Raw genomic sequence first — 144,179 nt, forward strand, 5'->3', positions numbered from 1 at the left:
ACTGAGTATGATTAAATTTCTATCCCTATTCTCTGATGTCTAAGAGACTCAATGGATGAATGGTCTAGATTTGCATTGTTAATCCCAGAATTCAAGTCTATATTTCAAAATTTCTTTAAGTCATCCTATCACTCAAGCTATACATCATGGTTCTCAAAGTGTGGTACTGAAACCAGGCACAACAGCATAACATCCTGATATTAAGTTAGATATGTGCATACTTGTTTCCCATCCAAGTGCTACTGAACCAGAAACTCTGAGTCAGGGCCCTGTATTTTTACTCTAACAAGCTCTCTAACTGAGGCATGCTCCAGTGTGGGTATCACTGAAATAGATTCTATATATTCTATGTAGAAGAAAAATCCTAAATATCTTGAGAATCAATTCTCCTAACCTATTCTGCATTAGCAACTGTATCTAGTAGTGTCCTATTTAGGTTTCCTCAAGCTGCCAGAAAGCAATATACCTGAAATGGGTTGGCTTTTATGATATGGACTTATTAACTTACAATTTAACAGTTCTTAGGCCATGGAAATGTCCCAATTAAGGCATCAACAGGATGATGCCTGATTCTGAAGACAGGCTGCTGGCACCCACAGTTTGTTTCTCACATGGAAAGGCACATGGCTTATGTCCGCTGGTCCTTCACTCCTGGTTTCGTTGCTTTCAGTTTCTGGCTCCAGTGACTTCCTCTGTGGGTCCCCCCTTAGTTTCTCTGGGGCTTTTCTCTCTAAATTTTCTAGGCTTTCTCTCTGTCCTTCCTATGTGTCCCTCTCATAAAGGACTAGAGTAAAAGGATTGAGACTCACTTGAACATGGTTAGTCACATCTCAACTGAAATAACCTTATCAAAAGGTTCTACCTACAACAGATTTGCAGCCACAGGAATGAATAAAAAGAATTTGGCCTTTTCTGGGGTATGTAACAGCTTCAAACTAGCACAGAGCCCCTGCAATTGACATACCACAATCTGTTGCATCCATTTGAAAATGGGGAAGGTACCAGTGTATGAGTCCAAGCAAGCAGCTGAGACGTATTACTGAGGGGCTGATGCCCAATTTTTCAGTCAACTCAAAGCAGTCAAGTCAACTCTTGAGAGAACAGGTCACAGTAATAGTAATAGGAGAGAGAAAGAGGGAGACAAAGAGGGAAGAAGCCCTAAACAGCTCTAATCTTCCTCCCAGCAAGCACTGTGTTTTGTGGTGGTTCTGGAGTATCAAATCATACTCCCTGAAGATACACTGGGATATGCCCCTTTGCGAAGAGATATGATCTTCCTGAGTGAGTTTCCATTCTTAGATTTCAGAGTGCCACTTAGTTGTAATTATATCAACAGACCACCGTGGGTTAAAGAGTCACTTCAAAACTGATTTTTCTACTGTTTCCATGATATGAAGTGCTTATTTAACTTCAGGGTATATCAAAATCTACTCAGGGGCTTGTTAAAATGCATATTCTCCAGTGACCACCTCTAAAGACTGATTTTAAATGCATGGCTTAGGACCCAGGGAGGAGCTGCATCTTTAACAAGCTACCCAGGTGATTCTAGTGCATCTGTTCCAAAGACCACACTGCATAACACTGGAAGGTTAAAGATGAAGAATCAGAAGTTGAACAAACCTTGGTCCAAACCCTAGGTCCACCTTTTATGACATCTATCACCTTGGGTAACTCGCTCAACTTCTTACTACCTCTGTTGCCTACTATGCAATCCTGTGATAATTCATAGTTCCTACATCATGGACTTATTACTGAAGCCTAAATAAGGTAATCCATGCAAAGTACTTAGCTCAGTGCCTAGCATATAACAATTATTCAATAAATACTAACTGCACCCAATTTTCATTTTTTTGCAGTAGTTTGGTCTGTAAAATCACTGCAAACATTAAATTAACAAATATAGAGAATCATTGCTCCTAGGGGAAATAAAGGGTTATGTTCCCATTTTTATCAATGGACCAATGCATAGCCTTGTTTTATGGGGGCTTCTGTTTAAAGATCGCTTATTTAATATACACTGGTGATTCATTAATATTGAACTCATGGCTAATGGCACAATAATTCATGCTTGAACAAAGCTTTTCTAACTTACATATTTTCTCTGTAAGGCATATCATAGCCTTCTTGCCTCTAGTAACACTAGACAATACTTCAGCACTACACATGGGGTCCATTTTAAACAGTGAAATCACCGAGGAAAAGCATAAAAGTGAAAAAAAAAATTGGCACTAAATACACTGCAAAAATTACACAGTATGAGAGTTGAACCAAGACACGGCAATGTCCTATTCCCTATTCACCCTCAGCTGGTAACAGCACATGAAGCAACTAAAATTTGTTGCTGCTCTGAGCCTGTTCAAGAATGACACCAAAAGTGCCAAGACTATTTTTCTGGAGTTATAAATAAATGTTAGCAGGTAGGCAAATTCACAAACATAGAATCTGTAATAATGAGAATCGACCCTATCAGCCACTACTATTACTGTGATAATGATAGTCATCACCATCAACTAAATTACATTTATTGGAGAAGAAGAAGACATGGCTGCCCTCTTTCTTCTGATAATACCTTTCTGATGTGTCTGAATTTTTATCTAGGTTGCCTCTTTATAATAAGTTTCCTAGAAAACAAAAATTGAGTTTAAAAAGGTAGAATTATGTGGGCGTGGGAAGGATAATGGTTTATTAGGGGACTGTAGTGGAAGGTAGACAATCAGCCCAATTTGCAGCTCCCTACCAAGCTGGAGTGAGGGTGGGAGTAATGGAGGTGAAAATAGAACAGGCATAGAGTGCCTCCTCAGGGTGTTCAAGGATCTATGCTGTGTGAAAACTGCAGCAAACAGGCTTTACAAAGGGTAAGTACAAATAAATGGAAGAGATTATCCTCAAGCTCCTTAAATTTGACAAGAACTCTGCAAAATACATGGTTTTGAAGAATTTGAATGGCATGTCACTTCCCTTGATTATCTACCCCTCCCCATGAACAGAAGTTAATAATATAAAATAAATCTTATGTCATAGAGAACGGCATTGAGCAGAAAAATATTAATGCCTGGGATTTTTTTAGATATTTAATAACTTTAATTATTTTTTTGCAATGTTATTAGATCAAAAATTGCTTCTGCCCTGTTCTTGTAGATCAAAGTGTACACCTACCACCCTCTCCCCATGAAGAGTTTAGAATTCCCTTTCTCACGCCTGTTGTTTCATAAAGTAACATCTTTTAAAATATATTTAATGACAAATGGGTACTATTAAATAGGCAGTCGTGATACAAATTCTGTACCTCCCTGGGGATGGTGATACCATAGAAACAGTGTAACCAAGAAATTAGGATTTAAGGGATGATTTTGATGACTGAATCATTACATAGATATTCCTTTTTGCTTCTGGTGTGCTGGAGTAGACAGAGGGAAATATCTGAAATTTCTAAATTGTAATCCAGTGCCTCAATCTCTAGTAATGATTGAGTAGCCTTTATATTCTGCCCTGTGATGATAAACACCCTATGACTAACCTTTACTTGTACCCATTTATCCAGTTTTTCAACTTTAGAGTCTTGTAATCACTAAAGACAGCTCCTAATTCTATTAATGAAGGGTCTTGGGTCAGCCCAGAATTAACTTACCTGAAGCCCAAATTTATTTTGATAACCAAGATTGGATCTAATCAAAATGGGCCTGCCTTACATGTGCAGTAGCTTAGACTTTAACCTACAAGTCACCTATATCTCATTATAACACTAAAAGACACACCCATCATCATCTTAAGGCCACCATTTTCTTCCATACATTCTGTGACTAAGCATGTAATCAATCTGCACATGCTCAATAATTAGATCACCTCTAATTACATCATCTGGGGCCACTGTGCTCATTACCCTAAAACCTGCTCATCTTTTTCTCTAATAAAATTATCAGAATAACTGCAGTTTGGGGAGACAGATCTTGGGCTGCAAGGCCATCTTGCTCTCCTGCTATGCACCTAGTAATAAACCTGTTCTCTCTTTGAAGTCCCAGTATCTCAGGAGTTGGTCATTTGAGTGTATCAGGCAAAAGAATTCACCACCTTTGTCTGGTAACGACATCACTGGAGTAGGAATTTTAAAATCTGTTGCTATCAGATTTGACTTTCAATTTCTCTTTTGACAGAAGAAAGATGCTCCCTGACTGAATCAACTGACTGCTGGCCCCTTTATCTCTGATCTCATATGAATATCTGAGGCAATTTCCTAAATAATCAGGCCCAGCAAATTTCATTTACAAGAAAACAATGAACTATTCAAAACCTTGGGCCAATGTGGGCTCTCTACACTGATCTCACTCTCAATGGGTCACTGTGCAGTATAACCAAAGAGACAAGCTTATAAAGCTTACTTCAGCACTGGAGCTTCAGGTTCGCAAGACAAAGGGAAGGACTGGCTATTACATATTCAGCCAAAGGATCTGTTGCAACCTTCTTGATGGGAAGATATCTGGAGCTTCAGTGTTGGGGACAGTGTTCAAGTGGACTGGGCAGCTCACTGACGCTTGCTCCCTGATGAAATCTTATGCACTGAATGGGTTCTGAAAGAGAAGCACGATGTTTCTCTAGAACTCATCCTCTCTGAAGTATGATTCCCTTCCTTATAGCTCCTCCTATTCTCTCATCATTTCACTTTTTGTTTATCCATTGTTGGCCTTCTTAACTGGACTAGAAGCAGCTTGAGAACAGGAGGCATACAGAAGACCTTACTATTAGGCATAGAGCCTTGGGCATTATTATCTGCACAGCAGGCCAGTAAATAAGTTGAACCACACAGAATAGTTGATATTCAGCCATATTTGACCTTCGAAAATAGCAACTTCCTACAGTCTAACCTAACATTGACTGTTTCCTCTGCCTGGAAAGGCTCTTCTCTGTGCTTCTTTGCCAATTAATTCTCACTTCTGCTTCAAAAGTCAGTTTATTTTATGATTTCTGAGACCAACCTTCCTTGATGAGGTCAATTCCCTCCATGATATGCTCATATGGTAACAACTACTGCTTCTTCCCAGCTGTGGCCATAATTGTAGTTTCATGTTTTTTTGTGCAAATTATTTTAATAATCTCTCTCCTTCCCATAAGATAATAAGGTCCATGGACTTAGAGACTGCACTTTTTTTTTTGCGCACTACTTCTTCTCTAGTAAAGTGCCTGGAACTTAACTTATTGAATGAATAAATGGCTTCCATTAACTCACACACACCTGGTATGACCAGAATATTTCCCTGCTATGAATAGAGAAAAGGCTATTCAATGATATACTTTTACCCATATAGATGCAGCTTCCTTGTGGTGAGATCTCTATAAATGGTTAAACAGACCCAATGAATCTGTAATGATCTGTATGATTTTCTGATCCCATAATTGCAGTTATCTAGCTCTCATTCATAAGCTCTGCCCCTATTTCAGGCACTGAGATAAATTCCCTTCCCAGCTAGAACAGACTTAAGAAGGTCTTAACCTTAAAGTCATAGAGACAGAAAGAAGATCACAGGGTACCAAGGGCTAGGGTGGGAGTGGGGAGTAAATGCTTAATGAGTAAGGAGATTCTACTTGGAGTGATGGAAAATTTTGGGTAATGGATATGGTGATGGCAGTACAACATTGTGAATATAACAACAACTGAAAGTGGCTGAAATGGGAAAGGTTGTGCTTTATATGTGTTACTACAATAGAAATATAATTAATTAATTAAAATTTTAAATGTTCTTACCCTTCATACTAGTGCCAACCTGAACATTAAAGAATCTCATTGCTGAACTTCTGATTCATCCATAATTGCCATAATCCTTCTAGTCCAATGCATATCTCGGTCCTAGGTCTGGATCCAGTGTTATTCTGGCTCTGGATTTCCAACTACTTTTTACCTTATCTTCATGCAGTGCATTATTGGGGGCCTATTTGCCAAACCATTCCCAGTTCTGATAACAGAGATTCCAACCAGAATTCCCTGTTATTAGGTAAAAAGAAGACACCATATGGATTCATCCCATACATCTATTGGCATTTCAAAAAAAGGGAAAGAAAGAAACTCACAAAGATGTTGTGGTGATTCTGAACGCACAAAATTAACTTCAAAATATGGCTTGCCTCTTTTTAACCTTAGGTAATTCTTTAACCTTTCTGAGACCCAGTTTTCTTAGCTATAAGACAGCAATAATATACTTATCTCATTAAGTCGTTGGGAGGATTGCATGAGAAAATGTCTAACACAATTTGCCAGGCAACATAGGAAACACAGACTAAATGGTAACTATTATTTTCTTATTAATAAAAAGACGGTGACTATGTAAACTATGCTGTTTTCCTCAATCCCAGGAGAATAAGAAGTAGACTGTTTTCTCTCCAAAGCCTTTACTTTATTGCTTCTTTCACGGCACACAATTTAAGTGATCAGACTTGGTCAATTAAGAAGCAAAAGGTCATTAAAAAACACACATAGCCGAAATCCTTACTGTTCATTAAAATCAAATAATTTTTCTTTCTAATTGCCTTTCTGTATTTTTCCTTTTAACTGCACCCTAATCCCCACTTCTGAGTGAATTTGTAGACTGAGGCTTTTGGCAAGCATCATCACCATTAGCATGTGTGTCTCCTTTCTGTGTAACTCCTTCCTTTGTGCAGCTTAGGCACTGTTTGTGGGACAGCTGATGTTTCTTTCTCACCAGTCACCAACATTAATATTTGCTGTAAAAACTGGTCCATTTCATATGAGAATCACTGACTAATATATTAGCATTAGCAACACTCACTCTTAAGCCATTCAACAGTTGCTTCTTCAGTGTTCAGCCACATACTAATCCTATTGACAATCACATACCCTTTCTGTCTACAGAGGGAACACACCTTATTCACTTTTCATTGTCAGTTTCTTAAATTCGTTTTTTTTTCTATCTAATATGTATAATACTGCATTTTACATTGTATAAAACTAATTTATAGGGGGATTTCTAAGTTTGAAGTGGCTTAGTTTCCTTTAAATTTCCCTATAATTTTTGATGCATTGCTTTTTCTTTTTCTATGTGTGTGTGGTCCCCCTTTTAATTATTTGTTTAGTTTTTGAAAGAAGTAATCCAGTCACGAAGTTTAAAAATCACAGTATACAAAAAGGCAGACAATGAAAAGCCCCACCCTAGATAATTACCATCTTGTTTATCATTCCAGAGATTTATATTCAAATGCTGGTGAATACAAGCAATACAACTTTATACAAATAGAAGCATGCTATACATGCCATTCTGTTATTTGCATTTTTCATTTAAATTTATTTTGAAAATCTTTCTACATCAATGCATATTGAACTTCCTCATGTTTTTTTATGATCACATATGCCTTCATGGTAGGGATATCAATAATTTATTTAATCAATGCCCTAAAATGGACATTTAGGTTTAATCTAATCATTTCCTATTACAAACAATGATAAAATGGCTTAACATAGCCAGTTTGCATGTATTTGAATATAATCATAGAATAAGTTTTAGAGGTAGACTTGCTGAGCCAAAGAATGTATTTACATATGCATTTGTATTTTTGACATTCAACACCAAGCCTTCCACAGGGCTTGTACCAGTTTATACTCTAAATAGTGATATGTGAATGCTCCTTTCCCAGTAATTCACCTACAAAATGACTGAAACTCTTAGAATTTTATCAATTTGATAGCTGAAGAATTGTACATTGGTGTCATTTTATTTACATTTCTCATATTATAAGTGAGGTATATTTTTCTAGTGGTTAGTTGAGTCTCTTGTATTTTCAAGACATTTTATTCCCTTCTTACACATTTTTATACCTCTGTGTTCTTTATCAAATTGTTGGGACCTCTAAGGCAATGTAAAATACGCCACTGCAGTGTTAGCAGATGACACCGACTGTTCCCAACTTCAATAGGAAAGCTTCTAGTGTTTTCTCATTAGGTATCATGTTGGCTTTAGGCTTGATTCTTACTTAAGGTGATATTTTATCAAACAAAAGAAGAATCCATAGAATTTTATTGATTGAATTTATTCCAAATGGGAGTTGAATCTTATCAAATGCCTTTCAGTATATATATGGGGAGTCATGATTTTTCTCTTTAGATCATGACTGCTTTGGTTTACTAGGAAACCTTTTAGTAGTAACCATTTATTTAAATAAATATTTATCAATTATATAAAAGTAAGTGTTGGCACTGGCATTAGTAATCCATAGTTGTTATTTTCTTTTCTCTTTCTCAACAATCTGTGTCCTATTTTGGTAAAATTTTTATACTCTCTCTTTTAAAAAATACTACAAAATTTCTTTTTTTTCCCCTGTGATCTGGACCAAATTAAATAGCATTAGAATTATCTATTCTTTAATCGTTTAAGAGTAGCTCCCTATGAAACCATCTTGATGCTTTTTGTAGGTCTCTTTAATATTCTTCTCTAATTCTTCTATGGAGATTATTCAGCTTCATATATTTTTTCTGTGGGCACATTTTGGCAAATTAATTTCCAAATAATCCATTTTAATGGTGTGGTAGTTAGGTTCAGATGTCAACTTGGCCAGGTGATGATTCCCTGTTGTTCTGTTTCTGTGGACTTATATCATCAGTGTGTGAAATTCATCTATGGCTGATTACATCTGAGGCTGGCTAAGGGGAGTGACTTCCACAATGAGTAAAGTTTAATTTAATTAGCTGGAGGCTTAAAAAAGAGAGGTTAGAAAAGAGCTCAGCAACTCAGTATACCTCATCTCAACAATAGCAGCTCAGACCCACACATTTGAAGATGCAGAAAGGAATCACTTCAGGGAAAGTCATTGGAACCCAGAAGCCAGGAGAGAAGGCCAGCAGACATCACCAAGTGCCTTTCCATGTGGCAGAGAAACTCAGATGAAAGCTAGTTGCCATTCCTCTGAAGAACTATAAATTTTTAACTAAATAAATCCCCTATTAAAAGCCTATCCATCTCTTGTGTGTAGCATTCTGGCACCTTTAGCAAACTAAAACAAATGACATCAGTTGCAACAAAGAAAAACTGCTTCTGGTAAAAGTGATGTTTTTTATGGTTCTTCATAGAGCCCCATGCCCATTGCTTTTCTGAACCAAACTGGAGCCAGATGTCTCTGTCACCTAGCTCACCCCCATTACTACATAAATATTGCAAAAGGAATATCACTTTTTGCATTTCACACTGTGTCCGTCACCTTCAAGAAATATGTTTTGTGCAAAGTTTCTGTTTTTTACTAGGCTAGGTTTTTTGTACTCTGCTTTCTCCCCATTCTTCTAAATGGTCTCAGATTTTATAAAGTCCTTACAAATATTTGAGTCAATCCCCTTTCCAGAGGTCCATTGTCCAAAAATGAAGTTTGTTTTTTGTTTGTCAAAAGAGGAAAAGTGGAGACTGCTAAGTCTCCAGCCATTTTCATATCAAAAGTTACACTTAAAAAAATTTTTTTTCTAAACAGTTTTGTAATGTTGAAATAATTTTGTGTTATTTTTAAACTTAGAAACAATCAGTTTTGTTTTTTTTTTGGAAAACAAAGTATCTAGGAAAGAGACTACAAAATGCAGAGAACTCCATTTTGAAACGTAATTGGTCAAATAAAATGCCACCTACTCTCCTCAAGTCTAGAATCTCTGTTTTTTACATAGAATGGGTGCCACTGATTTAAAATGAACATCAAGCATATAAAGAAAGGGAGAGGGACTGTTCTTACTTAGTAATTATAGGGAAATTATGGGCTGCTTGATTGAATGGGATCCTCCAGTCTTACTAATATTATCCTTTTCTCATACTACCTGTATCCTTCTACAATCCCCAAGAATAGAAGATGATTTCCTCCCTGACACTGATCATTTTTGTAGACATAGCCAGGCAACTGCACCCACAATCACCATTCCTTAGGCAAAGTTATCAAATAACAGATCATCTGAAATCCAACCTCTCATGGTAGAATATGAGCTGTGCTTGCAGGGGTAAAATGGGGTTGCTCAGAAGTCAGGAAATGGGGAGGTGTTAGTGCATTTCATAACATGGCAGCAAGATATAAAAGTTTCTTGACCCGTAAAAGAGATTAGAAACAACTTGGTAGAAATAAATATATTAATCAAGTTTTTATAAAGGACTATCAATCTCTGTCCGTTCCATGAGTTTCCTGCATGGCACAAAAGTTGCTCATTAATGGGCATGCTTTCATCATTCCTCTCACTCCCTCATGGTGACAGGAAGAGGTCCAATACTCCCCAAGAAATCAAGGGATCCAGAATGTCCCAGAACTTGACAGCGATTGTGAAAAAAATTGTAAAAACGGATTGCTAGTTCCCCCCAGGTCATTCGGTTATCCTGTTCAAATACTCAATATTTGTTACATCAACTGGGTTAAGAACATGGCAGGAAGAAGCAAATGTAGACACTGACAATTTTTGTTGTTGCTGCTGCTGTTGTTATCTAAACCCAATAAAATAAAAATGCCTGGTCACAAAACAGGGAAAGTTGGAAGTAAATATACTAAATCACACAAAAAATTATTTTGCTACAAAATAATTCACTGCAAGGATTCTTTTAAAGATCCTGCTTTCCTAATGCACTATTTTTTTTAATTGACTAATCTAAATTTTTCAGGAACCACTTTCTAACATACATGTGAAATTTATAATTGCATGTCCACGACCAATAATTTTAGGAAACTACTCCATTATGTGTTGGAGCCCTATCTGATTTTAAAACCATTATAAATCAATACTGAATTTTGTGCATTTTTCATCTTTTCCAAAACCTTCTTCCTCTACTCAATTTCTCTAATGAGAACAGTGTATTCCCAATTTTGAAATCGATAACACACAAAGTCATTTTCTATCCACCCATCTCTCCCAATTAGCTGTCAAGTCCCAATGATCTTCATTCCTATCACCAGTCTATTACTACTGCCATCAACCATGTAATGTTTCATTAGCATCCGCTTTCCTAAACTGCCCATAAGTGGCTTCCAGCCTTCCTAATTGGTCTAGGCATTGCCTATTCCACTTCCCTGTCTAGACTCCATCACAGGTTTCTATTTTCTATTGGCCAACGCCAATACCTAGGTTTGCCCTTCACGTTCTCTATGACTTGCTCTACTTCTCTTTCCAGCACCTTTCACCCACTTTAGCTTACCTCTGCAATAGTATCCTAGTTTCAGATATTAAACGGTTATCACAAGAGATTTTTATAAAACTTACAGTTTTGCCAAGAAGCTAATAAATGCTTTTTATGTATTTATCTGTGCATAGGATGATTACAAGAGAGAACACAGGGAAAGTAAGGAGACTAAAGTTTGCATTAAAATGTCTCCTATGTTGTAGGCACTAAGGATAAATTTGGATTTATATGCATATGGGGATTTCTGAGCACATGTATAGAAATTGGATATAATAACTTTACAACTAAAAAAAGATAATCAGTATTTTTGTTTCATAAACAGAATACAAAGTCTCAAAAGACTAAGTTATTTGCCAAAGTTCATACCACAAGGCAGATTTGTGCTCATGATAACCTATCTTATGCTACTCTGTGTTTCATTTTATGACACCTTACAATTAGCCTATAGATGGGAGGATTTCCTCCTCTAGTCACAAAGATCTTTTTTTATGTACATTTGTATCCATGGAGTTCTTTTTTAAAATATTTTTTAAAATATTTTCATTGAGAAATAACCACACACGTACAGTACAATCATATTATACAATCATTTGTATCACTCCAGGAAAAGAAATAAAAAGGAAAAAAAAAGAGACCAGACATCTGTGACCCCTTGCCTGCCATCTCATTGGCCCACAATATTTCAATCTACCTAATTTTTACTTTTTTTCTCCTCCTATTATTTATTTACTTATTATCCTTTTTTATTATTATTTATCATCCTTAGCCCTGTAAAAAAGGAGCATCAGACACAAGGTTTTCATAATCACATGGTGTGTTAGTTAGATTCAGTTGTCAACTTGGCCAGGTGAGCATACCTAGTCTTGTTGCTGCGGACATAAGCCAATGGTACGTGAACCTCATCTGTTGCCAATTACATCTGCAGTCAGCTAAGAGGCGTGTTTGCTGCAATGAGTGACATTTGACTTAATTGGCTGGTGCTTAAATGAGAGATTGCAACGTAGCACTGCTAAGCAGCTCGGCATTCCTCATCTCAGCACTTGCAGCTCAGCCCAGGCCTTTGGAGATGCAGAAAAGAAGTCACCCCGGGGAAAGATGTTGGAACCCAGGGGCCTGAAGAGAAGACCAGCAGAGACCATCCTGTGCCTTCCACATAAGAAAGAACCTCAGTGGAAAGTTAGCTGCCTTTCCTCTGAAGAACTAACAAAATAAATCCCCTTTTATTAAAAGCCAATCCATCTCTGGTGTGTTGCATTTCGGCAGCTAGCAAACTAGAACACATGGTCACATTGTAAAAGCTATATAGTTACATAGTCTCTTTAAGAATCAAGGCTACTGGAACACAGTTCAATAATTTCAGGTACTTCCCTCCAGCCACTCCAATATACCATAAACTGAAAAGGGATATCCATATAATGCATAAAGATAACCTCCAGGATAACCTCTGGACTCTATTTGAAATCTCTTAGCCTTTGAGACAGTATTTTATCTCATTTCTCTCTTCCCCCTTTTGTCAAGAAGGCTTTCTCAATCCCATGATTCTGGGTCCTGGCTCATCTCCACGAGTCATGTCCCACGTTGCCAGGGAGGTTTATACCCCTGGGAATCATGTCTCGCATAGGAGGGAGGGCAGTAAGTTCACTTGGCAAGTTAGCTCAGAGAGTCACACAGATCTCAAACTAACACAAGGAGTTAAATGACTTACCAAGCAGTAGCTGATGAGAGTCAAGGTCCCTGATTTTCAGCTGTGGAATCTTTCCCCAGGTAGATGCTACCTTTAAGCCTACGAATCCAGTAAAAATCAATCACAACACCTATAATGCTTTGTCAAGTTAGAAAAGAATAAATGATGTCAATCTGAAATCTATGAGCCCCCTGTCTCTACTACAACTGTGGGCTGAATTTCAAATAGAAATAAACCACAAACCAGAGAATTCCATCAAAAGATACATCCATTTTGATTGGGAATAACAACATTGTTTATCATCACCAAAAAAAAAAATGCTTCTTTTTTCCACTAATTTTTGTCTTTTTTCAAGAAGTTAAGGGTTTACAGGACAATTGTGCATACAATACAGGATTCCCATATACCATCCCACTACCAACACCTTGCATTGGTGTGGAACATTAGTTATAATTGATGGTAGTGCATTTTTATAATTGTACTGTTAACTAAAGTCTATAGTTTGTCTTAGGCTTCACTGTATAATATAGAACCATGGGTTTTTTTAAATTTTTATTCTGTTACCATATATACAATCCAACAGTTCCCTTTTTACTCATATTCAGATATACATTTCAGTGCTGTTAAATGCATTCACAAGGCTGTGCTACCATCACCACCATCCACTGCCAAAACATTTCCATCATTCCAGATGGTGGAATATAGATTACAAGGGAACAAAACGGAGATAGGTAATGGGAAGTTAAGGCTTACAATATGTAAGTCTCCTGACTTGTAAGCCTTAACTTCCCATTACCTATCTCCGTTTTGTCCCCTTGTAATCTATATTCTAGATCCTAACTTTGTGAGTTTGATTATTTTAATTGTTTCAAATCAGTGAGCTCATACAATATTTGTCCTTTTGTGTCTGGCTTTTTTCACTCAACATGTTGTCTTTGAGGTTCATCCAGTTGTAGTATGTATCAAGATTTCATTCTTTTTTACATCTGAATAATATGTCATTGCATGTATATATCATATTTTATTTATCCATGTTGTTTGTTTTTTACTTAAATTATTAAGACAAGTCTATTTACTTCCCCCTTCCTTTTGTCTGCGTAGTCATTCAAGGAAAGAATTGGGACCAGTGTTCCATAAATGGATTGCCATGGATAATTTATGTCATGCAAGAAAAGTTAACGCTTCAAAGTGTGAGCTCTGTTAACTTCATTAAACATAGCTTTTCAACTGTCAAGGGAAAAGTGGGGTTTAAAAAAAAAAAAGATTGAGCGAGTAAAGTGTGGTGCAGATTCAATTACTAACGCAATACAATATAAACCATATTACACATTTAAGCTCTAAGTCACTCCAAGTGATATCAAATACTTTCTGAGAATGTGAGCAAGCTCCCTAATCATTGAAAATTTTCCCTTAAATGAAAAAGGAGGAATTCAGCAAGATGAAAAATTATATAATTATCCAACATACAGTCATTATACTTTATACTTCCAGTAAGTAATTTTGGAGAGGGAAAGGGATAAAGCACATGAATGAGGAATCTGAACCACTTGGCTCTCTGGATCAGATACAACAAAGAGAATAATTTGTCCTTTGTCAATAAATGTAATGGGGTATGACTTTAAATCCCCTATGGGGAATAACTCTATTTTACTGTTTATCCACAGTGTGACAACTCCCTCTAAAGGTTTTATACAATGTGTCATTCAAGGAAGTGAAAAATGCCCCCTCTAAAAGTGTTAGCTGCACCTTCTCTTTAAAAAATAGCTTTCAGTGAAAGAAAACTATAGAAATGGTTTTCCTGCTTTGGGCCCTAAGAAGCCTTGGCTGTGTAAGCTAATTATCAGTTCGACAGGGGCATCTCTCAATGCAAATGAAACTGTAGGAATAACCATCTGAAAGAAATGTCACTGCATGGTACAAAATCTTTGAGTTTCTGTGTACTTAGCCAAACTATTCAAGTGGTTTTAGAATCCAATAGGGACACAGTGCCTAGTGATTTAGCATAACTTTGGCATGATGCCCTTTGGTTAACTTTCTGGAAATTGAAGGATGCTGGAAACATCTGTGATGGAGAACAGAATGATGCAATCAGGGCTTGGTTCCAACAGGGTGGACTAACCACTGACATCAGTAATCTCAGGATGCCTTCTTGGGCAACGGAGAATACTTTTTATCTCTAGATATGAGTTTTCAAGTTACCCCTTCAACTCTCAGAATATAATTGTTGTGAAGCATGATTCAGGTATACACAAATCCAGAACATGGAGTATGCTATTTGATTCTTCCAGGTAAGCTATTTACATAGGAAATGGGGAATCTGTAATAGTGAGAAGCCATCTCACTGTGAAAGGATATTTGTCAGCCAGGTCCAGGCATGGTTTGGTGATGGGAGCCTTGGCTGAACTTCAGCCCTACCTGGGCCAGGCACAAACTCACCATCATACTGGGTGGCCCAAACAGAAATGCCTCTCTAGGGGAAATTAATTGATATGAAGCAGGAGGAAACTTGACTATTCACATCTGCAGGGAAATAATGTTAAGTCAAATAAAGTAGCAGCTGGCATCAGGCATTGCCAGAAGAAGGCCCCTTCCAAGAAGGGCTTTTCCAGAAGACAAATCAGTTGACCTGCAGGGGCTTTATGAGAAAATGCAACACACTCTACAGGGTTGCAGATAAGCAGCACCTGGGGGTAAAATTAGTATCAGTTAGTATCAGATCAGAATGGACAAGCATATCATACCATTCAGTGTATATATACTCCCCACTATTTAAAATGGAAACAGTATCAGCCAGTCAGAACATTTCCTCATTTGTGTATGTATTCATCCTATAGAATGTCCCCTTTCTCTCCCTCGGCAGAGCTCCCTTCTACTTTCTAAATGAGATGCTGATCGAGTTATGAATCACTCAATACAGCTATGAGATCCTAAATTGCATGAAAAGTTTTTCTTTTATGGGGAAGTTGTTGAAGAAATAAAAGGATTGCACTGAGACCTGAAATAGAGACATCTTGGGCTATTTTATGGTGATAGCTGTCATATTTTGTCAAGACAGCATTGATTATAAGGTGCAATATTATTTTATGTGGCATTCATAAAGGAAAAAAATGCTGTCAATTAGACTATAGTATAGTACAGTTGTAAGATGAAACCTGATATCACATAGGCTACAATAGGAAAAATATGCATTTCAGAATTGAGAAAATATGTTACAAAACAAGAAGGCAAGAAACTAAGTACAAATGAAATAAAACCCTTCTAAATTGAATAGGCAATGGTTATAAATAAGTATAGGATATGATTCTAAGACTTTAAGAAATCTTAGGTATTCATCAGGACTATCTAACCAAGGGCAAATGAAATTCCTAAAATTGAATGCAAACTTCTGTGTGTTGGGAAAATGTGGGCTCTTCTGAAGAAAAGTTTCCTAGCTTTCATCACAATGATTCTCCTTAGAACAATTTTATGTGGCCCTAAAAATTTTGGAAATCATTACTGTAAAGCGTCAGGGGAAATACTTCTAAAAATATAACAATTTAGGTCATAGGGAAACCTAAATGTTTAACACTAAAAGCCAAGGTTGCCCAGGAAGGAGAACTAGAAATATTCTATAGCTGATACTGGACAAAAGCAGTGGGTTGTCTGCCCAATGCACACAACAGCCAATCCATGGCATCCATCAGGGTTTTAAAGAGAGACAGAGTTTAATGCTATGGGCAAAGCAAGAGATCTGTCTCTGGAGTCTAAAAAGCTCAGAGTTTTTATGGATTTAAACAAGGTGGGAATGGAGTTGTTACCATTACAATAGTAATTATATACAAGGCTAAGTCTAGGCTATAATAACCATTACAATAGTAAATATAAACAAGGCCGAGACAAGGCTAGAATAATTATAAACAAGGGTGAGACTAGGTGAGTTTCAGTAATTTCAGGTATTAACTTCTGCCCATTTCAGATTATAAAAAGAAAAACACCTATGTAATGATTCAGTAATTATAATCATTTGTTAATTCTTAATTTCTCAGTTACATAACAGTCTTGACAATGTCAATAATAATAATAATAAATAACTGATATTTATTGCATGCTTATTATATGGCTGGCACTATTCTATATGCTTCTATACATATTATCTCACTTTATATATTTGGTAGAAATTATATTCCCAAATGAAGGCTATAGCCATGATGGCTTCCTTTTAGAAACTGGAACACTTCAACCATACTTTGTCTTGGGGACATTTTTCATATTGTTCCCTTTGGCCAGAATATTCGTCCCAACTCTACCTGCATGTATCTCATTTTCAAATCTTAGTCCTTTCTCAGAGCAACATTTTCATTCTATCTAAAGCAGGTCTCTCCTTTTTTACTTTTTCATGGAAACCTGTTTTGCTTCTTTTTTTTTTCATCATAGCACTTTTACCCAACCCCAAAATTATGTATTATTTGAACATAAATGAATTGTTCATAAATTATGTATTGATTGTACATTTGTTAGCACTAGCATTTATTCACACTTCTAAATATAGACAACAGTCCAAATGCTTTGAGTCTGTTGTCTCATTTTAGCCTCAGAAAACCCATTTTACATGTCATATATATGTACATATATGGTATTATAGGTTATAAGTAAGGAAGCAGAGGCAATGAGGCAGTTATGAAATTGGATGAAGGTAACTGAGCTATTAGCATGGTGTTATGATATGAACTCAGGTATCTTGACTCCAAAAATATTAGCAACTTGTTTATTGTTTCTTCCACTAGACTCTAAGATTTAAGAGAGCAGGGAAGATATTTTATCTCCCCATCACTCTTTTCTTGGCCTCTGGCACAGAACCTGGCACATGCACACAATATACCAACTAAAAACATCTGTTGAATAAATGAGTATATGCATGAGATAATAAAAAAGAGAAATGTAGCAGGCACCAAATATTTCAGAAAATTTTAAAAGAAAGATTTTGAAATTTGAAAAATGAATTGATTAAATTTTCCCCTGTTGATTAAATTTAAACTCTCCTTATTCCCTGTTAGTGGTGGTATAGTTTGGAAAATCAGTTTTGGGGGGCAATGTACAGATAACAGACTAGATGAAACTGGAAGTTCGGGAAGGCTGTGAATCTGGTGCTCCTAGCTATAAATGGCCAGCCCTGCCCAGCTTTGTATGGTATTCGATATTAATGATTGCTGGGCCTGCCACAAGGTAAAGGAGATTGCAATGGGGTCTTCATATATTTATCCCTCAGAACAAGTCTAAGTCACAAAAGCTGCACAAATCCCTACTTGAACCTCCCAGGGGGAACCCTATGATACTTCTTTACCACTATAAAGGGGAAAGAGCAATAATTCTATCAGTTCTTTAGGCTGCTGGTGAGTTAAGTAGGCTGCCAGTGATGTGAATTAAGCAGCCCACCCCTCTTCCTCTTCCTTATTTCCTCAGCAATGACAGAACCAACCTGAACTTGGAGATAGGTGTCTACCATTCTTCCATTTTAATCCATTCAGGAATTATTTAGGGACCATCAACAGTCAAATGCCATTCTCTGAGACCTCTGGCAGAGGTCATGGGTCTGCAAACTTTTTCTGTCAAGGGTCAGGTAGTGAATAGCTTAGGCTTAAAGACTATTGACACTTCTCAATTGCACCACTGTAGTGTGAAAACAGCCATAGGCAATATGTAAAGAAACAGAGGTGGTTGTATGCTAATAAAACTTTATTTATAAAAAGAGCCTGATTTGGCTTGCAAGACATAGTTTGCTGACCAGTGGCCTTGGTTAAATTTCCATCTCATCCTGGTTAAATTCTCATCCTTTTCCATTCTATCTTTGGAAAATCATAGAAAAAGTTTAGCTCAAAGAGACCGGGCAGACACAGACTATTAAACTAGCAGTTTCATGAAAAAATGTAACCATTTTTATTGTTTGTTCTTTGCCTGTCAAATAAAACAATATACCTGGTGTCTGCTAAAAAGACTAACTCAGAATTTTTCCATTACCTTAAATAAAAATCAGAATGTTCATTGTTGAACTTCTTTCCTTGCTAAACTCATAGATGCACAGAAAAAAAAAAAGGAATTTCTATCATCTCTGTTAAGTCTAACTCAGAATTTACAAAATGCAAATTTGTAGCTTAGGCCTTTTGATTTATTGTTCTGCAGAAATTCCGTTCTATAGATAATTAATGAAATGAAGAGACCATTTTAATTACTCATTGTTTCCGTAAAATTTTATTTTATTTAAGAGTTGTAAGAGGTTGAAGGAAATACTGTGAGTAAATAATTCTGCTTTGCCACAGAGACAGTAACCTCACGGTCTCTTTCTGATTATGGTAGGATGGTGTGAGCAGCTTAGAGAGGTTTGAGATTGATATAGTGATGACCTGTCTTGCTGTGCTGGTTTGAAATGATGTATGTCCACTAGAAAAGCCATGTTTTAATCAAAATCCCATTTCATAAAGGCAGAATAATCCTTATTCAATACTGTATGTTTGAAACTGTAATCAGATCATCACCCTGGATGATGTGATTTAGTTAAGAGTGGTTGTTAAACTGGATTAGGTGGCGACATGTCCCACCCATTTGGGTGGGTCTTGATAAGTTTCTGGAGTCCTATAAAAGGGGAAACGTTTTGGAGAATAGAGATTCAGAGAGAGCAGAACAGAATAACATAGCCACAAGAAGCAGAGTCCACCAGCCAGTGACCTTTGGAGATGAAGAAGGAACATGCCTCCCGGGGAGCTTCATAAAACAGGAAGCCAGGAGAAGAAGCTAGAAGATGATGCCATGTTTGCCATGTGCCCTTCCAGATGAGAGAGGAACCCTGACCATTTTCACCATGTGCCTTTCCAGATGAGAGAGAAACTCTGACTATGTTCGACATGTGCCTTTCCACTTGAGAAAGAAACCCTGAACTTCATCAGCCTTCTTGAATGAAGGTATCTTTCCTTGGATTCCTTAGATTGGTCATTTCTATAGACTTGTTTTAATTGGAGCATTTTCCTGGCCTTAGAACTGTAAACTAGCAACTTATTAAATTCCCCTTTTTAAAAGCCATTCCGTTTCTGATATATTGCATTCTGGCAGCTAGCAAACTAAAACACTTGCTTTCAAATCTTAATCTCACTTTTCTGGCATTCCAAAAGGATCACATTTTGTCTTGTTTAGAGCATCCCTGTGCCAGGCTTTTTAAAAGGATCCAACACAAGATGACTCTTGGAAGTCTTTATAGAATCCATCTAGTGGGTCTTACAATAAATATCAACTCCACTGAAATCCAGAAGTCACTTGTTCTCAGAATCCCAGATGTATAGAGCAGGAGTAAAGAAAGTGAATTAACTCCAGTCTAGAAGGCACTGTATCAGGGCTCTAAAAGCATATCTTCTCATTATATGATTAAGGCAAGTGAAAATACAATGGGAAGTCTACAATTCTTTAGATAAAGAACTGATTTGGGAAATATACACCATCATATTTCTCAGCACCTTTTCTTTCCTATATAAAAAAGATGACAACTGGATGACTCAATGATTTCATAAATAATTCTGAATCTTGATTTTCTAAAGTATTAATAGGCTTTTTCAAACTTACATCTGGGCAATGCTTCCAAAACTCATAAGTCTAATATTAGGTCTTTGGATTCCCAGGCTAGCCTACAAATACTATGTTAGGGCAATTGTACCTGATGGTTTATAACTCCTAGTGTTAGGAAAAGGAGTGAAAAGAAACTGGGTGCTATAAAGAATCTGCTCTGTTTCTAACTCTGTACCAGGTTTTGCCACTTCCTCCTACCTTCCTGACCTTAAACACACAAACCTTTGCAAAGATTTGTGACTTATAATGTCTATTATGTATTTTAAGTGCTGGCTATGTGCCAGGCATCATAGAACTGCTTTGTATGACCCGATAAATTAGAGGAGCTCTGGAGACAGTGCAGGTCATACCTCAAAGCCATCTTAAATGGGGGCAAAGGAGCTAAAGTATTTATACTTCTGTACTTCTCAGTTTTCATTTCAGGACTATACCAAAGAGACATAAATTCCCAGGTGATCAGGCTCTCCATAAACACTGGTATAGCAGCCTAAGGACAGATCTGTGACAGAGACACAAGTTCTGACTACTGAGGGTAAAGGTCAGTATGCAGGAAAATGTTAATGGGATCTGAGTAGGTATGAGCAAAGCACTGATATTGTCTGCTAGAGGAGCAATAATATTCCCACCCACAAGTGCTTATAAGAGTTCCTGGGATGCCCTATGAAGCATATGTAACATCAAACAAATTTAAAAGGCTACATGGGTGATAATGCTGAGAGTCCCCAACATAGTGAAGGAGATTCAGAAGAAACCCTAGGTTCAAAGTAGGCTTTTCTTCTTCATGGGTGATTTTAGAAAGTTCTCAGCCAGTCTGGGAACAGTTCAGCAGCTCTGGGAAAGGAAAGAATGAGGTCCAGTAGCATGAAGCTCTGGAGAACCAAATGCCTGCTTATCAGTTTTGCTTGAATACAACTTATTTGGGTAAAACTAAGTAAGTTCGGAGATCACAACAGTTGCATGGGGAACCCTACCTCCAACTGTTGCAAATCCTGCTTCTGCTATCTCAGCCTGTTCATGGCCTTCTCCCTAGGGCCTAGTTCTAAATCTAACTCTTTCCTTCCCTTCCAGCCATTAGAAAACTGCTTTCCTTCCTTGGAGTGGCTCTAGTACTTTAAGAAGATTATGAGATATACCCCACTAACTTGCAAGTATACTGAAACTTGTCTCCATCTACTTGCAGTTATCTCTGCTTATGGATGCTTCCTTCTTAAAAACAAGGACCATGGTTCATGTATCATTCAATACCATCAGGTCTCTGGCATTATTGGAGATCCAAATAATATGCTCAGAAATCTTCTAGGTGAAGAAGGAGGTCAACAGGAAGATGTTATTATGAAAAGCATGCACTCTACCCTTATGAATATTGCTGTTGTCCTGGCCACAAATCTTAGTCAAAACCCAAGAATGGCAGATCCCATGGGGTAAACCACTACTGCTCTGGAGTGATTTGATCAAAGTGGTCTCTCTCTCCCTCCTACCAGGCTACCATCTGTCAAGGAAAACCCACACCTACAATGTTAAATGGGGAAGGCTGGCTTTATTTATAGCTACCATGGTAGGGGGAAGAGAGTAAAACTCAACTCCAAAGAAGGCAGGGGGAGGTGAGTTTTATAGTCAGGGCCAGGGCAGTGGGAAAGCACCAGAAAGCCATTGGGAAAGAGGGATGGGGGTGAGGTTGATAACTCGGAATAGCTAGTATCTGAAGTTGTCTGCTTCATCTTCATATTTTTTTTTGTCTCCTTCTTCATGTTCTTCATCATCATCATCTCCTTCTCCTTCTCCTCCTTTTCCCTTTTCATCGCCATCGTCTCTTTTTTTGTCTGCAGTCTGAGTGTTTCCTGCAGTCCCACAGTTGCATGACTGGCTTCCAGACAGTCAGGTTGGGGTAAGCATATAGGTGGGCAGCTTGGTCAAGAGGAAGAATAATCTTGGTTCTAACCAAAGTGTCAGCACCTCCAAAGTAGTGCGCTAAGCTACTATTCATTTTCCTAAAGTGAAGCCTCACCCCACTGGTGGCTTCCAAGATGATTTTAGGTAGCCTACAACTAACCGTTTTTCTTTTCTTTCTCATTTTAGCAGCAGTTTATTTCTTTCCATCTATATTGGACTTTGTGTGCGTATACATAAATATAAAATCCAAAATTTCCAAAAAGCATCATTTTAGAGCTATTATTAAGACAAAACTTAAGAATAAAACACTAGGTCAATTAAAACCTTTTAACTAGCTAATATTACAGGTGTGCACATTAACAGCAAAATGTATAAAGGTAACATGTGATGGCTGAAATTTGAGAAACATTGATAGAGTGAAAACTACACCATAATGGAAATAGGAGATCTAGAATCCAATCTTGTGGCAAATATAAGAAGCCATAGTACTAAATAAGTCTAAAAGTTCCTTTCAGTTCTTGTTGTCTGTTTCCAGATCCCTTTTAAGAATAGATGTCTTATCTGTATTGGTGCCTCATGTACTCTTATCACAAATTTTATCTTGGTGCAAAGTAGTTCATCAGATTTGCTCTGACCAAGCTGGGTTTTTGGGGAACTCCGACCAAAGCCAGGTTAGTCTGAATGTGGAAAGCTGAACAGCATGAAAAATTAGGCCCCAGTTGGGAGGCGCAGGGGAGCTGTCAGTATAAACTAACTTAAGCCTTAGGTAGAGAGAAGTGTACAAAGACCACATAAAAGTTGAGGTTGAGGAAGATCAAAATGACTTTCATCTAACTTATAATTTGCCTAAAATCCCCCAGTACTCCAGGTCATTCCATCTCTCTCAGAGGCAAACATGAACCTCTGAGCAAGTAAGACCTAACCTAGGGGAAAAGTAAAGAGTGACAAAAATTCAAGCATCTAAAGCTTTGCATAGGAAAAAATAAAGAAAGAAAAATAAATTTCCTTGATAATATAAATCTGCATTTCTGAAATGATCCTAAGGCCAATCTATACAACAGCTTTTGCATAATTGGCTTTTGTACATTCCAATCTTAGAAGCTTACTTCACTAAGCTTAAATTTCTGTGAAAGACTTGGTGGTATCAGCAACTCTAAGGCTCAATGTGCTGTACCTGGTATACTAAGACGGAGCTTCAACCTTCCCTAAGGAGAATCAACACTGGAGTTCTAGTCCTGAAGTAGCAGTAGTTTTAACAGAACAATTCATATTCCCCACCCAGGGGTGCCATCCCCACATGTATCCCCAACCCACCACCCATTGGACCACACTACCTTCCCTCCTACCAGACCCTACTTCACTCCCATCCCACCTGCACAAGCCCCTGTGTTCAGAAGCCACTGGGCCCAGGTTATGATTTCCCCATTGAATAAAATGAATGGACACAAGAAGACCTAAAGCTCAATGCCTCCTTCTCACCAGCATCATTTGGACTGACTGAGCTCAGGGGCCAGAGAATTTCTTAATAAAATAAGAAGGAATTATGGGTCTTCAGCTGCAGAATTAGAATCCATTGGAAGAAAAAACCCCAAAACTCTAAGTTCCTTTAGAACATGGCCCAGTTACTCCAGAACAGCATCAAAATCTAATACACATTCACGACTGGGGCCCATAAGCTGGCAAATGCTTCAGACAAACAGTAGTTATGTTCTGAAAGAGATGGTTTAAAATGCAGCTGCTGAGGCTCTATTTATTAAAGGCAACGTTTCTGCTCACATCAATGTGCAGACTTCTCAAGAAATGTTTTCTACTTTAAATCACAGGGGAGAAAATTTCTATTATTTCCCCAAAGAGAGGGGGAGCAGGTGTTAATCTTTGAGCAAATATCTTGCTGAGGCTGGAGAATTCCTATTACTTCTTGGATTTACATAGTGTGTCTCTGAGTCCTGGAGAGCAGGGTTAAGGAAATTAGGTTAACCAAGCAGCAGTAAGTAGTGCTCCTCCAGGGACCCATGGCTACCCACCCCCCCCCACCCCCACCCCAACACTCTCCGCTAGCAACTCTATTTTGGGAGACTTGTGGTAAGCTATACATTGAACTTATTGTGGCAATTCAGAACAGAGTGAATGCACAATGACTGCTGGTGGGGGAACACATTGTACTAAGCATTTGTCTAAAACACCTTCATGCCATTGTTGCTATGAAAAGACTTGGCCTTTGGCCTTTGCCTGCCTACTGTCTTAGATATAAGAAGAGCTGTTCTTGTGTCCATTCAATGCAAGTAGGAGTGGCATATTAACCATCACGTGGGCACACAGTACTTAAAACAGATGAAGATGGTTTAGGTGGGTTTGAGATTGCTTTCCTTGGCATACCTATGAAAACAGTTATTTTAAAATAAGAAAGGAAGGGATGCAAGGGTAGTTCAGTGGTAGAATTCTCCCCTGCCATTTGGGAGAACTGGTTTCAAAGTGCCTATGCACTTCCCCAAAACAAACAAGCAAACAAACAAACAAACAAAAAACAAGCAAAAATTCAACAAATGGTGCTGCAATAACAGGATAACACATGGGAAAAGAATGAAATGTGACCCTGCCATACAGCATACAAAAATTATAAATAAAAATAAGAAAGGAGTTACAGGAAGAAAAATAAAGGGACTCCAGAAGGATGCCTAGATGTATCGATAAAGAGCAGGAGAAAATGATGAAGATAGAAAAGAAGTTGTAAGCAGAAAGCAAAAGAAATGTGATTATCCTCAGAAGCAGTTGCTTGGTTCTCTTCCTATATTCTTTGATGTCCCAAATTCTATTTGTCCTATTCCACATGTTTCTACTGAATTAAAAAAAAAAATATTTGTATTCTACAATGGGAAAAAATTAAGAACCATAGTAACTGGAATGTAACTAGAATGAATCATAGGATAAGCCTTTTTACTATTTGGCCTCGACAACCCATGCTGGAAGCCTCTCACCATGCTTGGAGATGTATATATATATATATATATGTATCCAGTTTCTGGTTTTTTTCAAGGTTCAGAACGCATTCTGTATTATTTCAAAAATATCTTCATTGGTTTTCCTAATTTATCAATTAAATCCACCCTGTAATACTGTGGACAGTCATTCCCTTAAAAATAGGGTTGCTATAAAAATCAGGATGCCCAATTAAATTTGAATTTCAGATTAAAAAGCTAATTTTTAAATAAAAATATGTCCCAAATATTGCATGTGGCAGAGTGGCTGGATTTTTGTTTTCTCTTTGCTATACATAACTGAAAGCCCTACTTAGAAGAAAACCTTTATTTTGCCATAATTATAAATTTATCCTGAGTGGCTTCAGTAGGGTAGGAATGGAAGAGTAAAGAATTGGGGACCAGATGCAAAGACTATGACCGATGTTTCTGAATATGTACTGAGGACAAAATTTTATGAACCTGTGAATGTGAGGTATTTTATCTCTTTACAAACATCCTCTACCCACAACAAGAATTTGGAATTTTCTATTTCCGTTACTTGGCTTTTATGATGCACAGTCAGAGAAATGTGTAAGGAAAGAAAGAGCTTAGAGAAAGAGAGACGGGGAAAGAAAAATCAGAGAGGACCGAGATTCTCTTGAAAGAGAGAAAAGAATTTTTTTTTCTTGCAATTTTGAGTATGTGGGGTAGAAAGAAATCTTTTGGAGAGGCAGCTGTCTTCCTGTGAATGGCACTGACAGTGGCAGTAATAAGGGAAGGAGATTTTTAAGATGTTTTGATGAAGATAAAGATGTATTTCCTCCCACTGATAGTTTATGTGAGACATCAGTAAAGACTGAGTGCTTAACTACTTTTAGCTGAGTATTTAAAATGCCATGAAGAAGCTGGGCCACGTAGGGCTCCACATATAAATCAGGGTTATATACAGACTTATACACTCTGTGTATGTAATATGATGCAGACTGTCAGAAAGCTGGATGAGATTGGAAATGGGTCCCTATTCAACCCTATTCTACAATCAAATAAGCTCTTCTGTGTGTCTCCTGCAAGTTTCAGATTTATTAATGGGTTTAATAAATTTAATGGGGTTCTAGACCCCATTAAAACAAGAAACACATGCACCCACTTCTCTGGGAGGATAAAAAAAGTCATTTAGTACAAAAAATATGCTTCATACAATGCCCATGATCGAGATAGAAATATGCTTTCAAGTGGCTCTTCTTATTCCTTTCCCTTCTCAACTGTATGCTATTATTTTATTCCATTTAATCTACATATGCACTCTGGCAAGGACACTGGTAGAAAACCCACTATGAACCTTTTCAAACTGGACCTCTAAGCATACAGCTTTAAGAAATGGAGCTAAAGAAGAACAGGAAGCAGAGGAGCTGCCTGAAGCATAGCCAAACAGAATCATTCTGTGTCCACTTTGTGTTGGGTCACGGTTCACTGTTTGCCTGGGTTAAAGGGTAGGCATGACAGGCCATAAAATGGTAACAGCATGAAGGCAAGCTAAGATAAAAGAACAAAAGCAACGTTCTGGTCCTAATGCTTACTGGTTCTGACAACCAACACTCCACATAGCAAAGCTTAGTAGAATTGAACGGAGTAAATAGAAAAGATTTCTTTCTTTTTTTTTAAATTTAAGATGCATTTTCTTTTTAAATGTCAGCACAGATCTCATGAGGATTTAAAAAACTAAACTAATGTAATCTTTCTGTAGGTGCCATAAGTATTAACCTCTGCATTAATCTATTTTTTAGCATGTCACATCTGGTATCAGGGCACGAAAAAATTGACATAAGAGCTACAGGGAGCCAGGAAAGTGCAAGAACACTTACACAATTAACTGGTAAGATAATGTCTGATATAATTATGTGAAAAATAATTTTGACACAAGCAAGGTTACAAATAGTTCATTAAAGCAGAAATAATTCATTTATTTTAGTTTCCATTATTTTCCTTAACACTATTTACACTTGACGTTGATCTGTTGTAGGTGAAGTCCAAAGCTTCTGTCAGACAAAGTTTATACATTCGGTTCTTGGAAGTAAAGGAAGTGAAAGGAATGGAGAATTTAAAAAGATAGAAATGAGTAAAATAGAACTTACCAATGAACCAGAAGGAGCCAGGGTGAGGGGGGGAGGAGGGAAGCAGAGGGTTAGTCACTGCACAAAAAACAATCATTACAGTCCCGATAAAAATAAGAACAGGAGGTAAGGTTTTCAGATGTGAAGTTGAAAGTGAATTATAAATAGCTGAGCAAGTATTAATAAATCCTGATTAGCCTCAAGAGAGAGCACAGAACTTCTGTCCAAAAATGTAGAGCTTGGTGGTGACTGGAACATTAACTTTGAGGAGAAACTTTAGCTATGAGGGTAAACTATAAGGCTGTTCCAAGTTCAATCCCTAATTCATGGGCATTTCCTGGGTGCGAGAGTCTTTACGAGCTTTATTTGCATGGCTTGACATAATTTACGGAACAGAACTGTGCATGTGCTCATCATATTCCAGTACACTGATGGAGTTAATGTTTTTTCATGATCAAGGAGAGATAAGCATTAAAACCCATTTCAGACAGATGATCCAGTTGTATGTAGACAAGACTGCCCCATATTTCTGCTGAAAAACAGCAAGCAGTTATCTTTAGTGCCTTTCCTTTGGGTAATGCTCCCCAGCTTCCTCCACCCAACCAGACTTCCCAAATGACAAGGACAATCATGATGTCTTCCCCTCTGTTCCCTTCTTTGTATCATTGTACCCAGGAACTCTCTGTGCTCTCTTCTCATTCAAAATGTACATGTTTTGTATCTTACTCCAACAGAAAGTAATCATACTTGAACATAGAAAGGAACTTTTATTGGATTAACATGCTATTTTGGTCTATATGTGCATTCTGAAATCATTGAGGAGTTCTAGCAATATCAGTTGTTGGGAAGGGAGTGGTTTATGGATCATTTGCTGGCATTCAAATAAACCACCACATGGATGAGTGTCAATTCAATCTTGTAAGTGACGGCTTGTGTTTAGGGGTGTTTCTCAGAAGTTCAGTGACTATGTGCATTGTTTCATTTCTTAGGCATGGAAAAAAAGGAAACAAACTCGTTAAGAAGCAACACGCCATATGGAATGAACATTCCTATGTAACTGGTTGATTTCATCCTAGGATCTCTTCCAGGAAACCCAGCTGGATTAAAGTGGCTGTGCTTTGGGTTTATGACTTCTAGGAGAGTCTATAACCTTTAGATAAGGAGAAGAGTGCAAAGTTTTCTCCTGCCCTGTCTGAGCATCCCTCCCAAATGAGTCTATACCATATGTAGCTAGTTATTGGGACCTCTATCAGAAGTTATTATTTCTATCATTTCTTCTCTCCTTTTTTCCTTTATCTATTCCTCTTCCAGATATCCATGCATCCATCCACCATCCATCCAACAACCCACCCATCCACACATCCACTCATTCACCCATCCATCTATTCACTTCACCAACTCACCCATGCATCCACCCATGCATCCATCCATCCACCCATCCATCCTCCATCTGAGAAATATGGGCTGAGTACCTACATTGGCACTGGCAGCCTGCTAACTCCCGACAGCAGAGTTGAACAAGCCAAACAATATTGCTGCCCTCATGGAGTTTACATTCTAAAGGGAAGGAGGGGGAAAGTAATTGCAGAGTTTAAGGAGAAGAAGCAAAAAAAAAAAAAAAAGGTAATATGAGAGATAGTGACTGGAGAGAGAGATAGTGACTGGAGAGAGGGGTGACCATTTTCAATAGATTAGTCAGGAAAGGCCTCTCTAAGGATGTAACATTTTAGTTGGGTAAAGGAGCCATCAAATGAAGAGCTGACAAAGGGTATTTGAGATGATACAAATTGTGTAAAAATCTTGAAGTAGGAAAGGCTTTACATGCTCAAGAAACAGGCATGAGAACAATATGCTCGGAGCATAGTAAGCAAGACAGAAAGTGGTGCATATTAAGGTAGAAAAATTTAACAAGAAATAGAGCTTAAAGAACCCTCAAGACCCTTCAAAGGCTATGGATGTTATTTTAAGAATTGTGAGAGCCCATCATAGTATTTTAAAGCAGGGTATGACGAGAAGGGTTTTGTACTTTAAAAGATCATAAAATTAGGCTCTGTGAAAAATTGGTTCTTGAACAGAAAACAGATCAGTGGCTACCTGTGTCAGGGGGTAGGGAATTAGGAGTGACTACGAATGGGTAGTGGGTTACTTTTGAACTTAGATTTTGGTGATGGCTGCACAGCTCTGTGAAAATATTAAAACCATTGAATTGTACGCTTTAAATGAGTAAATTTTTTATGGCATGTAAATTGTATCTCAACAAAGTTGCTTGAAAAAGAGATCCCTTTAGTTTATCTGTAGAGGAAAAGGCAGGTAGAGCAAGAGGTAAAGCAGCAAGTAGGACAGTTTGGAAACTACTGCAATTAGAGTATGAGGGAATGGAAGGTTGGGTTTGAGGTGTTGGGGTGGGGCTGGAGAAAGAGTGAATTTAGCCTACATTCTTGAGGTAGAAAAAAGATTTTCAAGCCAACTAGATGTGGGGAATGAAGGAAAGTAAAGAATCAAGGAACTTTGGCTTGAATAACTGAAATCTAGGAGAAAAGCATGAAGTTAGTTTGCAACATGTTAAATTATAGACCTCAGAGATGTCCATGCAGTGTTGAGTAACTGACAGTTGAATACAAGAGTCTGAAGCATGGAGAGGGGTTTTGGACTGGAGAGACTTCTTTTAGGCAATTGCCAAGGTCTATGGGAATCTCCCAGAGTCTCTTGAACAAAAACAACCTATTGTGACCACATTTGTTAAATATCTACTGTTTACCATATGCGGTGTAAGAGAGCAGAAATACTAAGAAAGCAAGTATATAGTAACTTTTATCAAAGAGTATTCATATAAAAAATTATGTAGAATATGTTGAATGCTAGATGAATAATACAGGGGAAGAAAAAACTAGAGAGATGACTGGGAGGTCACACTGTTTACAATGTAAGGAAAAGGAAGCATGAAATTTAGTAGACCTGAGTTTGATTCTTTGCCCTGCCCCTTACTGGTGATGTAAATTTGAATAATTCTTTTATCAAGTTCCCTAAGCCTTGGTTTCCTCATCTTAAAATTGTTTCACTACCACCATCTTCATTGTTTGATATAATGTGAAATGGAAAGTGTTTTGTCACTGTCAGATAGGTATCCTCCATGGTAGAAGCAGTCAAGCAGGGTTCCCAAGAAAAGGTGGGATTGGGGTAGGGATTAGAGAAACAGCTAAAATTGAGAACAGATGTTCTGTGTTCAGAACACTATAGTGTGTGCCAATTTCCCACAGATATCAAAGATTGTACCACATCATCTGCCATCCCATGAGCCTCCCCTGACAGCCTCAATCCCCGTGAGAAACCTAATTATGTGCATCCTTTTAAATGGGTCTCTGATTAACTGAGAGAAGTGATAATGTCCTGCTAAAGATGAAGGGAAAAAATGACATTTACCTTTATTTTTACTCAGTGCAACAGAGATCACCACAGAAAAAACCACCAAAGCTACTATTGTTAATATAACCCTAATGTAAATTAAGAGAATAAAAACTCTTCGCATTTTGTGGGGATTAGAGCAAACTCAGCCATTCGAATGTAGTAAAACTAGAAGTTTGCAAGATACAAGTGGGTCTTGCTCAGGAGCAAATCTGTAGAATACAGTTCTTATTTGCCAACCTTCTTTATATGCATCTTTCTGCACAGTGATTTACAACTACAGGGAAATCTATCTCTTCAGAAAAAAATCTCCATCTGGACATTTTACATTGAGTGACACAGAGGTTGTCTTTGGGGATACAGAGAAAGAAATGTCATTGGATCATTCTCCCTGGCTCTGTCAAGAACAACACTTTCCTAGTCACAGTAATGAAAATGCTGGTTTTGAGGGAACAATCTATAAAAAGAGTACAGAAAAATTAATTACGGTTACATGGTAGGATGCAAATATTATCATCCTTAACAATACTAAAATTATAAGTGCAGCTGACAAGGTAGGAGAGGAGAGAGTTGGGGAAGAATAAAAGGAGGAAATAAGAATGAGGGATATGGGGAACCATTCTATTCCATTAGAATTTCTTAGTACTATCTGAATTGTTAAACGTGCATATATTATTTTTGATCATTTACAAAGTAAACTTTAATTGGAAAAAATCCTTGGTGAAATAAATACACTTCTGTAAACTCCAAGTTCACACTTCCTAACTAACCCACCTCTCTGTTCTCCTCTTAAAGCAAAAAGTATTTGTGGAATACTTTATAAATTTCTGGAGTTGTGAATTCTATTGTTCAATATATTTTTGAGGTAGATTCTTTGTATACTCCTTAAAATATGATCCATAGATCTTCTGCCACAGATTCACTTAGGGCCTTTGTTTATTTAAAACAATAATAATAACAAGAAAAACAAAAACCTTTTTACACCAATTGAAACTCACAGATTCAGAATTTCCAGTGGTGGAGTCTAGAAATCCAACAAGCACCCCAAGTGATGTTTACAAACATGGCAGGGCTAAGAAAGTGTCCTTTCCTTGGAATCATAAACACTCAGCTCTTTTCTAAGTGAATAAAATGAAAAGTGAAGTCCCAAGTGCTATCCCGAAGCTCCCAAAATGATGAGTATTAGCTTGGTTTAGTTTGGCTTGGATTGGATTGGATTGTGTTTTTAAGAATTAAACAAATTTTCTGAAGCTTAACAGCATTCACAATTTCTTTGAATTTGTACTTAAATGGAAGTTGTATTCAAACTATTTCATCACCAGTTATCACCAGTGTAATGAAAGTACTTAAAAGCTCAGAATAGTCTCAGACCAAACTTTTGGAGACCCCCTGCTTTTCAGGCTTTATGTCACTAGTGGTTTGATCTTGGGAGACTGGATAAATTGATCTTGGGAGACTGGGTAATTATCAATTAATGTGGAAGTATATTAATATTTAAACAAATGGTAAGGTTGAACTAGTACAGCCAGTGCATGGTAGCTGAACTTCAGCCTTATCTATAAGGGTTCCAGAGTGATTACCCAGAGAGCTGAATTTACCATGAACTACTGAAGAATATGATTACTCCTCATTATTTTGTTACAAATTACTTCTCTCCCAGAGTTATCTTCCAAAGGGTATCTCTGGCTATGTCACATCTACTTAAAAATCTTTCAGTGATGCCTTATGACTTCCCACATAATGTTAAAATTTCATAATAAGGCCATAAAGAATTCTTTCAATCTTTTTTCTGCTTATCTGTCAAGCCAAATAAATGACAAAACACTTAGCATCTGTACTACACTCTCCTCTCCTCCACTCATGGCAGAAAGCACTAATCAATCAAAACCCTCTTTCCAATTAAGTACAGAGTAAGCTTAGATTCATCCTTACCACAATGTCCCAGGCAAACCCTGCCATTTAAAACAGTTGATGCAAGAGTTTAAATCTTCTTTCCCCTATTCCCGGTCATGCCAAACCAGGAATTCCCCAAACCTGCCCTCGTGTTGCTTTTGCAATGACCATTTCAACCTATCCAGGCTGTCTGTCCTTGACTGTCAGGTTAACTCATACTCAACCTTCAATAAGTCAATTCACACAATTATGCCTTCCATGAAACCCTCCCTTGATTTTATGGCTCCGGACTAAATAATATTTGATCTTCTATATCCCTATAACATTTTGTAAATATGCTAGGATAACATTTTCATGATTCACTGTGATTACTAGTTGGCATTCCCATCTCCTGGCCAAAAGTTGAACTCCTTAAGGGGGCAGACTTATAACTTAGCCCACATTCTGGAGGTAAAAGCCTGTTGTTATTAGATCTCTAGTCAGGAGCATGAAATCATATATGGCCAAGATTAAAGGTTTCCCACAGACAGCAAACTATCTTCCCTCATTACATGTTGGAAAACATTTAATAGTTAACTACTTGTCTTTATTCCTATTTGACAGCTCTTGCATCTCAGAACAAAGTTTTGGTTGTACCCACTAATAGAGAATCTGGCTTATGTAAAATAAAGTTACCTTTCCTCCCTCTCTGGCCACTCCTGGACCCTCCTGCTCTTCATTCCTAGTAGGATCAGAGAATGTTCTGCTCCCATTTACCATTTTCTTTACCAGGCTGGAGAGGATTACATCATAATTTAGAGAGAGGCCATATCGCATAGTGGTTAAAATCATGAACTCTGGGGCCAAAGTGCCTGGGTTGGGAACTTTAAACTTCCTGCTAGCTCTGAGACCTCTCCATGACTTTGTGTTCTCATCTGAAAAAATGCTGATAGTAATAGCCCCTCCTTTGCAAAGAGTGTTGTGAGAATTAAATGGGCTGATATATGTAAAGTGCCATATATTGAATGGTAAGCACTCAACAGAGGATAACTTCCACCGCCTTCACCATCACATCATCACTATCATCATCATCATCATCATCATCATCATCATCATCATAATTTTAATCAAAAGTTTCTCCCAGTGACCTCAGGATCAGCCCTCACCTGGGACTCAGCTGGTCTATCATTTTACAATATGCTGCTGGCATTGATGTGTAACGATCACCATTCTTATCCTTGGTACTGACCCTACTTTTCTCACAATGACTTGCCCTTCTCACGTGACTATTCTACACTGCATGTCTACACTTTATAAAGAAGTGCATACCAGATAAAAGAAACAATATGCCCATGTAAATCTACAGAAGACAGAAAACAGAAAGCATACCTTATATATGTATATATATATATATATATATATAAGCATACCAGTATTCCCTTTATAGATAAGAAATGCTAATAAATGTTTCCAGTGGAGACGAAGAATTATGAAAAGGCTGTACTTACAATCTTAAAACATTTAGCCATATAAGGAAAAGCAACATAAATGGGAGGCATGAAAATTTAAAATTAGAACAAATATGCATTTATTACATGGAAATCACAGTCAGGGCATATGGCTAATCAGCACTCATAGTAAGATCCAACATCCTCTGTGAGAGTAAAGTATGACACACAAGAAAAGGGTTCAGAAGGAAGATGACCATGGCAGGACACACAGAAAGAAAAAGTGTATGCATAAGGACAGGTAAAACATAAATGAGGGTAGAGAAATGTCACTTTACTTGGGGAGAGGCTTTTAGGAAGAGGATCTTTCCAAGGCCCTTGGTATAATTCCATGTTGAACTCAATTCCCTGATGTCTTACCTGCTAAGCAAATATATTCATAAGCATCTGTTTGCAAGTTAGTTAGGAGGACATAAAGAAACTAAAGACTTAGTCCCTACCCATAAGGAACATGCAAGCTAAAAATCCAGAATACACATATGGTCTGTGTATGTATAAATATGAATATGTATATGTACACAGGTATATATTTAAATAGCAATAACATTTAAATATAAATATATCAACAAAATCAAATGCAAAAGTCTCAATTACAAATTATCACAGCACATGCATGAAAAGTGTATTTGCAGGAGAAAATCGAAGTGGCTAATAAATAGGGAGATACATTTTATTTTTAAAATTAGCCAAGTTTTTCCAAACGATACGAATGGCAAGGTGATATAATAATAAAATAGCCAATATTATTGTGTGCTTAACCTGTACCAGCCATCTTTGATATAATTTACTCATTTTGTTTCTCCTCAGATTCTTTAAGGAGGATTTATCATTACTTCATTTTCAGTTTAGGAAACTGAAGCACAAGTCACACCTAGTATGTGTGAAGCTAGGTTTCAAGCCCAGATGTTCTTACTTCACTTTTCACTGGTAGCCTTTATAGCTTCCCAATAAATGTTTTGCTGATAAGATAAATTCATGTAACCTTTTGGAATAGAAGTTGGGCTATACACACCAAGAGCCTGCTACAAGTTCACATGTTCTAAGGGTTTCTTCTAAGTAGACAATTCAGACAAAAGTTTATGTAAACAGCACTTAGAATAAAATCCTGGAATCAATTTAAATGTCTAACAGTGAAAGCACTAAATAAATTATGATGCATGTATAAAAGTAAATATTAGGCAGTTATTAAAATCATGCTTCTGAAGTATAATTCCATGGGGAATCATTCAGAAGATAATATTAAATTTTAAAACAGGCTAAACCATTTATATAGAACGTGATCTGAATTATACTAAGAATGAATGTGTATGCAAAGAGTTGTAGAAGGACAACTGGAGATGTTTGCCTCAAAATGTTCATAGAGTTTTATTTCTGGTTGGCATTATTCAGACTCATTTTCATTTTTTTCTTTACACTTTTCTGTATTTACCAAGAATTTTGTAAAAGCTAACTTTTTTTTTGTCAAGACAGCAAAAGACATAAGAGACCCATGATCCTCTGTGAGAGTAAAATATAACACACAAGAAAAACCACAAGGTTTCTCTACCTATTAGAAGCTGTGGGAACTTCAACAAGTCACATGACCTATCTAGCCTCTATTTCCTCACTGGTAAAATGTACGTAACAGGTACAGCACCCCACTTACTTCACAGTCAGCAGGAAGGAATTTGACATGATATGGTGTGAATGGGCATGCCCTGCTTGAAGCCTGCTGTGTGATGATGGCTTTTTTTTTGATTGCTTCAAAACAATTTTTAACTTTTTTTTATTGTATAATATAACATACAGACAAAGCAAAGAAAGAAAAAAGCAATAGTTTTGACAGCAACTCTTCAACTAGTAGTTACATGAGAGATCCCAGAGTTTGTCATGGGTTACCATCCATCATCTCAGATTTTTAACTTTCTAGCTACTCCAGAACATAAGAGGCTAGAAGGAATAAATATTTTTTTATCATCACAATCGAGTTTTCTTTTTTGTGAAAAATAACATATATACAAAAAAGCAACAAATTTCAAACCACAACACCACAATTAGCTATAGAACAAATTTCAGAATTTGGTATAGGTTACAGTTCCACAATTTTAAGGACTTTCAACTTCTCTAAGATAATGGAAACTAAAAGAAATATAAATTTAATGATTCAGCAATTATATTTGTTATAATTAGTATATTTGCTAAACCCTACCTTTTCTGTATGACTCCACCATCAGCTTTGATCTTTCTAATCCACTCTTTAGGGGTATTTGGGCTATGGCCATTCTAACTTTTTCATGTTGGAAGGGGTGTTCTAAGTTTGCTAGCTGCTGGAATGCAATCCAGAAAGAGAATGACTTTTAAAAAGGGAAATTTAATAAGTTGTTAGTTTACAGTTCTAAGGCCAATTAAAATGTCCAAATTTAAAACATTTAAAATGTCCCAATTGAAACAATGTCCAATCTAAGGCATCCAGGGAAAGAAACCTTGGTCCAAGAAGGCCGATGAAGTTCAGGGTTTCTCTCTCAAGTGAGAAGGCACATGGCGAACACAGTCAGGGCTTCTCTCTCAGCTGGAAGGGCACATGGCGAACACGGTGTCATCTGCTAGCTTTCTCTCCTGGCTTCCTGTTTCATGAAGCTTCCTGGGAGGTGTTTTCCTTCTTCATCTCCAAAAGTTACTGGCTCGTGAACGCTCTGCTTCATGGTGCTGCAGCATTCTCTGCTCTCTCCAAATCTCCCGTTCTCCAAAATGTTTCCTCTTTTATAGGACTTCAGAAAGAAATCAAGACCCACTCAAATGGGTCTACCTATTCCAGCTTATTAACCCCTCTTGATTAAATTACATCTCCAGGGAGATGATCTAATTACAGTTTCAAACATACAATACTGAATAGGAATTAGAAGAGACAATTGCCTTTACAAAATGGGATAAGGATTGAAACATGGCTTTTCTGGGGTACATACATAATTTCAAACCAGCACAAAGGGGCTGTCAATAATATGGGATAGGGAAATGGAACTAGTTGATGTTCTGGAGAGGCTGGGACTCAAGGTTTCAGGATTTATCTGGTCTAGGGACCCATCTAGAGGTTGTAGGTCTCTAGAAAGTTACCCTATTGCATGGAACCTTTGTAAAATCTTATATATTGTCCTAGGCTTTCTTTATGATTGGCTGGAATGGTTTTGGTTGGGGTTTGGCAAGTTATGATAGGTAGCAATGTCTAACTGATGCTTGCATAAGAGTAACCTCCAGAGTAGCCTCTCGACTCTATTTGAACTCTCTCAGCCACTGATACTTTATTAGTTACACTTCTTTCCCCCCTTTTGGTCAGGATGGCACTGTTGATCCTACGGTGCCAGGGCCAGACTCATCCCCGGAGTCATCTCCCACACCACCAGCACTTTCACCCCTGGATGTCATGTCCCATGTAAGTGGGAAGGGCAATGATTTCACTTGCAGAGTTGGGCTTAGAGAGAGTAAGGCCACATCTGAACAACAGAAGAGTCCTCCAGAAGTAACTCTTAGGCACACCTATAGATAGGCTAAGCTTCTCCACTACCTACATAAACTTCACAAGAGTAAGCCTCAAGATTAAGGACTTGGATTATTGATTTAGGTGTCCCTAATGCTTGACACACTATCAAGGGTTTCCCCAGTGGCAAAGTTCAATAATTCCATATTTTTTCTCCTATCCTTCAAGGGACTTTGCCAATACTTTTTGATTATCTGCTTAATACATTCTAGGATGTATCCAGGCATTAAATTAAGCTATATAAGGATTAAAGGCCCTCATTCTTATTCTGGGCTCCCTGTGTTTTGATTATTGAAATGAGCTACCCAGACAAGTTCAGTTAGATTATATGCTACAGAAAATTTAGATTCTGAACAAAATAAACCTTTCTTCCTTTGGTCTCAAAGAGTAGGTATGGTTCTAAAATGTAGACAATGTCTTCCTTACCCTTGTATTCTGAATTACCTTAATCCAGACCTGATCAGTTTCATTCTTATCTCTCAATACCAGGTTATACTTATGCAGCACAGCCTCTCAAAATCCAGAATAATAATTACCACTCCAGACTAAATGTGTCTGCTGTAAGAGCTCACAATCTAGGCCCCTGTTTTCTTATGAGCATTTTCTAAAGGAGACCATACAATAATCGTTCTTTTATTTCTGGCTTATTTTGCCTCGTCAAATGTCCCACATGTTCATTCACATCGTTGAATGCCTCACAACGTTGTTCCTTTTTGTGTCAGCAGAATAGTCAATCATATGTATACACCATCATTCACCAGTCTACTTCTCAGTTAGTGCTTTCTTCAGTCACCTGCATTAGTTAGGCATCATGTATAATATCCAATGTCCACAGTGCATCAACACTCTCAATTTTAGATAATTACATTGTTCCCAAGAGAAAGATAACTAATAAAAACACCCTCACTAAATAGGAAGTCTAAACCTCCCCTTAACTCTTGCTCCTCCACCTGTTATTTACCTCTGCTGTTACTGTGGTAGTGCTGATGTTTTCCTGTTAAACATAGCCCATAACTTGCAATAGCAGTTTTCCCTTTGTACCCTGGACTTGAACACTCTTTGTACACAAATCATACCTTTGAAGTAGTTCTTGCAAGAACTTATTTATATTTCTAATGTTAATCAGTGGGACACATAGGTCTATATAACCCCTTTCAATCATGTTCACCTTCAGTATGGTAATATTACTTATAGACCCACTAGAGAACCTTCACTTCTATTACCTTACATTTGAGTGATGGTTGCTTTTTATGAACAGCTTTATTGCGATACAATTCACTTACTATCAGCTTACCTTTTTAAAATATACAATTCAGTGGCTTGTATGTTCGCAGATTTGCGTCACTATAACACAAATGAATTTCAGAACATTTTGTCATCCCCAAAAGAAAACCATGCTGATTACAAGTAATTCCCCATTTCCTCCACTCCCCAGCCCCTGGTAAGTAGAAATCTACCTTCTATCCCTATAGGTTTTTCTATATATCAACAGTATCATACAACATGTGGTCTTTTGTGACTGACTTTTTTCACTTAGTATATTCCCAAGGTTCATTAATGCCTTACCACCATGTTTATCTTTTGGGTTGCCAAATAATATTCCTTTATAAGGATATACAACATTTTATTTTTTAAATCAGGAATTGATGGACATTTGGGTTGTTTCCACACTTGGGCTTTTATAAATAATGTCGTAACAACCATTCATGTACAAGTTTTTGTGTGGATACAAGTTTTATCTCTTTTGGTTAGGTACTTAGGACTGGAACTTCTGGGCCATATCACAACTCTATGTTGAACATTTTGAGGAATTGCCAAACTGTTTCCAAAAGCGGCTCAACCATTTACAATACTACCAACAGTGTAATAGGTAATATATATAAGAAGTTTCAATTTCCTTAAATAACTTTAAAATTTTTTTCAGTTATTTTCTTAGTTGTGGCTATAAGGCTTATAAAAATGTATCTTAGCTATTACACTAACTGAATTCCAGTGAGATATACTACATTCCTATGCAGCACTACTCACTCTTCCCACTTTTTGTGCTAATATATATATATAACAAACCCAAAAATACAGTGTTATAATGATTACCTTATGTATTTTTACATCTTTTAGAGATAGTGAGAAAAGAAATGAGAGCAAGTATATACATCTATAGAGCTTGTTATATGAACTTTATCATTTACTGTTCTGGTTCTCTTCATTTCTTCCTGTGGATTTGAATTACCATCTGATGTCATTTCTTTATTCCCAAATTTTTTGTCCCTACCCACTCCTTCATACTGTTATTTTTAAATATTTCATTTCTATATATTATAAACTCAACAATTCAATTATATGCATATTTTTAAGCAATTGTTTTTCAAATAAGTTAAAAGAAATAAAGAGAAGAGATTTTCAATTACAGTGTCCTACATAATTACTTTTATTGGCCCTCTTTTCTTTTCTGTGTGGCTTGGAATGACTGGTGTTATGTGCTTTCAGTCTGAAAAATGTCCCTTACTATTTCTTATGAGGTGGTTCTACTGTCAATGAATTCTCTCAGTTTTTGTTTATCTGGGAATATCCTTATTTTGCCTTCATTTTTTAAAGTTAGTTTTGCTGGAAATAAAATTTTTGATTGACAAATGTTTTCCCCTTTTGGCACTTTGGATGTATCATCCCAATGCTTTCTGAATTCCAATGCTTTGGTTAAGAAGTCAGCTATTAATCTTATTGGAGTTCCTTATATATGATGAGTCTTTTTTTTTCATGCTTTCAAAATTTTCTTTTTGTCTTTCTTACTCAGCATTTTAACTTTGATGCATCTGACTGTAGATCTCTTTGATTTTATACTGTTTGGAGTTTGTTGAGCTTACTGAATATGTAGATTCATATTTTTCATCAGATTTGGGAAGTTTTCAGTCATTATTTCCTCAAATATTTTTTTCTATTCCTTTCTCTTCTCTCCTTCTGGGACTTCCATTACACATATGTTGATGTACTTAATGGTCCTGCATATTTCTCTGAGGCTCTTTTTATTTTTGTTCTTATTTTTTTTTCCTTCTCTGTTCTTCAGATTGCGGGATCTCTATTAAACTATATTCAACCTGCTGATTATTTTGTAAGCTCAAATCTATTGTTGGGCCCCTCTAGTGAATTCTTCATTTCAGATATTGTACTTTTAGACTCCATAATTTCCATTTGTTTTTTCTATGATTTATATCTCCTTATTGATGTTCTCTATTTGATAAGACATTTCTATCAGGCAGTTCTGTAATTCTTTAAATATATGTTCCTTTAAATCTTTGAATGTATTTATAATGACTGCTTTGACATCTTTGTCTCCTAAATCCAACATTTGGGCTCCTTTGCAAGCTGTTTTTATTGCCTGCTTCCCCCACTACATGTAAGTTACACCTTCCTGGAATTTTGAATATCTAACAATTTCTGTGAAAGCTGGACATCTTAAACAACACATAATCAGAACTCTGCATACTGACTGCTGCCCTTCTAGGGCTTGTTGTTCTTTTTCTTCTTTGTTTATTTGTTTAGTGACCTGGATAGAAAAGTTTATTGGCGTCTGTTTCCCATCAGAGGGTAGCGCCATGGGCATACACACTGTCTCCTTGAGCACTTGTCTGCCCCTATTGTATAACACCCAGCTGTTAGTCTCCACTAACTGCAGCTTCCTCTATTGCTTTGATAACACCTTAGGGCATAAATTGCTCGATGGTCTTATCCAATTAAATTATGGCCCATTTTCAGGGGCAGAGGTACTGGCAGTCTTTGAAGGTCTTCAGGCTTCAGAAGAGTCTTTCTTAGTTGTCTCATTCCTTGGTTCTCTCTGTTAAACTTCTATCATCTCTACCATTTCATTTTTGCTGTGATTATCATAGATCTACAAGCCTAAGGGCACCATCATTAATTGCCCACCACCGAGATCCTGTTTGTTAACAGTACTGCTAGGCATGAACTTATCCATACTTTGTTCTAAATAAAGTATATTCCTTTATGCAGACCTTGGAGCACTTTATTTTTGTTTGTTTGTTTGTTTGTTTTTTGTATGCTGAACAGCAGGGGTCACATTTCATTCTTTTCCCATGTAAGTATCCTGTTATTGCAACACCACTTATTGAATTTTTGTTTGTTTTTTGTTTGCTTGCTTGTTTGTTTTGTTTTTGGGAGGTGCATTGGCCAGGAATCAAACCCGGGTATCCCACATGGCAGGTGAGAATTCTACACCTGCACCCCTGGAGCTCTTTGTTTTTAAAGTCTGGCAGAACCTCTGTTCCACTGGAATGAAATTGAGGACAGGAACAGCAGTCTGCTTCTCCCAGGATGATTTTCCTGCTCTTTGAGCAGGGCTCTGGGCCAAAATAGCAGAACCTGGTTTCCCTGGCCCACTCCTCCTAGCATTAAACTTCCCATCCTACAAGCAGGCTAGAGTAAGTACTTCAAGGCCCAGTATTCTGGACCTGCCATGGTAGGGGTAGAGTTTCTGCCTTATGGGGAGGGGCTGAACCAGGGAAGGGAGACCAGTCTTCTCAGCCATACCTACCCAGAGTAGAGCTTTTACAACACAGAGCACAGACAAGGCAGGGAGGACAGGTGCCAGTGGCTTGCCTTTCTAAGGTGAAACTTTAAACTTGGAACTAGGGGAAGAGGGAGACCCATCTTGGTTGCATATGCCTGTTGTAGAGTTTCCATGACACTGACCTGAGCAGAGGAATAGAGGGAACAAGTCATGGCTGAAAAAGCCACAGACTCTCACCAAGATTTAGCAGATTTTCTTTAACAGATGTTTCTCTATTTTTTTGTATAACTTTAGGACAATTTCCAGAGACTTTTAATGGATATCTTTCTAATAAATTTCAACAATTAAATGGTTATTCCAATGGAAACAGGGTCTAAAGGTTTTCTTCACACTGCCATTCTGGAAGTCGATTTGACTGGATTGTATTAGGAAAGAAGAGTCATGTCTACATTGAAGCCTATGGCACTTTAAAAAAATAATAGTCTGCAGACTGTCCAGATGAAGTGTGAATACACTTAATAGGAAAGTCACATTGTTGACAGCTTTTTATATTGGTGGCATACTCCACTGCTCTCTCTCATAAGCATGGTGCACCAGCAAAAAGAATGAACATTACTGAAATGCAGCTAGAAACCAATCCAGAATTATCTTCTGTTTTGGAAATGAAACCCCTAATACCTAACTATGGAATTAAACTACTCTAGTTACAAGTACTTGCTATAGGCTACATAATATCAAGCAAACAATTCCACTTAAACATCTCAGAATCTGATTCCTATAACTTTGTAGCCTAAAAGCATAACAAATCCATTATGAAATCTCACTCTGTAAAAGTGTATCTTCAACAGAAGCCCTCTAAGGCAATGATAAAAGATACATTGTGAAAAGGTTAAAAGTCTTTGAGAAAAAAAAATTTTGATAAGCAAGTAACTTAAGGGTCAAATAGAAAATGCAAGGCTAGGCCATTTGGAAGCCAGTAATTTATTTAACATCGAAATTTCAAAATCAGTTTTATACTTTACCTCAAGTTAGAGAAGTTATCACAGCATTGGGGCAAAATATTGGAAAAGCTTCGCTTTCCAAGTACTATAATTTAGCTATAGAATATAAAACAAATGGCAGATGAACAGCAAGGAGTAGTTCAGACAAAGAATTAGAATAATAAAGGTACAGCAGTTTGAAAACACAGGCAAATGCTTAAAGAACTACTGCTGAGCAAGCAGCCTGGGAGAGCAAGGGGCTGAGAAAGAATTGGCAGAGCACAAATCACTGATTCACGTGTACTTTCAAAGGAGTCCCAGAAATACCACCATTCCTAGGAATCAGCTCTAGAGAAGTACAATGTCAGCACTTCAAGACCCCTGAAGAACAAGATCTCCTCTTTGTTCCATCTCAGGAAGAGCCCTCCAGGCAGTGTAAGGAACCAGAAATTCCTTTTCTTTAATAGTAGCTATCATCTTGATGGCAGTAGTCATATTGGAGAACAGAGCCCTAGAAGGTGACTCAGACCCTCTTGCACTCTAAGACCTTATAATTTGTTTTCAGGGTGTAAAGCCAAGAGTTGTTTGGGGTTGGTATTTATGACTCTTAATATCTGCCTAACTCTGCATGTTCATCCAGAGAATCCACCAGGAATTTGTCACTCCAAGCATAGAGGATTACATGTGGTGTTTGAGAAGTCCAGCTCCAGGCCAAAATCCAACATGTGATCTTTCAGGCCCACCCAGAGGCAATGAAAAGGCTTGGCCTGGCAGACGTCCTGGGGCAAAGATGTCATCTTCATCCACATCAGACTAGGTACACAGCCAATACACAGCTAGAAGGAGTTGCCATTAAGTACTCAGCCCCCCCTGGAATATTCATACTCATATACACATTTGCATTCCTAGCCCAGGAAACTCCATCCATGGGCCTCCTTATCTGGACCATGGCTATGGCACTTCCCAGGCACCTCTGCTGAGATTTTCTTACTGGGGGATTTTCCCCATTCTGATTCAGTAATTTTTCACTCTTGCCCCACCCCCACCCAAGTCCCCCAGGTCCATAAATAGCAACAGCCTTTTGTTTGGGGTTCCTCAGCAGAAAGACCATTCCCCCTATCGGTGGTACATGTCATTTGACCCCTGCCCAGAGCCATGTTCCATGGGGAAAAATGGAACACTTTGGAGCACACAGCTTTTCTTTTGCTTCTTGCCTGCACTGTTGTAGTAAGTGAACAGAGGCTTGATTGTTACTTGCAGTTTGGCTCCTTGTCCTAACTAACTAGAAGCCTGTTTAGTTCTCCACACTGTGCTAGCCCCTGTGACTAGAGGTCCCTTTTCCATCACCTCTGCATAATTAATTCTTATTGCTTTTAGTGATCATCTCAAGAAGCCCCTTCTTTTGGAGGTATTCACTGGTAGGGTTTTCATCAAGTTAGTATTGCCTCCTCTGGGCTCACCCAGCATCTGAGGCGTCCTTCCAGCATACGAGCATATTATAATCATTATTTTCCTAATCTCTAGACCAGTGTTCTCAAATTACATCATTTTTCAGCATCACCTGGAGGGCTTGTTAAAATACAAAGTGCTGAACCCCACCCATGGAGTTTCTGATTCCATAGGTTTTAGGTGGGTCTGAAGATCTGCAGACAAGTTCTGGTGATACTGCAGGTCTGAGGAAGACACTTTGAGAACCACTGCCCTCAAAGGCTCTGCACAGAAGGCTCTCTTCCTCACCACCATTGGATCTTTAGTCAAATGTCACTTTCTCAGTGAACAGGATCCCTTTGCCTACAGGCATCAGATTCTGATGCATTACTGCAACACAAGTTTGTACTCAAATGCCTAGCACTTAGCAGCTTCCTTAAGTGCCTGTCAAATGAAAGCTAGGTCAACAAACTTGGAAATACTAACAGATGTCATGTCACACCTTACAGAAGTTGAAGTAACAGCAAATGGAAGCCATCTAATATAACTCATTCCATGGGCAAAAAAGACCTGCAGGCACTTTCTGATTAGTAAGTTACCAATCCACTGTTTGTGGTGGCCACTTGTAAATATGAACCAACAAACTACACAACAACAAATAAAACAAAGAAGAAACCCTGAAAAATTCAGAAGTACGTAGGTTCCTAGCATGATTACAATGCTGGCTCTTTCCACTGTAATTTCTCTTCTCCCTGATGAGTTGAAGTGCAGGAATTAACTGTCTTTGTATTTACTAAGAATCACAACTTTGTACTCACAGGTCAGCCCCTTGGCTTTGTTCATTCTTGTTCAACAACTCTGTGGTCCTCCTCTGGTCTTTTCTAACTCCCGGTAGGAGTGAGAGGGCTTGATTCCTAACCAGATGTTTCCAGGGAACCTCCTCAGGCTTCCTCTGGGTGGGTGTTTAAGTTTGCAAGCTACCAGAAGGCGATATACCAGAAATGGAATGGCTTTTAAAAAGGGGAATTTAGGGCGGGCCACGATGGCTCAGCAGGCAAGAATGCTTGCCTGCCATGCCAGAGGACCCGGGTTCATTTCCCGGTGCCTGTCCATGTAAAAAAACAAACAAACAAACAAAAAACAAAAAGGGGGAATTTATTAAGTTGCAAGTTTACAATTCTAAGGCCATGAAAATGTCCAAATTAAGGCATCCAGAGAAAGATACCTTGGTTCAAGAAGGACAGTGTTGTTCAGGGTTTCTTTCTCAGCTGGAAAGGCAAATAACAATGACTGCTGGCTTTCTCTCCCTCCAACAGCTTCCTTCAGAGCTTGGTCAGTTCTGTTGGCTCGGTCAGTTCTGGTGGCTCCAAAGCTTTTTGCAAAATGGCTCCCTCTTAAAGGGCTCCAGTAAGCCACCCCACCTTCAATGGGTAGAGACATATCTCCATAGAAACCATCCAATCAAAAGTTACCGCCCACAATTGGGTGGGCCACATCTCCATGGAAACAATAAAAAAGATTCCACCCAGCAATATTGATTGAGGATTAAAGGACATGGCTTTTAAGCAGTACATAATAGCTTCAAACTGGCACAGTGGGCGACTCAGCAATTTTTTTTTCTTTATAATAACAGAACTTCTAGTTCCATTGATAAGTTTAAAAAGTAGTTTCTAAAGCTACTTTTTTTTTTTTTTTTTTTGGTAACACTTATCACTTGTGATGGTTAGGTTCTGGTGTCAGTTTGGCCAAGTGATGATACCAGTTTTCTGGGCAGGCAAACACTGGCCTGACTGTTGCTGCAAGGTTATTTTGTGGCTGGTTGATAAACTGGAAGGCTGGTGTATTGAATCATCAGTCAGTTGATTGCATCTGTGGCTGATTATATCTGCTATCAACTAAGGCATGTCTCACAACAAGATAATGCAATCAGTTGAAGGCTTTTAAGGAAGAAGAGAGACTCTTTCACTGCCTCTTCAGCCAGCAAGCCTCTCCTATGGAGTTTGTCCAGACCCTTCATAGGAACCTCCAACTTCACAGCCTGCCCTATGGATTTTGGATTCTTCCATTTCCACGGTTGCAAGAAACACCTTTATAAATCTAATATTTACAGATCTCTCCTGTTTGTTCTGTCTCTCTAGAGAACCCTAACACATCATTCCTCTCAGAACCATCAGAAAGTTTTTCATCTCAATCCAAATAAAGCCAAAATCATTAGAATGGTCTCAAGCCCCTCCTTCTTCACACCCCTCACCCAATTCTATTTCTGAACTCAACACCTCAAACTCTCTCCCTCCATTCCCCTGCTCCAGCCACAGTGATCTCCTCACTGCTCACACTTTGGGGAGTAAAGAAGACTTTTCCACAGATACCCACAAGGCTCTCTCTTTCACGACCTTTGGATCTTTACTCAAATATCACTTTCTTAGTGAGGCATTCCCTGACCGCATTTTAAAAATTGTAACTCTAGCCCCTCCCTTAGCACTTTGCCTTATTTACATGCTTTATTTTTCTTCCATGGCACTCATTATCATCTATATATTAAATAGTTTATTTATCAGCTTATTACTCATCTCCCCCTCATTATACTGTAAAATGCACAGGGGCAGGGATTTTCATCATTGTTCCCTGCTATATCCCTATGGCCTAGAAAAGTCATTGACACATAGCAAGTGCTAGTGATGGACACAGAGATGCACTGCCTGGAAGCCCCTTCACAGAAGGACTTGCTACCCAGATCTGGGGAGTGGAGGTCATCACCTTTCATCTCCTTCAAGGTCCACCTCCACTGTGACAGACGCCTTACCCAAGGTCACACCCATCCTACGGAAGGCCACCCCTGGCATCTGCCAGTTCACCCCTGATGCATGTCACTCTGGCAAGCAATAGTCACACAAGAGCTCTTGGGTTGGCTGGAATGGGTCAGAACAATATAAGGCAATTAGACATCTCCCTCTGCCCACACCCACTTCCTTCCCCTAACTTTCACATGTGTTGATCACTAATAAATGATTTGCACCCGAATTCTATCTTAGTGTCTGCTTCCAGCCTACACCAGCACTCAATCAGTACTAGCTAAATGAATGACCATGCCCCTTGTATCAGGAGTGGCTCCACCATTATTCCAGCATGGGATACCCCAGGTCAGGCCCCTTGAAGAGAGGCAATTGGGCCCCAGAGGAAGTGATGACTAAACTGAGATCTTAAGGCTGAGAAGGAGGTAATGAGCTGAGGCAGCAGGGGAAGGCATTTCAAGCAGAGGACCCAAGTTTGTACCATAAGGAAGCATAGAAGAAGGTTGGAATGGCTGGAAAACCAAGACTTAGGGCACCATGATGGAAGATAAGTTAGGCAAGCCACGTTCTTTTCTGTTCGCTCACAATAGTATTTTATGGCCAACCAGGAAGAGACTTGACCTCCATTAAAACTGGAGACAAAATTACTACCAACAAGAATATCAGTTCCTTGTTTCTCTAGGAAAGGAAGATCCATGCAGAAGACAGAATAATGGTCCCCCAGGAATGTCCACATCCTAATCCTAGGAACCTATTAATGTGTTATCTTGCATGGCAAAAGGGACTTGGCACATATGATTAAATTAAGGATTTTGAGATGGGATCATCCTGGATTATATAGCTGGGCCCAATGTAATCACAAGTTCCCTTAAGACAGGGAGGCAGGAGGGTCAACTTCAGAAAGAAGGTTGGAAGATGTTACACTGCTGGCTTTGAAGACTGAGGAAAGGGCCACCAGCCAAGGAAAATAGGCAGCTTTTAGATGCTAGAGAAAGCAAGAAACAGATTCTCCCCTAAAGCCTTCAGAAGGAGCCCTGCCAACACCTTGATTTTAGCTCAGTGGAACCCATTTCATTTTCCCACTTCCAGAGATGTAAAATAATAAATTCTTATTGTTTTAAGTCATTAAATTTGTTACAGAAGCCATAAGAAATTCATACAGATCCATTATTCCAAAATGTAATCACCTCATGTTTTCCCACTTCCTGGAAGAGAGATAATACCTGCTCCCTGTTCCAGAAACAGATACCTCCCCCACATAACTCATTTATAAAAATAGAGGTGTCCCCCCACATATATGTACATTCTAACAAATTGGGTTCTTTCATAAAAAAAAATAATGTTAGACATTCAAATCCTTCTAACACCTGTGTGTGTACATTTGCCCTCTTTATACATATATTGACATTTCATGAGCACCACCTCTGTGCCAGGATTATTCCTGGCCCTTTAGGTATACTAATTCATTTAATACCCAACATTGCCCTGTAAGATAGATATTGTCTCCACTTTCAGGAGTAAACTGAGGGTCATGGAGAATGATTCAGTAGTCCAAGGTCAAGATTCAAATATAAATTGGTCTACTCCTCTCCAAGCCCACCATTTGGCCTCTGAGGGAGTTAATGAAACCCTACTACAAGCCACTTTCCATTTCCTAAGCTTGACATCTTTCCTTTATACCACCAGTCATCACCATGTTACACACACACACAAACACAGGGATATACTCCCACACCCTCTTTTCTTCAAGCATGGTGAAATTCTTTCTCCTCAACATACATAGTGCCCTACTGCTTGACCTTCATACATTCTGCCTCCTTTCCATGGAACTCTCTTCTTCCTCATCTTTACCTGATGTACTCCTGCTTGTCCTTCAGGTCTCGGCACAAGCATGAATTCCTCCAAGAAGTCTTTCCTGAGCTCAAGTCCTAAGAAGATCAGGTATTCACTACTCAAAAAGTTAAGTGTCTGCCCACTCATTGCACACATCATATTCTATGAACTACTGCTTGTCTGACAGTCACTATCTGCTCCCTGCACATCCTCAAGATGTAGCTTCCATGAGGTCAAGGACTACTTTGATCTTGTCAACTACTGTATCCTCACTGCCTACTGAAAAGTTGTTACAGACACATCATAAATACTGAATATGTAATTGAGTAAGAATGAAAATACTTCTGCATTTAGAGAGGTCAACATATTAAGTTACAGAATAAATGGGTCTTAAAGCTCTCAACTGCTGACCAACCAAAATATGCTAGTTTAGTCTTTCATTGTTCAGGCTGTTTTTAACGATAGCCCCAAATAGTGACTTCCAGGCTTGAGCCGTGGCTGGATTACATCATTTACTGTGATCATCGAGTCATGTCAACTGATGATGTGGACCTCCATGAAATTCTGTTATATCCTAAAGCAAACAGTAAGAAAGCAACTTTTTTAGTGTTCATCCTCTTTCACGAAAGTCAAGACTTTAGGGTAATAGAGTCTTTTCCACCCCATTTGGTTGTCTCTCCATAATCCAGGGGGATAAGGAGTAAGATTCATATAAACTACTCTATAAAAGTTCAAGGAAAACTATCTCATTTGCCAGGGCACAATGACCCTGTTATTACATCAGTGTAAGCCACAGTGCTTCTGCTGATCAGTGTCTTGTGGTTGAAAAAAACTGGAGGTACGTTTTCAAGGACCGCCCTTCCAAAACAGCCAGCTGGGGGCCATGGAAACTATTCCTTAGAACATGAACAGAAAGTAATAGTGATGGTAGTAATAATAGTGACAGCTAACTGTTAAGAAACCACATCTAAGGTGCCAGGAACAATACATTATATGCATTATCTCAATTACTTCTCACCATAGGTTTAAAAGGTAGTCACTCTCATTATATCCATTTTACAGATGGGGAAACCGAGCTCAGAGAAGACAGGGGAGCTAACTCAAATCCAGGTACTTTGTTTACTCTGAATACTGTGCTCACAATTACTAAGATACTTCTTCCCATCTGCTCACTTACTGGATTTGCTCATTAGCACATCAGTTCATTAGTGTGCACACAGGCTTCCTCTTCAAGGGTGATTATCTTAAGGATAATCACCCTTGAAGAGGATGTTTTTAATTGTACACACATTAATATGAGTTGTTTGGGGCTGTGAAGGAAAACTAAGTTGTTCAAGGAGTGATGGAAAGTCATATGATCCAGGGCTAAAATGAGTTCAAACAGATTTTAGTACCAACAAGGATGTATTCTCAATAATTGGGCAAAGGACTAGCTAGTGTAGAAAACTGGGGTTGCTTGCTATGTAAGAAGCTACTGTGACTGTTGTAAGAAAAGTACCAGACCTACTGTCCAAGGAAGTGGGTTTACACAATTTGTGTTAGTTTGGAAGTGCCAGAATGTGATATAAACAGAAATGGAATGGCTTTTAAAAAGCGAACTTAATAAGTTACAAGTTTACAGTTCTAAGCCTATGAAAGTCCAAACTAAGGCATCCAGGAAAAGATACTTTACACAAGAAAGGCTGATGCATCTGGAACAGCTTTATCACCTGGGAAGGTATGCTGGTCCCTTGCTCCTGGGCTCATTGCTTTCAGCCTCTCTTCCTGTGAAGTTCCTTACTTTGCTTCTCCAGGGCTGACTTTCATCTTTTGGCTTCCCTTGGCTCTCCCCAGATTCTGGCTTGCTTAACATCTCATGGTGATGTCTCCTGGGCATATAGATACCATTTAAAAGCATCTCTAAATATCTGTGGCTCTGTTCTCCAAGTGTCAGCATCTGTGTCAGCTCTGTTCTGAAGTTTCTGTCGGCTCTATTGTTCTGGTTCTCTGCAAGTGTTTCCTCTTTTAAAGGATTCCAGTAAGCTAATCAAGACCCATCTGGAATCAGTGGAGTCACAGCTCCATCAATTCAAAAGGTCGAACCCACAAATGGGCATGTCACATCTTCATAGAAATAATCTAATCAAAAGTCTCTGTCCTACAATACTGAATTAGGATTAAAAGAAGCAGCTGCCTCCACAAGATTGGATCAGGATTAAAACATGGCTTTTCTGGGGTACATGATATTCTCAAACAGGCACACGCTTTCACTGACATCCTGGGAGAAAGGGAAACATCTATGCCAGTGTGCTAATACAAATTTAAAATAGAATGTGTATAAAAAGCTTAGAACTCAATGGAAATGAATTGAATCTTACTTCACACTGAATCTAAGAAACGACATATTCCAAAGGGAAGTGATTCTGGCGCCTGTTTGTTGTGGGTCCACTATCACCACCTTAAGTATTTTTCTAGAAGTTATTGGCAAGAGCTTAACAAGCCATAGAAAAGGAATCTTTTTGATTTAGAGCAATGAGACCAAGATAGTCTCTTTATGCCAACTAAGCTATCAAATGGCCTTTGGTATTTTCCAAACATAAAATCAGTGCTCTGTAATCTAATATCTATTATTCTAGATTTAAGTTTCAATAGTAACTGACATTTTCAAAAGTCCTGTCTTGTACCTTTGTTCATTATGTAAGGGTACCTAAGAATCAACACATCCTTAGAAAATATTTAAGCTGATTTTAAGAACAAGCTAACATGGACAACTAATTAATCTTTACCTCCTTCCCCCATTGTCAGAAACTTTCTGGTCCAATACAGCATTTGATATCTCACTGTAATATTTAACTACCCATATTCACATAAGTGTTTTGTTGTGAGTCACTTAGTTCTCTCATTAGGTAGAAAAATCTTTTCAATCAACAAGAGTGTGTTATGCATCTACTATGTGGTGGTGGAGGTAAGGAAGACTATTGACAACTGCTTGTTGGAATAAGGAAAATCCGTGCAGTGTAACCTGCACTAAACAGAGCTCGCAAGCCAGGTCTTATGGTATTTGGCAGATATGTGTAAAGACTGGTCTTTGGGACCAGAGTAGATATGTTCATCTGGTCAGAGAAGATGCATCCACAAGAGAGTCCAATAAACACTGCTCATGCCCCACCCTATGCTACCTACCCCTCCAAATCAGTTCTAACTGTCCAGCATCCCAGCTGAGAACAGGGAGATGTCAATCACTCAATGAAATCTGTGAACATTTCACATGTGTTTTACACATTTCAGAGGAACCTAGAAGTCACACCTGAAATGACAAGGGCATCAAAAGTTTTAAAAATCAGAAATAGAGCCCTCTGTGACCAAACTGGAGACATTTCAAACCCTCAGGCACATTTCACAGAATCTGGCAAGACTAGGGGACTGTCAGCCACAAATTACCTGATTAATCGGTGTTTTATTATTTGTTACTTTATGTTACTTTAGGTCTCCCAGCCTAGCCTAAAACAACTTGCTAGATTAAGTAAGTACAATGTAATACTTACTGTGCATGCTACCAAAGAAATATGTTTATCCACGTGCAATATAATTCATGAAGATTATTAAGGGTCCAAGAATAAAGTTCTCTGCTACATGTTATGGTAATATCTAGGTTACTTCTTAATAAATGTCTTTCTCTAGTAATAAGTAACATGTGGCCTCTCAACTCTTCCAATTTCCAGAGGATTACATTACTCTTAAGCACTAATTCATCCTGATTTCCCAGGTTGACACCAATATTGTATAATCTTATTCTTTTCCAGAATGCCAACTGATTAAGCAATTGAAACTAAATATTTTGTTGTGAATTTTTGTTAGACTTTTCAGATAAACAAACTCATGAATTGGAAAATGAAAAGTTTTTTTAATGCCATGTGCCCCCAAATATGCTCATGTTAACAAATACTAAGATATAACAGAGGATAATGTTGTCAGTGAGATAAATGATGCTTGTAAACATAGCTCTGAGGTCTCATAACTATTCAGTCCATTGACAGAGGTGAACAATGGTCATTTGAATTATGCACAGACAACTTGTTTCTTCTTTCTCTCCAGGGGCTAAAGCTCATGTGCATAAGAAAAATAATCACAACTTCCAGCAAATGGGTAGACTTCACAGAGGAAGCGAGAATAAAGAGTATCAATGACAGGGAAGAGAGAGGAAGGTCTTGTAATGACAGTTGAGAATTGAATTCCCTAAGAAATTATCCAGTTAAGTCAAGATTTGTAGTTCAATGTTATCATCACCAACCATCATTCCCTTGATGACCCGAGAGATTTGCCAAGATTACAGGTTGAGTGCTGTGTCTGTCCCCCAAAATAAATGCCTACCCTCATCCCTGTCAGTTACTCAATGGCCTTATTTGAAAAGTGTCTCTTAAAGGAGCAAGCTCTCTCCACAGATAGCATCCAATTTGGCAGCAAGGATATGTCTACATTCGATGTTTATCTCTTGAACAAATACTTCAACAGGTTTAAATAAGGACTGCAAATGATAGAATAGGACCAACTTCACACCCTAAGCCATGCTTATTCACAGATATTTCTTAGAAAGATACAGGAGGATGCCCCTGAGATACAAATGTGTAGCACAAATGTAACTCAGTCAATAAGAGGTGCTATAGAAATAGCAAGAAATGCCATGTTATCAAGGTGGGCCATCTACAAAGGAATAAGGACCTTTTTCATTTACAGTTAGTCCTTCTTTGGAACAGACTCCCAAGTGACACACAATGGGACAGATCTCTATCTGGGCATCTTTATTCAATGCAAACAAAGGACTATTTGTTAAAAAGAGCACCAAGGGCAAATGAAGGACAATCATTGAGCATCTCAATAAGCTGGCATCCAGGTCCCACTACCCTAATTTTATAGGTTCATCTGGTGACCTTGCAGGGGCATGGTCTATGACCCCATGCAGGTTTGTGCCACATCCACTGCATTATAAACTGAAAGGGGCATATCAAGGGCATCTCCAAGCACAGTGCCTAGATTTATGAAAACCTAGGCACATATTAAAGCTTGGGCACCCTTTGGCATTCCAGCAAGCTACCATAAATTAAATCTCACTTAGAGCCAGCTTGGTACAAAGCCATATGAAAAATCCAGCAAAACATGCCCAGAATAAATATTTAAATAAACGAAGGAAGTTGCAAAATACAACTTTGTCTGAAGAGATTAGAAGAGAGTAAATCATACATAACCTTAAGGACCATGTGAAGCACTTTGGTCTTTATCCGAAATAGGAAAGAAACTAGTGAAGGATTTTTGTTTTGTTTTGTTTGGGCTTGGGCAGGCTCTGGGAATCGAACCTGGTCTCTGGCATGGCAGGTGAGAATTCTGCCACTGAGCCACTGTCGCACCACACACTACTGAAGGATTTTAAGCAGGGAGGTAATATAATCTGCTTTGCCAATTTCAAAGATGACTCTGGCTTCCAGTGGGGAGAAGGCCTGAGAGCATCTAGGTAAATGCCTAAGGTGTGTGGCAATGCCCCTCCCTTTGGAAGCTCCTATTAGGAGTGTATGTACTTTTGGGAGGAAGATCTTTCTACCTTCACTGGATGTCCCATGAGGGCAGAAACTCAATTAACACTTTTTCTTGACGTCTTCAATGACTACCTAAATGAATACACCTTGACTCATTAATTGATGAGTTTTTTACATACCAAAAGCTGACCTGAACCCTTCTTTGAACATGTCCCCCGCCCCCAAGTGTATATACAAGAGGAGTTGTAATATCTTCAGTGCCAAGTCAAATCTTTCTATTTTAAAGGGAAAAAAGGTTTATGTTTTCTTATCAGAAAATCCCTTTTTTAAAAGATGAGAAAATAAAGGTCTGAAAGGAGGGCATTTTGACACACTTTAATATTAGCACATGTATAGAATAAACTCTGTCTAGGATCTTCAATTAATATATTCTGGGTTCAGGACAAATTCGACCCAACATCCTACATCATCTTCAGCATGACTCTCCCTACACAATGAAAATTGTATGTAGTAAGCAACTGGTAAATATTTGTTGACAATAAGAAATCTGGGAGTTGCAAAGCCCTTCAACCATCACTGATCATCTAAATGCATATTTTATTTTCCCGGTCAGGGAAGAGAACTGACACATTTCTGAAAGGCTGCCAACAAGATTTTAAAAACAAACCAGGGTTTCTGTTTTAGTGTAAGGTAACAGAAGATTTCAGCTCAGATGAAAACATCACACTTAATGTAATACTTTTGGTCATCTATGTTGTTCTCCAACAATGAACAAGCTTATTTTCCTATCAGACACAAATGTCTTAGGAATCAATTTTTTATATCATTCTTTGACAACAAAAAAGAAAAAGAAAGAGAAGGAAAAGTGGGATTATATGAAAATAAAAATGGAAAGGAATAAAATATACTTGGACCAGAGAGACATCACTGTGAATTCAAAGACTTATTAAACCAATGGGATGTTAAAGACAGGGCAATCCATTGCCATTATTTTCTGTAAAGAATGGTGAGGTTCAGCATCTGATCCATCGCAACACTTTACTTTAGAATTTAACTTGGCAGAAACCTTTGTAAGCCTGCAAAAATCCTTTCATATTTTGATTCTTTCCCCATGGTGAACAAAAGTGCTCCAATGAAAATGTCTAATAGAGTTTCAGTGACAGATGACTTAGGTGTCTTTGATCTGTTAATATGTCAACTGAAGGCCCATCATGATGTCAGTTTTGATTATCTTTATTTTTTTTTTTATTTTATTTTATTTTTTTTTACGTGGGCAGGCACTGGGAACCGAACCTGGGTCCTCTGGCATAGCAGGCAAGCATTCTTGCCTGCTGAGCCGCCATGGCCCACCCGATTATCTTTCATTTTGATGGATGGCTGACCAAAATATTTACACCTAAAATGCTAACCATCCCATTTACAAAGTTTACCCAGTGGGGTGAAATTTTACTGCAATTCTTTGACCATCTATTTTTTGATGAAATAGAAAAACAGGCCATAAGAAGTATATGAGAGGTGAGTTTAATTAACACCTTTATTGAGATATAATTCACATACCCTATAATTTGTCCAGTTAAAGTATGCAATTCAAAGGCTCTTAATATATTGAAAGCATTGTGCAGCTATCACCAAAAACAATTTTGGAATGCTTTCATTACCCCAAAAAGAAAACCCATACCCTTTAGCAGCCAACCCCCACTTCCCTCTTCCCTTGTGCCCTGCTAATCACTAATATACTTTTTATCTCTATAGATTTGCCTATTCTGGACATTTCATATAAATAGAAACATACAATACATGGTGTTTTGTGAGCAACTTCTTTCACTTAATGCTTTCAAGTTTCATCCATATAGTAGTATATATTAAAACTTCATTCCTTTAATTGCTAAATAACATTCCATTGTATGGATATACCACATTTTATTTGTCTATTCATGGCGTGATGGACATCTACTTATTTCTACTCGTATCAGCTATTATGAGTAATGTTGTTACAAACATTGCTGTACAAGTTATTGTATGGATGCATGTTTTCATTTATCTTGGATAAATATCTAGGAGTGGAATTTCTGGGTCATATGTCAACTCGTTTTGAAAAATGGACAGACTGTTTTCCAAAGTAGGTGGATATACCATTTTACATTCTCACTGGCAGTGTCTGAGAGTTCCAATTTCCATGTGAGAGGGCTTGAACTCAGATATTTGAAAACCCACACCCAATATTTGAAAACCTATTAAAACAGAATATTAGGACCAGATGTAATCAAGATGGCAAGGGCTCTGTCCCCCCACAGAAGCTTTGAACAACCAGCAAAACAGACACATCTTTCTCAAAGCTCCAGGAAGCAATTAAAGGACTTGGGTAACAGGGCAAACACTGAATCAAGAAAAAGCCTGCTCGAAATTGGTTGGATCTCCTGGTACCCAGGCTCCTTCCCCATCCCTCACCAGTGTGGTACCAGTGCTGGTCCTGGTCCTGGTCCCAGAGGGAGCAGAGCAACCCTCATGCACAGACTGGGAGCAAGTATGTTTGGCCCAGTCTGTGTGGTGGTGCCTTTAGCGACTCACCTTCCGAGAACTTGCCCTGTCTGTAGAAAGCTGCTCAGCTCACAGAGCTTTCCTACAAAATGCTACAGCAGAAGAGTCAAGTTGTACTGCCTGGGGCAAGGGATTGCTGGCTGTAAGGCATCCCGTGCAGTACCCATGACTATGGGGAAACGGTTTCCTAGGGAAAATGGGATATTCGTATCTGTGCAAATTCCCCTAGGAATTCTCCTAGGTCTCCTATAGCTGCGCCCCAAACCCAGGAAACAGCTGTCTCCTTTCACATCTGGAGTCTGAATCCTGTTTCCTCACTTGCCAATCCCTCCTGCTTGCTGATTCCCGGAGCTTCTTGACTCAGGACAGTTAATATTAATAATATTAACAATAACAGCATTAGCTAACATTGTTGAGGCACAATATATAATAGATAACAATAAGCTGGAAGATATTTCTTCTCCGTTGGGTGCCATTTATCCTTCAATAGTCAGCTCAAATACACTCAATAGAAATTTTAAAGTAGGCGCAATGTCTCCACAAATAAAATAATGCAGCATGGGAAGAAATCTTAAAGTAAGATGAAAATATCATTTGAATAGCTCATTATTACAAGATATATATATAAACTTCATGCAGTGGGGGAAAAGGAACAACAAAACTTACAGAATCAGAGATATGAGAGTATATGGTAATTGGTATTTTAGAAACAACGAAGATTTTGTTTTCAGAAAAACCTGGGTGACGTAGTTTGCAAGCTGCTTGAATGTGATCGATCTGAAATGGAATGACTTTTAAAAGGCGGGATTTATTAAGTTGCAAGCTTATGGTTCTAAGGCTGTGAAAATGTCCAAGTTAAAGCATCCAGGGAAAGATATCCTGGTTCAAGAAGGCTGATGATGTTCAGGGTTTCTCTCTCAGCTGGAAAGACACATGGGAACATCTGCTAGCTTCCCTCCAGGAACTTCAATGGCTTTTGGGGGCGGGGGTAGGTTCTGTACATTCTGTTGGCTCTGTTGGTTCTGGTGGCCCTCAAGCTTTTTCCAAAATGGCTCCCTCTAAAGGGCTCCAGTAAGCAACCCTAACTTGAATGAGTGGAGGCACATCTCCATGGAAACCATCTAATCATAAGTCAACACCCACAATTGGGTGTCATATATCCATGAAAACAATAAAAAAGATTCCACCCAGCAAAACTCAATGAAGATTAAAGGACTTGGCTTTTCCAGGGTATACAACAGATTCAATCGAGCACATTGGGTTTATTTCTATCTCTACTACAGACTTTATTTTTCTTCATTCCAAGTTCCTCATTCATGAAAGAGTAACCATGATACCTTCTACAAAGGGTCCTTGCAAGAATTAAATAAAAAAAATATCATCTAGGATCTGGCATACAGCAGGTGCTCACAAAGATCAGCTTCCATTTTGCTCTCTTTCAAACTATTTTTTTTTAAATAAAAGTCTCACATGAGTAAGACTGTTACTTTATTCTAACAGTCCCCTCACCAGAGTATAAGCTCCCTGAGGATAGGAAATTTTGTTTGTTTGGTTCACTGCTGGATTCCCAGCTACTAGAACAGTCCCTGGCATGAAATAAGCAGTCAGTAAATATTTGCAGAATGTTAAACCATAATATCATTTAATACTGGCAAAATGTCTTTCAAAAGAGATTTGCCATTCACTGCCTCATTTGAACAGCATAACATTCTCAATATTACTTTTTGGATAAAAAAGTAAGAAACCAAGACTCAGTGAGGTGAAGTGACTAACCCTAGAAAAGCAGAAGACGGAATGATATTCCATCTTCTGACTGCAAATTTGTGCTCTTTGTCCTTGGTTGTACTACCAGCTACTATTCTCGGCTGCCTTCCATATTGGTATGAACAAGTTCTACTACAATTTCTATCTTTTTAAAAATGCAACCCATTCCAGTAGGTCAAGTATAGTCTAGGAGCAGAAACAATGCAGAATGTCAACTATCATCATCTTAAGAACCAATCATCCTCGTTCCTCTTAATAGTATAGAAATGGCCGAGGACAGCTGAGAATATAAATTCTTCACAAATGTGAATTAACTTCCCAAATCCCAAAAGACAGTAGTATTAGTACAGTGAGCTCTGACAGGAAAAGTCTCAGGGCCTGTTTCTCTAGGCCAAATGTATTCACAGACTGGAGGAATTCTTAAAGATCCTTTGTGATAGGAAGACAGTAAATGGCTTTATTTTGCAAAGGAGGGAACTGAGTTCCAGAAAGAATAAGTCACCTGCCCAAGGTCAGCTCTCAGTGAGAGAGCGGAGACTAGCAGATACAGGCCTCTAGCCTCTCAGACTACAATATCATCACCAAGATGAAGATGAAAATTATGTATTGTTGATGATGCCAATGTTGATAGCTCTGCCTTCCTACACCAAATGCTTCCTATGGGCCTGGCACATGTGAAATACATAAAATATGTCATTCACAAATTTTATCTCATGAAATCTCCCACTAGCTTCATTTATTCTATTAGCTTCAATTTAAAGCAAGTTTAAAAACTTGCCAAAAGACACAGCCTAGTGAGTGCTGAAATCAACATACTTTCCCACCCCTGTGTTGAGCCATTCTGAGAACAAGCAAAAATAACCGAGTTACTTGCTTCAGAAAATCTTCCTTTGAGATGATAAGCTAATAAATTAAGTAAAATAGTTGACTTTTTAAGACTGTTTGCTTGCTCATCTGGACTTGCTTCAAGATCCTCCCTTCGCTATTACGTCAGAAACTCTGCCCAGTCTCAGCCAGTTTTTCTTATTCATCCCTTGCAAAATCAGCCCAAAAGTCACCCAGTCCAGATCTTAAAGTATGTTAAATATCTTCCTCTTACATCCTCCTTCGGAGACACCATTAAGAATCTTCTAAGATGGTGTTCTCCTTCTTATCACAGTAGGTCTGATTCCCGGATTTTCTGGTTAGTCTCATGGTCTTTTGGGGTATCTTCACGTATGTGGAAGAACTGCAGTTCAGAGTTAGATATGCTGAAATACAAAGTCTGTGTCTCTCACCGTTATAATATGATCACCTTCTTTATAAAAACTGCTACTTCTTTTTATAGCACAACTCAAATTTTACCTATTTTAGAAAAGTTTCCTAATTTTCCAAGTCACATATTATTCAATGTATCCAAACACTTCCTACATTGGGGATTATGTCTCCGTGAATATATTCATTCATTCTCTCACAAGTATTTATTGAGTAACTTCTCTGTGCCAGGTTCTACGCTAGGTGCTTATTCAAGGTTATATTTCCATTTTCCCTACACATAGAAGAGATTCAATAAATATTTACTGAAAAAATTAATGGATAGTTGAATAGATGGTGCACTGGTCTGTGGTGGACCCCGGAAAAGCCATGTTCCTTAATCCTCATTGGACATTGCTGGGTGGGAGCATTTTGATTGTTCCCATGGAGATGTGACCCACCCAATTGTGGGTGGTAACTTTTGATCAGATAGCTTCCATGGAGTTGTGACTCCACTCATTAATCCTTTAAAAGAGGAAACATTTTGGAGAGGGCCCAAACGTCCTTTTTTTACAGCCCTGAGAAAGCCAGCAGATGCTACCGTGTTTGCCATGTGCCCTTTCAGCTGAGAGAGAAACATTGAACATCATTGGCCTTCTTGAACCAAGGTATCTTTTCCTGGATTCCTTAGATTGGACATTTCTATAGACTTGCTTTAATTGGGACATTTTTTTCGACCTTAGAACTGTAAACTAGCAACTCATTAAATTCCCCTTTTTAAAAGCCGTTCTGTTTCTGGTATATTGCATCCTGGCAGCTAGCAAACTCGAACAGATGGATAGATGCATGCATGGAGCTATAAAATAGTCCTACTTTGTGGGAACAGAAGAAATCCAAAGTTGGGCTTGTTTGTCTTTTTTATACTAAAAATTCTTGCAGATACTTGTTAGAAATTAAATTAAATGAAGAACACATTATTTTTTTCTCCTGATGTAGAAGCGGCAACTACATGATCTGCACAGGAATACAATCCCACTAAAACAGGGCCCTTTCTCCTTTTCTTCCTTTTGGGGTTTGGTTGCACCCCAACAACTTGAAAGAGGAGAGTCAAGCCATGGCCTGATTACATTACCCAATGGTGCTTCATGGCGGAGTTGAATGAATTGCTTTTCTCCCCATTCAGAATGATTTGTGACACTAAATAGCAGCCTTTAGTCTCAACCCACTCTGGCTCGCATCAAATAAACACAAGAAAATTAGGCCCAGAATTTCAATTTCAAATTTGGTCCCACAGTATTTAAGTCATTAGCCTCTCTGTTTCTTCTAAATGACTAAAAAAGTGATTGTTAAGAAGAAATTTCCAGTACTAGCATGAGAATGATAGAGTGGAGAGTGGAATGCTTTCAAGTTACTAAAGAAAGCAGTGCAAAGATTCTAGTACTTCAATTCTTCTTTTTGCTTCCTTCTTTTTGGCTATAAATGAAGATGCTATGCAGAGAACCTCCCCTAAAATGGCAAATCCCAAAGAATGTTGCTTCTGTTCCTATCTTTTGGGACACAGAGGTCCATGGTACTGAGCATACTGGAGAAGCAGAATAGTTAATGCCCAGCATCCTTACCCCTAAAAAACTTCGCTCAGGTGGAGGTGGAGAAGTAGCTGAACCCATTACCACTTTCCCTGAGACCAAGAACAAAGGGCCAGCATAACTACCACCTACCAGCATTGAAACTGGTCTATGATTATAAGCCTAAATGAATACTGGTCACAATGGGTATGAGTAACTGAAAGAGAGGGAAAGCAAAGGGGGATAAATATCACACACACACACACACACACACACACACACACACACACACACAACAAACCACCGAAGGATACTCGCCCAGAAGTCAGTAAAGAAAACAGGTATTTAAAAATATCCACTGACTTTGAATTCCACTTGGGATGCTGAGCACTGTTCTTTCCTGTACAAGAAAAGATAAAATAGAGGGCAATTGCCAAATCACAACTTTTCTTTAACAGTGAAGAGAACTGAGGTCAAAAAGGAAACTAACCCAAAATTTAAGGAAAGAAAGGTGTCTGCAAGGAGAAACAGGATGCCAGTACTTGCTGACCTGGGGCAAATACCTCTAAACACCAGTAAGAAGAATTTATACCAAATATTTAAACAATTCTTAAAGGCCAAGTGTGGACTAACAAAAGAATACAGAACTCTTGGGGGTAGCAAGAATTAGAGGAATTCGCATTTACTTTCAGACTCTTCTCTACCGATTTCACAGAAAAGAAGAAAAGATTGGCAAGAGACATGAGGAAGTAACCCTTGAGATGGCAGTGGCTAAGACCAAGAGACCCAAAGCTTAAAGTACTGGGAGAAGTACAGAGAATGAAGCACTATCCCTAGGCCATGCCATGACTCTGTGGGCCTCAGACATTTGCCTCCATGAGCTTCCTCCTCCATAAAATAAATACATATTGCAAATTCTATTTTATAACTCTGTTGCTATAGAGACAAATATAATCCAGGCTGAATCTAAGGTTACATATTTATCGTTACTATTATATTTATTTTTTCTTCTTATTTTAAAATAAAAGTAAAAATATTTTGTGGAACCCCTAAACATATCATGAATGCTAGGCCCTAAGAGTAGTGAGTCTAATGGTGAAGTCAGCCCTGACTGCTGACCTTAGGACACTGGGAAAACCACTGCAGCTGGGGAAATGTACTAGAACAAAATCCCCTGGGGTGAGGCAGACTCACTGAGATGGCCACACTGGAGACCCAGTGTCCTAGTTTGCCACGGCTGCTATGACAAATACCACACACTGGCTGGCTTCAACAATGGGAATTTATTGGCTCACAGTTTGGGAGGGTGCAAGTTCAAAATCAAGGTCTCTGCAGGCCGTGCTTTCTCCCCATATCTCTGCTGTTCTGGTGCGGGCTGGCCGCAACCCTTGGGGTTCTTTGGCTTCCCTCTTTGCCCTCCCAATAAGTGGTTCTGCCTCTGGCTTCTACTGATTTCTGTGCCCAATTTTCTTTGCTCACAAAGACTTCAGCCTTATGGAATTAAGACTAATCCTGACTGGCCGTGCCTTAACTAATAACAGCGTCCTCAAAGTCCTGTTCACATACTCAGGACTGGGAGTGAGGACTTGAACATGTCTTCATGGGGGAATGATTCAAGCCCAGCATCCAGGGACATGGAACCACCTGAGACTGGGCCTTCATCAGAACCCCAGGACTCCCCCACCCCAGTACCCCCAAGCCAAAAATGTAACCAGTGACGGTGGCATACACCAGGAAGACCAGTGAGAACATGAGAAAAAAACCCTCTTAGAGGAAAAAGGCAAAACCATGTCAGTGGGACAGGGGCGGGGGGACAGGTGACTCCAAAAGAGTACAAGGAAGCTGTTAGGGGACAAAAGTGTTGTCTTTTATCTTGATTGTCATGATGACTCCAGGACTTGATGCATTTCTCAGAACTCAAGAAAACTGTATACCAAAGAAAAGTGATTCTTACCATCTGTAAATAAATGTTTAAATAATAATAGCTAGAAATGCATTCCTAATTATTTCCTAATTTATTGCACTACATTCAGCAAGTATACTAGCCTGTACAGTGATTCCCAAGCACGCTGCCATTTCTCCACATAGCTTCCTATCAGGAAGGAAAAATGTTCAAAGAAACTTAAGACAAAGATCCCCAAATGAAAATTTTAAATAGACATTATTAACTCAAGCACCATTTGTGACTGAGACAAAGTGAGTTTTTGGGGAATACAAAATGTTTAAGTAGATTCTTTTTGTATCAAATTGTCCAAATTCTCTTGTGTTGCAATTCATTGCTGCTTGGATAAAGAAATAAAATAATTTATGTAATTTTGCAATAAATAATCAACCTCATCATGGGAAAAGAGTGGGAAAGCTGGTTTGTTAAAGTGCTTCCTCCAATAATAATTGATATTTATCTCTTCCCTCTTTCCAACTATTAAAAGCTGCTCATAACACTTATTACTGTCACTAGGAGAAAGAATACTTAATCCATCATAATTACAGATGATTTATATAGAGATTGGAAAGGGGGCAGCTCTTCTCTTTTTGCCATTCATAAAATGATAAGATTCCAATAAATCACTCAACGATTTCCATTCAAGTGCTACCTTCTTCTGTTTTAGTTTATAAGAACAGATCCTTGATGTCAATTATAAATCAAATCCCATTTATAGGATTCAACCCATGTGTCATTCATTAAAGATTTCAGCTAGAAGTAAAAATCCTTTTCCTGCTAAGTCTGTACAGGAATACAACCCTCTGCTTATTAATAAGAAACAGTTTTCTCAGCATTCACTGGCATGCGGGTATAGGCAAAGTCAACTTATAGATAATAACCCATATTTTATTGGCTCTTGCCCTCACCTGCTCGCACAGGATCTGTGGTCACCTATAATGATTCACCCTTCAGGGTCTGGAGCCCTCACAGGCTATCTCACAGGTACTTGAGGTCTAGACTGTTGGTTACTGTCACCATAAGGCATCCTCAGTGTCCCCTCCTGTGACCCACAGTGAGACTCCAGCACTCAAGCCAAAAGTAATGTTTCCCAGCCAAGTCCCCCAGAGCACCTAATCCTCAGGGTACGAGAAGGTTTGCTCCACTCAAGAGCCCCTCTCTTATACTCTGGCTCACACTGTGTCATCCGGGCGGCTATGTGTCCCCTCGTGGAAAGAGCTTCTTCTGATTCCCACCAATTTCTATCTTATTCATGATTTTACTTGGAATGTTAATGAGCGTAAGGTTCCTAAGAAAACCAGTGATAGGATACTATATTTCCTTCCCTAGCATTCTTCTTTTGTAAAACACAAAGAGCCCTGACTCACTCATTTTTCAGTCTAGCTAGGTAATTTCTGATATTCCTGCTCCACTATTTCATAGCACATTCACATGAATCATCTTATATGAGCCTCACAACAAACCTATAAAAGAAGGCAGAGCAGGTACTATTTTTGAACACACCTGAGGAAACAGGTTTAAAGAGGCTAAATGACTTGCCTGGGACCACACAGCAAATCCAAGCCTAAGTCTAAAGTAGGCTTCTTCTGGCCATAGAACATTTCTTTCCATCTACTATAACTCATGAAATTTCTCCTGAGAGGAAGGCTAGGACTTATGGTCCAAAAAAGCATGGAAATATCCTAAAATTGCTCCAAATCTTACACTCTCATTTCTTTCCCCTCGTCCTTTTTTGATGGGATATTTAAATTTCCAATGCTAAGAAAAAGGGATAAATTAGCTTTCACTGAAGTTAATTCTCACCATTTCTAGCTCAAGCAGCAATCTGAAGATTGTGACCTTTATGTATGAGCTCCTTGTGCAAAAGAAATTGCCACTTTTTCCTTGTCAATGGAAAATGCATTTATAATTAAGCATCAAGACTCTTAGAAACTATCAACAGCGCTCAATAAAAATAATTTCTCAAAAAAATCTTTATTTTTTTTGTATCTTAAGTTTATGTTGTCATACAGTTTTTAAATTTGTTTTTTAAATAAATCAGTCTTTTTATTTACAATCCTAGTGCAAATCAAAGACTCATTGAAAATAGACCACATTGTGAATACTCTACAAATAATTTCTGACATATCTTGACAACTACACTGTGAAAGAGATATTATCATATATGAAATGCTAAGTGTATTATACAAAAACTTTTCCATATGCTAGAAAATTATGTTCCTTTTCTGTTCTTTAATTTTCTTCTTCTTTCCTAAAGGGTATCGAACTAGACCATTTCAGGTGCTCTGTAATTCAAAGGTGGTGACCCAAGTCTGGAAATGTTAATATGGTCATTATTACAGTGTCCACAAGATGGCAGAATAGGTGACTTTACGGTAATGAAAACATTTGCTAAAATTCTAGCACATGGGTAACAGAAGTAAGATTTGGAACATGAACTCATCATTTTATGGATGAGAAAACTGAGACACAGAGTCTTCCAACTTTATCTCTTCCTATATAGGTGACACCAGCATAATTACTTAAACTCCAGTTTCCTTGTCTGTAAAATAGAACTAATAGCTTCCACCTACTGTGTATTTATAGTGAGATGGTATACATAGAGCACTTGGCATAACCCCTAGCATATTAGGTACATGCTGTATAAAAAGTAGCTATTGCTATTTTTACTTAAATTCTTATGGCCAAAGCTGAAAGTGAAACTAGATCTACCTTATGAATTGTCAAAATGATAATGATATTTAAATTATTTAAAACCTGGGCCATGCGGTGGCTCAGCAGGCAAGAATGCTTGCCTGCCATGCCAGAGGACCCGGGTTTGGTTCCCAGTGCCTGCCCATGTAAAAAAAAAAAAAAAGTAAAGAAAAAAAATTATTTAAAATCTGATAGGGATTTTACCCCCTGGATTTCATCACTTTTATAGGCAAGTGTTTCATCTGAGTTGTATGCTCTCTTTCTTTCTTTACTTAACTTCCTGAGAGAAACTGCCACTTCTTGCAAGGACTATTTTGCAATTTTTAAATTTCAAATTTCATTGCCAAAGCCTCTGAATGCCTACTTTGAATAGCCTGTCACTGGTTCTTTAATTTTTAGACTTCGGCAGGCAACAAAGATGTGATAGAATGGTCTTAGACACCAACACTAGTCAGTGTTACCCAACATTTTATGTGGCTTACTCTGTACCATTCATTACACTAAGTGCTCTCTCTATATTAAAGCATTTGACACTTGCTACAACCTTTGAAAAAAAAACATTTCAAAATTTCAAAATAGAGAACTTCAATGTACCACTATATCTCCAGAAACCAATTTGCTCTATCTATCTATCTATCTACCTATCTATTTATCCATCTATGTATCTACCTATCTATTCATTTATCTAATCTATCTACTCACAACAACCTTTTGAAGTAGGAATTATTATTATCCCCATTTTACAAAACAGAAAACCGAGGTACAGAATCTATATATAGAAATTTAATATTATTCTACCATGTAACACAGTTGTTTCAGTAACCTTAGACTAATTCCTGCATTTAAGAAAATATGTTGAATATTGATCATCTTTCCAAAGATTGGGCTCTCTGCAACCATTCCCTCCTACCAGTTAGGAAGTCATTATCATTTGAAAATCAACTTGTAGGTCAACACAAAGGCAAACAAAAAACAACCTATCAATATCACAGGGTAGTACAGTTTCAAGCATTTTCACAGACTTTCTACTTATTTTCTCTCTCTGATGGGATTATCAACATTTAATAAGGACCATTACTCTTCACCAGCTGATATTTTCTCCTATTGTTGTTTTATGGCAAAATAATGAAAATAGTCACCTCATAAATCTCCTGATTTCCTTGCTCAGTGCGTTTAATTAATCTTGTGCTTTACCCCAAATCCCTCTACAGATTTCCAATCATATCTTCAGATAGCCCTTAGAATAAACTATCAATTCTCTTCTAAGCTCCCCAGCCTGAGCCCTCCTTGCAGTGGTTTCTCTCTCTTTTCTTTTTTTTTGCATTCGCAAACAGATTCCAACTCTTTGAAACATGAATAATGCATTATACTACTTGCATTTTCCCTGGGGTATCCTAAAACCCAAAATTTCATGATTCTAATAAGATAATAAAGGACCAAATTAGGAAGTGTTATAAACCTAAATCCCTAGGATCTGGTCTCAGCAACATAGCCAAGAATTTACCATCTAACCCTTCCTTGCAAAATATGTTGTCCAAAAAAAAAAAAAAAATGTTGTCCAAGAAAACTTAGAGTGACTTGAAATAACAGATTATCATAGCAAGACCTCCTTCAGCATTAAAATATATATAAACAGTTAGTTAAGTTCAACCAATCATGAGCCTATACTGAACTATGCTTCACACTGGTAACACAAATATAAGACAACTCCTGCCTTCTGAGTCCATGTCCACAAATTTAAAAAATAGACAATTAAAATATTATACGTGAGAAGAAGAATGTGGCTCTATAATTCCTTTCATCCCTTCCATCTTTAAAGTCATGGTATGAAGAGGCACAAGATTGATGCTGATGAGTCAAATCAGGTCCTTTGGACATTTACAAAGGCCAATGACATGAAAAGAGTCTTGCAGACTTAAAAAATGTGGCAAGAGGCAAGATAATGCTATGAGCCTGAGAAAAGTAAAATTGAAGAAGCAGTGGAGGCAAAGGAAAGGGACTTCCATACACCTATGGGAAACAGGCTTGGATGTAACTGAAAGAAAACTTACAAAATGGTAGAGAAAAGCACATGCTGGATTTCAGGTGTGTTGGTGTTCCATCTGTGAATAATAATGTTGGTTTTTTAAATATATTTTATTAGAAAAGTTGTAGGTTTTAAACAAATCAATTAAATACAGAAAATACAGAGTTCTCATAATATGCCTCGAGTGATTCTAAAAAGTGACAAAGAGGACCTGCCAGCCCATCTAGCCGTGGTGAAGTATTATGGGAGATGCATATATCTATAATGCTAAAGGGAGACACAAAACACAAAGTAATACTAATGAGGGAGTTGGTAATGTGGCGCTAAAGACTGATAATGGGGGTTGGCCAAATCAGTGTGCAATGAGATGGACTCTGCATCTCAAGTTAATTCATATCATGCCTGACCTGGGGATCTTCACCACCACAATAAGCTTAACCAGCAGAGGAGTCGGCCTTCTACCTCATCACCAGTTGTGACCTACTGTCACTGTGATTCTAAACGCCTAAGGACAACTATAGCCTTTATCTGGACAAGTGACCTTTCTAAGCTCTTCTGCACAGCCAATGGATATAACAAATACAAGCATGTAGTGGCCCCTCCCTCTCACAAGTTCTCAGCTGTTTCAGAAGAATAAACTTCATTGTCCTTCTTATCACTGTCACAAAACTGCATGAATGGCTAAGCTACTTCATTTGGTAAAGTGCACCTCTTCGGGCATGCTGTGGGAGATGTATCATCTTACCACCCCCCCCCCCCCCAAAAAAAAAAACATAAGCACTTGAGTATATTTTCAAGTTTCCCCACCAAGATTCAACTCTATGGAGTTAAACATAAAAACAAGGAAGTATTAAGTCAAACAATCACTTGTCTTAAGTGACAGCATCCCCCGTGCCCCACTCACTATACCTCCTAAACTGGCTTGAAAGTATAAGGTACCCCAGAAAAGCCATATTTCAATCCTGATCCAATCTTATGGGAGAAGCCATTTCTTTTAATCCCTATTCAGTACTGTAGGTTGGAAACTTAATTAGATAGTCTCCATGGAGATGTGGCACACTCAATTGTGGGTATAACTTTCGATTAGATGGAGACATGACTCCATCCATTCCAGGTGGGTCTTAATTAGTTTACTGAACATCCTGTAAAAGAGGAAACATTTTGAAGAGAGCTCAGAGTAGAGAGAGCCTACAGAAACAACAGAACCTAGAGAAATGACAGAAACCTCAGGGGCAACAGAAAGAGAGCCAACAGGAACTTCACAGAAGAGCTGACACAGACGCTGACACTTGAGGCACAGAGACACAGATGTTTGGAGATGCCTGGAGCCCAGCACACATCGCCATGAGATGGTAAACAAGCCAGAATCTGTGGAGAGCCAAGGGAAGCCAAGAGATGAAAGTCAGCCCTGGAGAAGCAAAGTGAGGAGCCCCCACAGGAACAGAGGCTGAAAGCAAAGGAACCCTGGAGCAAGAGACCAGCAGATGCCAGCCACGTGACTACCCAGCTGACCCACTGGCCTTTTCCTGAGTGAAGTGACCTCTTGTTGGTGGCTTAATTTGGACACCTTCACTTCCTTAGAACTGAAAACTTGCAACTTTAATAAATTCCCCTTTTTGAAAGCCGTTCCAGTTCTGGTATATCACATTCTCGCAGCTTTCAAACTGCAATACCTCCTATTATTATACTCTTAAATACAGAACAGGACTTAAAACACGACAAATGTAATAGTTAGAACTATAACCAATGAACCATAGGAATGAGAAGCAAACAGATCATCAATACCATACTAGAGAAAAGAGAAAGTAAGCAAGATGAAAAAAACCTATCATATCAGCAGGGCAAACTTTCACCCTAAAAATGAATATAGTAAGGAAGAAGAGAAAAAATTGTGTCAGTATATAAATACATAAAGATATATACATTCATATATAAAGATATCTATTTATATATAAACGTGTTTATATACATATAAAAATAAATAAAATGGAACCCAAACCAGAAGAGAACATAACCCAATGTAAACAACATTACCACAAGTGCTCTACGCTACTGAACAAGAAACGAATATGAATCAATAAAAACAAAACTGCAAAGAAGAGGTAATAGAAAAAAAGGATGAGAAGAAACTGCAGTCACAGAAAAAAATTGATGAAACAAAAAGGAATGGGGAAAAATAATAAAGATTAATAAAAAGATTAATGAAAATGAATTTTTATTACTAGGAAAGGCTTAAGAAAGATATAATAAACACATAGCTTAAAGATCAAAAGCTGAAAGCAGTTGGAGAAAAACTATTAAATAAAGAGGACCGCAAAGAATCCAACTTGAAACCTATTGGTGTTGCTGAAGTAAATGAATGAATAAATAAAATCTAAGATGTGTAACAGAATAAAGGAAAATTTCCATGAAATTGGAAATAAAAAACACATAAAACCTTAACTCTTTAAAACAAAAGAGCACAGTCGATCGCATGGAAACTTGACACAGAGTTCAACACTAAACTCTCTCTAGGAATTACATATTTTGTTCTAAGCCCAAAGAAAGAATTCTTGTGTTAGCCAGGACTGGGATAAAAAGTCAGGCTGGCTTCACAATTCTCCACAAGCAACATGAAGACAGTGGGAAGTGCGGTTTCATAATTGTATGCTCATATTTTGCAACTGGAAAATGGAAAAATAATACAAAACAAAAAGTGGGAGGTTAGGTAGTCAGATGAAGACTTCTCTCATTTATTTTACTAGAGCATAACATCTACAAGGGAATTTTGTCATTAATTCCAACTCCTTCAGTGCTTTTTTTTTTTTTGGTGTTTTTTTGTGTTGCTTTGTTTTGTTTTTTGCATGCTGTATGGCAAGGTCACAAGATGTAAACAAAAGTGAGGACTTCATGGAACGGTGTCTCAGGGAGGGGAAAGACTGAGAATGTTATGAGACTTTTAAAATGAAGAAGAAGGAAATAATGTAAATATTGCATGATTTTCTCAAAAAGTATGCACTGAACTTATTCACTGAAAATTCTGTGGGGGCAGGTGTAGATTAGAGCTTTAGGAGTATAGAGAAGATAGGAATAATTACGGAGAAGGAGGTAAATAGTAAGCGCATACAAGGGATTAAAAGATTAATTATACAACAAATGGGTCCAGCTGAATTTAGAGGTAATGAATTATGGTGGATTCAGTCACCATGGCTTTGTGCATTCCTCTAATAGTGTGCAGCAAAAAAGAGGAACTGAGGACAGAAATCTCATTTTATGGATTCCCTGATTAGCTACTCAACAAGGTAAGAGTACAAAAAGATTAATTAGTAGAGTCTATGGTTGGGGTTTTTCTCCTCTGAAACTGAGAACCAGTGGTGAGAAGGTCGGTGCAATCAGACAGTGATCAAAACACAAATTTGTTACTTATATAGCTGAATTACATTTCATTCTTTTTCTATGTGAGTATCCCATTATTGCAGCACCATTTGTTGAATTTTTTTGTTTGTTTTTGTTGGTTTCTTTGTTTGTTTGGAAAGTGTACGGACCGAGAATCGAACCTAGGTCTCCTGCATGGCAGGTGAGAATTCTACCGCTAAACCACCCTCCTTCAGTTTTTAATAAGCTCTTTTCTTAGTCTTAGAAAGATCTTTTAGGAATAAATGAACCATCAGTTCACCAAGTGCCAAGGTCTAGATCTGCATATGAATATGTACATGACACAACTAAGGAGAGTAAATAGCTGCTCGATAGTCTAAAATTAATATTATATCAAGCCTTTCTCATAGCTTCTGAGTTAAAGCATTTCATTTGAGAATATGCATATGAAAGCAAATATTTTTAAGGAGATGAAGCTGATAAAACATAAGTATTAATTCAGTTACTTGAGTTGCTTTGCTTTATTATCTAGAACAGGAATCAACAAATCTGAAAAAAGGTAATAAGCATTTTAGGTTTTACAGTCACAACAACTCAAATCTGCTGCTGGAATACAAAAGTAGCCATAGACAATAAACAAAACAATGACCATGGTAGCTGTGTTCCAACAAAACTTTATTTACAAAAACAGGCAGGAGGTTAGCCATGCTATCTGGGTGGTACTTAGTGGTACCCTAAGTACCCTACTCCATAGGGTGTATGTGGCACCCTACTCCATAATCACAATTTTGTGTATATCGTGCTAGAAAATCTTTAAAACTGGATTTCTATAAACACTCTAACATTTTATGAAAAATGTTTATCATTAGTGTTATGTTCATATTATTGAAAACTTAGGGAAAGTAGAGAATATTTTGAAATGAGAATAAAAATTATAGTTTCACTCTACAAACACAGAGATTATTTAATATTAACACATTCTTCTTTTGACGTGCATTGTTTTTCAGACTATAGTGCATAAACAATTCTACATTCTAATTTTTAAACTTAATATTGTATCATAAAGAATTCCATGTATAATACTTATGTAAAAGTCTACAGTATGGTGATTTTAAGATTTACTTATTCATCCCTTGTGGCTGGACATTTGTATATTCCATGTTGTTTCTATAATGCAATACTTAAATGATCATCTTTGCACCTAAGTCTTTTTATATGACACTGATAATTTTTTAGGATGGACTTATAGAGCTGAAATTAAAAAGTATGAGTATTTTTGAGGCCTGCAATATACTTTTCTAAATTGTTTTTATTTGCCATCCATTGTGCCCACGAAAATTTTAACAATTGTATGTGCTCTTCTTACAATAAGGATCTACCATCCCCCTCAGAAATAGAAATCTAGTCCCTTTCAAATTAATTTTTAAAATACTCCATCAATACAAGCTGTGAATTACCTGATTAAAGGAAAATAAGTTTAACTGTTGTTCTATGGCAAGACATAAGACATTTATCTGCTTTGAAGTTGGAGCTACAAACGTAAACACCATAGAAAATCTATGGTCACATAATTAATCATCACAGACATTTCCTTGTCAGTGAACATAAATTAAAAGGCAAGCACTTTTCATCCCTGAGAGATATGAAACCACCATAAACATGAAGAGAGAAAACTGATGCTTGTCAGTGGCTGATAAGTATTTTCCACTTCTCTTACAAATAAGTAGTAGAATGCTGCACATGAATACCTTACACCCTGTGATTTATTTTCTCTATTGGTAGTATTACTCAGACATAGGGAAACTGGAGCAGAAGCTTTTTCCCAGCAACCTGGTATAAAAATTTCAAAAGATAAAATGACCAAAATATCAACATAAATTGCCCAAGAATATACCAGGCTTAAAATGATCATGGAACAGGTGGCCAATTCAGTTGCTTAGAAACATTGTCCATCTCAAAGCAGATGTATAGGAGACTGGGTTCACCAATTTTAAGGAGTCAAGAAGCCTGAAAATGAAAAGAAGCTGGAATCTAAAATTCAGATTAGAATCCCACCTCTGCCAGTTATTCCCATGTAATTTGGAGCAATTTACTTCTGCAAACTTCAGTTTCCTCCACCACAAAAATGAGAAAAAGAATACCTATCACATAGGTTGTAATGAAGGAGAAATAAGAAAACATACACCAGAGTACCATGGTGCCTGGCAGATAACTGATACCCTATAAAATATGGTTGAATTAAAAGCTCTTCCAAAATTCTAATGGATAAAAACTTCTATCTATCTCAATAACTTTCGGAATTTTCTTAATGATAGCAAAGGTAAATTTCACCTTTATGTTCCACTGGCTTAAACTAGCTTAACTTGAATTACCTTATTTCAAATTGCCAGAGTTCTAGTTATGATTCTTCTGTGACTCTAATTCCATTGAATACAGAACCAGAGAAATACCTTTAAGGCTTTATAAGCAAATTCATTCTCTTGGACAGCTGTGATTGAAGTGAATTTTTATATGACCTGCTAAGCCTCACATTTCTTCAACCTTATGCTTATATGAAAACTAGACATCATTTCACTCTACATATTTTATAAGCACTGTTACTTTCACTTTTATTTTAAAAATAGCAATGATTAAAATTCCCATAGTATATATTTAGAACTCCCTAGAGTAAGTAGACATAATATTGTATGTGACACTTCCTGAATCCATCTAAGTTGGATATGATGGACACTTATTATGGAATTCTTAAAAAAAGCATGTTGTTGAATTGGATGAAATGCTTTAGCAGAAAAATAGATTCCATTTGAACCCTCTAAAAATAGATAACTATGATATCTTCTTGCTATAGAAGGATGATGTTAGGGAATCTGTTAAAGTTCATTATGCAAACTCACTGCTGGGTTTCATGAGCAAAAAATAGTGCAGGGTCTACAAAGTACTGGAGAAAGAGATATTTCCAATCTCTTCACAAACACTGGAGTTTGTTGTTGTAAAGAAAGAGGAATCCCTCTTTCAAAAGCAGATAAAAGACGGTCCACTGTGACCCCCATTTAGAATTGTGGGGTTACCTTAGGTTCACATTCTCCCAGAAGTGGCCCTGAGCCAATGATCTGAGTGCATCGAGCTATTAAGAAAATGCTCCCAGAAGAAGCTAGTAAGGGAGTGGCTAAAGGAGGATAGAAAAGGTGGGAGGAAACCAAGAAGGGTTTTATTTCAGAAGTCCTAGACTCAGCCTGATCCCTCTGGGGACACTGGAATGTAAACTTATACCCCAGAGTTTGTCTCTCTGGAGACAAGGAATAGACTTTTGTCCTAATGTACCAGAAAGTTATACACCTATGAGTGGCACAGGGTGGGGGCGGGGGGGGGGGGAGATATAGTATCGTGCAGTTCTGGCTCTCACTAAGGGGCAAGGGACCTCCAGTACCCAAAAGCCATCCTCTCAAGAAGATCACAAATTGTGCAGAAAATGAGGGAGTGGGGAGAGAGGTGTCTGACCCCAATAGGGTCCTCAAGAGCAGGGATAGTTTGTATGCAAATTAACGTGGGGCAAAGGCATGAAAGAATTTATATTTCATTCCCATAATTCTTAAATCTGAAAAAAAAATTACAAAACTGCTTAGAGTAGAAGAATATGGTTTCCACAATGGCAGAGAAATTTTTTTTCTTCATTATCTGAACTTATTTTCTCTCGTGCTCTACTGCCAAGTTCATCTAGTTTATTTTTTAACTGAACATCTCATAATCAGCCTGTATGCCTAAAATAATGAGTTTAGTTGATTGAAACGAAGAGATTAACTTGCTTTCAATTGATCAAACCTGTGTGGTCACAGGTTGCCATGTAAGTTGATATGAGTTTCCCATAAATGAAAAGGAAGATCCTCAAGAGAATGAGTGCAACTCACAGCCCCTCTAAAGTACACAACTCAAAATGCATTTCCTACTGATAATGAGTCAGTGACCCTAGGCGGCATTTTAATCAGCAGACAAATAGTTTCATTGATGAAAGAATAACTCATCAGCAGGAATTTTTTAAATGGAAGGCTGGACTGTCCTGAAAACTCACAAAATATATGAGAACTCTTTCTCAGCCCTCCAACAAGGCCTTTACAAATTCCAAGTCTCTACCTGTCATCCCTCTGCCAGCTGTAACATTCCTTTATGAATGACCAGTTGAGACTCAATTTAACATTGACTTTGTGATTGGTTCTTGGGTGCATTAGAGAAGCAGCTAACCAAGCCACACCAAAAAACTTTTTCACTTAGCAAAGTAAAAAGTGTGCCCAGCTTGTATGTTTATACTTTATGACTGAGCACTAGAATATACTATCTTCATATGTAATCTGTCATGTTCCTCCAGAATGCAGACACTCTGCAAGTGGAGATTGTTTCATCAGGTCCTTTGAACATCAACAGTATTGACCAAAATTGACTGAGTGCATCCACTCATTAAACCAACATTTTTAGGACCTTTGTGAATTCTGTAGTTAAATAATGCTTTTATAATGTTCTATATGACAATCCCCCATTTAATACATCTTCATTAGCTTGCTTTTAACCGTCTCCCTTATGTCTAATCAACCTTGTACAATAGGTTGTGATGGGGTCTGTTCTGTGTTTTGTAGGATGTTTATTAGCATCCCTTGGCTCTACAATTGCATTATCCAAAAATGCCCCCAAACACTGCCAGTACATCTAATTTTTCCAACTCTTTTCCAACACAGAATAAGCATGTTTTACTCTACCTTTGGGGTAGGGAGCGCTGCTTCATATGGCTTGCAAATACCCTCATTTCTTAAAAAAATAAAGATATTTTGCCTTTCAAGAGTATGGGGTGAGTTAGGCCAGACCTAGAATACTTCCTCTAGAGTCTTAAACCAACAATTTTAGCACTGGGTGTAATTACAGCAGCTGCTGGACACCACAAAGACTAGGCCAAGCCATGATACCAAGTCACACTTTGTGAATGTGTTTATTACACACTCCTATTATATGTATGTTTCAGTACAATGCAGACTTTTAATGAAATGGAGCAAAACATTTCATACAAAGTTAGGGAACCAATATCTAAAGTCTGTAATTTTCTAAATTACTGTAACTGAAGTTACTGTCAGGTTGTGAGAGAGATAACTTCAAGAGTTCCCTAATTGGTCTCCAAGTATGCCAAGATTTCACAAGATGATGAAATACTCCCATTAACCCATGCTCTCTTTAAATCCTGAGAAAACTACATATTTCCAGATTAGTGATGATGCCAAACCTACCACTGTTTTCTGTTTTGGACCAGTGAGTTGATGCAGGGAAAAGGAAATGTTTACATGCTATTGCTTGTTCTAAACCATGGGCTTTTCTGATTGGTGGGTGGGTAGGTGGAGGAAACTACCAATACTTTATAACTCCCTAAGTTGTTCAGAAAATTTTCCAGCGGCAACAGAGACATTGACAGCTATATAATTATATTGTTTGAAACAATCTACACCGGATAATTCTCTCTCTCTACTAATGTAAGTACTACATATCCGATTGCAGAGGAAGTCAAGCACTGAAAAGAGAATTCTATTCACATGATATCATGTTCAGGATTAATGATTCTATTGCATTAAAGAGATTCTATTGCAAGAGATTGTGCTGGCTTCTGTGAACTTGCCTGAGCATGTAAGATCAAAGATTTCTACATGGAAAATCCTGTATACCACTAGTCTTCAACCTTGGCCAAATCCAAAATCCTATTAAATCTAGATAAGATAAACCCAGATAAAGGAAACACATGGGAGATATGTAACTGAGAGAAGTCCCAGTGGTCATCTTCACTTTTCTCTATTTATTAGAGCAAGACATTCCTCATCGCGAAACAAAAAGAAAAAGAAAGTGAGAGATAAGAAGGAGAGATATAGGATTTCTGCAGACCTCATTAAATGAGTAACAATATTCTCTCTGCCTGCATTTTCTGAAAAAAATTTGTAGAATTGGTTATTTATTCCTCAAATGTTTGATAGAATTAGCCACTGAAGCCAGGGGACCTGCAGCTTTCTTTGGGGGGAGCATTTTTTAAATAAACTTTTAATTTTGAATAATTTAAGATTTTCAGAAAAGTTGCAAAAATAGTACAGGATCTCATATACTCTTCACCTAGTTTTTACAAATGCAGGGTTTCTCAGCTTTGGCACTATTGATATTACAGCCCAGATCATTTTTTGTGATGAGGCCTGTCCTGTGTTTTGTAGGTCGTTTACTAGCATCCCTTGGTTCTACCAACTGCAATATTCAGGAATGCCCCCAAATACTGCTAAATGTCCCTTAAGGAATGAAATCATCCCTGGTGGAGAATCAAAGTCCTGGTAGACTTTGTATAAATTAATAAATTAACACCAATATATTTCTAAATTACAAATTATTCAGATTTTGCCAATTTTTCCAGTAATATCCTTTTTCTATCTGAGGATCCAAATCCAGGATGCCACACTGCATTTAATATGGGAAACATTTTAATAGCAAATATAATTTTTTAATTGATATAGGCTATTTCATCTGATGTACTTTTGATAAATGTTTTCATTGGAAGACTTCGTCCACTTCATATAAATTGTTATTGGATTTATTAACATAAAGTTGTGTGATCATGATATCCTTTTTATCCTTTTTTATCCTTTTATTGTCTATAGATTCTGTGATTTTTCCACATTTATCCTTGATACTGATAGGAATGAAAGTGGTATTTGTACTTTCTCTCTTTCTTGGTCACTGGCTAAAGTTTAGTTGGTTTGTTTTCAATTTTATTTATCTTTTCGAATAACAGACTTACGGTTTCATTGATTTTTTTCTATTAGCTTATCATTTCATTTCTTTTCCTCTTACCTTTCTTATTTTCGTCCTCCTACTTTGTATTTAATTTGTTCTTCTTTTTCTAGTTTCTTAAGATGGAAACTTAAATTATCAATTTGAAAACTTCCCTCTTTTTTAATATAATTTAAATATGTATACTGCTTTGGCTGCATCGCATAAATATTGGCACAAAATTTCATGTTTTCATTTTCATTTAGTTCAAAATGTTTTACTTTCATTTTGATTCTTTTTAACCCTTACGTTATTTTGAAATATGTTTTATTTCCAAATGTTTGAGGATTTCCAGATAGTAATTTCTAATTTAATTCTGTTTCAGTTAGAGAAAATAATCTGCATGATTTCAATCCTTACATGTATTGATATTTCTGTGATGTCCCAGGCTACACTTATCTTTGTGGATATTCCATGTGTGCTTTAAAAGATTATGTATTCTCTTGCTGTGGGCAGAACGTTCTATAAATGTCAATTTAGTCAAGTTGATTTTCTATAAATCAAATCTATAAATTGATCAAAACTTCAATATCTTCACTCATTTTTGCTTTTATATCTTCTATTTCGTCATGCTTTCCTTGAAATCCTTTCCTTGGTTACACTGATCACTTTTATAATAGCTGTATTATTAAAGTCCATAGCTACTAATTCTATCACATCTCTCATTCCTGGGTCTAAAAAGTTGGTATTTCTCCTTGTTATTGGTCAATTTCCTTTTTCTTTATACATTGTTATTTTTGATGGATGCAAGATATCATGTATTTTATATTGTTGAGTACTGGATGTTGCTGAATTTCTTTCAAGGGAGTTCAACTTTGTTATGTCGGACAGTTGAGCAGTTATTATTAGCCTTTCCTCTAGAGCGAGTTTAATGTCACTATTAAAGTGTTGCTGCTCTGGAGTCTCTACTGAATGTCATGGTTACTCATTATTGTTTATCCACTCTGGCTGGTGGGAATTCGAAAGTCTCCCATCCTGTATGAACTTTGGCTTATGACTCCCCCAATAAGTGTTGCTTCCCCGCCAGTTGCTCTTTGTCCATTCACTCAGAGTCTTAAGCTACATGTATGCGTATTGGTAACATAGGATATTTGGTTAAAGATAAAAGAGAACTCTTCTGTGGATCTCCAAAGTGCATTCATATGTTCTCTTTCTCTCTTCATCTTTCTCCCTACATCCCCCTCCCTCTCTCTTTCTTTCTTCCTCTCCCACTCCTTCCCTCTCCCTCCTCCTGTCCCTTTCTCTCTTCAAATTTTTTTTTGCCCAATATTCTACACCTCAAATTCTAGCTACCTCAGTCCATCCCTGAACTCTGATATCCTCTTCATCAATCAGTGAGATCATGAGGCTTTATTTGCATTCATCTTCCCTGCTCTACAGAGGAGGATTTGCTTCCAGGAAGAAAATTGGGGTGTATCATAGGGCTTACCTTGTTTGTCTCCCTTCTCTCATGAAGCACAATCTGGCATTGCCTACTATCCAATGTTCAAATGGGAATCATTATGCAACCTTCAGATGGGGTTGTCTGTTCACCTCTACCAATTTTACAGAGGACCGTTCTAGTGAGTGTGGTGTGCACAGTGTCAGGTACCTTTTGTTATAAATCTGTTAATTTTAACTGATATGAGAGACTGTTTTTCTTCCCAAACACCAAATCACTAAAGGCCCTAAAAAGAGCCACTGAATCACTTGAACTTAGGTGTTTTTTTACTTATATTTAAGTACTCTTTCTAGTTCAAGAAATAGTATGTAGCTTATAGAGTCTTCTGAATGAGTCTACTGGCACTCTATTTCTCCCATTCATTTATGATTTTTTGCTATTTTCAATGTATCACTTGGTCTTGAGAAACTCTAGATATTAATATGCCCATTTAATGGGTTTATTTACTGGCATTGTGGGAGTGAAAAAGACTTCTTAACCAAAAGGGGGAAGCGAAATGAAAGAAAATAAAGTTTCAGTGGCTGAGAGATTTCAAATAGCGTCCAGAGGTCATTCTGGAGATTATTATCGCATTATATAGATATCTCTTTTCAGTTTTTGGTGTATTGGAGTAGCTAAAGGAAAATACCTGAAACTGTTGAAATGTAATCCTATAGCCTGGATTTTTGAAGATGATTGAATAACTATAGAGCTTTTAAGGTATGACTGTTAATTATGAAAGCCTGTGACTGATACTCCCTTTATTCAGCATATGGACAGATTTTAGTAAGACATTTTTTAAAAGACAGAAAATAAATAAATAATAGAGGAGAGTGGGGGATATGGGATGTTTTAAGTATTCTTTTTTACTTTTATTTTTATTCTTTTTTTTTTGGAGTAATGAAAATATTCAAAAGTAGATTGTAGGGTATACAGGTGGTTCAGTGGTAGAATGCTTGCTTTCCATGAGGGAGACCTGGGTTCAACTCCTGGACCATGCACACAAAAAAAGAAAAATTGATTGTGTTGATGATTGCGCAGCTATATGAAGATATTGTGAACCACTGATTATACACTTCCAATGATTATATGGTATGTGAATATATTAATACATCTCGATAAAATTGCATTAAATATAGTTACATTAACTGAGATCAAGAATTGTATGTAGTAAACAACAGGGGGAAGTAGGAGAACAAGATTAGCACTTATACCTTTATAACCTGGAATAACAGTCCTTGCATTACAACAAATGAGGAGCACAGGCTATTTAAATCATCATGCATTTTTGAAGAAAGCAACCTCTTAAAAGAGTAAATCAATAATTTAAATTAACATCTTCAATCTAATATTCTAGCTCACTCTCTCAAATTTGAGCTCCACAAAATGAATGATATTTAAATGCACTGACATTCTGTCAAATGTGCCCTTAAGGAACAGATTCCAGGGTCTGCTCTGCTTGAAACAACTGTCATGAGTTGACTTGTACAATGTAATTGGTTCTATAATTTCATACATGTCAAAATCTGCACCACACTGTTTCCTAATTGCTGGTTTGTGTGTGCACACAGGTGTAAAATCAATTTAATCGCTCAGGTAGTTCTCTAGCACTGCATATGAGCCACAAAATAGTAAAAAGCAATTAGTGTTTCTGCATGTAGCTCCAGTCTTTCAAGGTCTTTTTTTGTCACCTAAAAGATTATGTCAAGGTTGTATGGCCATCTGGGCCTCAGTTTCCCTAACTGTACAATGGCAGCTGGAGAGGCCTGACCTAAGTTATTTTAAAGTTCCCTCCATTTCCAACTCTTGAGAATTCTACTTTTAAGTAGGTTTATCTGGTGTGGTGCCAACTAGGAACACCTACTCATTGGCATTTTCATGCTTATTCTTTGTTAGGTTTCTTAACTTTCATGCTTAAGTTTCTCTACAAATTTGCTTCAGGTTGCATTGGTCAGATTGTGTATAATAAGAAATCTCATGTTCTTGTATGTGACTTCCAAAGGAGCTGGGAAGTTCATTCGGGCCATGTTAGTTTAGTTTGAAAAGACTCAATAGGGTTATGAAAAATTTTAGAAATTGAATACAGAAATGATGTAAAGAGACTGAAGTCTACTTCAATATACTCCACTTGAAATTCTCCGTGCTTTGAGTATGAAGTTGGGAGTAATGGGAAATGACATGAACCTCTTAACAAGAAGCCATATTTCATTGAAGGTGGAATGAAATAGGAAGATGCAGTACAGTTCATAAGACAAAAGCAGCATGGAGCCTTTAACAGCAAGCAACTTTTGCATTTGGAGAAGTATCGTCCTAAGATGCAGCTGCGCTTCAGACTCCAATGGTCACAGAAACAACCGTTGCATTCTATAAAACTGGGATGCCTGATGCCATTGCCTTGGAGATGGAACCTGAGAGAGGAAGGACCCAATTTGTTGTACATATTAGCCACCATGTTGGTGAATAAGTTCAGTGAAGCTTCCACAGGAGTGTTGAAAAGTAGTTTTACCATGCTACAAGTTTGACAGAATTGCAGCCTCTATGTTCCTATTCTCAACTTCTCAAACAATCAGCCTGTTTGGATACTTAGCCAAAGATTTCTTGCTGGTCAGTATTTAAAATGGGCTTATCATTTGTTACAGCTGACCTTTCCTGAAATCATGCAGTATTGAGTTATAAGTCCTCTTTTAAATCTCTTCTCATGCCAGAATCTTTTCAATATATAAGAAATTTAGAGAGATTAGGTGTCAACCAACACAATACTTGTCTATTTTTAGTATCAAACAGATTTTAAAATCCCAGGAACTATGAACACTCTAGACCTTATGTAGTTTATTCCTTCAGTCATTTAAAACATTGAAAGTAGGCCTATATGGTTATTTGCCTGTTCATTTTATGTTTACATCTCCCACATTCGTACCAGTGCATGTCAGGTTTGCACAGCCACTGAATTTTGTTAGATTTTTACCAAGTCTTATGGCAATTATTTAATGTCCATAACTAATTTTGTGATGTTAGAGAAAAACCTCCATTTTGAAAATTGACATTGTACAGAAGCATGTCTTTAATGTCACCAGGCAAAAAAGCCTTATAGTTAATTTAATGTTTGCACTTTGGGGAGCAATTTAACCGGGAGGGCCTGACAAATAAATGGAAGTAGCTATTAAATATTTTCAGTAAAATGTTGCTTTTGTCTTGTGCAGAACATGTAGCACATGCTCTTTAATTTAGTAAATATTTGTTTAAAGGTAGAGATGCTTGTTAAGGCAGCTACAATAATTCTTAATCAAAATTTCTGAAATTCTTGTAATTTTTTTTCATATCTATTGGAAGTTGTTTACTAACTACCTTTGCTCAAAGTGCGATTATTTTCCCTTTCTTTCCCAACCTCTCTTGCAAAAAAAAGAAGTATGTTTCTGCTGATTCAGCAGACATCTAACATTTTATACGCCTTTTGAGCTGTGTAACTGAATATTTGGATTATTGATAATTTGTTTTATTATATAATTGATAAATGGTGATGTGTATTAATGTTAGTTCAACCATATATTTATACTGTCTGGAAATGTGTGATTATAATTCTGTGGGAGAAATAATTTGTCAGCGTTCACCACCTTGTAAAAACTTAGTGCAAAAGCTTAAACATATAAATAAATAATGAAATGCAAAAAAAATGCATTCTATGGAATGATCACATGGTAAAAATGTTTGTGTTTGTATGTTGGTACATTTAATAAATAAAATAAATTTTTTAAAAATGTATTCTAGTAACATACATGCAATCTAAAATTTCCCTTTTAATTGGATTCAAATATGTAATTCAGTGGCATTAATTACATCCATAATATTGTGCTACCATCACCAACATCCATTACCAAAACTTTTCCATCACCCAAAACAGAAACTCCGCACCACTCAGTCATTAATTCTCCATTCCCTACCCTTACTCAGGCCCTGGAAACCTATATTCTAGTTTTTGAATCTGTGAATTGGCTTATTCTAATTACTCTCATTACTTCACTGATATCATACAATATCTATCCTTTTGTTCCTGGCCTATTTCAGTTAATATGATATCTCCAAGGTTCATCCATGTTGTCGTATGTACTAGAACTTCATTCCCTTTATGGGTGAATAATATTCCTTGGTATGCATATACCATATTTTGCTTATCCATTAATTTGTTGATGGGCACTTTGGTTGCTTCTATCTTTTGAAAATTGTGAATAATGCCACTATGAGGACTGGTATGAAAATATCTGTTCAAGTCTCTACTTTCAATTCTTTTGGGTATATACGTAGAAGTGGGAAAGCAGGGTCAGAAAGCAATTCTATACTTTCTGAAGAACTGCCAAACTGTCTTCCATAGCAGCTGCACCATCGTACAATTTCACCGATAATGAATAAGTGTTCCTATTTCTCTACATCCTGACCAACATTTGAATTTTCCATTTTTTTAAATAGAAGACATGTTAGTGGGTGTGAAATAGTATGGTTTTGCTTTGCAATTACTTAGTGGCTAATGATATTGTGAATCTTTTCATTTTCTTATTGGCCATTTGAATATCGTTGGAGAAACGTTTATTCAGATATCTTACCCATTTGTTAGTTGTGTTGTTTGTCCTTTTACCATTGAGTTGTAGAATTTCTTTAGTATTCTGGATATTAGAGACTTACTGGGTGTGTGCTCTGCAAATATTTTCCCCCATTTTGTAATTGGTCTTTTTACATTCATGATGAAGTCTTTTGATGCAGAAAATTTTTACTTTTGAGGAAGTTCCATTTATCTAATTTTTCTTTTGTTAAGAAACCACTGCCTAACATAAAGTCCCAAAGATGTTCCCATAGGTTATCTTCTAGGAGTTTTATACTGTTGGTTCTTATATTTTGAACTTTGATCCATTTTGAGTTAATTTTTGTATGTAATATGAAGCAGTAGTCCACCTTAATTCTCAAACATGGATATCCAATTTTCCCAGTACCATTTGTTGAAAAGATTATTACTTCCCATTGTCTGGAGTAGACACCCATGTTAAAAGTAAGTTGGCCATAGATGTAAGGGTTCATTTCTGAACCCTCAATTCAATTCATTTGTCTATATGCCTGTCCTTTTGCCAGTATCATCTGGTTTTGATTACTGTAGCTTCCATATAAATTTGATAATTGGCTTATCTATATCTGTAAAGAAGGTTGTTGGAAGTTTTATTCAGATTGTACTGAATTTGTAAGTCACTTTAGGTAGAACTGACATTTTAACAATATTTAGTCTTCTGGTCCAAATAAATGGAATATCCTTCCATTTATTTAGGCCTTCTTTGATTTCTTTCAGCAATATTTTGTAGTTTTCCATGTACAAGTTCTTCACATCCTTGGTTAAATTTATCACCAGATATTTGATTCTTTTACTCGCTATTGTAAATGGAATTTGTTCTCTTGATTTCCTCTTAACATTGTTCATTACTAGTGTATAGAAATACTACTGATTTTTGCATGATGATCTTCTACTAGGAAACTTGGAGGAATTCATTTATTAACCAGTAGCTTTCTTGAGGACTTTTTCTATATACATAGATCATTTCATCTGAAGTATTAGGGAAAGTTTTCTTCTTCCTTTCCAATTTGAATATCTTTTTCTTTCTCTTGCCTAATTATTCTGGTTAGAACTTCCAGTAAAATGTAGAATAACAGTGGTAAAAGTGGGCATCTTTGTCTTATTCCTGATTTCAGAGGGAAACCTTTCAGTCTTTCACCACTGAATATGTTGTTAGCTTTGGATTTTTAATACATGTTCTTCATTATTTTGAGTAAGTTTCCTTCTATTCCTAGTTTTCTGAGTGTTTTTATGAAGAAGGGGTACTAGGCTTTTTCAAATTATTTTCTACATCAATTGAGATGATCATGTCATTTTTTTTTCCTTTGTTCCATTAATGCTGAATCATCCTTGCATATCTGGGTTAAATCCCACTTGATCATTATGTTTTACTCTTTTAATGTGCTGTTGGATTTGATTTGCTAATATTGTGTTGAGGGTATCTGCATCTATACACATAAGGAACATCGGTCTCTAATTTTCTTTTCTTTTGTTATCTTTATCTGGCTTTGGTATTAGGATGATGCTGGCCTCACAGAATGAGTTAAGCAGTGTTCCATCCTATTCAACTTTTTGGAAGAATTTGAGAATTGGTATTCTTTCTGGCATGTTTGCAAAATTCACTAGCGAATCCATCTGGTCCTGGGCTTTTCTTTGCTAGGAGGTTTTGATTACTAACTCAAACTCTTTACTTGTAATTGGTCTGTTGAGATCTTCTATTTCATCTAGAGTCAGTGTAGGTATTATTCTCTTCTAATCTTTTTTTTTTTCATGGTCAGTAGTAATGCTCTCCCTTTCATTTCAGATTTTAATTATTTGTGTCCTCTATCTTTTCTTCTTTCCCCCTCATTCTAGTGAAAGGTTTGTCAATTTTATTGATCCTTTCAAAGAACCATCTTTTTATCACAATGATTGTCTCTTATTTTTCTTATTCTTCACTTCATTTCTCTCCATTCTAATCTTTGTTACTTCCTTTCTTCTGCCCACTTTGGGTTACTCTTCTCTTACTGGATTATCAAATAAAAGAGGTTAGGTTTCTAAATTGAGATATTTCTTCCTTTTTTAACATAAGAATTTAGAGCTATAAACTTCCCTCTCAGCACTGCCTTTAACTATATTCCATAAGTTTGGGTATGTTATATTTTCATTTTCTGCCTATCTCTGCCTTTTGACAGGAGAATTTAATCCATTTAAATTTAAAACAACCACAACAATGCAGGACTTTTTCCTAACATTTTGCTCTTTCTCCTTAAATCTTATAACATCGTTGTCCCTTAAATCTTCCATTAATGACTATTTTTGCATTTGTTTGATTTTTTGTATTATACCATTTTGAGTCCTTTCTCACTTTCTTCTGTATATAATTTTTCTATGTGGTTACCATGGGACTTAAATTTAACATCCTACATCTATAACAATCACAATTGATTTGATACTGACTTTAATAGCATATACATACATCATTCCTATTCCATTCCTCCATCTTCCCCCACCTTCTTATTATTCTTGTTAGAAACTATATCTTATTGTCCTTGTTAGAAACTGTATCTTCATACTCTTTTTTTTTGCATGGGCAGGTATCAGGAATTGAACCCCGGTGTCTGACATGGCAGGTGAGAACTCTGCCTACTAAGCCACTGTGACCCTTTATACATTTTATGCACAATACCACAGATTTATCATAACTTCATATGCATATGCATTTTAGCACTGTAAAAAGTAAGAAGTAGAGTAACATACCAAAAAAATACAGTTCAATATACTGGCATTTATAATTACCCAGATGCTATCTTTACTCCCAGTCCTTATTCTTGATACTGCTACAATCTAGTGTCTGGTGTCCTTTTCTTTCAGTCTGAAGGACTCCCTCTAGCATTGCTTGTACAACAGTTCTAATGGTGACAAACTCCCTAAACTTTTGTTTATCTTGGAATTCTTAATCTGTCCCTCACTTTTTAAAGAAAATATTGCCGGATAGAAAATCCTTGGTTGGTGTGATGGTTAGGTTGAGGTGTCAACTTGGCCAGGTGATGGTGCCCAGTTGTCTGGTCAGGAAAACACAGGCCTAACCATTGTGGAAAGGATATTTCACAGCTCACTGATACAACAAAAGGCTGATCTGGCAGTTAACTGCATCTGTGGCTGATTATATCTATGATCAACTAAGAATTCGTCTTCCACAAACAAGAGAATCTCATCAGTTGGATATGACCCAATCAGTTGAAGACTTTTAAGGGAGAAGGGAGAATTTTTATTTCTTCAGCCGATCAGCCTCTTCTGTGGAATTTGATACCCTTCATTATCATGGCCTGCCCTACAGATTTTGGACTCTTGCATCGCCACAGTTCTGTGAGACATTCACAAATCTCATATTTACAGCTATCTCCTATTGGTTCTGTTTCTCAAGAGAACCCTGACTTACACAGTTGGCAACTGTTTTCTTTCAGACTTCAAATATTTCACCCAACTGCCTCCTTGTATTCATGGTTTCTGATGAGAAACTGGCATTTAATCTTATGGGGGAGGGGTGATAGTTTCATAACATACTGCTTTCTCTTAAAGTTTCCAGACCTCTCTCCTTGTCTATGGCATTCAAAAATTTGACTACTATGTGTCTAGGCATGGGTCTCTTCAAGTTTATCCTGGTTGGGATTTATTTGGCATCTTGAATGTGGAATTTGTTGGATTTCTTAAATGTGGGAAGTTCTTTGCTGTTATTTCTTTGAATATTCCTCCTGTATCTCTCTTTTTCTTCTCTTTCTGCAACTCCCATATTGTGTAGACTGGCATGTTTGATGGCAACCCACAGGTCTCGTAGGCTCTGCTCACTTTTTTCATCTTTTTATTTTTGTTTTTCAGCCTAAATCATTTAAATTGTCTTCAAGTGCATTTATTCTTTTTTCTGTTACCTCAGATCTACTGTTGATTCCTTCTATTTTAAAGCTGCATTTTCTGATTTGGCATTTACCCAGTTATTGCACCTCTTCAACTGTTTTGCAGAAGATGGCTCTGCCAGTTGTTGCTAATTGTTCAAAGATTCTGTCAGAGAACAATACCCCGGAGTATCTTATACCACCCTCTCAGTCAACCAGTAGCTTGCTTGTTTGGTATTAGCATTTTTATTTCAGCCCCATCATTTTTGTTTTATTTTTTATTCCCCTGACTTTCTAAAAGTGCTAACATTCATTCATTCACCAGCAATATATGTTAAAATAAAGTCACTTTATACAAAACGTTAGTACTTAGAATTAAATATAAATGGAGTTGTCTATATATAAAACTATGATTATTATTAAGAATGTCACCTGTTCTATAAGTATAAAAGATGAGAAAGTTTATATTACATACTATTGGTAATCTTTGAGAAGGGAAATTCAAGAATTTTAAATTATAAATCCTGCAAACTGCTACATACATAGGTAAACAAAAGAGCTGTATTCCTTTAACTATGGGGTATGCTGATAACTACTGTAAACCAAAGTTCAATGGAGCTGTTGTTTATTCCACTGTATTTTACTATCCTCCAGCTGAACTTCTTAGCTGAAACCTCCCTTGAGGAGGAGAAGAAATAGGAGGGAGAGGAGGTAAAAGAGATAGATATGTAGAGGGAAGAAAACAAGGCTGCTTCTCAGACTATCAAATCCTAAGAACCTGATAAAAACTTAAAAAGGAACATAGCATGGGCAGGTCCCAAGAACTGAAAAGACTCTGTGTCCAATCCCAAGGATAGACACTAATTGGGGCTTTCAATGGCCACTTGTGGTTAGGTAGGCAATAAATCACAAGTCATGGGTAGGATGGAACTTTGTAACAACATATCAGAATATGTCCAGAATCACTAGTCCAGAGTACTAGGATTCAGAGAAGTCAGGTAATTAAACGTACGTAACTCCTACAAACTCTGAAGTTTATATATATATATATATATATATATATTTTTTTTTAGAGAGAGGAAGGGGCAGTGGGTGCTGATTGGGACCTGAATCACCAACCCTTAAAGGAACACAACCACTAACCAAAGGTACTCAATTTTTGTCCTCCTCCAATTGGAGGATTTTTTTGTAATAGATGAATTGTTCTAGAACAAGAGATTCTCAACTTCAGCTACCCATTTGAATTACCTGTGGACTTTAAAAAAAAATGCTAGGTGCCATCTCAGACCAATCAAATGAAAATCCCTGTAACCAGGACCTGCTCAGTTATTTCTGATGTGTAGCCTGGACTGAGAAACACTTATCCTAGGACCTTCTCCATAAGTATTAACTATCTCCAGTTACATTTTCCTGTATAACATCAAGACCTTTTCTATAGAAGAATTCAATAATTTCTACTCAGAGAGGAAGAACTGTAGATGAATTAAAGCCATAGGCTGCAGTCTCTGACTGCCGGGGTTCAAATCCCCTGCCTGTGTCATTTCAGGTTCATGTGTCAACTTGGCCAGGTGGTGGTACCTGTTTGTCTGGTTGGGCAAGTGCTGGCCTGTCTTTTGCTTTGAGGACATTTCATAGAATTAAATCATGATCACATCAGCTACATCCACAGCTGATTCCATTTGTAATCAACCTAGGGGAGTGTCTTCTTTAATGAGTGATGCTTAATCTAATCACTGGAAGCCTTCCAAGGAGGATTCAGAAGAGACAGGCTCTCTTCCTGCTTTGGCCGGCAAGCCTCTCCTGTGGAGTTCGTCCAGACCCTCCATTGGAATTGTCAGCTTCACAGCCTGTCCTACAGATTTCGGACTCTATGTTCCCATGATTATGTGAGAGACTTTAATAAATTTTATATTTACAAATATTTCCTGTTGATTCTGTTTCTCTAGAGAACCCTAAACTAATACAACCTGTTACATAGTAAATGCCATCATTATTTACAAGAATCTCCAGAAGACAGTATAGCATAACAGCTGAAAACCCAGGACTTGGAGTAAATTAGACTTATTTCCAAATCCTGGTTCTGCAAATTTTACTGTATAATACTGCAAAAGGTACTTAATCTCCATGTTTAGCCATAGAATGAAGATAATAATAGTCCCTATCTTATCTGGTTCTTAGGAAAATTAAATGAAACTATGTCATGTTCTTTACACAAATTCTGGTTTAACAGTAAGTTCTCCTCATAATTATTAAAGCTAAAATAAGAGGAAGCAATATATTTATTACACACTTCAGTAAGATCTATGGTTGACTCTTCCATATCAGGTGAGAGGGGATTTTGTGCCTGTAGAGGTCAATAGTCAGATCACTAGGAGAATGGAAAAATGAGAACAATCCATAAAGGAATTGGTCAAGCTTGAAACTGCAACCCTCAGTGTTCCCTGGGAGAAAATGGATTATCATCATTAAGGTCTGCTGTCTCCAGCCCAGATGCAAAAGCCAGAGGCATCTTAATTATAAGCAGCTTCACAAATTAATCTCCATAATTCTAATACTTCAGAAATTAACCTCTTGTCCTGAGAAGGTCAAGTTAAATGTCAGTCCCAGATGGAACCTGAGGGGATATTCAGATTCAAGATCAACAGCACAGTTGGCCACACAGCTGTGTATACTTTCTCCAAATTGCTATCAATATTTGTAAAAACATAACTCTAAAGACATTTTCTTTAAAAGTAAATGACAGATCTGGCATAGAATTCTTATTTTCTCAATTTTTGTTAGAGTACATCTGGAGACTCAATAAAAATTGAATTTGCATTTGGCCAAAAGTCATAATTTGGAAGAGAGATGCTGAGAGGTCAAAAGACATATTTGTTGACTTTTGCAGGTCAATGTTACAATGGAGGATGTTATCTGATCCCTGCTGATTACACAGTACAGATTTCTTATTGGCTTTGAGGTTTCAAGTGAACACTACTTTTGGGTTTTGTGTGTGTGTGTGTGTGTGTATGTGTGTTAGCCCCTGGTTAGCAGCAGGAAACATGAATTCACAAAATAATGGCTCAAATGGATTTAATAAATTCTATTCATGTCACCTAATGTAGTTGTCAAGACAGAGCATATGTTGGTGATGAAAACAATAGGAGTAATATAATTTTTCTTTTTCTGTTTTTTTTTTTTGGCATGGGCAGGCACTGAGGATCAAATCTGGGTCTCCGACGTGGCAGGTGAGAATTCTGCCACTGAGCCACCCTTGCACCACCCTACTTTAACGCCAAACGTTTGTTATTTGAGATGAACCATTTAAAGCACATAAATTATATGTGCAATTAGTAAGCTGTTAAGAATGAAATGCAAATGGCATTAATGAGCAAAAGGTGAGGGATAAAGCCGGGAGAGGTAAATGTTTATTAGAGTTAAAGTAAACAAGTACCATGTGAAAGCTAAAGTAAGCCCAAAGATGGATTTGGGGCATTACTCTGTAAGCAACTTATGAAACCACTGATTTTTAAACCCTACAAGAAGTTCTCCTATTGTTACTGCATTTTCTGCACTTAGCAATTTTTCTCTATAAACTGGCAAAAGAAAAAATATATTTCTCACAAGATCTCCAATCCAAAAACTAATGCAGAAGAGGAGTTTGGGTTTTTCTTCTGGGTGAGTCATTTATCAACTTGTGGTTCTTGATTTCCCTATCTGTAAAATACGGCTGAGAGATCCTTCATCTCCACAATTCTCCAAAAAAAGCAACTAGTGAATATAGAAAGATGGAGGGGAAATTCTTATTTGATTCCTGTCAAATATCAAAAATATTCTTAATTAATCAAATGGAGTATTTCAATTCATTTGTCCTACAATTCTCTTGGGTGGTTTCTTTTTTTTTTTAGATGTTCAGCTATTTTTTTATAACTTTTTTATTGTATAATATAACACATATACAAGGCAAAGAAAGAAAAAAACAATAGGTTCTAAAATGCTCTTAACAAGTAGTTACGGGACAGATCCCAGAGTTTGTCATGGCTACCATATGATCCTCTCAGATTTTTTCTTCTCGCTGTTCCAGAATATAGGAGTCTAGAAATATAAATATTTTTTATCATCATAATCAACCTTTATTTCTTTTTTGTGAAAAATAGCATATATACAAAAAAGCAATAAATGTCAAAGCACAGCACAACAATTAGTTGTAAAACAGATTGCAGAGTTTGGCATGGGTTACAGTTCCACAATTTTAGGTTTTCACTTCTACCTGCTCTAAGATAATGAAGACTAAACGAAATATCAATTGAATGATGCAGCAATCATATTTGTTTGTTAAACCTACCTTCTGTGTGGATTTAACTCCACTATCATCTTTGATCTTTCTATCCCTCTCTTCAGCGGTGTTTGGGCTATGGCCATTCTAACTTTTTCATGTTGGAGGGGCTGTCAATAATACGGGGAACTAGCTGATGGTCTGCAGAATTGGAAGGGTTTTAATGTCTGCTTTCCCAGTTGAAAACTGAGACTCAGAGAAGTTAAGCCTTTGTTCATTCAGAGAAGAGAATTAAATCCAGGTCTTCTAAATCAAAATTTGTCGCCCCTTCCTCTGTGTGGAAGGAAACAGCACAAGATTTAAGCCATGACTTAGCCACACCCTGTGAAATGTTAAGATAGATACGGTTCCAAGTAAAAGAATCTTTCTGTTTAATTGGACGTGGCATGTATACCATTTAACTAGAGGTGGCATGTATACTCATCACACAGCAGCTGTATTGAGACCATAATTCAGTAAGATTGGGTAAGAAGGTGAGAGTTCTGTAATGCATTTGTGATGCCTGCAAGGCATGAGGCATGAGAGCCACCTATTTACACCTATTAGGATGTGAGTTACCTTATTCACCTCTGAATCCTTAGATTATGCCTGGCATAGAAGGTGCTCAATTTAAAAATGTGTTCAATTGAATAATCTGGGGATGGTACAATGGGACATTTTTCCATTGTCAATGTTGTTTCAAAATCAGGTTGCACATTGCTCATACAGGTATCCTTTGGAAGAAAAGAGAATGATCAATGCACATACCATGTGGGAGAGATGGCGGATGGAAGGTCTCAACAAACTAGCAAAAGAGGAGACACACTGAATGAGAAAAAACTCTATTACGGTGTCTGCATTTCATGTCATAGCTCTAAGGAGTCCAGAAAAAATTAAAGTGAAGAAGAAGATTAACCATTAACCATCATCAGGCCAACAACACAGTCACAGTGCTGAAGGCACAGCTGTAATTTAACTGCCATTAAATGCCCTTGGATGGGGTTACCCCACTCATTTTAAAACATTTTCTCACTGTATTAGCACATTTCTCAGTACCATGTTATTTGAATAAAATATTTTTGGATTAATATCAGATTTCAGAAGGATGTTCATGAATTCTAGCTAAGAAAAATATAAAATTAGTATACCAGTAGAGCTTACCTGTTAGGGGATACAGGAGATCATAATCCAAGTGCTCCTTGGTTCAGAAGCCAAGGGATGCATGGTATAATCTTGTGGCTTCTAAAGACCAGGACTTACTAATGCATGTCTACCCAGGAGCTTCAAAGGAAATGCACATTGGTGACTTCCATGCGAAACAGAAAATCTAAGGTAAGAGTCCTACCCCAAAGCAGCTTTCATGAAAGCATATTACCTTAACTCCAATAGTGTTGTTGTTGTTGTTGTTGTTATTTGCTGCCTGCTTTTCTTTGCAAGGCACTGTGCTGAATGCTTTACCAAAAGTATCTCATTAAGACATACAAAAACCTATGTGATAAAAGAGTTCTGAAGGGAAGAATGATTATGATGGTTATTTTATGAATGAAGAGGTGTGACTCACATAAATTAAGTAACTTGCCCAAGTTGATTCTGTGATTAAGTGAACAGGGTCAAGATTTGAACCCATATTCTTCTGACTCCCAGCTATTCTACCTGCGCTATCTCCTTCACATTTGTACTTTCTCATCTCCAATTACCCAGTTTCCAATCTCCTTTACAATGGCATAATTGTTTTGAATATAAAAGTGAAAACTGGAAGCCAACATCTCTAGTTCTGGGATCATTTCTTTTATCATTAATTTACTCAGAAAATGTGTACAAAGAGAACACCATGAACTGGGATTAGCACGACAAAAAAGACAAAGGTAAAATGGATTCCTTTTACAATTCCAAGATTTTTGAGAGGACAATCCTAATTTTAAATATTATTCCTATTTGGAATGCAGAAAATGTAGCTACCCTTAAAAACAGGTAAAGTCGAGGAGTGTATTAGGCAAAGTAGAGCAACACGGACTTCCAGTTTCTGGCTAAAATTTCAAAGGCTGGAGCAAAAGAATAAATCCTCCAGAAAGCCCCTTTTAAATTAGCATAAGCATAATGACATAAATTACAATAACCCAATTTCTAGGCAAAATAAAACAAAAACAAAGGATAAATGAGATTCAATTTTGAAAGTAAACCTCAAAACCAACTGTGACAATAGTTACAGGAGAAGAAAACACTGCTACTGAGTACCTACTGTGTGCCAGATGCATCACATAAACTCTCATTTAATCATCATTTCCGTTTTGCAGATGAGACATTGATGCTCAAAGAGACAAAGTAATCTGCCTAATATAGCTAGGTAGTACAGGTAAATTCTGGATGTGGTTTCGACTCTAAAAGCTGTTGTCTTTCCACTGAATTCATTTTAAATTAGCACACATCTTAATCCTAATCCAATTTTTATACCCAGATGATGTGTGGGTAAGAAAGTCAGGAATTAACCCTGAATAGACTGGTACCAGAGAGAAAAGGAGACCGAAGAAAGACTTCAGCCTTGAAGAAGGGGAGGTTCCTCTCTATTAGTTTAGCCCTTTAGCTAAATTTATAGTTTATGAGACAATTATCTAGTTTGACACAATAATCTTATGATACAAGCAGATTAGTAGGCTAGCATGGTAGTGTTAGTACCTACAGATTGCAGTTCTTCAGAAGGTATAGAAAATTCAGAGATATCAAGATCCCTCCCTGGAACCCAGCTAGTTGGAGAAATGCAAATTTTGGCAGTAACTTTATTTTCTTTCTTGTTTTTAAGATTGCCTTTGAAATATTGAGAGAGTTGGGTTTAAAACTTATCAAATACGTATGAATATAATGATATTTAATTCTCCACTACAGATAAAGCACTTTCTCTTTTTAGGTATCTACTTTCATAGCTTTCTTTCATCCTACTCAAAATAGCAAAAATCAAAATAGCAAAAAAAGAGTCTCTTCAATAGGTCAAATTACAGCTAGAAAGAGTACAAATATCCCTGGCTTGGATTCCATTTTATTTCTTTCCATTAATTGTAAATATTTTAAATGAAAGAATGGAAAAGACCCACACTGTTAAAGAATGAAGACGGTCTCTACTTTTCCTTCCTCAATACATTGTGATTTCTGTATTTCATGGTGGTAACATTTAGGCGATTAATTCATAACATGACAGAGGCAGCATGCAAACAGACTTTCAGTTTATTTTTAATAAGTGCTAATACATTTATGCCATTCTTGCCAGACTCCTATTCTACAAACATTTGGCTTCCCAGATCATATCCATGAAAACTAACGATCTGTCACTAGGCCTGCCTGTGTTCTAATGAAGTCGTTACTCAGAGTGATTGAAGTCAGGTGTGAGAAGCTTGCTTCTCCTGTTGATGATAAAGCCCTTTCCTCTTTCTTTGCACAGATTTAATTAGGTGAAAGAAAAAAATTAATTACTGCCACACAATGACTTTGCATTTTTGAACAAGGGACAAGGAAGGGTTTTGTTGGTGTTTGAAAGCTTTTCTGCAAAAAATGTCAGTAAACAGAAGACATTCAAAAATGCAAATGCATTTGTAACTTCTTTGCTTTGTGAAAAGCATATGATTTATCAAATGAATATCTTTATTGAGCATCTCATAATTCATAGGGATAAGTGCTATGAAAAAAATTTTAAAAAGAGGGTAGTTAGATAAAGAGTAAGTGAGGGTAGAAGTGGAGGCCCAGTCTAAGTGCAGAAGGCAGGGAAGATCCTCCAAGGAGAGAGCATTGGAACTGAAATCTGCAGATTACAAAGAGCTGGCCAAGGAGGTATGGGAGAAGGATGATTCAGACAGAGAACACTCAGTATAAAGACCCCGAGGTAGGAGTTAGCAGGGTCTCTCTACCACAGCATTTTTTGACATTTGGGGCTGGATCCTTCTTTTTCATAGGGGTCTGATCTGTGCAGTGTAGCATATTAAGCAGCATCATTGGCCTTTACCCAATAAATGTCATAGCACCCCCTCCAATTGTGACAACCAAAAATGTCTCCAGACATTGCCAAATGTCAAGATCACCCCTGGGTAGAAATCACTGCATCAGAGGAAGTGATGAAAGCCATGTGGATGGAATGCATTGAGCAAGGGGAAGAATTAAATCAACAACAAAGAAATGAAATGAAGCCAGAGCCAAGTCCTCAACGCTAGCACCACTCCCAGTCTCTTGAGCTCAGAGGTCCTTGCTGCCTAGCAGACTGCAGGGTTCCATGTCAGATTCCCATCAGTCAAATTTTAATCTGACAAAAGCAGGGACTCCATCTATCTCAAGGAACTAGGGAACTCCCAAGGCCTTTAGTGCCCTGCTGAAGCAACTCTGGTTTTTCTAAACCATTCACATTTCAACATCCTTCCTGGCCCATGGTATTCCCTCCTCCATGCCAAGCCATGCAACGGGGCTCACCACAACTTACCATCAAATGTTCTGCCTTCCTGTTTCATCCATTCCATTAAAGCCTTGGTTACTTTAAGGAAGAAAGATCAGAACAGAGAAAACTTATTATCTCAGAAACCAGGAGAGGTGAATGTTTCATGATTTTGGAGAAAGAGTTTCATTAGAAAGGAGATACTAGAAGGTACCTTCTTAGGGTTAACAAAGAAATAAGGAAAGAGAAAATAAGGAATCCAGAATCTAATCCACTATTTTATAAATAGTTTTCTAATCTCTTTTGTTTCTTTAAAAGTGATATGGGATCACTTTTATTAACTACCTATTTAATCATCATGTAAGTTTACGGGAAAATGAATTGGAATAGCATGCCCCTAAATAACCACTACAGATCATAAACAAACAACAAAATGGAGGCATCAAAGCAGGAGTTGGTGAGGCAGCAATAGATTATCCAAAGAAAGTTAACTTTGCTCCAGAATAAATGCATGATATATAATTACAGAATATGCTGACTAGTACAGAACCAAGTCTCATTTTTCCTCTAAGCCCCAAACCTAAATGATACTTCATAAAGCCAATGCCAGCAAAAAAAGACAGTTCCAATCTTTTATTTGAGAAGGTGTGAATTAAACAAATAGATATTCTTTTTCAAGAATGTCTACAAATAGTTCTGTTTGTGCATATCTACTTACTTTCATCTGTGCAACATGTCCTAAAAATCAAAATTTTATAAAGAGAGTTCATAAAGGAATGCTAGTGCAAATGAAATTATTTTATCTTGAGTAGGAGAAAGTTGGTCATCCTAATTATATTTAACACTATTGTGTGCTAATGTGTGCTAAGCAGTTCTAAGCCTTTTACGCATATTAATATATTTGATCCCCACAGCAATCCTAAAAGGTAGTGCTATTATTTCCACCATTTTAAAGATCAGAAACAGACACAGAGAGGTTAAGTCAGTAGGACAAGATCACACAGCAACCAATTGGAGGAGCCAGAATATGAGCTCAACTAGGGTCCATGAGCTCAACACTCCCCACACAGCTTCCCAACAGCAATTCAGTGGGAGGACACATGAGGGTGGTTTGTTTGTCAGAAGTACAATTCTAAGAGACAAAAAGCTTAAAGGGCAGCAATGGGATTTCAGAGTAAGCACAGAGAAGAAATATCTGGCTATTGGGATTGTAAGACACACCAGATGATGTCCACGTCTGTGGATCCCAGGGCCCAAAATCTAAGAAAATAATAATAATAGGTTGCTTATCATCAACTGCCAATTTCAGATGAGAAATGGCAAAGGGTGAGGGAGGATGGATTGACTTCAGGGACTTTCATCTGTTCACGTTCCGGCAGCGCCATGATTCCATCTCCTGGAATTTGACATCAAGGAGATGAACTTCACCCTTCAAAAGCCTTGCTTCTGCATGCTGTTCCCCTGCCTCACAACGCTCTCAAGTTTGCTGGACATGCCTGTCTCTTTTCCTTTATCTCAGTTCTCTGAAACCTAGCAAAGGGTGGAATATACCAGTCGGCAAATTCCTGGATGATGCTATTTCAGGTCTGGGGGGCATAAAGCAGCCAAATGCATAGTTCTGTCAGGAGCACAAACATGTTTCCTAGTAAAACGCAGCATTACCAGCTCCCTGTGGGCAGGGCTGGTGTCGACGCAGACACTAAGATGAAGAAAATTATTTGGATGGCATTTGAGTCAAAACAGCATAAATAGTTGAAAGATGACAGAGCCAAACGCACATTTCTTTTATCAGGTAACAGTGTAAAGAATAATTAGCAGCTGTCATGGTTCCCTAATCATCAGTCCATGTTAATACTCATGGGCAGTGACAGTATGAAGCCCTTGCCTGTTTCTTCCCCAGCACTGAGCTAGGGCAGGCATTACACAATTGCTGTAAATGTATTAAAAATGTTACTTTAATAACACAGTAATGCTTTAACCAAGAAAGTAAAGGCTAAAGTATATAAAACAGTATATGGAAGGTGAATTTAGCAGACAAAGAGTTGAAGAAGAGTTATTATTATTAAATAATGTTATCGTCCATGCTTAAGCTAAAATGGGTCAGCGTGGATTCCAAAGCCCAGGACTGGGCCGAGACAAACACCACTATTCCTTTAATAAACATCAATCAAGCTGCCACTCTGTATCACAGTATCTCACTTAATCCACACAACAATAGTTAAGATTAAGTAAACATCTTTAGCCTTTAAAAAAAAAAAACAACAGATTAGGAGCCAAATCTCAGAGAGATTAAGTATCTTGCTGATGCCACAAGCCTCATAAACGGCACAACTGGAATTCACATTCAGATTTGACTGACTCCAAAATCCAAGCTCTAGATTACTGTATCCCAAGTAGGAGCTCAGTAAATGGTAATCTGGGGGATACTTATCATGATGATGTGTTTCCAAATCAGTATTCCATTACAGCACATAGCTCTCAATAAAGATGGTTGACTGAATGAGCCAAAGAAGTCAATTAAGCCACAAATGAATTCATATTAGGCACATGATGGAGCACAAGAAGACCTGTGGAATAAATGAAGTAACCCTGGTTTTTCTAAACCATCCACACATGAGTTCCTGAAGCAAGACAAGCTATTTATTTGGCAGCCATAAAGCCAGTATGTGGTAGCTTCTGCCTGGAATTCTCTTCCTTCTCTTCTTCACCTAGGTAGATAATGTTCACCTTAAAATCTCAGATAGGTCCTCACTTCAAGTTCCCACTCTTCCTGACCAGATCAAATTCCCCTGCTATATACTAAGTATCTAAGTTATAGCACTAAATATCTCACCTACATAGAGCTCACCACAGCTGAGTTCACATTTGATTGTACAATCAAGTGACTGGCATCTCCACCCACAGGAGATGTACACTCTCTGATGGCAGTTCCCATGCTGGGTTTCGGACACCTTTATGTCCCTATTGCTCGGACAGGATAAAACAAGCACCTACTAAATATTTGTTGAATATAAGAATGAAAGGCTAAATTCCCATGATGGCAGCCAACTAGCAGAAAGCTGATGCCCAAAGGCCTTTTCCAGCCTCTGACTCTCTTTTTAAACAAACTTGGCTGTGCAGAATGTAACACTAATGAGATTTCCCTGTGTTGCAGACACAGCATGCTCTTGAGTCAGTGTTGCATGCCAGCTTCATCTCATTTCGCCTTTCACTTTGAGTCTAATTTCTTAGATGAGCAAATATTACCTGGCAAAAATGGAAAGCCCGGCTGTCCAAGGGTTGCTGGAACACATTGTAACGAACATAATGAAAGCATTTGCTTCCACATGTTTATCTGCCTTTGACAGGGAGCAGTTTTTAAGAGCTCCATGGATGCCGCAAAAAGAGCCTACAAAGAAGACCAACGGGCATACACTCTCCCCAGAATAAATTGGGAAGGTGCACTTAAACCGCAGCCTCTTCTCAGCTGGAAATAAAATGGATCTGATCAAGATATTGGGATGAAAAGTGTTTCTGTGGTAAAGCTGCTCAAAACAGCGCTGAATGGAAGAAATTGTTTTATTGCCGAGTCTAACACCAGGTCGCTACTACTAAACAAAGCTGGTAAGCTCCCAGTGACCACTTTCAATTTCTCTTTTAACACAAGAGTCTCTGTTTTCCCCAAAGGCACGATATGAAACCTCTGAGTGCAAATTATCTGTTTCTTCATACCAGATGTTCTTCCTGAAGCTTGGGCTCCATTTTAGCCAAGGATCAAGGAAAGCACAGAAATAGAACAGGCTGCCAGAAAACCAAAAAAAAAGGCTTTTTGCAATCATAGTATTTGTCACACACTACCTTACCTTTGAATGAGTTCATTTTCATACTTGACTGTAAATCCTTGACACATCTTGCCCCTGTCCCTACACCAAGTTGAACATTATTTCTAGGATCCTCAGATCTGCCTCATCTTCCACCCACTGTAACAAGTGCCAGATTGGATTCAAGATGACTGTTTACTTACCCATCTCCTGCCAATCTGTTTGTGCTGGAGATGCATTGGGTCTTATGTACACATGGCCTGGCCCCAGGTAGTGCCCAGCTGCAGAGGGCAGGTTCTGATTTTGAATCACAGATTTGAGCTCTGGCTGTGCCACTTATTCAGGGGTCTGCAAAGTTTTTCTGCAAAGGATGAGATAGTAAATCTTTTCAACTTCATAGTTCATAAGGTCTCTATCACAACTTCTCAGCTTTGCTGTCATAGCAGAAAAGGAGCCATAGACATACACAGATATACATAAATGTGGCTTGTTCTAATAAACCTCTGTCCGTGAACACTGAAATTGGAATTTCATACAATTTTCACAAGTCCTGAAATGTTATACTTTCTTTGATTTTTTTCATTTAAAACTGTATAAAAATTATTCTTAGTTCCTGATAAGTACAAAATCAGGTGGCAGGCCAGATTTGGCCTGTGGGCCATTGCATGCTGACTCATAATTTTACTAACTATATGTCCTTAGGCATGTGTGCTTGTCTGAATCTGTTATGCACCCCAGAAAAGACCATGTTCTTTTAATCCATTCCTGTGGGTGCATACCTACTGTGGGTGGGATCTTTTGGTTAGGTTATTTCAATTGAGATGTGACCCAGCCCATTCAAGATGGGTCTCAACCCTTCACTGGAGTCCTTTATGAGAGGATAAAAGCCAGGTAAATCAGGATACCAGAGAGAGAAATGCCCAGAGACATTGGGAGAGAGTCACTGAAACCAGAACCAAGAGAGAAGGACCACCATATGTCGCCATGTGGCTTCCCATATGACAGAGGAACCCCAGATACCAGCAGCTTTTCCTCAGAGAAGGCATCTTCCTCTTGATGCATTAATTTGAACATTTTCATGGCCTTATAACTATAAATTTGTGATCTAATAAAACCCCATTGAAAAAGCCAACTCATTTCTGGTATATTACGTCCTAGAAGTTTTAGCAAACTGAAACAACATGCAATGGTACCTCTGCGTGCCTCAGTTTTATCACCTGCAACATGATGATATCAAAAGTACCTCCCTCATAGGGATTTTGCAAGGATTAAATTAGTTATTTCACTACAAGCACTTAAAACAGCACCTGGTATACAATATGTATTCAATCAGCATTGTTGTTGTTAGATGAGATGCTTAATAAATGACTTTTTAATATACTTGAGTTCATAGCCTGCTATCTCCTCATACTCTGTCAGTCTAATATGCACCACTGATTCTCTCTTAAATATCTGATTCCCTTTCATCACTCCCCTTGCTAATGCTGTAGCTTAAGATCTTATCATAACTCTTCAGAAAGACCACATAAACCTTTGTTTTGGTCTCCCTGCCTTCACTTCTCTCTTCTAATCCATCCTGTCCACATCAGCCATTAGGATGAACATTTTCAAACCCAGGTATAGCCATGTCATCCCTCTGCTGTGAGTAGTTCCCTGTCTATCATAATCTTCCTTCAAAGTTTCTCTAAAATGCATTCTGTAGATCATTAGCTTCTGGCAATGTAAAAGCACATTTGTTTTATTGTTTTAAAGGGCTGCATGGCTAAAATAGTGTGAGCAACACTGGATGAAACAAAAGTAAACATAATTGTACTTTATATTACAGTATTTATCAGAATCTTTAATATGCTAATGTGAATGGACAATCTCTAAGAAGCTGAAAAGGGAGCTCATGTTCCAAATGGTACCCTGTTCTCAGTGTTCATCTCCCAGGACCACTGTTCTATAAGGGACATACTCAGGAAAATGCTGGTTCATCGCATATCCCTAGCCTGGCACAAATGTTCCTTCATGGACCAAATATATGGGATGCAGTGACAGCAGTTCTGACAGGGAAATTTATGGCTCTAAATGCCTACACATTTAGAGGAAGAAAGAGCTAAAACCAAAGACCTAACTGAACAACTGAAGAAACTAGAGAAAGAGCTGCAAGCTAACCCTAATATAATTAGAAGAAAAGAAATAACAGATTAAAACAGAAATCAATGAATTAAAGAACAAAGTAAAAAAGAGGAGAATCCATAAAACCAAAATTTGGTTCTTTGAGAAGATCAACATGATCGACAAACCTTTAGCTAGAATGACAAAGTAAAAAAGAGAGAAGATGCAAATAAGATCAGAAATGAGAGTGGGATCATTATCGTTATCATGGACCCCAAAGGAATAAAAAAGGCATAAGAGGATACTATAAACAATTGTATACTAACAAACTAGACAACTTAGATAAAACGGACAATTTCTTAGAAACACATGAACAATGTATACTGATTTTAGAAGAAATAGAAGACCTCAACAAACCAATCACAAGTTAAGAGATTCCATCAGACATCACAAACCTCCCTACAAAGAAAATCTCAGGGCCAGGTAGCTTCACAGGGGAATTTTACCAAACATTCCAAGAAGAGCTAACACATTCCTGTTCAAACTCTTCAAAAAAAATTGAAGAAAAGGGAACACTACCTAACTCATTCTATGAAGGTACTATCACCTTAACACCAAAACTTGTTAAAGGTACTACAAGAAAGGAAAACTACAGGCCAATCTCCCTAATGACTACAAATCCTCAACAAAATACACGCAAATAGAATCCAAAGGCAATTAAAAGAATTATACACCACAACCAAGTGGGGTTTATTCCAGGCATGCAAGGGTAGTTCAACACAAGAAAATCTATTAATGTAATATTGTACATTAACAACTCAAAAGGCAAAAAATCACATGATCATTTTGATTGATGCTGAAAAGGCATTCAACAAAATTCAGCATCCTTTTCTGATAAAAATAATTCAAAAGGTAGGAATCAAAGGAAACTTCCTCAATATGATAAAGAGCATAAATGAAAAACCCATAGCCAATATTGTACTCAAAGGTAAGAGACTGAAATTCTTCCCCCTAAGATTGGGAATGAGAAAAGGATGCCTTCAATCACACTGTTATTCAACATTGTGCTAGAAGTTCTAGCTAGAGCATTTAAGCAAGAAAAAGAAATAAAAGGCATCGAAATTGGAAAGGAAGAAGTAAAACTCTCATTATTTACAGGTAACATGATCCTATATTTGGAAAACCCAGAGAAATACACAACAAAGCTACTTGAGCTAACAAATTCAGCAAAATGGCAGAAAAGAGGATTAACATGCAAAAATCAGTAGTGTTTCTATACATTAGCAATGAGCAAACCAAGGAGGCAAATGAGAAAAATAATTCCATTCACCATAGCAAATAACAGAATCAAGTATCTAGGAGTAAACTTAACCAAGGTTATAAAGGACCTGTACACAGAAAACAACATAATATTGCTAAAAGAAATCAAAGAAGATCTAAATAAGTAGAAAAACATTCCATTTTCATGGATTGGAAGGTTAAATATTGTTAAGATGTCAATTCTACCCAAATTGATCTACAGATTCAATGTAATATCAATCAAAATTCCAACAACCTACTTCATAGAATTGGAAAAGCTAGTTATCAAATTTATTTGGAAGGGAAAGAGGCCTTGAATAGCCAAAAACATCCTGAAGAAGGAGAATGAAATGGGAGGACTTACATTTCCTGAATTGAAAGCTTTTTATAAAGCCACAGTGGTCAAAACAGCTTGGTATCAGCACAAAGACAGACATATTGTTCAATGGAATCAAACTGAGATTTCAGAAATAGACTTTCAGATTTGTGGTCAACTGATTTTTGACAAGGTCTCCAAATCCACTGAGCTGGCACTGAATAGTCTCTTCAATAAATGATGCTGGGAGAACTGGATATCCATATCCAAAGGAATGAAATAGGACCCCTACCTCACACTCTATGCAAAAATTAACTCAAAGTGGATCAAAGAACTAAATATAGGAAGCAGTATCATAAAACCCCTAGAAGGAAATATAGGGAAGCATATTCAAGACCTAGTGATAAGAAGTACCTTCTTAGACCTTATACCCAAAGCTTAAGCAATGAAAGAAAAAATAAATAGGAACTCCTCAAGACTGAACACTTCTGTGCTTCAAAGGACTTTGTTAAAAGGGTGAAAAGGCAGCTAACTTAATGGGAGAGGGTTATTTGGTAATGATACATCTCATAAGGGTTTGATATATAGTATATATAAAGAAATCCCACAACTCAACAATAAAAAGATAAACAACCCAATTATAAAATTGGCTAAAGATATGAGCAGACATTTCTCTAAATACAAAATGCAAATGGCTAAAAACCACATGAAAAGATGTTTATCTTCATTAGCTATCAGGGAAATGCAAGTCAAAACCACAATGAGAAATCATTTCACACTTACTAGAATGGTTGCTATTAAACAAACAGGAAACTGCAAGTCTTAGAGAGGATGTGAAAAAAAAATAACATTCATTCAGTGTTGGTGGGAATGTAAAATGATACCACTGCTATGGAAGACAGTTTAGTGGTTCCTCAAAATGAGAAGACCTGAAAGCAGGGACAGATATTTGCACACTGATGTTCACAGCATTATTATTGAAAATTGCCAAAAGACGGAAACAATCCAAGTGTCCATCAGCAGATGAGTAACTAAACAAAATTGGTACATATATATAATAGAATATTATGCAGCAGTAAGAAAGAATGAGGTCCTGAAGTATGCAACAACAAAGATGAACCTTGAGGACATAATGCTCAATGCAATAAATCAGACACAAAAGGACATATATGATTTCACTAATGTGAGCTAACTAGAATATATAAACTCAGAGTCACAAAGGGTAGACCATAGGATACCTAGAGAAAGACAGAAGCTAGAGAAAATGGACAGAATTTTTGTCCATTTGTACATGGACAAATGTACAAATGGACATTTTTTATGTACAGAATTTTTAATGATACTGAACATAAATGCTTGGGAATGGACAGAGGTGAGGGTAGCTTGTTACTGGGATTATAAGTAATACTGCTGGATTTTAGATAAATTTGGTTGAAAGGGGTTGTTATCTATGCCACAATTGATACTACAATTATAAATAAATTCTTGCATAAACTAATACAAATGTATGATACTTGTACAAAAAGTTAATAATAGGGGTATATGGGGAAAAATTACTTATTGCTAGCTAGGGACTATAGTGAACAGTAATACCTCAATATTCTTCAATCAACCGTAACAGGTGTACCACATCAATACTAGGGGTCAATAATAGGGGCTGGATAATGGATATGGGATGTTTTGGGTTTTCTTTTTTGTGTGTCTAACGGATGTTTTTCTTTTTGGAGCAATGAAAACAGACTAAACTTGAATGTGATAATGATTGAACAAGTTGATGACACTGATTGTATACTTGGGATGGAATATATGGTATGTGATTATATCTCAACAAAATCTGCAGGTTTAAAAAAGAGCCAAGGCATAATATACAATGTTTCCAAAGCTCATTTAACCAAAGGTCTGCATGTGTGTTGGGGTGGGCAAGCGTGTTGAGACAAGCACAACAGAACTTCTAAGAAATGTCAGAAATCTTTTATAAGCAAACCTCTGAGTGGATGAAGGAGGAGATCTGCAGGAGCTGGTTGTCCACATAGCTGCTGTATTTTAACATCAGTGAGGATCCCTTCCAGTCTTCTTAAGCCTTTTCTCCCTCCCCATTGTAGAACTATGAAGAGGACAGCCATCAACATTAATTGTGAAAATGATGGCTGGCAACTGGCCAGGAACCAGCTATCATAGCTCAAATCCTCCATGTCTACAGCAGTCTGAGAGATGTCCTATCTTTCACTTATGGGGAATCGCAAAATCTGATCTTTCCCAGTCATTTCGCCTGCCTCGAGTGCCCACAGTCAAGTTCTCTGAGCAGCAGCAAAACAGATGGAAGCACCTCTCCTTCCAGGTTGATTTTTATTGCTATTATAGTACAATTCAGTCTCATTCCTCATCATTATATTTAATAACTGTCATAAACCTGAAATCACTTCTATTTGATGTCAGCGCAAGTCATTTCCTCAACTGCACCATGACAGACCCAATCAAGAAACCCATGTCACCTTCCCTTTCCATATGCATGTAAATAACTTGCCTGATCATTCTTGTCTAAAAAAACCATGCAAAGGAATCAGGCAGGCACCAAGCTGGGTCTCACAGCCCAGGAGAAAGCACTCTGCCACCAGTCTCTAAGGGAAAAACACAAAAGAAAAAGATGTTCTTTACCCTGCACTCAGATCCGGTGTTCTGAAGTCCCAGAAGTAAGAACATTAAAATATTTATAGGATTTCTGATGAGAGTTGTAGGAGGAACTTGTTTTGATCCTCAGATTCTTTTTTGCTTTGTTTTCCTAAACCTGTGAAGAGATCATGTTCGGGAAAGATTCAAAAACAGTGTTACAAAGGGTATAATTCCAGGCTACAGGGTCAATCTCTACAGGGGCCTGTTAGCAAAGTCCCAGAGAAAAGCTCCATTCCTCATTGTGTACTGGATCCCTTTCCCCATCTTCCTGCAGTGAAGCGGGATCCTGTAGTGTCCCAAGAATAACCTGTGGTGACTGAACGGACATTGTAATAAACATTTTCATCTGATTACAAATAATGTCTTTGATGTTCAATGCAAATAAGATAATGTAGGAGAAGTTATCTGGCACATATTAAATTTCCAGTACATATTCAGCCCCTTCTTGTGAATTTTTTCTTCCTAAAGAAAGTCACTTAGTTGAGAACCATGAAAAGGCAAGAGTATCTCTTCGGGGCCCCAATCTGCTAAGCAAACAACCAAAGTCTAACTCTATTTTGCCTAAAGAGAACTTTAAAGAGTTGCCATGATGCTTTGCTGGCCCCCTTGTCAAAATGTCACTGAAGATGCTAGCTAAAGGCAGAGACTTTGTAGTAAGACAAGTATGGACTTCATCCTGGTTTCCATTTTCTAGCTGTGTGCTCTAAGTCTCCTGGGGATCAGTTTCCTTACCTCTACATGGCAAAAATATGCAAATCTACCTCAATGGATTGTTGGAGAAAAATGAGATAAGACAAGAAAAGTGCTAAGGATAGCACTTAGAGGGTAACGACACCATAAATCAGAAATAGATGTTTGTAGATGATATAATCATAGCTACAGGTATAGGTGTAGGTATGGGTACAGATATAGATACAAATACAGATAGAGATTTTTCCCCAAAAGATTAAGAGTACAGACTCTTGGGTCAGACTGTCTGACTCCAAATTGTGGTGCTGACACTTAATTCTCTGTGATCACGGGCAAATTACTTATCTGTGTCTCACTTTCCTTGACCATAAAAATTCACATAATAATGATCCCTATCATATAGTGTTGTCAGAGGGCAGGAGATGGGTAACTTAGTTAATTTATGCAGAGGCCTTGACAAGCACCTGATCCTTAGTGAATGCTATGCAAGCGTAACCTAATACTATCTACATCCACATTTACAGCTCTTTCAGCTTTGTCTGCCACCTCTGAAATAGAATCAAAAGTCAGGTGTCCTGAATATTCCTATTTCACTAATTACTGAAGGCCATACTGGACATCCAATATGATTAGAGATGCCTGGTGGCTATAACATAACTTTGAGCCACTCCCTTGGAAAGAAAAGCCCATGGACATGAGTTTCAGTTCACTCAACCGCTATTAGCTGCATGGCAGTTTTATCCATTGGAACCATGACACTTACATGTAGTGGATACTGCAAGGCTCAGTTAGAGCCCCTCCTTGAACTCATGCCCCTATCCTCCAGCTTCCAGGAATGTTGGTTGTTATCAGCTCACACTTATGACCTTCACTGCAAATTGCGCTCAGCTGCAGGGAACTGCCTCACCGAATGCCATGCCCCCTCCCAGTAGCAGACTTTCATGGGGGCACAAAAGTCCCACCCCCATGCCTCACTCTGTGATAACTCTGAAGGAACAGCCAGTCCCCAGAGCTCTCCTTGTCATCAGTGGAGTCCGCAGTTGCAATTGCATTGTGAGAAGTTATTTATTCTGCCCAATCCTACATTCCTCACTTTCTCTCAGAATGTACTGCCAAAAAATTTTGTACATACAACTCCCCACCTCAAAGACTGTTTTCAGGAAACTCAAACTAAATCATTGTGCTAAGTGCTAGTCTAACAATCAAAGACCAAACAAATATTTTTGTTGAGCACTAACATGTACAATGCATGCTGCTGGATAAATTACAAAACTGCCCTAAAGAGTTTAGAGTTCAGTAGGAAACACAGAGGTGAGATGGTTAACCGCATATGAACACATGTAACAAATGTTACAAGGTGGGAATGAGCATGTTATGAGAGCATATAATGGAAACATGGAGTAGCTCAGAATAAGAAGGGAGAAGGAGTGGTGCATCAAGGAAGCATATTTATGGAAGTGATTTTTGAACTAACCATTGAAGGATAAGTATTTATATAGATCAGGAATCCCACTCCACCCCCAAAAAAGTAGGTGTAGTAAAACCATGAGCCAAAACTTGGGGCACACCACAATAGCTCTGTTATTAGCCTAAAATCCCCTCATTAAACTATTTAATCTGTTCTGCCCTCTGAAAATGTTTTTCTTTCAGAATGCATTTATCTTTAAAAATCTAGAATCAGTTGAGTTAGAGCTATAAAATCTTGGTTGGGTTTTGACACTTGAGTTTAGGGTGATTTATGGTACTTGTTTTCAGGCTAGATTGTGATATTAGAAGATAAAAATTCTATAAAATAGTATTCTGTCTACTTTATTTATTCGGGGACATTTCCCACACCCAATGTTTCCCCCACATTGGGAGAGCTCTATAGACAGTTATACCCTTAGCTCTCTCCATCCCTTTATCATTCTTTGGGTCAGAGGAAGCCATGATGATACCTGGGGAAGTGAGTCTGCCTAATTCTGTGTTTGAATACTTGAAATTTCATTTGCATACTGGTTATAAGCATGTTCTCCAATACTTGACTTCATCAGTAAGAAAATATTTTGAGTTCTGTCTGTCTTATTTCTTTGTCTTATATCTTAACTTGGGTACCTTGAACTCCTACAATCGTAACATTAAAATCCTGGACAGATTCTGAAATAAGCATTCTGACAAAGTTATGACATGAGGATTCAGTCTAGGTTACTGTGGTACAATTCTGACGAGGTTATAACATGACAATACAAGGATCGACAAATCTCTGGAGCTTCAGTCTTCATAAATATGGAGGTAGAACCCATTACAGTCTTGACTATTTTTCTTTGCCTCCCTTTCAAGAACCAATACCTCATGGGGCATTCAGAGTAAAAGGCAAGGCACAGGAGGGAGTTGGGAAAGAAACAACAAAAACAACAACAGAGAAACTGCTCTTAAATTGGATATTTTAAATCTTAAAGGATTCAAGGAGACAAGTAGGCTCACTGGTTGCATGGGCACATTTTTCTAGGTTCATTTTCCCTTTCCTCACAACTTACCAACTCTCAAGTCTCAGCTTATACGGTCCACTAGACTCATAATCAAAAGCTTTTCTGTCTGTTCTCAGGCAGATCATATGCAAGGTAAATACATCTTCATACACAAATTCAACTCCCACACGCCCACTAGGAGGATTTTTCAGTAATGATAAGGGTTTAAAACTAGTAAAAGGTACTTTTTAAGTTCTCAAGAAGTTTGGAAAAACAAACCAGGTAAACTGGGGTTGGGAGAGGTGGGGAATGGGCTCAAGCTGTCTGGAAATCAGAGGTTCAGCAGCCTGAGGATCTGTCTGGAAAAGATGAAGCTGAGTGTTTCATAGAGTTTTTATCTTTCTCGTCATCCCATATAAAACACAAGGCTGATGGCTATTTTGTGTATGTGTGTGTGTGTGTGTTTCAGAAACTTTTGGTCTTCAAACCCAATTTAGTACAGCTTAGGTTCTGAGAGAATACATGGTCCCCACTAACATTTAATACAACCTCAGTTTTTCACGTCCATCCTCTCCTCTCCAATCATACCTTCAAGTGACCAACATCTCACTCCAGGATTCATTCAATGACCTACCTCTTATTTATTCATTTATTTTTTTGGTGGGGGTGCATGGGCTGGGAATCAAACCCAGGTCTCCAGTATGGCAAGCGAGTATTCTAGACCAACCTCTTCTTGCCTCCTCTCTTTCTCCCTTCCAGTTCAGTCTCCCCACAGCAGAGAGGTCATATTTGATATGAAGAGAGGTTGCACATTATAAAAAAGAGAAAAACAGCCCTGAGAACTAGGAGCTGGTCTGGAACTATCAGTCTGGCCTTGGGGTCCTAGTAGCCAGCCTAGCTCTCAAAATTTGTCCTGTGTATTGTCCTGTGAACCATTTGACAGAACATCAGCATCAGACAAAAGCACTTTGTGACCAGGATGGATCAAGACAAAAACAATACACTGTAACCAGGTACACACACAGACTAAGCATGAACATTGGCCAAGCCCCCCCAAAATGACCAACATCACTCCCTGTCTCCCCACACCCCTCATCCCATCATAGGTAATGATGGCTGCTGCTGCTTTGCCAATTGCAACTGTTGCTTCACCTCATTCCTTCCTTATCTATAACGATAAGATTTATTAAGAAACCCAGTCACAGAATTACTCCACTCTAGGACAGCAGTCAAAAAAGCTTCACTTCCTTGAAACACCTTCAAATCACCTAACACCGGTCCCAATCCTTTAAGTTCTTTGTAATACCCTTTTAAAGAGAACTGAGATGCTCACAATTCTCCATGCTTGGCATTCTTCCTTGTATCAATGCCCAATAAATCCAATTTGTTGAACCACAGTTGTGTTTCTGGTTAGAAACACAGAGCATTGGCCATTGCTTAGCTCAAAAGGTACAGGGTCATCAGCAAAATTACAGTTTGACTCCGAGTTCTGCCACTGAGCCTCTACTATATACTTCCCAGGTCAAGTTATACAACTTTCCTTGCCTTAGTTTGCTGTAAAATGGGGACAATGTAACCATGTTTACCTCCTTCAACTTTTTGAAAGTTATAAGGTAATACATGTAAAGTCTATAGAACAGACTATCTAAAATAAGCATGGGATCAAATCACAACAGATACCCAAAGTCATCATTGTGGCTAACAACCCTTTGTTATTTGGCGGCTGCCTACCTCTTCAGCCTCCTAGTACATTTCACTCTGCTATAATATGGGAATAATAATATCAAAAATATCACCAAGAAAAGGTAAATTCCACAAATAGGCTGTGTATTTGGAGCACCTCCCAGTGCTGGCACTTAATAGACACAAAACAAATGCTATTTTACTTTCCTCCTTTGTACAAATTATCAATGCTTTCAGGACTTAAATTTTCTCATAGTGAGATTAGATTAGATCAGTGCTATTCAAACTGTGTTCTGTAGAATGTCCCATTGTGGTGCTTTGGGAGTCTGCAAAATTTTAATTCTGTAGATGCAGAGGTTAAAATGAAGCTTACCCCTGGAATCCACTTGGAACACACAGTACGTAGCACAGTGCCCCATGCTAACTTGAAAATCAGTAAATACTTGTTAAATAAATGAATTCCTAATATCAAATTTTTGATTTTGGAATTTGTTTCTTTGAAATAGCTTCATGGATTAATATTATACTAAATAAACGTTATAAAACTTCAATTTACATGTTTATGATATTGAATATAGATCAGTTTCTGAATTTATATTTTTTCAAAATAAATAATAAATAAAAGCTTCTGCAGCTATAAAGGTTAAAATATAACTTGACTGGACCATCTCTAGAATCTTCTGATTTGGGATCCAGAGAATCACAAGATCAAAAGAAAGTCACACAGTGTGGGCCACGGCAGCTCAGCAGGCTGTTTTTGCCTGCTGTGCTGGAGACCCGGGTTCAATTCCCAGCACCTGCCTATGCAAAAACAAAGAAACACACAAACAAAAAAAGTCACACAATACTCTGTATCATTTTGACAGGGATGTTGCTTAATGACATGAGTAAGTAATTGCAGTTTTAAAAAGTAGATTGTTTGTCCAGACAAGCAGAAAGAAAAACTCACTTTAGAAAAAACGGCACCTTCCTGAATTACCTACAGACGCCAAGACACATACAAGCACAAACTTATCAGAGCCAAGGAATACACACAAGACAGCAGTTGGCCCCTGAGTCCATGTGCAGTGAATTCATACATGCAGTGCTGAAGCTATTGCTTTTAGATGCCCTAGTAACAAGGCTTCGAGATGACTGCACTCTCTCCTGCCTGAATAATGCTCTCAAGATTTACCGTCTTATTTTATTATTAACAATCAGAATTCCACCTGGAAAAAATTTACAAGACACTACTCAGCATCTGTCTGATTACACTGAGATGTTGAAATAACTTGAGATACAGCTTAAAAAGTGGTCATGATTACAAAATTATACTGGAAGAAACTTTGATAGTCATCACCAAAACATAGCTTAGTAACCAATAATCACAGAGCTTCAAAGTCTCAGAAGTAAGCCAATCTTGACACATAACAAAAAGGAAACTGAAGTCCAGAGAGAGGACATAATTTTTTCATGCCCAGCTGGCAATGTAGTGAAAATACTAGATAACAATTTTGGTCTCCCAACGCTTCATATTATACCATTATTCAATGTTTTAGTTGAGATCTATTCAGTTCTAGTGACACAGTCTAGTGAAAAGAATATTCCATTTCTAAGATCATGGTGGGCAAATAACCTAAAAGACTCTCCTACTAAAAACAATTTATAATGCTGGTAAACACTTTTATGTATTCTGAAAGTATAGATGTTCAAGGAAGAAAATAAGGAATCCTAAGGACAAAATCTAGTGTAAATATAGGTACAATGATGAAGCCAGTTTTCAATTTTAGGGCTATTATTAAATCTGCTGAAATTAACCATTGGTTTTCATGTTCTTCTGGGACTGAAAAGGCAAAAGATAAAGTTCAGGGACTTGATCTTATGTCGGACTTGCCCCATAAAGCTGGGAGCTGTCAGAATCACACTTTCTGTAAATGGGAAAACTGGGGGGGAAGTGCTTCCCACTAGGGGATTGCAAGAAGATTGCCTTGCTGAAATCTTGACACTGAGAGAAAGAAAATACCAGTCCCCAGAATTTGTAACCACAACCAGCCTTCGCCTGAACTCGATACCTGAATTCATACTATAGGTGGCCAACAAAACCTCAGGCCAAGGATTTAGTATAAATGAGTGCCAGATTAGTAGAGCTCTCAGGCACCTGGCAGAGGCAAATAAAAATCCTTCTTGGGATAATCTATTCTCATCAGGCCTCAAAACCTTCTCACTAGTAATATTCCAAGAAATAAACTCTCCTAATAAGAATTCATAAAATGCACAAAGAAATAAGCAGAGACAGACTCACAAAGATTTGAGAAATTATCAGACACTGAATATGAAATATGTATTCATAGCCATTTAAAGAAAGATAAAAAGGAAATGCAAATATACACAGACAGGAAGAAATTCTTTTAAAAATCATTAAGCAAGCTTTTAAAAGAAAACTAGAAATGAAATGTATAATATTTGGTATTTAAAACTCAAAGAAGGTTCCAGTTCTAAGTAAGAAGTAAGCAAACGTCACCTTATCTCTCACATGTAATACAATATAAAACCTGGGAAGAATGCAGGGAGCAGCTATTTGACAACTCAGAAAAGTAAAGAGTAGCAGGCAAATAGGGAAAGAAAACCAGAATTAGTCAGGAGTTTATACTATTTTTCCCCTCTGGCATTCCCTGGTTGGAATCAGCAAAGCCTGAAGCCCAGAATTGGGCATTGACACTGACAGAGAGAGTTCCACAAGAGGAGTCCTCTCATACGCAAAGAGAAAGAGAGAAATCTCCTAGGTATTTTTTCTCTTTTCTCTATTCTCTCATCCCATAGGAAGTAAACAATTACACAGCCAAGGTGGCCACACCATCAACATCACCAAGAGGTGCCTTCAGGAGCTGAAGATAAACTTCCTCTCCAATCACAGAATCTATGGTGCCTACAGAATGGGGGAAACCCTCATGGCTCTTCTTTATCTCTCTGCCCTCACACTTTTGGGCCCCAGATCTGGGTTATTAATTGGCAAAACCTGGAAACAACTAGGGTTGGTTCTCCATTGCCCTTCAATGGGTGAATGGAAAAACAAATTGTGATACATCTAAACAATGGAATACTACTACTCATCACTAAAAAAGAATAATCTTTGATACATTCAACAACTTGGAGGAATCTAGGTAATAATGAAAGAACTGAGTCTCAAATGGTTAACATACTATTTAATTCAATTTATACAGCATTCTGGAAAAGACAAAAGTATAATGACAGAGAACAGATCAGTGTTTGCCAGTGGTTAGAAGTAAATGACCTCGTAAGGGGCTCCTATATGAAGAATATTTCCCTCATCAAAACTATTGAAGGGACTCCACTCCCTAAAAAGGTAATGAGAGCTCTGTCATTAGAAGCATTTGAAGCCCAGACTGAATAATAACATGCCAGGAATGTTGTGAAAGGAATTCATGTTTTAGAATTTGGACAGATGCCTTCTAAATAGTCCATTCTAGAGACTCTAAAATCTAAAATAAATTCTGGTTTGCATTAAAATGTATCAGCCACACCTAACATTAAATAAATTAAATAATATAAATTGCATTTTGGGGGTTGGCAGCTCATGTCAAAAACCTCAACAAACTAAACACTTGTGCTTGTATGTGCAATCAACAAATTTGTATTGCAGTACCCAATTTATGGAAACTGTTATAGTAAGTTCAGTTCAGAAGACAGAGAAACATAAGATACATTTTTCATTCTCCAGGAAGTTATAACACTATTTGGAAGAGGAATCAGTATATCTGACAAAATAAATAGCGTCTAAGAGTTAAAGAATAATGCATGGTAGTACTATAAGACAGACCATAAGTACACCATGTATTATGTTAATTTCAGATGTATAGGCAGTAAGGGCTATAGGGGAAGGGAGTTACTAGATATCTTCCTTATGCTCTTTTGGATCCATCTCTACCTTGTCTCTACTTGCTATGTGCCCCATGAGGCCGACCCATTTGGCTATATCAATGGAATCAGTTGTCTTCCAGATTCTAATTGGATTCAGACAATGGGAGCTCCAGCAGGAGATCAAGAAGGCAAGGTGAAAGTGAGGCAGAGGTCCTCATTCCCCTGGTTCTTTCCCTGCCAATGCAAAGAAGGCTCCTATCAAATGTTCATCTCTCTACAGAGCCATCTCAAACTTCTGGTCACTGCTCTCTCTACTTCCCCTCTGGCCTAAGAATGAAAATGGTTTCTAGACATTGCTGTCCTCAGGGTACTTCACTAATCCTTTTTGGTTTTCCTTCAACTCTAACCCTACCTTTGAACCTTTGTAAATTAATTGTCCATTTATTAAATTACCCTCAAATTACTCAGTTTGAGTTTGTCATCTGATAGAACCATGACTGACACTGTGGAGAAAGGAAGGGTATGTCCTGTGTATTGAGGTAATCAAAGGAAGCTTTATGGATTGGAGAAGGGGTTTGAAGTATGAGTAGAATCATGCCTCATGATTACAGTTGGTACAGGCAGGGATTCCAGGCCAAGCCATGTTGAATGGTCGGATGAGAACATTCTTGATGAGAGGATAATAAGATGGCCAAAGCCACAGTGACGGAGAATTGAACAGCACACCAAAGGTATAATGAGCCACAGATTTCAAGGAAAGCAATGTGCTTATGCATGTATGTGGAGCAGATGATAGGAAGAAAACATTCCTGCATTCACATAACATTTACTGAGCTCATAATACATGTCAGGCATTATGCTCAGTGCCAGGGAAACAGGAGTGAGCAAAACACACTCTCCATGCCCTCCTGGAGCATATTAGTTATCTACTGCTTTGTAACAAATGATCCCAAGACTTAACAGCTTAAAACAACAACAGATTTTTATTATCTTATACTCTTTCAGTTCAGAGGTGGCTCAGCAGGAAGTTCCAATTCAGGTTTCTCATGAGGTTCCAATGAATATGTCACCCTGGGCTGCAGTGATCTGCAGGCTTGCTTAGGGCGAGAAGACCTGATTCTGAGATGGCTCACTCATACAGCAGAAATGTCTGTTGTGAATGTCATCAGGAAGAGGGAAATCCTCCACAGGAACTGCTTGAGTGTCCCAGGACATGGCAGCTGGCTTCTCCCAAAGTGAGTGAACCAGCAAAGAGCCGGGAGGAGGTTGCAGCGTCAGAAGTCACTACTATGCCATTTCCACAAAACTTTCTTGGTCACTGAGATCAGCCTATAAAATGTGGGAGGGGACTACCTGTGGGTGTGTCTACCAGAAGGGAAGAGTCACAAAGGGCCATCTAGGAAACTGACTACCACATGGAGCACACGATTTTCATAAATAATAATAATCACACACATCAAAGGAATAACTATAATCTGCAGTCAGTTCTGTGGAGGGAACCCAGGGAACCACTAGATCATCTAACAGGAAATCGGGTGGCAGAAAGGGAGAGTAGTTCACAGTAGTCAAAAGGTGAGTTAAGTCCACCTGACCCAGAACCCTTAGCACCTGGGTTTTGTTATACTCACTACATTTCCATTTGGGGTCTTCTCTTTGCTGATGTATCAGTGGCAAAGAGAAGGGAAATCCTCAGAACTCTTTATAATTTTCTTCCCTTGCTTTCAACTTTCTATTTTCTTCCCCATATTTCTTTATCTCACCCCAGACTTATTTATATCTTCCCTCTAGCTACCAGGCACAATCAGTATTTTCTATTTCCCCAAGGAAATTCTAGTTAAATAGCAAAAACTTAGCAAAAATAAATGGCAGAGTTAAAATTAGCAAAAATAGTCAATACAAGTAGAATATACATATGTACACAGACATTCTAAGTACGTTGATTATGTGTGTATACATATACATATGCATATATAACACTTCAATCTCCATACCTGGAAGCAAAGAAAGGCAGCAAGGTATCGGATTAGACAATACTGAGGACAACAGGACACAGCCATCCGAGTCTCTATGTAAACTCAGATATTAAGTTGACCTTGGAGTGGTCCCACCAGGCATGTAGCTGCTGAAGTCCCAGTCTTATATTGAAGCACCCTCCCAACTGAAGGTAAAAGTCAGAAATGCAAGTCCTCTTGATACTCACAAATGTTCTTCTCTATTTTCTGCTCCAAAAGAACTGAGGGACAAGGCATAGCCCCATGAGTCCAATGGCTATCAATGGCAGCAATTGTCACAAAGGACTGACAGCCTTCTAAGGATGAGTCTGTCATAATCCCAAGGAGATGTAATCTGGTGAATGACTGATACTCAGCATATAGGGCAGTGTCTACCCACTCTGGGAAACTTGGTTCTAATATAAGCTCATGTTAAATCACTATTAACTCCAGGGCCTACAGACATTTTATTCTACCAGGATCAGAGGAAACTATGATGTAAGAGAAAAAACACTGGACCTAGACTCTGAAGGATTAAATTCTATTACTAAGTGTGCCATTATTAGATATCATTACTGGAATAAGTCACCTCCCTTCTCTTGGGCTCAATTCCTACATCTCTACAATGCAGGGGTTAGAATAGGGTCCTCTTCCAACTGTAAAATTATGTGCTCTAATTATCTACCCAATGGCATGAACAGGGCATAAACCACTAAGCACATAACTAACAAATTTGGGTCTTTTCCACCGATGTGCGGTCAGCAGAATGTTCTTGTTTTCTCACTTGGGGGGTAGAAGGTGGCTTGTCAGCTCATTCTTGTGACCAGGGCACATATCTGGGGGTTGATGGTGAACCAGAAAATGAAGGTAGAGGTAAAAAGTGAAGAGTTATCTTGCTCCCTGCAACAAGGGTTCTCAAACTTGGTGTGGTTGATTATATTATAATTTAAAAATATTCACTCCCTCCCTTCTCCTCCCCTTTCATGTAAGGAATGGGTTTCTGCTTCTCTTGACTTAACTCTGGGCCATATGCCTTGCTTCAACCAATGGGATGCTAGCAGATGTAGCAATGAGCTGTGCCTAGAAACTTGCTTGTACAGAGGGGCTTGTCCTCTTGTCCTGCCTGTGTGAAAAGGGCTTCCTCTGGTAGCTGCAGCTCCTTCAGCCTAGACCTCAGAACAAACATGTAGCACCCCAACTGTGCCAACCAACCTGCAGTGCGAATAATGATTGCTGTTTTAAGTTACTGAGTGTCACAGTTGTTTGTTACAACATAAAAGCTGGCCGATATACCTGGCTATGTAGAAGAATCATCCGGTAATATTTTTTCAATTAGATTTCAGAGCCCAAAACCTGGGTCTACTGAATTAGAGTTTCCCCAAAGATGGGGCTTAAGAATATGTAGTTAAATTTAAAAGAGGCAACTCTTTCCTTTAATCCTAATAGAGCCATTCCAAAAACTGTGTTAAACAATAATTGCTTTAAAACAGTTTTTCTCAGTGCATAGCCTAAAAGCTACATAGTGGGATCATAAAAATTTCAAATTCTCAGGTCCTCCCCAGATCTAATGCATCAGAGTTTCTAGGCCCTCCAGGTGATTCTATGCATTTTAGTGCCATGGCTCTGGAATTTTGTTTCTGAAGTAAGCTTACATCAGAATCAGCATCAGGGCTTATTAAAACACAGATCTCTGGACCCCAACTCCAGAGTTTCTGATCCAGAGTGAGAGATGGGGCCTGAGAATTTATATTTCTAGAAAATTCCCAGGTGCTGGGGGGGTGGACCACACTTGGAGAACCACTGGATCTCATTTAGGGCTGCAAATTGGAATCATGTAGGGGACTTAAAAATACAGACGCCTGATTCCCATGCCCGGATACTCTGTTTATTGGTCCAGACTATAGCTTGAGCTTTGGAATTTCTCAAAGCTCCCCCAGATGTTTTTATGTGCAGCTAACATGAGGACCATTGGTATTGACCTTGCCCTAAAATCTATCAGAGAACCCTCCCAGTGAACTTCATCGCTGCCACCTCACACAGAAAGGGCTTCCAGGAAGCAGCAAGTGGGAGATGGGGCTTCACCTGGGGCTCCAAACACTCTCAATTTCAGGGGGATTACCTTGGGGCCCCGGCTCTGGTTACCCCACTCCTACTTTACTAAGAAAAGTTCCTCCTTCATCATTTCCTATATTGTTCTTCCTAAGGTTTCACTGAAAGAGGTCCCTGGGTAAAAGAAATATCTGAAAGCCACTAGGATAAGAGAAAGGGCACTAAAGTGAAAATCAGCAGGCCTCACTCCTAACAATGTACAGTCAACCTCTCTGTGCTTCAGCTTCTCATTTGATCATCTCTAAAAACAACAATCAATATTTGCATCATCACTTGCAGTTATAAATGAAAGTTTGCAGTAATACACAGTAATTGGCAATTTGCTTCACATGATCATCACAACTCTTTTGAGATAAACATTATCAGAGTCTGTGTCCTGCAGATGAAGGAAATAAAACTAACATTGAATGATACACCTACACTGACCCAAGCAAAGGCAGCACTCATGCCCGGATCTTCAGAATCCAAATTTGAGTGCTTCCACATCACGATGCTGAATTTAATGTCTCCTCTATAAAGACTGACTTGAATCTCTGTGTCATTTTCCTCTTCTCTAACAACAATTTTCTGCAGATTCCATCCCTCCCTAGAAATCTGGGACTAATTTCATCTCAGAGCAGAGATGAAGAGGTGAATTAAAGGCAGAGGTTCTCAAAGTGTGGGTGACCCCAGAGCAGCGACATTGCATCACCTGGGAACTCATTTGAAGTGGCAAATTCTCAGGCCCCAGCCCAGCACAAATAAATCAGAATTCTTGGGTCCAGGCCCAGCTATCTGTGCTTTTAACAAGGCTTCCAGGTGATTCTGACTCATGGTGAAGTTGGACAGCTACTGATTAGCATTCTCCAATAAAAGGTTTAGGAGGCCTGTCCTTAAGTAAGCACCAGGACTGAGCTAATGGTGCTGATGTATAAGCACATGAGCTTGCAAGAGCCAACTGCTAGATTTCCAGGAAATACGCAAGCTGGTTAAGAATATTTACACCATGGAAATTGGCAAAGCAACAAATCAGAGTGCCACTCCACCCCCATCCAGGGAGCCTGTGTGTCAGCACAAAATGAAAATAAAGTTCTCATCATAGGTTCTCTTAAATGGGCTGTGACCTTATTCCTAAGGTCAAATTTTCATTTTGAGATAAAGGAGGAAGGCCTACTTTGATTATGCCAGGTGCTCTCACCTGTTTCATCTGCCACATGCAAGTTGACTTCAAAATTTCAACAGCTTGCCATTGTTTTAAAAATAGGGTACAAAAGCCTTAAGGGGAATAAAAGGCCCTCCATAGTCTAACTCTATCTTCCACTCCAATCTCATTTCTAATCACTTTGCCCTCCCATGCTGCCTACACTATGCCAATCATCATAAACCATTTCCCCATTCCTCTACTTCACCATGCAATCTCTACCTGAGTCCTTTGTACATACTATACTCTCAGCTTGGAAAACTCTCCATTCTCCACCTCCTACTCATTTTTTGAGGTCTCTCTCCTCCATGAAGTTTCCTTTGATGCCACTTCCCTCCCAACCTCCCTTATCTACTTCTTACCACACTGGGGTGGGTGAAGACATGCCCTTTCTCACTGTCCCCTTTATCAAAGTACTGACTGCCTGTGTAACCAGTAATTATCTGGTTGCTTTCTCTACATATAAGTAGAGAATGAATTTCTTGAAGGTACAACTATGTGCTAACCACTTTAGTATCACTAGCACCTGTATCAGTGCCTGGTACATAGTAGGTATTCAATGAATGTTTTTTTTGAATTAATGAAATCTTTCCTGGTACTGACAGACTATCTGTATAATACCTAAATATTGACATGTCTTAGACTTCCCAAAGACATGCCCCACCAATTTGCATACACCATACTGAATTTTCCAGAGAAGAGTTTCTGCCCGGAACAACCATCAGTTAAGCATTGCTGTCTCCCCCTGTGTCCAGCCTACCTGGTTATTTTTCTTTCCCAAGTTAATAGCTGGACAAGTAGGCATTTCTACCATTACATAAAACCATCCTCTTTATTCCTCAAAGCCTGCCCCTCAAATCAGGATGTCTTTGAGATCTAAAAATTCATGATGTCATGTGTTGTACATTGAATCATGTCCCCTACAAAGGCATGTTCAAGCCCTAACCATTCATCCTGTGGGTATGAACTCATTTAACAATGGGATCTTTGAAGATTCTATTAAGATGAGGCCAAATTCAATGAGAGTGGGCCTTAATCCAATATGACCCAAGTCCTTATAAGAAAGGAAATTTGGACAGGATAGTAAAAGCCAGAAGAGGAGACAAAAGGAGACATATTGCCATGTGACCAAGGTAAAGATTGGGTTATAAGTTGCCAGGAAATCACCAGCAAAGTACTACACATGCTTCTTAGAAAGCCTGATACTGCTGATACTTTGAGTTTGGACTTATAGTCTCTGAAATTATAAGTCAATAAATTTTAGTTGTTTAAACCAACTAGTATGTGGTATTTGCATAACAACCTTTGTAAACCATGCACACTTTATCACCCATCAATTGGACTCCTATACATATGCCCAACAAAATTGTATACTTTCATTCACTGAACATATATACTAGGATGAACACAATTGTGCTCTTCATAATAGCTCAGAGCTGGAAACAATTCCAATGTCCATCAATGGTAGGGTACTTAATAAATGGTAGAATAGTTATATAATAGAATACCATACACAGCAATGAGATCCACATACAACTAGATGTGTCTTAGTTTACCAAAGCTACAGTAATGAACAGCACAAACTAGCTGGCTCAAATAACAGAAATTTATTGTCTCACAGTTCTGGAGGCCAGAAGTCCAAAATCAAGACATTGGCAGGGTGGGTTCCTTCCAGAGACTGGGGGAGGATCCATTCCAGATCCTCTTCCCTGGCTTCTGGTGGCTGCCAGCAATCCTTGGCATTCCTTGGACTGTAGACACATCACTCAAATCTTTGCCTCTCCTGTCTGTGTCTACATTTACCCTCCGTATTAGGACACTAATCATATTGGAATAGAGCCCACCCTAATCTAGTTTGGCTTCACCTTAACTAATAACATCTTCAAAGATCCTATTTACAAATAAGTTCACATTTACAGAACTGGAGGATAGGATGTGAACATGTTTTCTTGTGGGACACAGCTCAATTCATAAAACCATACAACATGAAAGAATTGCACAAACATAATATAAAGGGAAAGAAGCCAGCCATAAAGGAATACATGCCATATGATTCCATTTATGTGAAGTTTCAAAACAGGTGAGATTAATCTCAGGATAGCAGGAAGATGATAACTGGAAGCAGGCAGAGATGGGATTCTGGGATGCTGGAAACGTTCTGTTTCCTGATCTCAGAACTGGTTATATTGGAGATTCACTTTCTGAAAATTCACTGGACTGTATACTTATGATTCGTACACTTTTCTTTACGCATGCAATTCTTCAATAAAAAACTTTTATTTTAAATGCTAAAATGTCTAAAGCACTGTGATAGGTGCAGTGCAGGTAGTCTAAAAATATCTAGTACACAAACTCTGGTTTTTAGTATATTAGGGAAAACTTAAGACCTGTACACCTACAAATGAAACTGGCAGTACATGGTGACTGACAGGTGACAAGAGCTCTCAGTGGGGGGCAGGAGCTGGCATGTACTGGCTCACAAGAGCCAACTATAGGCATATTTGCCTAATGCCTCGTTCAATGACATCAGATGGGAAGCATGAAATCAGGCCTGTGGGAATATTTATACCACAGAAATCAGGAAATGCTACAAAATTAGTCCTTTCCTCCAAGAGAGCCTGTTGTTAAGCATTCAGCAGCACACCAGGAGCTATAGAAACTCAAAGTACTACTGGAATTAGCATGACCACCACCTTCTCCCCTGTCTCAGCCCCATCACAGTCCAGAGAAAAAGACTGCAAGTCTCTGGAGTAAAAAGCTCCAGAACCAATATTTTCACAAAGTAAGAAAAGCAAAAGTACCAACAAGCTGCCAGTTCCAGGATGCATCATCCTACTGCCCTCCAGTGGTAAATAAATTCTTGCTTTTGGGGGTAGATCAGGTTCAACCTAACAAATTCCAGGCACTGCACACAGTCCTTGGTTTAGTTTATGATGCCTATACCTGAATACCATTGACTCTATAAATTCTGGAAATCATAGGGGAATAGAATTGATAGGCTATATTAATATCCAAAGCATTAAAATTTCCCTTGCCAGCATATGCAAGGATGTGGATGTGAAAAAATATTGTCTGAAGAACAAAGAAGTCAATACACAATGATGTTGGTGCAGCCATATTTACCAATCCAACCTACCCCAGCATCCTATTTACAAATTTACAAGAAAGCTTGTGGAATTTCAGAAATCCTACAACCTCGTAAATAATGCACCTAGTTCTGTGAGAATCATACAGTGAATAATACATCAGACACAGAGGATCTGAAATCCAGAGCAAAGAATGGGGAGACTTTCAGGTGGTCTCAATTGTGTGCTCAAAGCAATGCAATACTACTAATATTAACCCTGCCTAAATATTTACTGCATTTAAAATACACACATACACAGAGAGTGGGTGTACAGGGCACCACTTTAATTCCTTAGAATTAAAACAGGAACTATCTCTGTTTTAGAATTATGCATAGAAGAATGCAAAGGAAAACATTGCTGGGAAGTTTTTATTCCCTTAACCATAAGGATAATTAAGGTAGCTAGGAACAATAATTTGTTGGTCTTCATAGTGCCCACAGGAATTCAGGAAAGCAATCTGCAGCAAGCACAGGGGGGAAGAGCCAAGGAAAGTTAAAGTGGTTTCCAAGCACTTTCAACCAGACCCAGTTCTCAAAATATTCCCCAGCATCCAAGCCCCAGGGCCCAGCTCAAACCATAATCTGCTGCCCTCTTTCTATTCAAGGTGCACTGATGTGTTGCTGTTTTTTTAACTGACAAGGAACCAAACTAGGAGAAGTAAAAAGAATCATGTTGCTATGGCAGCCAACTATAGGGAAGGAAATGTTCCCAGCCTGCATTGTGGATGCATGGCTGAAGGGGTAAAATTGATTTGGGCAAATATCACATTCTAGGCTGCACAGCAGTCTACATTTGAATTCTTCTGCTTACAGACGCCATGCCTGACCACAGATGTGACCTGTGACGCAGATCTGGCCAGTCATATTATCTCATTTTACTGGTATAAAATCAGTGATCAAGGGCAGGCCATGGTGGCTCAGTGGCAGAATTCTTGCCTACCATACTGGAGACCCTGGGTTTGATTCCCATTGCCTGCCCATGCGAAAAAAAAAAAAAAAAAAAATCAGTGCTCACAAAGTGTGGCTTTTCACTCAAACAAAGCAAAGCGGTTCCTCCACTGGACTAGTATACAGACATCTTAAGAGGAAGTATCTGGTGGAGCTCACTAACCTGAGAGGGTGTAGATCTAAGATATTTTGTCTAGAAGCCCACAAAGAAGGAAGGAGAGGCAAGAATAGGAGACAGAAGCCCTGTCACAGCATTTCAGTCCCCAGATTTGACCATGATGGCAACTAAAATGATCTCCAGACTTCCCAGCTGCATGAGAACAAACTCTCTTTTTAAAGGTTGTTTGAGGGTTTCTTTTTCTAGCAATGGTCCTGGGAAAAAGAAATGGATAATCGAATGGAAAAGTATGATAAGCTATGAAGAATCCCAAGTAAAAGTATGAAGCAAAAACCAGAACCTATTAGACTGCATTTTCTACCACTCTTGAAAGGAAGGGAAGTTAATTTATTTTAGGTTTATCAACCCCATATATACAGATCAGAACAATTGTCCTCTACATGGTAAACATCACCCAAGTTACTGATTCTCCTAAATGAAGAGGAATAATAGGAATAATTAATGTTTTTAAAATTCTAGTCTTTTACTTATAATAACTCAAATGGGATACCTCATGGTAGGATTTATTATTATTAGAAAACTTAGGCACAGAGAGATTAAGCAATTTGTCCAATGTCCCACAGCCATGGAGAGATGGAGCTGAGATTTGCACCCAGATATTCTAGTTCCACAGTCCAGGCCTCTAACCACTACATCATACTGTCTCCCATGTAGTAATGGAAATGGCAGCATCAGGATTTAAATCCAAATTTCTAAGATTCCAATCTTTTGCCACCTTCACTTTATCCCCAAAAGATAGTGTCTATGCCAAAGGGGGAAAGGGGTGTTGCTACATAGTTTTCCTCTCCATGGCCTATGCATATTTGGATGCCTAATCAACCTGAATTGGACTTATAGCTTCTGTGCTTTAATCTTCCTTCTGCCAGAAGAGCTCAAGTATGGGTCTACAATATAGATCACAATCTTCTGATTTCAACCAGTATCACCCTTCAGATGACCCCCATTGGGACGGGGTCACCTGACACCCATCCTCCTGAGCCAGCCTGACAACAGCATCACAGACTCAAGTGCCAAGACCACAAATATGGTCTTCTTCCACAACTCCCCATCTTTGCCAAATGGAACAACATAATCTAATCACTGAGGTTCTCAAACTTAAAATCCTTCACTCATTCAACTATTTATCCCTTCATAATTTTTATTCCTGTCTCTCCATCACTTCCACATCCAATTTTCAATTTCTGCCTCTTATGTGCAGAAATTCCAGTTTCCTTCACACTAATCCATCTCCTATCAGTCACTCTCCAATCTCCCCACTCCAACTCACTTAGCATATGGCTTCATTCATTTATTCACTCACTCACCTACTCATATTCCTACTATGTGCCTGGATCCATGCAAGGTGGTGAGGATTCAAGGCTAAACATGAAAAAGATGTGCCTTAGTTTGCCAAAGCAGACATCACAAATACCACACAATGGAGTCTTGAACAACAGAATTTGTTCCCCCATGATTTTGACACTGGAAGTCCAAAATCAGGTATTGGCAAGGCTGCTTCCTCTCTGAAGTCCATAGCATTCTTGTGCCAGCTGTCAGCAATATCCGGGGTTCAATGGTTTACATTCCTGCCTTTCATCACCAGACAGTGTCCTCTCCAGCTGGTTTCTATGACTTCCAAGTTCTCTTTATAAGGCTTCCGTAATCCAGATTTAAGGGCACCCTGCTTTGTTGGGCCATACTTTAACTAAAAATAACATCGCCAAAAGGTCTTGTTTATAATGCGTTCACATAGATTAAGATCAAGAATGTGTGTTTATTGGGGTACATAATTCAAGATCCCCTTGACCTCATTTATCTTCATCAAATACCACCATCTAATGACTGTCATTGCCTTACATCAACCTCCACCCCCTCGCTAAGAGCTCATTACCTGCAAAAATGAATTCCCAGCTTCTTATCCTTCCCTTCCATGCCTGCTGCCACTCAACCCCAAACTAACTTGCCAGCCATATTTCCCATGATTTCCTCCATGTATGCTTGACTGCATCCAACGCAGTCATCAAACTCACCATTTGCAAGTGCTGATGACCAGCTTACTGAGAACAAGGGTTGTGTCTTACATTACTGTTTAATGCTTAAAACATTGCCCTGCACAATTACCTATTTGCCAGTTCCTTCCCTAGAAGTACTGAATTAGATCCTATGACCCAGACATCACCCAGTGGAGGAATGCTACATACAGAGCCTAAGGATGGTGTACTTGTCACTCCTGGGAGTCAGGGACACAAGCCAGCAGAAGAACAGCATCTATAAGAATTCTGGCTCTCTCTGGTCTGGGCTTGTTGCTGAGAAAGTAAAAGCTATGGTGAAAGGATTGTGCTTAGACCCAATGATATCTAAGTCCCTGTTTCAATTTGCTAAAGCTGCCAGAAAGCAATATACCAGAAATGGATTGGCTTTTATGAAGGGGATTTATCAAGTTACATGTTTACAATTCTAAGGCCATAAAAATGTACAAAGTAAGGTGTCCAGAGAAAGATACTTTGACTCTAAAAAAAGGCTGATGTCTGTCATGTGGGAAGGCACATGACAACATCTGCTGGGCCTCTGCTCCCAGGTTTTGTTGCTTTCAGCTCCTGGTTCCAGTAGCCTCTTCTCTGAGTTTCTGTGGGCCTTCACTTAGCTTCTCCAGGCAAAACTCTGGATTTCATCTTTTAGCTTAGCATCTCCCAAGGCTGGAGATTTCTTCTCTTCTAGCATCTGTGTCCTGATTTCATCTCTCTGCTCTCTGTATCAGCTCTCCAAGCATCTGTATCAGCATTCCAAGCATCTCTGTGGACACTCCAAGCATCTCCAAATGTCTGTGACTAAGCTATCTCCAAAATGTTTTCCCTTTTTAAAGGACTCCAGTAAACTAATTAAGACCCACCTTGAATGGGAAGTCTTACTTGCCAAACAAGATTTACAAGGAATAGAAATACCAACAGTCATCCAAATTCTAACCAAAGTCACCAGGTTTGGAAAAAAAAGAGGGGTGGGATCTTATTGTGTTTCAAACTGATTAGCTCTTAAAATGTCCAGTCTAGAAAGTCAGAAATTAATTTGAGCTTCCTTGAATATGAAAAATATTTACTGTAGCAATTATTGATGCATTATCTTTGCCATACCAAGTTGCACAGATTTTGACAAGAATAATGAAAATATTCAGCGTTCTTGAATAAAGTCCATGTATTTTTAAAATATTGGAAAGTATTTGTCTGCCATAGAAATCCTTGATACTTATGCATTCACACTTGAGTGTGACACCACAGATTTCTGAAACAAAATAGGAAATACATGAGAAGGTGTTGGAAATATTAACGAGCAAGTGTCATGAGTTCTCTTGGATTTCTCAACCTCTATTTTGGAGTAAAGGCAATAATACTTCCAATTTTATTCTGGATTTAAATATTTTGTATCTCCAGGTCTCCTAACAGCATATATGTGGCTGCTAACATGAGTGGAGGGACAGACTTTCAGGTGGTAAATGTTGCCAGGGAAACTGCTTACCTACCATCCCAGTATATCTATCTCCAGCAGAACAGACAAATCTGTACGTAAGCCACCTTTGCTCAGAATACAGTGGAGCTAGAAAACTGCCCTAAAAAATTTATAATTGTAAATCTTCTAAAAAAGATGGACTTTTACAATCCTTACACGCAGTTACATTTACCCTTTCAGGTGTTTTCCCAGAATCTTATCAAGGAGCTTGCTTCTCAGAGTGGGAAGAAGGGAGAAAACATATGTACAGCAAAGGCTGGCAACTTCTAAGAGACCTAGCAGACCATGATCTGGAAGCTGCAGAGAGCCTGCAACCTACTTCTATTCCTCAAGAATGCAGCCAACTCAGCTCAGTACTGTAACTCATCTACTCAACCAAGTGGAATTAACAGCAATCCTTCTAGATTGATTTTAAAAAATAAACAGGATATTCTCTTGTCCTCTCTCCCCGCTTATATCAGAAGACTTTTAGCATGAAGTGACCTTTTCTTCTCCCAGAGGCTTTCAAAAAGATCAGAAGTCCTGGTAGATAATTCTGACTCCTCAAATTTCTAGTCTCCTTTCTATCATTCAGGCTGATTTTCTGTGGCTCATTCTCTCTTGGTTTTGGAAATCTGTTCCAGTTACTTTCCATCACATATGTCTGTTCTTCCTACTCGACTTGGAGAAACTGTGGAGCACTTTAAAACACACAGATAGATAGATGGATGGACGGATGGATGGATGGATGGATGGATGGATGGATGGACGGACAGACAGACAGACAGATAGATAGATACAGATAAATGCAGGAATGCTAAGAGTCTCTGGATTTGTGTCCCAGTCCTACCACTTCCTACCTGTGGATTTAAGATATTTAATCCCACTCGTGCTCATACTCTTCATCTATAAAGTAAAGATATCTACTATAGTCATACAAATTTGTTTGGAGTCTCAAATGAGATCATGAATATTTATATTTCAACATTTAAATGTAAACTTTAAAAATTGTAACTATCAATTCTTCCATTTTCAAAGCTGGAGTTAAGGTTATTGAAATGGATATTAAAAGGGAAAAATCAGAAGCCCAGGGTCAAATGAATGAGGAAAGGAACACATATTTTAATAAATACGTTAAACGAGTTTTTATATCATTCTCTTTAATGATTTTCACAACTCTATGAGGTGAGATTTAGTACCTCAGCGAGGTAAGATTTAGTGAGATGAAGAAACAAAGACTCAGGGAGGTCAAACATCTTTCCCTAAAAGATATAACAGCTAAGTGGAGGGATTTAGGATTTGAAATCAGGTCTAGCTCACCCCAAGGCCACTTATTCTTTTCTAGCTGGACCACCTAGACCAGCTGGATTCAAAAAGCAACAATTACGTTATTACACAAGCCAGACTTGCAGGTCAGTAGATGGATCCATTTGAAGCCATTTCGTAGTAAATGACAGCACAATCCCCAATGGGTAAGTAAAAGGCATGTTATCAGTTTCTCTATCTCATACTTGAGGATGGGGCTTGCTTCAGCTAGAGAAAGATATGAAGAGGAAATACTGTCACCAGGACTTTGTTTCTCTTTCTCCTGTGTCCATTCCATTCTCAGATAGGGTTTCCTCTCAGCAGGAAGACGGTTTACACAGCCCAGTCCTGATACTCTCCTGGCTTCAAGGACAATAGGGAAGAGCAAAAGTCTATGGCCCTGAAGAACCAGCAACATCCTTATAGGGTCTCTGTAGCTCTGACTGAGTCAGATGCCATAACTGAAGCAATCACTGTGGCCCAGTAAAAATAATGCTCCAGTTGTCTTAAGTCTAGGTCACACAGATGCTAGCTTGTAGAAACCTTCAGTAAGTCACTTAGTGAGTTATGAGTAAGCAGCCTTGGTTGTACATAAAGACCGAGAGCCACAAAGCTGCAAGACATTCATTATAAGAGCTGAAGAAATGACTCACATTTTTGGATTATTCTTCATTGAGTGGTAATGACTCTTGCAACTCATCAGTGGGCAGTAGCCCATACTTTTAGAATCACAGCTCTCGATCACATTAATTTCATAGCTAGGACTGAAAACATAAAAACCAAAAGGGAAGAAGATGGTCTACTTTTCTCCAGCCCATTCTGGGAAAAGGTCATAGACTTCTACTGACCTCTTACAATTTGTACTGATTTCTGGAGTTTTATCTTGCTTCATTTTTTCCATACCCCCTCCTCCACTTCCCTATTATATAAAAGTCCACTACCTCTATTTTGAGAATTTTAGGGTTGGGTCTACTGACAACAGACAACTGATTGGAGGCAGAGAATAAAACAATGCAGTAACAGCTTCTTCCCACTGCCCAGAATTCCTCCTCTGGAGGGATGTTATTCCCTATGGGAGGCTTCAAGATCACAGGGGAAGAGCATCTGCACTGAGATCCTAACCCCCACCCCATGAAGAGTATGGAAACCTCCAAAGCCTACAGCATCAGAAGGCCAGGGCCCATTTCCCCCACCCCTGATACAAAGAACATGTCCTCTTACAAATTGCTCTTTTATCAACAGTTTCTTAATTTAAACAAGATTTGATCATTAGGAGTCCATGTCCACATAGTATTCGTATCCTGACAAGGAGGAATATGTATGTTATGTTGTGTTTGTGTGTGTGTGTAGTGTGTGTGTGTGTGTACATGCACTCTGCTTGAAATAAAAATCTCTGATGTGTAGTGCACAGCAATCCCTCAATCCTCTGCTAAGCCATAAACCTCTTTGAGACTATTTGGAAAGCTAAGGATTCTTCTGAGAAAAATAGCCAAATAAACCAGATTTTGCATATAGTTGCAAAGGATTTATGGACCCTGTTTGGTAAATCTAGAGATCCTGGACCCCAGTTCAAAAAGCCTGTTCTAGCTTTTAGTTGTGAGTGCACCCTAGAGGCCTCCTGAGAGGGGGCCAACCACTGCCTCTGCTAAAGGTGGAGGGGCAGAAGGTGTCTCTCAACTGGGGCGATTTGTCCCCCAGGAACAATTGGCAACGTCTGGAGACATGCTTGGTTATCACAACTTAGGGGGAAGAAGAAGCAGGTATTTACTAGCATGTAGTAGGTAGAGTCCAAGGATGCTGCTAAACAGTTTAGAGTACACAGGTCAGCCCCCTCCACAAAGAACTACCCAGACCAAAATAGCAATACTAGTGAGGTTGAAACCCAGAGGTAAAGGAATGATGAGACAGACAGAAAAAACAGATGAACAGCAATTTATTTTGGAGAAGCCATTTCAGAACCATACTAGGGTATGATAAGAGCACAGAAGAGGAATACCTATCTCTCTTACTACTTTGATGATTAGAGGACATCTAGTTTAGTTAAAGTCACTGAATTCCATACAATACTCTCTAACCATCCACTCATCCTGTCAAAGATCTATCTAATCTAGCTTTCATCAAATTCCCAAGGGAGTGATGATTACTAAAGATTAAAATTTCCATTTGCTGCAATTCACAAGAAGGTTCATTCATTTCCAGGCACTATTGAGTTAAGACAAAAATAGATTTTAGGATCCTTTTTAATTGTCCTGTTTCTAGGGGACATTATCTATGTCACTGTACTTCTCATGTCTCAGTTTCTTATGTTCCCATAGCTTGGAATACAATCCCTGACACACTGGAAAAGACAATTTGGAAAAGGAGTTAGGAGCATAGACTCCATAACCAAACTTCTGGGTCATGTTCCAGCTCTCCTACTCACAATCTATGTGGCCTCTAGCACATTATTTAGTTTCGCTGTGCCTCAGTCTCTTCATCTGTGAAACAGGCATACATCATGGAGTCATAAGGATTAAAGAACTATCATATGTAAAGTAATTGGAGTATGCTTGGAATATTGGCTATCACTATTGTTATGGTCAGTAACAACTCAAGTATGTAGTGAGAATTATGCAAGACTAATGAAAAATAAGATTTTTTTTCATTAGCCATTTGCCATCCAAATGGTAAGGTATCTACTTTTAAATACATGTGAGTGTTTTTAACCTAAATTAGAATCAAACATATGTTTGCTAATTATCCTCTTTTATATTTGCAGAGAGCTAGCTCATATGTCAATATTATTTTAGAAGTAGAGCTCCTTCTGTTCACTCCAATTTGGGGGCAGAGGGAAGGAAAGGGAAATTAAGCGTTGTCATTAAAATGTCAAAGTGGCAAAACAATGCAATGGCATTTGTCAGGAAAGGCTTGAAGGAATAAGTGATTCCCAATCTTGTCTGGACAGATTCCGTATTTTACAATTCAAATCATGTTAACGGCTCCTTGCCGCCTAAAATGGGAAATCCAAACACTGTGATTAAGCATTCTACCATCTGACCCAACCCACCTGCAGCACAACATAATCACCCACCAGCCCCCTTGCCAAACTCTAAATGTATCATTTACCCTCCCCTCTGCTTTGCCTTCTGGTTTGAATGTCCAATGCACCCAGATCTCTACTTTCCTAAATCTGCCCAACCTTCCTATCAAATGCACCTATGCCATAAAGACTCATAAAGTACCCTACCTCCTCCTAACCAAACAACAATTTCTTTTTCCTCTGAATTTCCATATCATTGATTTACACCTTGCTGGTGCTTCTAAGCCAGCATATCTAACGACACTGCACAGGATATTGGAAATATGCTTTCCATTTGGGTTGAGGAAATGATCCCTGTAATTCCCCCACTGTTATAATATACAAAACTTGGAAGAGTAAGAAATCAATTCTGAATTGTAATCTGAGGATTGTTGAGTCAAAGCAATTCCCTCTGGTTTAATCAATGGCTGAATTACACTGTTCATTTCAGAAACCAAGTACACAAGTCCTGACATCTTAAAATCAGGAATAGTCAAAGCAACATTTTGCTGGCAGGTTTAGAATTGTGGAATCTGAGAACTGGCTAGCTCAGAATATCATCAAATCCTTTCCACTGGTTATATTAATTGTTTTTATTTGCAGACCTGAAACATTAATGACCCAAGAAATGTAAATGTTAGTAGCTGTACAGAGTCCCATCACCATTTATTTCTATTTTTTTTGCTGGGCTTTCTCCAGTCTGCAGCATTACCCATTCTGTCTTTCATTCTTCCCATTACTTAGCTTAAATATGAATTGCTTTGAAATATCATTGGTAATTCACATAAAATACAGTCCTGTTACTTTTCTTTTCTTTAAAGGGAACATGATAATTGCAAACTGCAACAAACGAAGCTGAAAATAACTCCCCAGGCAGTTGTACATTAGGAATTAGATTAAAATGAGCCCAATTTATTTTTAAATGACCTGGTAATTTGTAGGAAAGATTTAAGCTGCTTAAATTTTCATCAGTGGAAAACTGGGAGGCTCATGAAAATCAACTGCTGGTCACTAGGGTTGGAGAATGGACCCTTTCCCAGAAGCCAGAGACTGATGCGGTGTGGATGGACTGCTGTTGAAAGATTTACAATCAAACAGCAACAGTAGAAAAAATAATCTAATTTAACCTGAGTTTAATTTGCTTTGAAAGTCTAAAACAATGCAAGGTGAGTGTCAGCTTATAATTATAAGTGCCAAAATCCATACTTGAAAATAATTTTCTGATTTGGATTTTAAATCAAAAGCCTGGAAGTCTTTTTTTTTCTCTTGAGGTATCTTGTCTATTTCCATTCAGCTCCCAGTTCAGACAGTGAGTTCAGACAGTGAGTAAGGTGACATCAAACTTCTCCCATACTCACTGTCTTATGGAGACTCAAGATCTCTTCAGTCTAAACTTCACTCTCTCCATATACTGCCTCACATTATTCCACGAGTAAGTTTAGCATCAATTCCCATGAAACTTCCATAAAAAACATTTCTGCTATTCTCTTACCTCCCAAAGTTTAAACAGTAAGCTATGATGGTGACGCTGCTTACGCATTGAAAGTAAGTGGTTAAAATTTATGCACTCTGGTACAAAAGATATTGAACACTATTAATTGATTCCAATTAGCTTGTTCCTTTTTTATTGGGAGGAATCATTGTCAATTCTCCTAATTATGGTACAGTGAATATTTTTAAATGTAAAAATATTTCAAACATGCTTTCTGCTAAATCATTCCTTATATTCAAGATGTATCAAATATTTGCTTTAGATATTTGACTACTAATCTTTCTTCATTATCAACTGCTTCTCTGTGAATTAAATCCATCTAGATAAATATAGATAGGTAGATAGACAAATAGAGACATAGATAGGTATACTGATATTTCATGCAGACAAAATTCAAAAGAAAGAGTTGGGTTGGTCAGTATCACTCAAATCTTTGAATCATCCACCTTAGGGAGAATGATGTTCATATAAATAATTATTTTTAAAAAAAGGAAAACCCCTCCATACTGGTTTAATTTATTCTGAAACTAAAAGCTTTAAGATACAACACTTACAATACTGGTGCTACAAACATGTCAAGCACAGATCTACGGGGAGAAAAGTTTGAAAACATGAGCACAGCACTGTGCCAGATGCCTTCTGTTTTCTCCCCCAGAAAAGCATTCTTATCCTTTCTCTGCTCAGAGAGAGGCTGGCATGTTTGCATTACATCGCTGAAATTCAATGACTTTGGCTTCCAGCTGGGTGTGGTCAGTGTGGCACCGCAGCCAGATCTCAGAAGGAAGGAGATTTATTCCCCCATTTCCTGCCCTGTGAGGTTGCCCTGGGCTGGCTGCACCCCTCAAAGGCCCCCAGACCTCTGGATGATGGATGCTTACACAACTCCCTTCTTCCAGGTTCTGGCCACCTCTCCCTCCCCTCATTCCTCCCTACCAAGGATTGTGACTGTCCACTCACTATTTAGCTCTACATTCCCTCAATATCACTGTGGTTCCCTTATACTCTGCCCAAAACCTTGTAACTGACCGGTCTCTATGTAGACAAATTCTCAGCAAGTTATTCTCTATAAGGTGAGCCATCTGTTTTCCTCTTAAGACATAACTGGTACCGATGCCTTTTCTGCCTTCCTAGGCCTTAGAGTCTGGTCAAGGAAGACAGAAAGTTTGCTTGTAGCTCTAACAGCTGCCATTACGTGGATTTAAAGACATTCAGTGGTCAAGGGGCAGAAATGCTCACTTTGAGCTGTTAAGATCCAGAAAGTTTTCAAGATGCCTATAGTATGGGAGGTGGACCTTTAAGGATTAAGAAGTAAGATGGAAGGAGAAGGGAAAACCCAGAGTAAAGAAAGATAAGGCCCAAACCTGAAAGGCAGCAAAGTGCTGATTTCAAAAACAGCTGGAGTCCAAAATCTCCAAGTGAAGCGTTGAGAGCACTGGGAGAAATCCTGGAGTGATAGACTGGTGCCATGATTTGGAGGACTTTGAACTTCAGGCTAAACAATCTTTACAAACTCTATTCTGTGTAAATTTAAAAAACCTAAAGAGAACCTTTATGCAAAATATATAAGCAAAGCGTTATCACTATTCTGTGTGTGTGTAATGAATCTTTACCCCCCTAGATTATAACCTCCATCAGATAGGGCCATGTCTGCGATACCCCGCACGGAGGAGAGAGCTGCCAGGCACACAGGAAGCGCTTAATGAATAACTGATGAATGAATCAATGTTTGAATAATGACAGATACTTCCACTGAGGAGTCTTTTTTAGAAACAAGGGAAATAAAAACAGACAATGGAACTTGGATTAGGGTGTGGCCAATAAGAATGGGAGGGAGGGCAGGTAAGAAGGAGACAGACAATCCTAGATGCCCTAATCAGGAGCCACGACATTAGCTCAGGTGGAGCCAGTGCTCAATCACTACATAAACAGCTCTGAGAGCCGATGAAAGTGCCCCATCTTAGACGCTTAGAAACATGTAAGAATAAACACAGCCTACATTCTCAAAGAGCCAATTGTGGAGTTAAATCTAAACTTCATGAAGGAGAAAATACACAGCACCATAAATAATTATGCATTAATTATGAGGAGCCTCATTTAGAGTTATAGAAATTCAGGAGAAATCAAGGACAGCTGAGTAAATTGGAAAAGGAGTTTCAAAGATAAGAAATGCGTGCATGGGCTAAGGTTTCCCAAAGCCTCCTCAGGTAGGGAAATCCCTACCTGTATTTAAACCGGACAGACAAGTGATAATGGTTTTCTACTTATATCTTGATACATAGGGTTTTTTTTACACAACGTATTTGTTTTCCAAAAATCGGACTATTTGTGGAAGAAGATTAAAGTATAATACTGCTATAGTAAACATATATGGCAAAACAAAACAGAACTCTAAGGTTCGAAAAACAGGGAGAAAATCAGAGTGACATAAATACAGTAATTATCCATTTTCATGGAAATGGGTTAATCAACCATGTTAGTGATCCTTAAGACTCAGCAGAAGAGGAAGCCACTTTTATTTGGAAGTTGGAATTCCAAAACTCAGATAACCAGGAGTTCCAGATATAATCAAATAACTAAGACCTCCATGAATCAAATTCAAACCATCAGAAATTTCTGGTATCACTAAAACTTCTCTAAGCCTTTCAGGTTCTGCCCCTTAATTGCTGTACAACCTTGGAAAAAGTTATTTAGCCTCTCTACCCCTCCATTCCTTCCCCTGTAAAAATGTAGTAAAGCCCATATAGGGATTATAGGATGGTTGAAATGAAATGTTTTCTTGTAAAGATCTGTACATGGTCAGTAAGGATTAAATATTATTTCCTTCTTTTCTAATGGTAGGATTTCAATCAGAAGAGAGCATAATATTGGGTATATCCTCAAAATTGTTGGCTGTCCTAAAACTATGCCATTTTTGGCAGTTATTCACTCTACATACATAAAAGGCTAGTAAGCGATAATACCATTATATGAATTAGGACTCTGGGTTGCAAATAGTAGAAAACAATCCAAGTTACCTAAGGAAATGAGAGGAGTTTATTATGAGGGTTACAGGAGCTGCAAGAAAGGATGGCACCACCTGGAAAGCACTCAAGCACTGTGTCTGGCCTCACTCTCTCAGGCATCCATCTGCTTCCTTTTTTTTTCTCTCTCTCTCTTTCTCTGAAGATTAACTTCCTCTGTTCCTCCTGTCCCTGGTGTACATTGTTTCGGTTCATTCACTCAAAGAACCTGAATCTTTCCGCTTGTTTTAAATAAAAATTCCCAGGGATGGACACTGATGGGCTCAGCTTGGGTCTGGGGTCCACTGTATGCAATACCTAGTATGTCACCTGGTACCAAATGGCTCCTGGTCAACCACCACTATGGCTAAAGAGGGCAGGGGGTTTTGCTTTTATTTCATCAGACTCTCAAAAAGGTTACCCAAAAATAAATAAATAAATAAAAAGTTACCCAACACAAGTGTCCTTTTGTTCAAGGATTTCTGTTGCCTTCGCCATAGACAAGTGACTATAAATAATCTTCAAAAAAAAAAAAAAAAATCCAAAGCTAGTATGTAGCAACTTAACATTAAGCCAAATAAATAATCAGTAATTCCCCTCAGGAACTCTAAGGAAATAACTCATTGGAAGAAACATAAGCATAAATGTGCAGATGTTTCTCCCACATTTTCTTATTGATAAAAAAAAAAAAGCTTGATAGATGTCTAACCACAGAGGATCATTAAGTAAATTATAGAATGTCAATTTTCAATGAATTACTATGCAGCCATTAAAACGGACTGCAACGGAGACAAGAAAAAAAATGCTTTTCATAAAAAGCATAATTTTGTGTCTTGTTTTTGTTTTTTCTTAACAGTTACCAATTGTATAGGTTACCTCAAGTACTTTGGAAACAAGATGCTTTGTAAATTTTAAAAATCAATTTTAGAATATGATTTCATGAAAACACACTAGTGTGGAATAAGAAAGAATAGACACTGTTTTTTTAAAAGAATAGAATTAAGGATGATTTTGTTTGCCCTTTTTTTCAAAATTTGATTATTAATAGCTGTAAAAATAATAATCATAATACCACTGTTATGATTATGGAAGTTAGCACATATAGCAGACAATGTATTATGCATTTTACTTAAATTAATGAATTGAATTCTCAGAGCAATTTCCTAAGATTAGTATGCTTATCACCATTTAAAGACGAGAATTTAAAATTTTGACCAATCAAGCAAATTGTCCAGAATCATACAATCTCAAAACCATGATCAAACAGTACTTTCAATAACTGGCCACTGCTTTTCAAAACAGTGCTTTTATACTGTGTATAGGTGTGTGTTTAATAACTGAGAATAAAAATTTCAGAGTCAAACAGAAATGGAGTAATAAATCCATTTTCCAATTGAAAGCCAACTGAAAATTGGGTAAGGATGGAACAAAGCATAGCTATCCCAGCATTCCCTGGAGGAGGGTCAAAGCATCAGGCATCCAAATAGCTTAGTTAACAAAATTTATCAAACAAAATTAACTATAAAGACATTTAATGTTTATATTCTGAAACTCCCATTTCCTCAATGGTTTTTTAAGAAAGAAATCTCCCTTCACAACTAATCTCCACCAACTAATTAAGCTAGAAGAACTCTTAGTATAATTTAAATTTGCTGAGATATTAATGTATTTTTTCCTATCATGATTTTCCCCCAGGCAAAATGAAAGCAAGAACAACACATTTTAAAGTCATTTTACAGATCAAATCACTCGGAGATATGATATAATTAGTCTTATGACAGCATGCATTTAATTAAATTAGGGAGGAACAATTAATTAAATGACAAAAAGGATGTAAACATCAAAAATTATCATACAATTGACATTAATATGTCAAAATGAGAATGCCATTATGAATATAAATACATAAATTGATAGACCCTCACAAAGAACAAAAATTTGCTGTTGCAAGCATTCTGGTATGGCATATTCAGAAAATCCTTTTACAGAGATGGAAGAAAGTGATACTAGACATAAGAAGGGCAATCTGAAACTACCAATCCAAATTGCAAATGCATTTACCCTTTGAACCCCCAATTTCACTTCTGAAAATATTTCCTTCAGAAATATTTGCACACGTGTGAAATTATCTAAGATAAAATACATTCATTGACTCATGGTTACAATAGATGAAGGTTAAAAACAATCTCCCCAACAACAGGAGATTGTTTAACTTACGGAAATTCACATACATATGAGACAGTACTATGCAGCTGTTTAAAGCATGACAAAACTTTCTATGTATTGATAAGGAAAGTCTCCAAAATATATTTTAGGTTGAAAAGCAAGAGGAAGAACAGTTTGTAGAGTACCCTACTCTAATTTTTATTAAAAAAAAAAGTAATAATATGAACTATTTGAAAATGAAAAATACATTAAAAGCATATCAAAAACAACTGCCAGTACTGGGCATGAAGTTCATGAGCTTGAGCAGATCGGAGACAGAGTTGGACGGGAGACGCTGCACTATTTCCCTGGAGATTACTTTTAAATCATGCCAACGTAATACGTAGCCACAAAATTAGACTAAAACAAATTTGTGGCTAGAGGCATTATAAATCATACAATCATAATAATAGGATAAGCCACATTAGGCTGCAGTACCTAACCCTGCATTTCAGTGACTTATGATAAAAGTTTATTCCTCCTTCACCTTCCACACCCACCACTGATTAGCTGACAGGGGCTCTGTTCTGCAGTCGTTCTTCCACCAACACCGAGGTTGCCAAAGCAACACCTGGGCAAAGGAAAAAAGTGCCACAAAGGATCCCACATTGGCCATGGAATTTTCCAGCCCAGAAATGATGGGTGCCACCACTTGGCTGGCACTAGTGCCATGGCCCACATGACCACAAAGGGGCTGTAAAGAGGGGAGGACCACACACTGCTGGACCACAGGAATCATGGCCACAGCCTTTCTGGAAAACGATTTTACTGTATGTTTTAGACATACTACTTTTCAAATGCATGTTAGTGTACCTCCTCTTCAACTGTTATTGTGGAGACACTTTGAAACATCAACCATTCATGATAGTTAACTTCAAATAACTGAAATTCTAAGGTACACATGAGATATATGTGATCTAAGCCTCATCAAAGACCATATGTCCCTCATGTCAACTCATGATGCCATATAACAGCTCAATTTAAGATATTATTACCAGGCAGAGCTTCCACAAAATAGCTTTAAGTAAAAAGCCTTTCTCAGAGATATTGGTACAGGTATTCTCAAAGCCTATGGACCGTTACATTAGATGGCCTCCAAAAATTTCTGAAATTTATAAAATATAAGAATTTGTTCCCTCAATTAAATGGAAATTAATCTTAAAGTAGTGGTGACATCATCACTCAAAAATTGTCTCAATAAACTGAAATATGTCTACACCCACCATTCCTTCTAAGCCTCAAGGTGCCACAAATTACCTTAATAGAATGTGACAAAAGGAACTGGACAGTGGGTGATGTTGGAAAATCAACCAACTTTGTCTTCTCAGCTCCCACACCCTGTGAGTTCTCTCCCCACCTCTGAGGATACCTCAAAGCACATCTTGCCCCTTCTCTTTTTTCCTCACAGTATGACCCATGATGCCCATCAAAATTTACCTGGCTCATCTCCTTCAGACTCAACTTCCTCTTGTGTACAACTGCTCACTGGTATGCTCAAAAAGGATGCTGAATTAATATCAGAGATGTTAACAATCTCATGTCTGGCAGAGGAAAAACAAAAACACAAACTAATGTCAAACACATTAGTCTAATACCTAAACCTATAGTTACAGAACCAAGAGGGCCCTTTCCTCTTCTTACCACTTAAACCCACCCTAATTCCCACAAAAAGAGCCCTGTCCTCTGCCTACACTAAAACGCAGCCTTATGTATCTACAATCTGAAACTATCTCTGGTCCAGAATTTTTAGGGTCTGATAACAAGTACAAGGGTCTGAGGAAAAAGAGAGGAAACTGACTGTGTTCAGAATCAAATCACAGACAAGATGCCAAGTATGTCTTCAGCACCACCCCCCCACCCCTTCCCTCTCAGCACGCTGCTCTGAGTCACCCTCCCAATGGCATCCTATGGTCCAGATTTTCTCAACTCTCATCTTCCCAAAACTTCCCTGTCCTGGGTCTAACCTGATAAACTGAAATAATATAGTAAACCTACCAGAAATCCATGATTTCACACAAGTAACTGCTCCACCAAGCAAATTATCTATGTTGATCAAAGACCATAAATAATGGCTAAATATACGGGGAAAAGTGTCAACAGAAATCATACAGACCAACGTTGGCTCTGACTAATATTCCAGAGGTCATCAATCTTCTAGGGCCATCGGGTAAGTAGCTTGTCCACCCTATACTTCCAATACCGTGATCTCCAAGGAGATTCAATTAGAATCTCACTGTGCTTCGTGTGATCTATTAGTTCAACATTGTGTTTGTCACAATCCCCAGCAATATATTAGCCATGCAAGTATCATCTGCTTACCCAACCAGTTTCACCTGGCACCACCTTCTACTTCAGTTCTGAATTCCCTCTCCACATCATCCCTCCTTGAGGACCTGCACACATATGCATACACTTCCTCCCCATTGTTACCCACTTCTGCCTAACTAATGCTCAGCCATCTGTCACAAAGTCCATCCAAATGCCAAACACTTATGGACACATTTCCTGAACAGGTTATATTTATATTATACACTCTCTCAGAATATCATGGACTTTTTTTTACAGCAATTACCAAAACGCAAATTATTTTTATGATGAGCCTTTAAGTTTTGTCTCCCCACCAGCAGGTGAGATCCAGGAGAGTAAGGCCCAGTTGTCATGCCCAGCAGCCAGTTTAATGCCACATACCTAGCACCGTCTCATAAATACAGATAGTCACAATATCATCAGCCCGAAAAGTTTAGGCTGTCAAATAACACCCATAAAGAAATGCTAGTTAGAGAACAGGTGGTTTTGAAAAAGAAACATGAAATGGCCTAAACTTTTTGCAAATGGAAGGAAAACCTTAACAGTACATGTGTGCTAGAACTTTGAAGACAAATCCATTCACACATTTTATCTTTCTGGAGGCTGTAGGCATTTGCATAAAAATTAAATTAAAAATTAAAAAAAGAAGAAATTCTACTGTCAGCCTTCAAATAAGAAGCCGAAAGTAATAAAGTTTCAGAAATTATCATAAACCAAACCAAGAGCTGTTTTTAACAAAAGGATTAGGCCCTAGACAATCCCCAAAAAATCCATGCAAGTTTTAAACCATCACAAGAGAAGTACTGAATACTTATCTCACTGGGGTTTGTAGTCTGCAAAGTACTCAGTGATTAAAAGAATTCAGGGACCTGAATGCAAAGTCTAAACTACAGTTATGCTCTCAACTTTAGCCTACTTCAGAATCACCTGGTGGTTATATCACAGGTTCTGGACCCTGTCCACAGTGTTTCTGATTCAAAAGCTCTAGGTGAAGATTCGCATTTCTAGCCTGGTCCCAGGTGATGTTGATGCTGCCTGCTGGTTTGGGGGCCATGCTTTGGGGACCTCTGAACTAAAAATTTGGAATGTAAAATAGAAGCCTTATGATTCAAGAGGGGCCAAATTTACCCTTCCCTTCTTCTCCCCTCCTTACCTTATATCCTCCACAATCCAACACATTCTACCCTGTGGCTGCCTAATTCACTCCCTTAAGTAAAGAAGTCTGATAGGTCAAGTGTAGCCTCCATAAAGCCTGCTTCTTGTAGCCACACCATTTCTCTTTAACAGAGCCTTAGAAAACCACAGGAAGCCAGTTAAGAACAACCCTAACAAAAAGGAATGTGATTCTTGGCAGGCCTTTCTGTAAAATAACAAAATAGCTGCTCCTTATTAAGGGTTTACCCTGTGCAAAGCAGCATGCTAAATATTGTATATACCTAAGTTCATATACACTTACTACACTGCTGGAGGTATATATTTTGATTCCTACTTTACATATAAGGAGATTATAGCTTAAAGAGTTTAACACCCAAGGAAGTATCAAAATCTGGATTCTAGCCAACTCCAAAGCCCATGTTTCAACCATACAATATGGCCACACACTAGCATAGAGGAATTACACAATACAGTGGCATCTGTGGTTGAAATCCCAGCTCAGCCTTGGTTTGACACTGGATAGTGAGCTGTACCAGAGTTTCCTCAACTGTAAAATGGAAC

Source organism: Tamandua tetradactyla, chromosome 9, assembly GCF_023851605.1.
Source record: "Tamandua tetradactyla isolate mTamTet1 chromosome 9, mTamTet1.pri, whole genome shotgun sequence".
Taxonomy (NCBI): Eukaryota; Metazoa; Chordata; class Mammalia; order Pilosa; family Myrmecophagidae; genus Tamandua; species Tamandua tetradactyla.